This window comes from Cyrtonyx montezumae, unplaced genomic scaffold (genome assembly GCF_038088225.1).
Source record: "Cyrtonyx montezumae isolate F1298 unplaced genomic scaffold, pur_monq_1.0 scaffold_18, whole genome shotgun sequence".
Taxonomy (NCBI): domain Eukaryota; kingdom Metazoa; phylum Chordata; class Aves; order Galliformes; family Odontophoridae; genus Cyrtonyx; species Cyrtonyx montezumae.
Genome location: NW_027071914.1, coordinates 17,405,418 through 17,536,096, shown reverse-complemented (window position 1 = coordinate 17,536,096; position 130,679 = coordinate 17,405,418). Strand labels below are relative to the sequence as shown.

The 130,679-nt window shown below is 44.5% G+C and overlaps 3 protein-coding genes across 6 annotated transcripts; all 3 read right to left on the bottom strand.

Annotated features, from left to right (window-relative positions):
- Positions 1-44,442: 44,442 nt before the first annotated feature.
- EGR1 (early growth response 1) lies at positions 44,443-47,528 on the bottom strand. Its single transcript, XM_065734945.1, has 2 exons — positions 47,091-47,528; positions 44,443-46,769 (listed from the first exon to the last, which is right to left on the bottom strand). The coding sequence occupies exons 1-2, from the start codon at positions 47,323-47,325 to the stop codon at positions 45,472-45,474; spliced, it is 1,533 nt and encodes a 510-aa protein (XP_065591017.1). The 5' UTR covers positions 47,326-47,528; the 3' UTR covers positions 44,443-45,471.
- An 18,102-nt stretch (positions 47,529-65,630) lies between these two features.
- On the bottom strand, positions 65,631-76,222 carry REEP2 (receptor accessory protein 2). The gene is made up of 8 exons (XM_065735077.1): positions 76,191-76,222; positions 75,766-75,838; positions 70,584-70,660; positions 69,178-69,298; positions 68,475-68,588; positions 67,920-68,067; positions 67,423-67,580; positions 65,631-66,444 (listed from the first exon to the last, which is right to left on the bottom strand). The coding sequence occupies exons 1-8, from the start codon at positions 76,220-76,222 to the stop codon at positions 66,370-66,372; spliced, it is 798 nt and encodes a 265-aa protein (XP_065591149.1). The 3' UTR covers positions 65,631-66,369.
- A 4,603-nt stretch (positions 76,223-80,825) lies between these two features.
- Positions 80,826-128,505, bottom strand: KDM3B (lysine demethylase 3B). 4 transcript variants are annotated; one of them, XM_065734944.1, is made up of 25 exons: positions 128,238-128,505; positions 122,118-122,285; positions 119,937-120,050; positions 119,435-119,540; positions 116,281-116,405; positions 114,933-115,001; positions 113,841-114,006; positions 113,428-113,711; positions 108,793-110,020; positions 107,948-108,149; positions 106,399-106,613; positions 105,238-105,390; positions 104,302-104,409; positions 103,650-103,777; positions 102,717-102,996; positions 101,475-101,731; positions 97,371-97,637; positions 91,289-91,460; positions 88,362-88,452; positions 88,122-88,252; positions 85,625-85,744; positions 84,989-85,128; positions 84,468-84,644; positions 83,798-83,932; positions 80,826-82,148 (listed from the first exon to the last, which is right to left on the bottom strand). In XM_065734944.1, exons 1-25 carry the CDS (start codon positions 128,406-128,408, stop codon positions 82,068-82,070), a joined length of 5,088 nt encoding a protein of 1,695 aa, XP_065591016.1. In that variant the 5' UTR covers positions 128,409-128,505; the 3' UTR covers positions 80,826-82,067. The 4 variants fall into 4 exon arrangements, 3 of the variants coding, with proteins under 3 accessions (XP_065591016.1, XP_065591014.1, XP_065591015.1); XM_065734942.1 differs by having other exon boundaries at positions 113,428-114,006; XM_065734943.1 differs by lacking the exon at positions 128,238-128,505 and adding an exon at positions 127,437-127,730 and having other exon boundaries at positions 113,428-114,006.
- Positions 128,506-130,679: the final 2,174 nt, after the last annotated feature.

Here is a 130,679-nt window from a genome sequence, read left to right as displayed (position 1 = left end):
ACCCCCACCCCCACCCCCAACCCCAACCCCTACCCTCCCTACCCCTCACCCCCTACCCCACCCCCACCCCACCCCCACCCCTACCCCCACCCCAAACCCGCACACCCACCCCCTACCCCCACCCCTCACCCCACCCCCACCCCCACCCCCATCACCCACCCCCTCCCACCCCAACCCCACCCCTACCCTACCCCAACCCCACCCCCACCCCCTAACCCTAACCCTAACCCTAACCCTAACCCTAACCCTAACCCTAACCCTAACCCTAACCCTAACCCTAACCCTAACCCTAACCCTAACCCTAACCCTAACCCTAACCCTAACCCTAACCCTAACCCTAACCCTAACCCTAACCCTAACCCTAACCCTAACCCTAACCCTAACCCTAACCCTAACCCTAACCCTAACCCTAACCCTAACCCTAACCCTAACCCTAACCCTAACCCTAACCCTAACCCTAACCCTAACCCTAACCCTAACCCTAACCCTAACCCTAACCCTAACCCTAACCCTAACCCTAACCCTAACCCTAACCCTAACCCTAACCCTAACCCTAACCCTAACCCTAACCCTAACCCTAACCCTAACCCTAACCCTAACCCTAACCCTAACCCTAACCCTAACCCTAACCCTAACCCTAACCCTAACCCTAACCCTAACCCTAACCCTAACCCTAACCCTAACCCTAACCCTAACCCTAACCCTAACCCTAACCCTAACCCTAACCCTAACCCTAACCCTAACCCTAACCCTAACCCTAACCCTAACCCTAACCCTAACCCTAACCCTAACCCTAACCCTAACCCTAACCCTAACCCTAACCCTAACCCTAACCCTAACCCTAACCCTAACCCTAACCCTAACCCTAACCCTAACCCTAACCCTAACCCTAACCCTAACCCTAACCCTAACCCTAACCCTAACCCTAACCCTAACCCTAACCCTAACCCTAACCCTAACCCTAACCCTAACCCTAACCCTAACCCTAACCCTAACCCTAACCCTAACCCTAACCCTAACCCTAACCCTAACCCTAACCCTAACCCTAACCCTAACCCTAACCCTAACCCTAACCCTAACCCTAACCCTAACCCTAACCCTAACCCTAACCCTAACCCTAACCCTAACCCTAACCCTAACCCTAACCCTAACCCTAACCCTAACCCTAACCCTAACCCTAACCCTAACCCTAACCCTAACCCTAACCCTAACCCTAACCCTAACCCTAACCCTAACCCTAACCCTAACCCTAACCCTAACCCTAACCCTAACCCTAACCCTAACCCTAACCCTAACCCTAACCCTAACCCTAACCCTAACCCTAACCCTAACCCTAACCCTAACCCTAACCCTAACCCTAACCCTAACCCTAACCCTAACCCTAACCCTAACCCTAACCCTAACCCTAACCCTAACCCTAACCCTAACCCTAACCCTAACCCTAACCCTAACCCTAACCCTAACCCTAACCCTAACCCTAACCCTAACCCTAACCCTAACCCTAACCCTAACCCTAACCCTAACCCTAACCCTAACCCTAACCCTAACCCTAACCCTAACCCTAACCCTAACCCTAACCCTAACCCTAACCCTAACCCTAACCCTAACCCTAACCCTAACCCTAACCCTAACCCTAACCCTAACCCTAACCCTAACCCTAACCCTAACCCTAACCCTAACCCTAACCCTAACCCTAACCCTAACCCTAACCCTAACCCTAACCCTAACCCTAACCCTAACCCTAACCCTAACCCTAACCCTAACCCTAACCCTAACCCTAACCCTAACCCTAACCCTAACCCTAACCCTAACCCTAACCCTAACCCTAACCCTAACCCTAACCCTAACCCTAACCCTAACCCTAACCCTAACCCTAACCCTAACCCTAACCCTAACCCTAACCCTAACCCTAACCCTAACCCTAACCCTAACCCTAACCCTAACCCTAACCCTAACCCTAACCCTAACCCTAACCCTAACCCTAACCCTAACCCTAACCCTAACCCTAACCCTAACCCTAACCCTAACCCTAACCCTAACCCTAACCCTAACCCTAACCCTAACCCTAACCCTAACCCTAACCCTAACCCTAACCCTAACCCTAACCCTAACCCTAACCCTAACCCTAACCCTAACCCTAACCCTAACCCTAACCCTAACCCTAACCCTAACCCTAACCCTAACCCTAACCCTAACCCTAACCCTAACCCTAACCCTAACCCTAACCCTAACCCTAACCCTAACCCTAACCCTAACCCTAACCCTAACCCTAACCCTAACCCTAACCCTAACCCTAACCCTAACCCTAACCCTAACCCTAACCCTAACCCTAACCCTAACCCTAACCCTAACCCTAACCCTAACCCTAACCCTAACCCTAACCCTAACCCTAACCCTAACCCTAACCCTAACCCTAACCCTAACCCTAACCCTAACCCTAACCCTAACCCTAACCCTAACCCTAACCCTAACCCTAACCCTAACCCTAACCCTAACCCTAACCCTAACCCTAACCCTAACCCTAACCCTAACCCTAACCCTAACCCTAACCCTAACCCTAACCCTAACCCTAACCCTAACCCTAACCCTAACCCTAACCCTAACCCTAACCCTAACCCTAACCCTAACCCTAACCCTAACCCTAACCCTAACCCTAACCCTAACCCTAACCCTAACCCTAACCCTAACCCTAACCCTAACCCTAACCCTAACCCTAACCCTAACCCTAACCCTAACCCTAACCCTAACCCTAACCCTAACCCTAACCCTAACCCTAACCCTAACCCTAACCCTAACCCTAACCCTAACCCTAACCCTAACCCTAACCCTAACCCTAACCCTAACCCTAACCCTAACCCTAACCCTAACCCTAACCCTAACCCTAACCCTAACCCTAACCCTAACCCTAACCCTAACCCTAACCCTAACCCTAACCCTAACCCTAACCCTAACCCTAACCCTAACCCTAACCCTAACCCTAACCCTAACCCTAACCCTAACCCTAACCCTAACCCTAACCCTAACCCTAACCCTAACCCTAACCCTAACCCTAACCCTAACCCTAACCCTAACCCTAACCCTAACCCTAACCCTAACCCTAACCCTAACCCTAACCCTAACCCTAACCCTAACCCTAACCCTAACCCTAACCCTAACCCTAACCCTAACCCTAACCCTAACCCTAACCCTAACCCTAACCCTAACCCTAACCCTAACCCTAACCCTAACCCTAACCCTAACCCTAACCCTAACCCTAACCCTAACCCTAACCCTAACCCTAACCCTAACCCTAACCCTAACCCTAACCCTAACCCTAACCCTAACCCTAACCCTAACCCTAACCCTAACCCTAACCCTAACCCTAACCCTAACCCTAACCCTAACCCTAACCCTAACCCTAACCCTAACCCTAACCCTAACCCTAACCCTAACCCTAACCCTAACCCTAACCCTAACCCTAACCCTAACCCTAACCCTAACCCTAACCCTAACCCTAACCCTAACCCTAACCCTAACCCTAACCCTAACCCTAACCCTAACCCTAACCCTAACCCTAACCCTAACCCTAACCCTAACCCTAACCCTAACCCTAACCCTAACCCTAACCCTAACCCTAACCCTAACCCTAACCCTAACCCTAACCCTAACCCTAACCCTAACCCTAACCCTAACCCTAACCCTAACCCTAACCCTAACCCTAACCCTAACCCTAACCCTAACCCTAACCCTAACCCTAACCCTAACCCTAACCCTAACCCTAACCCTAACCCTAACCCTAACCCTAACCCTAACCCTAACCCTAACCCTAACCCTAACCCGAACCCTAACCCTAACCCTAACCCTAACCCTAACCCTAACCCTAACCCTAACCCTAACCCTAACCCTAACCCTAACCCTAACCCTAACCCTAACCCTAACCCTAACCCTAACCCTAACCCTAACCCTAACCCTAACCCTAACCCTAACCCTAACCCTAACCCTAACCCTAACCCTAACCCTAACCCTAACCCTAACCCTAACCCTAACCCTAACCCTAACCCTAACCCTAACCCTAACCCTAACCCTAACCCTAACCCTAACCCTAACCCTAACCCTAACCCTAACCCTAACCCTAACCCTAACCCTAACCCTAACCCTAACCCTAACCCTAACCCTAACCCTAACCCTAACCCTAACCCTAACCCTAACCCTAACCCTAACCCTAACCCTAACCCTAACCCTAACCCTAACCCTAACCCTAACCCTAACCCTAACCCTAACCCTAACCCTAACCCTAACCCTAACCCTAACCCTAACCCTAACCCTAACCCTAACCCTAACCCTAACCCTAACCCTAACCCTAACCCTAACCCTAACCCTAACCCTAACCCTAACCCTAACCCTAACCCTAACCCTAACCCTAACCCTAACCCTAACCCTAACCCTAACCCTAACCCTAACCCTAACCCTAACCCTAACCCTAACCCTAACCCTAACCCTAACCCTAACCCTAACCCTAACCCTAACCCTAACCCTAACCCTAACCCTAACCCTAACCCTAACCCTAACCCTAACCCTAACCCTAACCCTAACCCTAACCCTAACCCTAACCCTAACCCTAACCCTAACCCTAACCCTAACCCTAACCCTAACCCTAACCCTAACCCTAACCCTAACCCTAACCCTAACCCTAACCCTAACCCTAACCCTAACCCTAACCCTAACCCTAACCCTAACCCTAACCCTAACCCTAACCCTAACCCTAACCCTAACCCTAACCCTAACCCTAACCCTAACCCTAACCCTAACCCTAACCCTAACCCTAACCCTAACCCTAACCCTAACCCTAACCCTAACCCTAACCCTAACCCTAACCCTAACCCTAACCCTAACCCTAACCCTAACCCTAACCCTAACCCTAACCCTAACCCTAACCCTAACCCTAACCCTAACCCTAACCCTAACCCTAACCCTAACCCTAACCCTAACCCTAACCCTAACCCTAACCCTAACCCTAACCCTAACCCTAACCCTAACCCTAACCCTAACCCTAACCCTAACCCTAACCCTAACCCTAACCCTAACCCTAACCCTAACCCTAACCCTAACCCTAACCCTAACCCTAACCCTAACCCTAACCCTAACCCTAACCCTAACCCTAACCCTAACCCTAACCCTAACCCTAACCCTAACCCTAACCCTAACCCTAACCCTAACCCTAACCCTAACCCTAACCCTAACCCTAACCCTAACCCTAACCCTAACCCTAACCCTAACCCTAACCCTAACCCTAACCCTAACCCTAACCCTAACCCTAACCCTAACCCTAACCCTAACCCTAACCCTAACCCTAACCCTAACCCTAACCCTAACCCTAACCCTAACCCTAACCCTAACCCTAACCCTAACCCTAACCCTAACCCTAACCCTAACCCTAACCCTAACCCTAACCCTAACCCTAACCCTAACCCTAACCCTAACCCTAACCCTAACCCTAACCCTAACCCTAACCCTAACCCTAACCCTAACCCTAACCCTAACCCTAACCCTAACCCTAACCCTAACCCTAACCCTAACCCTAACCCTAACCCTAACCCTAACCCTAACCCTAACCCTAACCCTAACCCTAACCCTAACCCTAACCCTAACCCTAACCCTAACCCTAACCCTAACCCTAACCCTAACCCTAACCCTAACCCTAACCCTAACCCTAACCCTAACCCTAACCCTAACCCTAACCCTAACCCTAACCCTAACCCTAACCCTAACCCTAACCCTAACCCTAACCCTAACCCTAACCCTAACCCTAACCCTAACCCTAACCCTAACCCTAACCCTAACCCTAACCCTAACCCTAACCCTAACCCTAACCCTAACCCTAACCCTAACCCTAACCCTAACCCTAACCCTAACCCTAACCCTAACCCTAACCCTAACCCTAACCCTAACCCTAACCCTAACCCTAACCCTAACCCTAACCCTAACCCTAACCCTAACCCTAACCCTAACCCTAACCCTAACCCTAACCCTAACCCTAACCCTAACCCTAACCCTAACCCTAACCCTAACCCTAACCCTAACCCTAACCCTAACCCTAACCCTAACCCTAACCCTAACCCTAACCCTAACCCTAACCCTAACCCTAACCCTAACCCTAACCCTAACCCTAACCCTAACCCTAACCCTAACCCTAACCCTAACCCTAACCCTAACCCTAACCCTAACCCTAACCCTAACCCTAACCCTAACCCTAACCCTAACCCTAACCCTAACCCTAACCCTAACCCTAACCCTAACCCTAACCCTAACCCTAACCCTAACCCTAACCCTAACCCTAACCCTAACCCTAACCCTAACCCTAACCCTAACCCTAACCCTAACCCTAACCCTAACCCTAACCCTAACCCTAACCCTAACCCTAACCCTAACCCTAACCCTAACCCTAACCCTAACCCTAACCCTAACCCTAACCCTAACCCTAACCCTAACCCTAACCCTAACCCTAACCCTAACCCTAACCCTAACCCTAACCCTAACCCTAACCCTAACCCTAACCCTAACCCTAACCCTAACCCTAACCCTAACCCTAACCCTAACCCTAACCCTAACCCTAACCCTAACCCTAACCCTAACCCTAACCCTAACCCTAACCCTAACCCTAACCCTAACCCTAACCCTAACCCTAACCCTAACCCTAACCCTAACCCTAACCCTAACCCTAACCCTAACCCTAACCCTAACCCTAACCCTAACCCTAACCCTAACCCTAACCCTAACCCTAACCCTAACCCTAACCCTAACCCTAACCCTAACCCTAACCCTAACCCTAACCCTAACCCTAACCCTAACCCTAACCCTAACCCTAACCCTAACCCTAACCCTAACCCTAACCCTAACCCTAACCCTAACCCTAACCCTAACCCTAACCCTAACCCTAACCCTAACCCTAACCCTAACCCTAACCCTAACCCTAACCCTAACCCTAACCCTAACCCTAACCCTAACCCTAACCCTAACCCTAACCCTAACCCTAACCCTAACCCTAACCCTAACCCTAACCCTAACCCTAACCCTAACCCTAACCCTAACCCTAACCCTAACCCTAACCCTAACCCTAACCCTAACCCTAACCCTAACCCTAACCCTAACCCTAACCCTAACCCTAACCCTAACCCTAACCCTAACCCTAACCCTAACCCTAACCCTAACCCTAACCCTAACCCTAACCCTAACCCTAACCCTAACCCTAACCCTAACCCTAACCCTAACCCTAACCCTAACCCTAACCCTAACCCTAACCCTAACCCTAACCCTAACCCTAACCCTAACCCTAACCCTAACCCTAACCCTAACCCTAACCCTAACCCTAACCCTAACCCTAACCCTAACCCTAACCCTAACCCTAACCCTAACCCTAACCCTAACCCTAACCCTAACCCTAACCCTAACCCTAACCCTAACCCTAACCCTAACCCTAACCCTAACCCTAACCCTAACCCTAACCCTAACCCTAACCCTAACCCTAACCCTAACCCTAACCCTAACCCTAACCCTAACCCTAACCCTAACCCTAACCCTAACCCTAACCCTAACCCTAACCCTAACCCTAACCCTAACCCTAACCCTAACCCTAACCCTAACCCTAACCCTAACCCTAACCCTAACCCTAACCCTAACCCTAACCCTAACCCTAACCCTAACCCTAACCCTAACCCTAACCCTAACCCTAACCCTAACCCTAACCCTAACCCTAACCCTAACCCTAACCCTAACCCTAACCCTAACCCTAACCCTAACCCTAACCCTAACCCTAACCCTAACCCTAACCCTAACCCTAACCCTAACCCTAACCCTAACCCTAACCCTAACCCTAACCCTAACCCTAACCCTAACCCTAACCCTAACCCTAACCCTAACCCTAACCCTAACCCTAACCCTAACCCTAACCCTAACCCTAACCCTAACCCTAACCCTAACCCTAACCCTAACCCTAACCCTAACCCTAACCCTAACCCTAACCCTAACCCTAACCCTAACCCTAACCCTAACCCTAACCCTAACCCTAACCCTAACCCTAACCCTAACCCTAACCCTAACCCTAACCCTAACCCTAACCCTAACCCTAACCCTAACCCTAACCCTAACCCTAACCCTAACCCTAACCCTAACCCTAACCCTAACCCTAACCCTAACCCTAACCCTAACCCTAACCCTAACCCTAACCCTAACCCTAACCCTAACCCTAACCCTAACCCTAACCCTAACCCTAACCCTAACCCTAACCCTAACCCTAACCCTAACCCTAACCCTAACCCTAACCCTAACCCTAACCCTAACCCTAACCCTAACCCTAACCCTAACCCTAACCCTAACCCTAACCCTAACCCTAACCCTAACCCTAACCCTAACCCTAACCCTAACCCTAACCCTAACCCTAACCCTAACCCTAACCCTAACCCTAACCCTAACCCTAACCCTAACCCTAACCCTAACCCTAACCCTAACCCTAACCCTAACCCTAACCCTAACCCTAACCCTAACCCTAACCCTAACCCTAACCCTAACCCTAACCCTAACCCTAACCCTAACCCTAACCCTAACCCTAACCCTAACCCTAACCCTAACCCTAACCCTAACCCTAACCCTAACCCTAACCCTAACCCTAACCCTAACCCTAACCCTAACCCTAACCCTAACCCTAACCCTAACCCTAACCCTAACCCTAACCCTAACCCTAACCCTAACCCTAACCCTAACCCTAACCCTAACCCTAACCCTAACCCTAACCCTAACCCTAACCCTAACCCTAACCCTAACCCTAACCCTAACCCTAACCCTAACCCTAACCCTAACCCTAACCCTAACCCTAACCCTAACCCTAACCCTAACCCTAACCCTAACCCTAACCCTAACCCTAACCCTAACCCTAACCCTAACCCTAACCCTAACCCTAACCCTAACCCTAACCCTAACCCTAACCCTAACCCTAACCCTAACCCTAACCCTAACCCTAACCCTAACCCTAACCCTAACCCTAACCCTAACCCTAACCCTAACCCTAACCCTAACCCTAACCCTAACCCTAACCCTAACCCTAACCCTAACCCTAACCCTAACCCTAACCCTAACCCTAACCCTAACCCTAACCCTAACCCTAACCCTAACCCTAACCCTAACCCTAACCCTAACCCTAACCCTAACCCTAACCCTAACCCTAACCCTAACCCTAACCCTAACCCTAACCCTAACCCTAACCCTAACCCTAACCCTAACCCTAACCCTAACCCTAACCCTAACCCTAACCCTAACCCTAACCCTAACCCTAACCCTAACCCTAACCCTAACCCTAACCCTAACCCTAACCCTAACCCTAACCCTAACCCTAACCCTAACCCTAACCCTAACCCTAACCCTAACCCTAACCCTAACCCTAACCCTAACCCTAACCCTAACCCTAACCCTAACCCTAACCCTAACCCTAACCCTAACCCTAACCCTAACCCTAACCCTAACCCTAACCCTAACCCTAACCCTAACCCTAACCCTAACCCTAACCCTAACCCTAACCCTAACCCTAACCCTAACCCTAACCCTAACCCTAACCCTAACCCTAACCCTAACCCTAACCCTAACCCTAACCCTAACCCTAACCCTAACCCTAACCCTAACCCTAACCCTAACCCTAACCCTAACCCTAACCCTAACCCTAACCCTAACCCTAACCCTAACCCTAACCCTAACCCTAACCCTAACCCTAACCCTAACCCTAACCCTAACCCTAACCCTAACCCTAACCCTAACCCTAACCCTAACCCTAACCCTAACCCTAACCCTAACCCTAACCCTAACCCTAACCCTAACCCTAACCCTAACCCTAACCCTAACCCTAACCCTAACCCTAACCCTAACCCTAACCCTAACCCTAACCCTAACCCTAACCCTAACCCTAACCCTAACCCTAACCCTAACCCTAACCCTAACCCTAACCCTAACCCTAACCCTAACCCTAACCCTAACCCTAACCCTAACCCTAACCCTAACCCTAACCCTAACCCTAACCCTAACCCTAACCCTAACCCTAACCCTAACCCTAACCCTAACCCTAACCCTAACCCTAACCCTAACCCTAACCCTAACCCTAACCCTAACCCTAACCCTAACCCTAACCCTAACCCTAACCCTAACCCTAACCCTAACCCTAACCCTAACCCTAACCCTAACCCTAACCCTAACCCTAACCCTAACCCTAACCCTAACCCTAACCCTAACCCTAACCCTAACCCTAACCCTAACCCTAACCCTAACCCTAACCCTAACCCTAACCCTAACCCTAACCCTAACCCTAACCCTAACCCTAACCCTAACCCTAACCCTAACCCTAACCCTAACCCTAACCCTAACCCTAACCCTAACCCTAACCCTAACCCTAACCCTAACCCTAACCCTAACCCTAACCCTAACCCTAACCCTAACCCTAACCCTAACCCTAACCCTAACCCTAACCCTAACCCTAACCCTAACCCTAACCCTAACCCTAACCCTAACCCTAACCCTAACCCTAACCCTAACCCTAACCCTAACCCTAACCCTAACCCTAACCCTAACCCTAACCCTAACCCTAACCCTAACCCTAACCCTAACCCTAACCCTAACCCTAACCCTAACCCTAACCCTAACCCTAACCCTAACCCTAACCCTAACCCTAACCCTAACCCTAACCCTAACCCTAACCCTAACCCTAACCCTAACCCTAACCCTAACCCTAACCCTAACCCTAACCCTAACCCTAACCCTAACCCTAACCCTAACCCTAACCCTAACCCTAACCCTAACCCTAACCCTAACCCTAACCCTAACCCTAACCCTAACCCTAACCCTAACCCTAACCCTAACCCTAACCCTAACCCTAACCCTAACCCTAACCCTAACCCTAACCCTAACCCTAACCCTAACCCTAACCCTAACCCTAACCCTAACCCTAACCCTAACCCTAACCCTAACCCTAACCCTAACCCTAACCCTAACCCTAACCCTAACCCTAACCCTAACCCTAACCCTAACCCTAACCCTAACCCTAACCCTAACCCTAACCCTAACCCTAACCCTAACCCTAACCCTAACCCTAACCCTAACCCTAACCCTAACCCTAACCCTAACCCTAACCCTAACCCTAACCCTAACCCTAACCCTAACCCTAACCCTAACCCTAACCCTAACCCTAACCCTAACCCTAACCCTAACCCTAACCCTAACCCTAACCCTAACCCTAACCCTAACCCTAACCCTAACCCTAACCCTAACCCTAACCCTAACCCTAACCCTAACCCTAACCCTAACCCTAACCCTAACCCTAACCCTAACCCTAACCCTAACCCTAACCCTAACCCTAACCCTAACCCTAACCCTAACCCTAACCCTAACCCTAACCCTAACCCTAACCCTAACCCTAACCCTAACCCTAACCCTAACCCTAACCCTAACCCTAACCCTAACCCTAACCCTAACCCTAACCCTAACCCTAACCCTAACCCTAACCCTAACCCTAACCCTAACCCTAACCCTAACCCTAACCCTAACCCTAACCCTAACCCTAACCCTAACCCTAACCCTAACCCTAACCCTAACCCTAACCCTAACCCTAACCCTAACCCTAACCCTAACCCTAACCCTAACCCTAACCCTAACCCTAACCCTAACCCTAACCCTAACCCTAACCCTAACCCTAACCCTAACCCTAACCCTAACCCTAACCCTAACCCTAACCCTAACCCTAACCCTAACCCTAACCCTAACCCTAACCCTAACCCTAACCCTAACCCTAACCCTAACCCTAACCCTAACCCTAACCCTAACCCTAACCCTAACCCTAACCCTAACCCTAACCCTAACCCTAACCCTAACCCTAACCCTAACCCTAACCCTAACCCTAACCCTAACCCTAACCCTAACCCTAACCCTAACCCTAACCCTAACCCTAACCCTAACCCTAACCCTACCGCAACCACCGCAACAACCACCGCTAAGTCCTACCGCAACCACTGCAACAACCACCGCTAAGTCCTACCGCAACCACCGCAACAACCACCGCTAAGTCCTACCGCAACCACCGCAACAACCACCGCTAAGTCCTACCGCAACCACCGCAACAACCACCGCTAAGTCCTACCGCAACCACCGCAACAACCACCGCTAAGTCCTACCGCAACCACCGCAACAACCACCGCTAAGTCCTACCGCAACCACTGCAACAACCACCGCTAAGTCCTACCGCAACCACCGCAACAACCACCGCTAAGTCCTACCGCAACCACCACAACCACCGCTAAGTCCTACCGCAACCACCGCTAAGTCCTACCGCAACCACCGCTAAGTCCTACCGCAACCACCGCTAAGTCCTACCGCAACCACCGCTAAGTCCTACCGCAACCACTGCAACAACCACCGCTAAGTCCTACCGCAACCACTGCAACAACCACCGCTAAGTCCTACCGCAACCACCGCAACCACCGCTAAGTCCTACCGCAACCACTGCAACAACCACCGCTAAGTCCTACCGCAACCACTGCAACAACCACCGCTAAGTCCTACCGCAACCACCACAACCACCGCTAAGTCCTACCGCAACCACCGCTAAGTCCTACCGCAACCACTGCAACAACCACCGCTAAGTCCTACCGCAACCACCACAACCACCGCTAAGTCCTACCGCAACCACTGCAACAACCACCGCTAAGTCCTACCGCAACCACCGCAACAACCACCGCTAAGTCCTACCGCAACCACCGCAACAACCACCGCTAAGTCCTACCGCAACCACCGCAACAACCACCGCTAAGTCCTACCGCAACCACCGCAACCACCGCTAAGTCCTACCGCAACCACCGCAACCACCGCTAAGTCCTACCGCAACCACCGCTAAGTCCTACCGCAACCACTGCAACAACCACCGCTAAGTCCTACCGCAACCACCGCAACAACCACCGCTAAGTCCTACCGCAACCACCACAACCACCGCTAAGTCCTACCGCAACCACCGCTAAGTCCTACCGCAACCACCGCAACCACCGCTAAGTCCTACCGCAACCACCGCAACCACCGCTAAGTCCTACCGCAACCACCGCTAAGTCCTACCGCAACCACTGCAACAACCACCGCTAAGTCCTACCGCAACCACTGCAACAACCACCGCTAAGTCCTACCGCAACCACCACAACCACCGCTAAGTCCTACCGCAACCACCGCTAAGTCCTACCGCAACCACTGCAACAACCACCGCTAAGTCCTACCGCAACCACCACAACCACCGCTAAGTCCTACCGCAACCACTGCAACAACCACCGCTAAGTCCTACCGCAACCACCACAACCACCGCTAAGTCCTACCGCAACCAGCAGCAACCACCGCTAAGTCCTACCGCAACCACTGCAACAACCACCGCTAAGTCCTACCGCAACCACCGCAACAACCACCGCTAAGTCCTACCGCAACCACCGCAACAACCACCGCTAAGTCCTACCGCAACCACCACAACCACCGCTAAGTCCTACCGCAACCACCACAACCACCGCTAAGTCCTACCGCAACCACCGCTAAGTCCTACCGCAACCACCGCTAAGTCCTACCGCAACCACCGCTAAGTCCTACCGCAACCACCGCTAAGTCCTACCGCAACCACTGCAACAACCACCGCTAAGTCCTACCGCAACCACCACAACCACCGCTAAGTCCTACCGCAACCACCGCTAAGTCCTACCGCAACCACTGCAACAACCACCGCTAAGTCCTACCGCAACCACCACAACCACCGCTAAGTCCTACCGCAACCACCGCTAAGTCCTACCGCAACCACCGCTAAGTCCTACCGCAACCACTGCAACAACCACCGCTAAGTCCTACCGCAACCACCACAACCACCGCTAAGTCCTACCGCAACCACCGCTAAGTCCTACCGCAACCACTGCAACAACCACCGCTAAGTCCTACCGCAACCACCACAACCACCGCTAAGTCCTACCGCAACCACCGCTAAGTCCTACCGCAACCACTGCAACAACCACCGCTAAGTCCTACCGCAACCACCACAACCACCGCTAAGTCCTACCGCAACCAGCAGCAACCACCGCTAAGTCCTACCGCAACCACTGCAACAACCACCGCTAAGTCCTACCGCAACCACTGCAACAACCACCGCTAAGTCCTACCGCAACCACCACAACCACCGCTAAGTCCTACCGCAACCACCGCTAAGTCCTACCGCAACCACTGCAACAACCACCGCTAAGTCCTACCGCAACCACCACAACCACCGCTAAGTCCTACCGCAACCAGCAGCAACCACCGCTAAGTCCTACCGCAACCACCACAACCACTGCAACCACCGCTAAGTCCTACCGCAACCACCACAACCACCGCTAAGTCCTACCGCAACCACCACAACCACCGCTAAGTCCTACCGCAACCAGCAGCAACCACCGCTAAGTCCTACCGCAACCACCACAACCACCGCTAAGTCCTACCGCAACCACTTGCAACCACCGCTAAGTCCTACCGCAACCAGCAGCAACCACCGCTAAGTCCTACCGCAACCACCACAACCACCGCTAAGTCCTACCGCAACCACTTGCAACCACCGCTAAGTCCTACCGCAACCACCGCAACCACCGCTAAGTCCTACCGCAACCACCACAACCACCGCTAAGTCCTACCGCAACCACTTGCAACCACCGCTAAGTCCTACCCCAACTAACTAGGCACTAAGTCCAACTAGAGCCTAAATCTAACCACACTAGCCCCACACTTACCTGTCACACCTACCTTGTATGGTGAGATGGTCCTGGTGCAGAAAATGCAACACAACACTCAGTTCTGTGTGACAAATATTGCTTTATTGCATAGTGAGCAATGTTTAGTGCAAGCTGTGATATCACAGAGCAGTACAAACAATGCACATCAACACACAGAGCACACACATGGGCACAATACAAGGCGCAGTTTACAGGTACAGCATACACATCGTCTGCATCAGTACAAGTTACAACCACAGCAAATACAAATACAGAGTGGGTTCCAGACATCATTTTGTCATACAAAGACTCAGAGCGGGTCTGAGAAACAGTTACAGCCACAGCATACACATCATCAGGGCGGGGCCAAAAATTGTACAGAGCATCAGAGCGGGTCCCACACATCATGGTACAGAGCATCAGAGCGGGGCCCACAAATTGTACACAGCATCAGAGCGGGGCCCAGACAGCATCGTCATGGTACACAGCATCAGAGCGGGGCCCAGACATCATGGTACACAGCATCAGAGCGGGGCCCAGACATCATGGTACACAGCATCAGAGCGGGGCCCAGACATGTTTTACAGCCATAGTGTACACAGACAGTCCAAAACTCACTTCATATACATAATCCATATCAGACCGACTAGACAAGGGTCACGAGGCCTCAGTATCATTTGGGTACACAAACACCGCGTTCTGCACGCAATCCACATACCCGATATACAAAAAACCAAACGCTTTCCTTAATTGGGCACATGGAATCAAAGGACCGGGGCCACATCAAAACCAACACGGACCTCAGGGCGTCCGGGACAGAACTCGAGTCTCAGAGTGGCCGCAAACCGGCACGAGTCTCAAAGTGGCCGGGAAGGAGCAAAAGGTCTCCGACCAACGGCCGTGCGTTGGTTACGAGGTTGGGTTAGCCTACTCTACAAGGAAAAACTGAGCAAAGCTAACCCAACCCCGTAAGCAAGGCCTAACTCAATTTGAAATTTAATTTGTCAATTTAGTTCAAGCCAATTACTCAAATTAAACTCAATTTGGAACAGGCAAAAATCATGGCCGGCGCTGAAATCAGCGCTCATCTTGGACTGGCCGCAAACCGGCACGAGTCTCAGAGTGGCCGGGAAGGAGCAAAAGGTCTCCGACCAACGGCCGTGCGTTGGTTACGAGGTTGGGTTAGCCTACTCTACAAGGAAAAACTGAGCAAAGCTAACCCAACCCCGTAAGCAAGGCCTAACTCAATTCAATTTGGGAGAGGCAAAAGCCCCTGCTGCACTGAAATCAGCGCTCATCTTGGACTGGCCGCAAACCGGCACGAGTCTCAATCCAATCGGAAAGGAGTGCAAAAGGACTCTGTGAGATGGGGGTGTTGGTTATGGGGTTGGGTTAGCCTGCTGGACAAGCAAACTCAGAGCAAAGTTAAACCGACCCCATAAGCAATGGCTAAAGTCAATTTGGAAGTGGCAAAAATCAGCATCCGTCTCAGTGTGGCCGCAAACCGGCACGAGTCTCAAAGTGGCCGGGAAGGAGCAAAAGGTCTCCGACCAACGGCCGTGCGTTGGTTACGAGGTTGGGTTAGCCTACTCTACAAGGAAAAACTGAGTAAAGCTAACCCAACCCCGTAAGCAAGGCCTAACTCAATTCAATTTGGGAGAGGCAAAAGCCTCTGCTGCGCTGAAATCAGCGCCCATCTCCAATTGGCCGCAAACCGGCACGAGTCTCAATCCAATGGGAAAAGAGTGCAAAAGGACTCCTTGCAAACTCTGGGTGTTGGTTACGGGTTTGGGTCGGCCTGCTGGACAAGCAAACTCAGAGCAAAGCTAACCCGACCCCGTAAGCGAGGCAAAGTACTGGACACGATGAGCCATGGGATTCTCCAGGACATAAGTACAGGGGGGTGCTGGGACGGGGACACTATTGGCTGTGTAAAGAACAAGTGCCATGGCCACGCCCATAGGGTGGGACTATAACCAGTGTCATGTCCCAAGTGGAATTCAGGCCTGTCCAAAATCTTTATTGATGAACTGGGTGAGGGACACAGTGCACCTGCGCAAGTCTGGAGACGGCGTCGCGGTGGAAGGAAGCGTCGATCAGCCGCCGTAGAGGAGATGTGGACAGACGGACGTGGACGCGTTGGATCGCCGGGCTGAGGACGATGGAACAAAGTACAGTCGGTGTCAGTGCTGCATCCCACACGGTGTGTTTACAACTGCAGGTGACGCTATGGGCCAGAACTGAGCCGTGCTGATGAGACCTTCACCTGTAACAACAAGAGACATCATTTAGAAAGAGACATTGGTAACTCTATAAGCGCAAAGACACAAGTAGAGCTCGCCGTCAGCCCGGCCCTGTAAACGGTGCAAGAGTCAGGTTAGCGTTATTACAAAGAACTTTTAGAGTTGTTGCAGTTTGTTGACTTTGAAGGTCAGAGATGGTCACAGTGCACAACTGAGGTGTACAGTTCTGTCACTATGCCTGTACTGCTGTATGGTTCTTAGGTTACAACTACACATGCACACACACACTCACACTCTACTTCTACGCTACGGTGACCCAGATTGAAATCTGGGGCACAGAGTGATGCAGTACAACACAACAGGATAACCATCTTCTAGAAACGCAGTAATTTACTCATAAATAAACATTGGTGCACAAACGTTGTCCTTACCTCTTATGTCAGCTGGGCAGCAAAGTACCATTCCAGGAGTTGCAGCTTACCGTTTCTCACCGAGTCTGTGAAGAACAATGGATCCCTCCGTGTGGTTTTTGCGGCGCAGTTCTCCGCTCCCACCTGTGGAACGCAACAAAGAGTGAGTGCGCTGTTCAGAAACACGGGGGCTGCACTGTGTGCGCTGCTCGAGACGCCTGGGGCCAAGAGACATGGTGACACAAAGGAGTGTGGTGATCAGATGCAATTGGGAGTGCGGGAATGTCTCTGTGCAATCAGTTATTGGAGGGTTGAGCGTTACCATCACCGTTGGGTTGGATGGTTTTTAATTGGGTTAACAGTAATCAATAGGAAATGGACAGGTAGGGTTAGTATTACAGTTACAGTGTGCATTAATACAATTATCTTTAGAGCTCCCATTAAGCTTGGAGTTCAAATCAACATTAAAACCAAAGCTGCCACCCAACCGAACCCAGTGAAGCAAAGGCAAGCAAGAACCCAGGGCAGGCAAAAGCAAGGTGAAATCCCAAGAAAAAAAGAAAAGGAAATGAGAAGAGGCAGGGCATGCAAAGGCAAGAACATCTCAGGGAAAGACATAGGGAAAAGCAAAGGTGAGGAGAACTGTGCAGGGAATGCCGAGGGGAAAACAGGAGGAAACAGAACAGCACGAGGAGAAGGGCCACAGCAGCACCACGAGAACAGTGCCAGGAGAAGAGCATGGACAGCATCACAGGGAAAGCCAAGGCAAAACAAAGGGCAAAGGCAGCAAAAACAACACAGAGCCAGAGCAACACAAAGAAAAAACAAGGGAACGGCGCAAAAACCCAAGGAGGAGAACGGGAGGGAGGGAACGGCGCAAAAACCCAAGGAGGAGAACGGGAGGGAGGGAACGGCGCAAAAACCCAAGGAGGAGAACGGGAGGGAGGGAACGGCGCAAAAACCCAAGGAGGAGAACGGGAGGGAGGGAACGGCGCAAAAACCCAAGGAGGAGAACGGGAGGGAGGGAACGGCGCAAAAACCCAAGGAGGAGAACGGGAGGGAGGGAACGGCGCAAAAACCCAAGGAGGAGAACGGGAGGGAGGGAACGGCGCAAAAAAGAAAGCACTATGGAGGTCAAGAGTACAGTGCCAAGAGAAGGCCCCGAGCTGGACCAAGAGAATGGCACAATGACAAGGCCCCAGCAAAACTAACGGCAAACACAAGAACACTGCAGGGAAAGCCATGGCAAGGAAGGGGAATGATGCAGGGAATGCATCGAAGGGGCCAAGAGAATGATGCCAAGAGAGAGCCTGGAAATGGGCCAAGAAAACAGCGCATAAAGGCCCAGGCAGAGACAAAAGCAAAGGGTGAGGAAGGGGAACGGCGCAGGGAAAGCAATGGGGGGCAGAGAACGATGCCAAGAGGAGGTCAGGGCAGAACTTAGGGCAAACGCAAGGAGAACACTGCAGGGAAAGGCAAAGGGTAAGGAGAAGAAACAGGGAAAGGTGAGGGGAAAAGCAAAGGGGAAAGGCAAAGAAAATACCACAGGGAAAGCTAAGGGGTAAAGACAAAGAAAACAGCCAGAAGGAAACAGGCAGGCAGCTCTGGGTACCCTACAGCACTGGAACAAGCTCTGGGAGCACTGCACGGCATGATGGGCAATCACCGGTGGGTGTGCGCAGCCCTTACCTGGATGGGGGAACAGTTACCAGTCAACACAGTCCGGTTCCAGAACATTCCAGGAAATGCAGCTTCCCATTCCTCGCCGCTTCCGCGTTCCATCCCCAGGAGTGCTGCAGCTCCCCATGGCCGCCTGCTGGACACAGAACAACAATGAAGGCACTGTCCCACACATACAGGACAACGTCTCTTACACAAACACGCACAGCAGTGCTCCTTTACCAGAGCAACATGGTTGAACCCTGTGCACAATGCTGCTCACCAGGAACAGTGCTGCAGCTGTAACAGAGCACAAGGAGAAGGTTCAGTGCTCAGTTTTATTGCTTGTCCCCTCTGATGACTGCTCATCGCACAACCCTCAGATGCTTTGGTTTGGGATATGGGGACTGGGGAAGCAGTGCCACCCACCCCCCACCGTGAGCAGAGATTAGGTACCAAACTGCCTGGGGAACCGGAGCATCCCAAAGTCTATGGGTCCCGATGAGACGCATCCTGGAGTCCTGAGGAACGAGCTGATGGAGTCGCAGAGCTGCTCTCAATGGTGTTTGAAGTCATAGCAATCAGGTGAAGTCCCTGGTGAGAAGAATAAAGGCAGCATTACACCTCTTTGGAAAACGTAGACACAGGATGACCCCAGGAACCACCGACCCCTCAAACTCACCTCTGTGCTGGGAAAGAGGGTGCAGCGGATCCTCAGAAGCGCTGCTGAGACACGTGGAAGGTCAGGATGCAATATAGGAGAACCTACAAGTCTGCCTGCTGACAGCTCCCAGGAAACTCACCGAGTGCTCCTGTTGGTGCGATCCCCGGGCTCTGCTGCACCTACAGTGGAACAGCTCTGTCCCAGCAGGCGGAACTCTGAGGAATTACCTTCTGTGGGCCGCCTAGTCCCACAGCTGCACAGCCCCCTTCAAAATAGGGCCTGGGAGATGGGAGGGAGAGGGGTGGGGGCAGCAGGGATACAGAGGCTCAGTAGAGTCAGGAAATGCAGGGTCTTGATGCTGACTGCTGTAGGCCGAGGTCTGGCTGCTGGACTCTGGCTGCAGTGCTCCAGGCAATCGGTGTTATTGGAGGATCTAGATATTGTTAAAGAGGGTTAACAGAGATAAGTAGGAAAAAGACAATTAGCATTGGGTTTAGGGTTACACTGCACGTGATTACAATTACCTTTAGACCTCCCATTAAGATTACAGTTCAGGTGATGATTAAAATCAAAGCTGCCTCCAACGCATCCCAGGGAGGCAAAGGTAAGCGGAACACCCAGGCAAGGAAAAGCCAAAGTGAAATCCCAGAGAGAGATGAAGCAAAAGAAAGGCAAGGAGAATGGTGCAGGGAAAGGCAAGGGGAAGAACAAAGGAGAACAGCACAGGGAACGCCCTGGGGATGAAAGGGGAACGGCGCAAGGACTGCACTACGGGGCCAAGAGAGCAGTGCAAAGAAAAGGGCCAGAGCTGGGCCAAGGGAAGGAGAAGAACCAGGGAAAGACACAGCAAAGATGAGGGCAAGGAGAATGGCACGAGGAATGCATTAAAGCCCAGGGCATGGAAGGGGAACAGTGCAAGGAATGCGCTACAGGGACAACAGAGCGACGCCAAATGAAGGCCCAGAGCTGGGACGAGAGAACGGCGCTAAAAAGCCCAGGGAAAGGGCAAAAGACAATGAGGAGAAACAGAGATAGCCCAGGGAACGCGCTATGGGGCAAAGAGAGCGACGCCAAAAGGCCCAGAGCTGGGATGAGAGAATGGCACTAAAATGCCCAGGGAAAAGGCAAAGGACAAGGAGGAGTAGGGAAAGCACAGGGCATGGAAGGGGAACTGTGCAAGGAATGCACTACAGGAACAACAGAGCGACGCCAAAAGGCCCAGAGCTGGGACAGGAGAACGGTGCTAAAATGCCCAGGGAAAGGACAAAAGACAAGGAGAAGAAAAAGGGAAAGCACAGGGAATGGAAGGGGAACAGTGCAAGGAATACACTCAGGGGCCAAGAGAACGATGCCAGGAGAAAGACCGAGCAAAAGTAAGGAGACAGCACAAAGGGAAGAAGAACAAGGCAAAGAAAGACAAGGGAAAGGGCAATGACAACACCCAGGAGGAAAATGAAAAGGACAGGCAGCTTTTGGGTACCCTAAAGCACAGGGAAAAGCTCTGGGAGGACTACATTGTGCCATGCTAGGTGATAGAAAAGCAGCAGTGAGTGTGTGCTGTCCTTACCTGTGTGGGTGACCAGTTACCAGTCAGCAGAGTCCGGTTCTGAGCCATCCCAGGAGATGCAGCTTTGGTTTCCTCACTGCTTTCGTGGAGCACCCCACGTTCCTCAGTGCAGCTCCCCATAGACACCTGTTGGACACAGAACAGCAATAAAGGCACTGCCCCACACGTACAGAGCAGCACCTCTTACACAAACACGCTCCTCTGAGAAAGGAGCACTTGTAACCCCACTTCATCTCTTACCACGGCCAGCAAAAAACCTGCCTGCATACGAGTGATGCACCAACGAGGGGTTCACGGTGTTCCTTTTCCTGCTCTGCAGATCCCAGAATACTTACACCATCAATTAGAGGAGTCCCAGCAAGCCTTAAACACCACTGAGCTGTAAAAAGAGATCAGAACAAAGAAACACATAATGTAATTCATTATGTGATAACGAGTCACAAAATTCCTTTAAACAGTACTCCACCTGAGCTGATGTAGAGCACCATTTACCACAGCTGTGAAACAGGCTGGGATGATGCAGGAGCAAAGTTCAGGACCCCAGGGGGGAGATGAGATGAAAACTGTAAAAAAAGAAACAAAGGCTTAACCAGAAAAAAAAAGAGCTTTAAAAAGAAGCACAAAACAGATTGTGAGAATACTGAACCCCTTTACAGAAAAGGGCATAAGCTCCAGGCATCCCCAGAGCTGCAGTGCTCTATCAGCTGAGCAGTGTTACCCTGGGGCTAATTGAAGCACTCCAGAAGTGAGGCGGCAGTGAAAGAACAGAATAAACAGCAGCTCCTCCATCACCAGTTCAGAGAAAAAGAAATAACCCCAGCACCTCCCTTACAGAAAAAAGGAAGGGCATAGAGAGAACACAGAGAGCAAACACAGCCCCTTTAAACCAGAATCAGAGCCCCAGAACAACAAAAAGCATAAAAAATGACAAAAAGCATAACCCAGAAGCAAAACAGAAAACACTGACCTTATTCCAAGGAACAGCACTCACACAGAAACTCCATAGAGAGCAGCTCCAGGCTGAGATGCTGCCCCTGCGGCTGCCGGCCCTTAAATGAGGGCAGGGGGGGGTGGAGCCAGGGATCTCCTCCTATCCCCTCCCACGGCTCAACTGCTCCCACCTGTGCTCCCAGGGCTGGCCACGCCCCCTCACCAGGTGCTCCATCACAGCTCGGGCTGTGACTGACAGTTCCCATACAGGTGTAAGTAATGGCTGACAGTTCCCATACAGCTGTGAATGAACTAAAATAAACCGAATCTGCCTGTCCAGCGGGGGGGGATGAACAACGGATGAGCTCCCCCATTACTGCCCCAGTGTCCCCACATCCCCCACTGCTCCACGATGTCTCTACAACATCCGCAATGTCTCCCCAACGTCCACAGTGTCCCCGCATCCCCCTGGATCCCCACAGTGTCCCTCTCCATGTCCCCATGCCCCAATGTCACCACACCATCAGCTTACCCACAATGTCCCCTCAACATCTCCCCACTGTCCTCAATGTCACTGTGTCCCCAGTGTCACCCCCAGTGTCCCCAGTGTCCCCACATCCCCCAGAGGCACATCCCCGGTGTCCATCAATTGTGTGGAGGTGGTGGTGACAGTTCTGGTGACAGCAGGGACAGAGGTGGGGACACTGCTGTGCCATGTGGGCCACCCCATGCTGTGTGCCAAAGCCACGGTGAGGTCATGGTGGTACATGAGGGCACAGAGGGGACACGGAAACATGGGGGGACATGGGGCGCACGTGGCAACATAGGAGACAGGGGACACAGCGCTGGACTGTCCCTGAAGATGCTGGTGGAGGTGACACCGAAGGTGACACAGAACCACTCATGGGGCACTGCACTGCAGTTGGGGGTCAGAGTAAGCAGGTGGGACCAGAGGGACATGGGGGGACGGGGGGGATACAGCAGGGATGGGGGCTGGGGAGGGATGGAGGGACAGGGGTACAGCATGGGGATTGGAGGACAGGGGGACAGTGTGGGGTGACAGCAGCAGTGATGTTGGGGTAATGCTGGGGGAGTGACACCAGGGAGTGACAGTGGGGGTGAAATTGGGGTGACACCAGGGAGTGATGCTGAGATGACATTTGGGTGATAAGGAGTGACACTGGGGGGCGATGTTGGGGTGACGCTGTTGGGTGACGCTGTAGTGATGATGCTGGGGTGATGCTGTTGGGATGATGTTGGGGTGACGCTGTTGGGATGATGTTGGGGTGACACTGTAGTGGTAATGCAGTGGTGATGCTTTAGTGATGATGCTGGAGTGGCACTGTTGGAGTGATGTTGGGGTGACGCTGTATTGGTGATGTTTGGGTGACGCTGTAGTGGTGATGTTGGGGTGATGCTGTTGGAGTGACGCTGTTGGGGTGATGTGGAAATGACGCTGTAGTGGTGATGTGGGGGTGACGCTGGGGGTGCAGTGGAAATGCTGTGAGAACTTGGAGCAGAGATGGCGCATGTGGTGGGGGGCGGGGCCAAACCAGGGGAGCTCAGGTGTTTGCAATGCTGCTGATGACAGAAAGGGGAGGGGCTGGGACCACCCCTTCCTCTCCCTCATTTAAAAGCAGGAAGTGGAGGTGAACGGTTCTTCCTGGACCTCTGTACGTACCGGAGATCGTCCAAGGTAGGGTAGTTTTTGCTGATGGTGTTGTTTGATGCGGGGGAGATGCTGTTACTGGTGTTGATGATGGGGGGGGGGATGCTGTTGCTGGCGGTGTTGGTTGGGGAGGAGATGCTGTTGCTGGTGTTGTTGACTGGGGGGGAGATGCTGTTGCTGGTGTTGTTGACTGGGGGGGAGATGCTGTTGCTGGTGTTGTTGATCAGGGGGAGACACTGTTCCTGATGTTGGTTGGGGAGGGGAAATGCTGTTCCTGGTGTTGGTTGAGGAGGGAAGACACTGCTCCTGGTGTTGGTTGGGGGGGAGACGCTGTTCCTGGTGTTGGTTGAGGAGGGGAGACGCTGCTCCTGGTGTTGGTTGAGGGGGGAGGAGACGCTGCTCCTGGTGTTGGTTGAGGGGGGAGGAGACGCTGTTCCTGGTGTTGGTTGTGGTGGGAGGAGACGCTGTTCCTGGTGTTGGTTGTGGTGGGAGGAGACGCTGTTCCTGGTGTTGTCAATGGGGGGAGGAGACGCTGTTCCTGGTGTTGGTTGAGGAGGGAAGACACTGCTCCTGGTGTTGGTTGAGGGGGAGACGCTGTTCCTGGTGTTGGTTGAGGGGGAGACGCTGTTCCTGGTGTTGGTTGAGGGGGGAGGAGACGCTGTTCCTGGTGTTGGTTGAGGGGGGAGGAGACGCTGCTCCTGGTGTTGGTTGAGGGGGGAGGAGACGCTGCTCCTGGTGTTGGTTGAGGGGGGAGGAGACGCTGTTCCTGGTGTTGGTTGAGGGGGGAGGAGACGCTGTTCCTGGTGTTGGTTGAGGGGGGAGGAGACGCTGTTCCTGGTGTTGGTTGAGGGGGGAGGAGACGCTGTTCCTGGTGTTGGTTGAGGGGGGAGGAGACGCTGTTCCTGGTGTTGGTTGAGGGGGGAGGAGACGCTGTTCCTGGTGTTGGTTGAGGGGGGAGGAGATGCTGTTCCTGGTGTTGGTTGGGGGGGGAGATGCTGCTCCTGGTGGTATTTTTGTGGGGGTGGCACTGATGGGTGACACTGACGGATGGTACTGAGGAGATATTGGGGGAGTCATTGGAGAGCGAAGTGTTGCAGTGATGTTGAGGTACCACTGATGTTTAACAGCAAGGTGTGATATGGGGGTGACGCTGCTGCGGACATGCCAGAGTGACACAGTGGCATTGGTGTGATGTTGGGAAGTGACACTGGGTGGGGACTTAAAGGAGGGATACTGGGAACATTTTTGGGGGCACTGTTTTGGGACGATGTGGGGTGTGGATGATGGGGTAATGCTGGGAGTGATGCCGGGCAGGGATGTTGGGGAGTGATGTTGGAGAACCACTGAGAGAGAAATCAGAGAGTAACACTGGGGTGACATTTTGGGGTGACACTGTTGGGGGGGGCTGCGTCGGGGACGCAAACCAAGACTTGTTGTGCGAGCAGGAGTTCCACTTGGGCTCCGTGTCCTGCGCTGGCCACGCAGATGCGGTGCAGCAATGGAACAAACCCTGCAGACCCTGGGGAGAAGCACAGCTGGAGAGAGGCAGCGGTGGGGGAGAGGCACAGTGCCCTTTGGGGCAGGGGACGCCCTGCTGGCACTGCCTGTCCCACCCACCGCTGCCGTGTTCTGCTCTCTCCTTGCCGGCGCTTTGCCGTCTCTCTAGGATCTTAAAGTAATGCTGCACTGTGGGACTGCGATGGGTCACATCAAGAGAGATGCTAGGGGAGATGTGGGGTGATAATGTTGGGAGGGTGACATAGAGCAGTGTCAACGGGGGGTTATGTTGGGGTATCAGTGGGGGCTGAAGTCAAGGAGTGACACTAGGGTGATGCTGGAAGATGATGTTTTTGGGGGGACATTGTTTCCTATCACTTGGGGTGATGTTGAGGTATCACTGGGGGTGAGATCAGGGAGTCAAACTGAGAATAGGCATGGAGGTGGGGGTCGGAGACCAAGAGGTTGGGGGGGAGATGCTGATGGTGTTGGATGGGGGGGAGATGCTGTTGCTGGCAGTGTTGGTTGGGAGAGGAGATGGTGTTGCTGGTGTTGGTTGCGAGGAGGAGACGCTGTTCCTGGTGTTGGTTGAGGGGGGAGGAGATGCTGTTCCTGGTGTTGGTTGTGGGGGGGAGACGCTGTTCCTGGTGTTGGTTAGGGGGGAGACGCTGTTCCTGGTGTTGGTTGTGGGGGGAGGAGACGCTGTTCCTGGTGTTGGTTGTGGGGGGAGGAGACGCTGTTCCTGGTGTTGGTTGTGGGGGGAAGATGCTGTTCCTGGTGTTGGTTAGGGGGGAGACGCTGTTCCTGGTATTGGTGATGAGGGGGAGATGATGTTGCTGGCGGTGTTGGTTGGGAGGGGAGGTGCTGTTGCTGGTGTTGTTGATTGGGGGGAGATGCTGTTGCTGGTATTGTTGATTGGGGGGGAGATGCTGTTCCTGATGTTGACTGGGGGGAGACGCTGTTCCTGGTGGTCGTTGGGGGGAGAGGAGACGCTGTTCCTGGTGTTGGTTGTGGGGGGAAGATGCTGTTGCTGGTGTTGGTTGTGGGGGGAAGATGCTGTTCCTGGTATTGTTGATGAGGGGGAGATGCTGTTGCTGGTGGTGTTGGTTGGGAGGGGAGGTGCTGTTGCTGGTGTTGCTGATTGGGGGGGAGATGGTATTGCTGGTGTTGTTGATTAGGGGGAATATGGTGTTGCTGGTGTTAATTGGAGGGGAGATGCTGTTGCTGGTGTTGTCAATGGGGGGAAGATGCTGTTGCTGGTGTTGTTGTTAGGAGGGGAGATGCTGTTGCTGGTGTTGATCGGGTGGAGACGCTGTTCCTGGTGTTGGTTGACGAGGGGAGACACTGTTCCTGGTGTTGGTTGAGGGGGGAGGAGACGCTGTTCCTGGTGTTGGTTGAGGGGGGAGGAGACGCTGTTCCTGGTGTTGGTTGAGGGGGGAGGAGACGCTGTTCCTGGTGTTGGCTGTGGGGGGAAGATGCTGTTCCTGGTGTTGGTTGGGGGGGAGACGCTGCTCCTGGTGTTGGTTGAGGAGGGGAGACACTGCTCCTGGTGTTGGTTGGGGGACGAGACGCTGTTCCTGGTGTTCGTTGTGGGGGGAGGAGACGCTGTTCCTGGTGTTCGTTGTGGGGGGAGGAGACGCTGTTCCTGGTGTTCGTTGTGGGGGGAGGAGACGCTGTTCCTGGTGTTCGTTGTGGGGGGAGGAGACGCTGTTCCTGGTGTTGGTTGAGGGGGGAGGAGACGCTGCTCCTGGTGTTCGTTGTGGGGGGAGGAGACGCTGTTCCTGGTGTTCGTTGTGGGGGGAGGAGACGCTGTTCCTGGTGTTCGTTTTGGGGGGAGGAGATGCTGTTCCTGGTGTTCGTTGTGTGGGGAGGAGACGCTGTTCCTGGTGTTGGTTTGGGGGGGAGGAGACGCTGTTCCTGGTGTTGGTTGGGGGGGGAGGAGACGCTGTTCCTGGTGTTGGTTGGGGGGGGAGATGCTGCTCCTGGTGGTATTTTTGTGGGGGTGACACTGATGGGTGACACTGATGGATGGTACTGAGGAGATATTGGGGGAGTCATTGGAGAGCGAAGTGTTGCAGTGATGTTGAGGTACCACTGATGTTTAACAGCAAGGTGTGATATGGGGGTGACGCTGCTGCGGACATGCCATAGTGACACAGTGGCATTGGTGTGATGTTGGGAAGTGACACTGGGTGGGGACTTAAAGGAGGGATGCTGGGAACATTTTTGGGGGCACTGTTTTGGGACGATGTGGGGTGTGGATGATGGGGTAATGCTGGGAGTGATGCCGGGCAGGGATGTTGGGGAGTGATGTTGGAGAACCACTGAGAGAGAAATCAGAGAGTAACACTGGGGCGACATTTTGGGGTGACACTGTTGGGGGGGGCTGCGTCGGGGACGCAAACCAAGACTTGTTGTGCGAGCAGGAGTTCCACTTGGGCTCCGTGTCCTGCGCTGGCCACGCAGATGCGGTGCAGCAATGGAACAAACCCTGCAGACCCTGGGGAGAAGCACAGCTGGAGAGAGGCAGCGGTGGGGGAGAGGCACAGTGCCCTTTGGGGCAGGGGACGCCCTGCTGGCACTGCCTGTCCCACCCACCGCTGCCGTGTTCTGCTCTCTCCTTGCCGGCGCTTTGCCGTCTCTCTAGGATCTTAAAGTAATGCTGCATTGTGGGACTGCGATGGGTCACATCAAGAGAGATGCTAGGGGAGATGTGGGGTGATAATGTTGGGAGGGTGACATAGAGCAGTGACAACAGGGGGTTATGTTGGGGTATCAGTGGGGGCTGAAGTCAAGGAGTGACACTAGGGTGATGCTGGAAGATGATGTTTTTGGGGGGACATTGTTTCCTATCACTTGGGGTGATGTTGAGGTATCACTGGGGGTGAGATCAGGGAGTCAAACTGAGAATAGGCATGGAGGTGGGGGTCGGAGACCAAGAGGTTGGGGGGGAGATGCTGATGGTGTTGGATGGGGGGGAGATGCTGTTGCTGGCAGTGTTGGTTGGGAGAGGAGATGGTGTTGCTGGTGTTGGTTGCGAGGAGGAGACGCTGTTCCTGGTGTTGGTTGAGGGGGGAGGAGACGCTGTTCCTGGTGTTGGTTGTGGGGGGGAGACGCTGTTCCTGGTGTTGGTTAGGGGGGAGACGCTGTTTCTTTTGTTGGTTGTGGGGGGAGGAGACGCTGTTCCTGGTGTTGGTTGTGGGGGGAAGATGCTGTTCCTGGTGTTGGTTAGGGGTGAGACGCTGTTCCTGGTATTGGTGATGAGGGGGAGATGCTGTTGCTGGCGGTGTTAATTGGGAGGGGAGGTGCTGTTGCTGGTGTTGCTGATTGGGGGGGAGATGCTGTTCCTGGTGTTGTTGATTAGGGGGAATATGCTGTTGCTGGCGTTAATTGGAGGGGTGATGCTGTTGCTGGTGTTGTCAATGGGGGAGGATGCTGTTGCTGGTGTTGTTGTTGGGAGGGGAGATGCTGTTGCTGGTGTTGTTGTTGGGGAGACGCTGTTCCTGGTGTTGGTTGAGGAGGGGAGACACTGTTCCTGGTGTTGGCTGGGGGGGAAATGCTGTTCCTGGTGTTGGTTGGGGGGGAGATGCTGTTCCTGGTGTTGGTTGGGGGGGAGATGCTGTTCCTGGTGTTGGTTGGGGGGGAGATGCTGTTCCTGGTGTTGGCTGGGGGGGAGATGCTGTTCCTGGTGTTGGTTGCGAGGAGGAGACGCTGTTCCTGGTGTTGGTTGGGGGGGAGATGCTGTTCCTGGTGTTGGTTGAGGGGGGAGGAGACGCTGTTCCTGGTGTTTGTTGGGGGGGAGATGCTGTTCCTGGTATTGGTGATGAGGGGAAGATGCTGTTGCTGACGGTGTTGGTTTGGAAGGGTGGTGTTGTTGCTGGCATTGTTGATTGAGGGGGAGATGCTGTTGCTGGCGTTGTTGATTGGGGGGAGATGCTGTTGCTGGTATTGTTGATTGGGGGGGAGATGCTGTTCCTGATGTTGACTGGGGGGAGACGCTGTTCCTGGTGGTCGTTGGGGGGAGAGGAGACGCTGTTCCTGGTGTTGGTTGTGGGGGGAAGATGCTGTTCCTGGTATTGTTGATGAGGGGGAGATGCTGTTGCTGGTGGTGTTGGTTGGGAGGGGAGGTGCTGTTGCTGGTGTTGCTGATTGGGGGGGAGATGGTATTGCTGGTGTTGTTGATTAGGGGGAATATGGTGTTGCTGGCGTTTATTGGAGGGGAGATGCTGTTGCTGGTGTTGATCGGGGGGAGACGCTGTTCCTGGTGTTGGTTGAGAAGGGGAGACACTGTTCCTGGTGTTGGTTGGGGGGGAGACGCTGTTCCTGGTGTTGGTTGCAAGGAGGAGACGCTGTTCCTGGTGTTGGTTGAGGGGGGAGGAGACGCTGTTCCTGGTGTTGGCTCTTGGGGGAAGATGCTGTTCCTGGTGTTGGTTGGGGGGGAGACGCTGTTCCTGGTGTTGGTTGAGGAGGGGAGACGCTGCTCCTGGTGTTGGTTGGGGGACGAGACGCTGTTTCTGGTGTTGGTTGCGAGGAGGAGACGCTGTTCCTGGTGTTCGTTGTGGGGGGAGGAGACGCTGTTCCTCGTGTTCGTTGTGGGGGGAGGAGACGCTGTTCCTGGTGTTCGTTGTGGGGGGAGGAGACGCTGTTCCTGGTGTTCGTTGTGGGGGGAGGAGACGCTGTTCCTGGTGTTCGTTGTGGGGGGAGGAGACGCTGTTCCTGGTGTTCGTTGTGGGGGGAGGAGACGCTGTTCCTGGTGTTCGTTGTGGGGGGAGGAGACGCTGTTCCTGGTGTTCGTTGTGGGGGGAGGAGACGCTGTTCCTGGTGTTGGTTGGGGGGGGAGATGCTGCTCCTGGTGGTATTTTTGTGGGGGTGGCACTGATGGGTGACACTGAGGGATGGTACTGAGGTATTATTGGGGGAGTCATTGGAGAGCGAAGTGTTGCAGTGATGTTGAGGTACCACTGATGTTTAACAGCAAGGTGTGATATGGGGGTGACGCTGCTGCGGACATGCCAGAGTGACACAGTGGCATTGGTGTGATGTTGGGAAGTGACACTGGGTGGGGACTTAAAGGAGGGATGCTGGGAACATTTTTGGGGGCACTGTTTTGGGACGATGTGGGGTGTGGATGATGGGGTAATGCTGGGAGTGATGCCGGGCAGGGATGTTGGGGAGTGATGTTGGAGAACCACTGAGAGAGAAATCAGAGAGTAACACTGGGGCGACATTTTGGGGTGACACTGTTGGGGGGGCTGCGTCAGGGACGCAAACCAAGACTTGTTGTGCGAGCAGGAGTTCCACTTGGGCTCCGTGTCCTGCGCTGGCCACGCAGATGCGGTGCAGCAATGGAACAAACCCTGCAGACCCTGGGGAGAAGCACAGCTGGAGAGAGGCAGCGGTGGGGGAGAGGCACAGTGCCCTTTGCTGCAGGGGACGCCCTGCTGGCACTGCCTGTCCCACCCCCCGCTGCCGGGTTCTGCTCTCTGCTTTCCGGCACTTTGCCGCCTCCCGGGGGTCATAAAGTGATGGGGCACTGTGGGACTGCTATGGGTCACATTAAGGAGAGATGTGGGGGAGATGTGGGGTGACACTGTTTGGGGGTGACATAGAGCAGTGACAACGGGGGGTTATGTTGGAGTATCAGTGGGGGCTGAAGTCAAGGAGTGACACTGGGATGATGCTGGAAGATGACGTTGTTGGGGGACATTGTTTGCTATCACTGGGGTGATGTTGAAGTATCACTGGGGGTGAGATCAGGGAGTCACACTGAGAGAAGACATGGAGGTGGGGGTGACGGTGGGAGACCAAAGGGTTTGGGGGGGAGATGCAGTTGCTGGTGTTGTTGGTTGGGGGGGAGATGCCGTTGTTGGTTGGGGGGGAGATGCCGTTGCTGGTGGTGTTATTTGGGGGGGGGGGAGAGATGCCGTTGCTGGTGGTGTTATTGGGGGGGGGGAAATTCTGTTGCTGGTGGTGTTATTTGGGGGGGGGGGGAGATGCTGTTGCTGTTGGTGTTATTTGGGGGGGGAGATGCTGTTGCTGGTGGTGTTGTTCAGTGGGAGAGATGCTGTTTCTTTTGTTGGCTGGGGGGGAGACACTGTTGCTGGTGTTGGTTGGGGGGGAGATGCTGTTCCTGGTGTTGTTTGGGGGGATATGCTGTTCCTGGTGTTGGTTGGAGGGGAGATGCTGTTCCTGGTGTTGGTTGGGGGGGAGATGCTGTTCCTGGTGTTGGCTGGGGGGGAGATGCTGTTCCTGGTGTTGGCTGGGGGGGGAGGAGACGCTGTTCCTGGTGTTTGTTGGGGGGGAGATGCTGTTCCTGGTATTGGTGATGAGGGGAAGATGCTGTTGCTGGCGGTGTTGGTTGGGAAGGGAGGTGCTGTTGCTGGCATTGTTGATTGAGGGGGAGCTGCTGTTGCTGGCGGTGTTGGTTGGGAGGGGAGGTGCTGTTGCTGGCATTGTTGATTGAGGGGGAGATGCTGCTGCTGGCGTTGTTGATTGGGGGGAGATGCTGTTGCTGGTATTGTTGATTGGGGGGGAGATGCTGTTCCTGATGTTGACTGGGGGGAGACGCTGTTCCTGGTGGTCGTTGGGGGGAGAGGAGACGATGTTCCTGGTGTTGGTAGTGGGGGGAAGATGCTGTTGCTGGTGTTGGTTGTGGGGGGAAGATGCTGTTCTTGGTATTGTTGATGAGGGGGAGATGCTGTTGCTGGTGGTGTTGGTTGGGAGGGGAGGTGCTGTTGCTGCTGTTGCTGATTGGGGGGGAGATGGTATTGCTGGTGTTGTTGATTAGGGGGAATATGGTGTTGCTGGCGTTAATTGGAGGGGAGATGCTGTTGCTGGTGTTGTCAATGGGGGGAAGATGCTGTTGCTGGTGTTGTTGTTGGGAGGGGAGATGCTGTTGCTGGTGTTGTTGTTGGGGAGACGCTGTTCCTGGTGTTGGTTGAGAAGGGGAGACACTGTTCCTGGTGTTGGTTGGGGGGGAGATGCTGTTCCTGGTGTTGGTTGAGGGGGGAGGAGACGCTGTTCCTGGTGTTGGCTGTGGGGGGAGGAGACGCTGTTCCTGGTGTTGGCTGTTGGGGGAAGATGCTGTTCCTGGTGTTGGTTGGGGGGGAGACGCTGTTCCTGGTGTTGGTTGAGGAGGGGAGACGCTGCTCCTGGTGTTGGTTGGGGGACGAGACGCTGTTTCTGGTGTTGGTTGCGAGGAGGAGACGCTGTTCCTGGTGTTCGTTGTGGGGGGAGGAGACGCTGTTCCTGGTGTTCGTTGTGGGGGGAGGAGACGCTGTTCCTGGTGTTCGTTGTGGGGGGAGGAGACGCTGTTCCTGGTGTTGGTTGGGGGGGGAGACGCTGCTCCTGGTGGTATTTTTGTGGGGGTGGCACTGATGGGTGACACTGACGGATGGTACTGAGGAGATATTGGGGGAGTCATTGGAGAGCGAAGTGTTGCAGTGATGTTGAGGTACCACTGATGTTTAACAGCAAGGTGTGATATGGGGGTGACGCTGCTGCGGACATGCCAGAGTGACACAGTGGCATTGGTGTGATGTTGGGAAGTGACACTGGGTGGGGACTTAAAGGAGGGATGCTGGGAACATTTTTGGGGGCACTGTTTTGGGACGATGTGGGGTGTGGATGATGGGGTAATGCTGGGAGTGATGCCGGGCAGGGATGTTGGGGAGTGATGTTGGAGAACCACTGAGAGAGAAATCAGAGAGTAACACTGGGGCGACATTTTGGGGTGACACTGTTGGGGGGGGCTGCGTCGGGGATGCAAACCAAGACTTGTTGTGCGAGCAGGAGTTCCACTTGGGCTCCGTGTCCTGCGCTGGCCACGCAGATGCGGTGCAGCAATGGAACAAACCCTGCAGACCCTGGGGAGAAGCACAGCTGGAGAGAGGCAGCGGTGGGGGAGAGGCACAGTGCCCTTTGCTGCAGGGGACGCCCTGCTGGCACTGCCTGTCCCACCCCCCGCTGCCGGGTTCTGCTCTCTGCTTTCCGGCACTTTGCCGCCTCCCGGGGGTCATAAAGTGATGGGGCACTGTGGGACTGCTATGGGTCACATTAAGGAGAAATGTGGGGGAGATGTGGGGTGACACTGTTTGGGGGTGACATAGAGCAGTGACAACGGGGGGTTATGTTGGAGTATCAGTGGGGGCTGAAGTCAAGGAGTGACACTGGGATGATGCTGGAAGATGACGTTGGGGGACATTGTTTGCTATCACTGGGGTGATGTTGAAGTATCACTGGGGGTGAGATCAGGGAGTCACACTGAGCGAAGACATGGAGGTGGGGGTGACGGTGGGAGACCAAGGGGTTTGGGGGGGAGATGCAGTTGCTGGTGTTGTTGGTTGGGGGGGAGATGCCGTTGCTGGTGGTGTTATTTGGGGGGGGGGAGAGATGCCGTTGCTGGTGGTGTTATGGGGGGGGGGAAATTCTGTTGCTGGTGGTGTTATTTGGGGGGGGGGGGAGATGCTGTTGCTGTTGGTATTATTTGGGGGGGGAGATGCTGTTGCTGGTGGTGTTGTTCAGGGGGAGAGATGCTGTTTCTTTTGTTGGTTGGGGGGGAGATGCTGTTAATGGTGTTCATTGGGGAGGAGACGCTGTTGCTGGTGTTGGTTGGGGGGGAGATGCTGTTCTTGTTGATTTTAATTGGGGGAGATGCTGTTCCTTGTGTTGGTTGTGGGGGGGAGATGCTGTTCCTGTTTTTTGTTGGGGGGGGGAGTTTCTGTTGTTGGTGTTGGTTGATGGGGGAGATGCTTTTGGTGGTGTTGGTTAAAGGGGGGGCGATGCTGTTCCTAATGTTGGTTGGGGCGATGCTGTTGCTGGCGGTGTTGGTTGGGGGGAAGATGCCATTGCTGGTCTTGTTTGAGGGGAAGGTCGTGTTGGTTGTGGGGGGAGATGCTGTTGCTGGTGGTGTTGGTTAGGGGGGTGATTCTGTTCTTGTTGGTTGGGGGGGAGATGCTCTTTCTGGTGTTGGTTGGGGGGGAAAAAAAAGCGTCGGAATCCTAAACGAGGAGGTGGGAAGTATTGTTGAGCTGACGGTCCTAAAAGGGGCTGCTAGCCGGCACCTGTAAGGACCGCTGCACTGGGAGTATTTTATAGGAATATGTGCGCATGTGAAGTAGCTCTGTTTCCGCGCGCATGCGCTGTGCCGTGCTTTTTTTTTTTTTTTTTTTTCCTGCGCAGTGCCTGCAGTACCGCATTGTCCCCACACGGCGGAAGCACTGAACACCGCCGCGGTACTGCGCGTGCGCGTGGACGGGGCAGGCTCCTGGCGGTCACGTGCGGAGCCTAGCCAATCGGGTGCCGGCGCCCTGCATAGGAGTGGAGGGCTACGAAAATGGCCGTTTCCGGATAGAAATCGCGATCAGCACATAGTCGCCGAAAAAAAGCGGCGGAATCCTAACAGAGAGGCGGGAAATATTGTTGTGCTGACGGTTCGAAAACGGGCTTGTCGCCGACATCTTTGGGGACGCGAGCAGTGGGAGTACTTTATAGGAATCTGTGCGCCCACCCAGTATCGCTGCTTCCGCGCGCATGCGCGGTGCTTTTTTTTAATTTTTTTTTTTCTGGGCAGTGACTGCAGTACCGAATTCTCACCACACGGCGGTAGCACGGAGCACCGCCGCTGTTCTGATCATGCGCAGTATAGCCGTTTCCTCGCGCATGCGCATTGTCTCCGTTAACACTCGCATAAGCCCTTTTTTTTTTTTTCTGGGCAATACCTGCAGTACTGAATTCTAACCGCACGGGGGCAGCACGGATCACTGCATATGTTCTGAGCATACGCAGTATCGCCGTTTTCGCGCGCATGCGCGATGTTTTTTTTCCTGGGTCCTGCCTGCAGTATTGAATTCTCACCGCACGGCGGCAGCACTGAGCACCGCCCCGGTTCTGAGCATGCGCAGTATCGCCGTTTCCGCGCGCATGCGCTGTGCTGTCCTATTCACCAAGCCCCCGCTGCTGCAGTTCCAAGCATCGGCCGCCCGGGGGCAACGCACACCGCGGAAACCGCTTCTCCCTCTCCGTTCACGAGCGCCCGCACCCCACTCCCCCGCGTTCCATCCTCCCCTTCCCGTGGCAGTGGTACAACACCGAGTTACTGGCACGAGAGAAGGGGAAAACAAATTAACATTCATTCGTTAATTAAACCAAGGAAAACTATGTACAGACACTCAGCATTCACTCCATTACAGGGACTGGAGTTTGTGGTATAAGAGTGTAGGTTTGGGACTCGAATTTGGGGTGAAAGAGTGAAGACGTGGGCCAGTAGTTGAGGGTGAAATAAGGAAAATTTAAGGCTGTGTCCTGATGTGCAACATCATTGACTACAATGACATAACTAACAAGCAAATTTAACTACAATGGCACATTAGCAAAAAGCACAGAGCCATATTAATGTTCCCTCAGACTCAATCTTGTTCATATTTTCATGTCTTTGTTTCCAAATGCCTTTCTTGCAGTCTGTTTTAGTTGGTTGGGGTTTTTTGTTTGTTTTCTTAATGCAATAACAGGTAATTTTAGGCCCCAACAAGTCAAATCCTCAGGCAATCGCTGCACAAAGCTGCAGTTTTGAGTTTCTTGCGGACCATTACATTGTTTTAATAAAGATTAATGAAAACTCCAGTTTTCCACCTCAGTTTAATTTACCTGCATAGAAAGAATTGACGCTTCAGAATGGGAAAGCAAACAGCTATCAGAGAGAACAGAACAGCATTCTGCTTCATTACAAAGGATTTCCCAAAGGCAGAGAAGCTTCAAGACATTTTCAAGTATTTCATGGTCCAAATTTTGTTTTATTACCAAGCGGAGCTTTCACATACGTAAGACCTATAATGTATCCAAAAGCCATCTCAACAAGTGTTTCAGTGCAAGCCATGCAGCCCTGCTCATTTAGAACAATCTACTACGAGAACCTTTTTAGTTCTCTATGCCTACTGAAATACATAATACAAATCTGCCTGGACATCAGTAGAACCGACACACTGTACATTGTAGCAGCTGAAGTATCCTAGAGTATCGCATCTAAGGGGAATATCAGCATTTGGTACACAGACCTTTGATCGTGAGTTTGTCTTTCTTTCTAAGAAAAGATTGTCTGACTCAGATCATACCACCAAAACCAAGGCTTAGTTTCCAGGAGAAAGAGTATTACAATGCAAGAAAAAGCTAGAGGGCTCGATGCCCAAGATACTAAAAGCAAGAGGAGAAGCAACAGGATGACCAACTCCAGATGTTGTGTTACATCTCAGCTGACATACATGAATCTAGCAATCCAAAGCACAGTGGGAAATATTTTATATCCACAACAAAGAATAACCTGTAGATAGCTTCACATAGACTTCTCTCCAAACCTACACCCAACGAAGACTATCAAGATGAATTTGCTACCATCAGCTCAGCTGACGGTTCTTTTCAACAGTGTTCGGCTCCTTGCCTTTGGAAGCTGATCTTCTGCAGCAGCAGGAAACTTCTTGTGCAGGGAGTCAGTACCTGGGAGATGAAATGCATTCCAGAATTTGAAGGAAAGGCAAATTAGACTCCCACAAGGATGAACCCAACAGTAACTTCTGCAGGATAATGCTGTGATACACCAGACTTACAGGGCTTTGTCAAATGAACTAACAGTAGACAGGAACTCGCTGTTCTATTTCTCACTGAGGCATCCGAGCGTGTCTTCACCTCTCTGTGACTTCAAGTTCGTCCAGGGGTAGTATCATGTGGCAATTTGCTATTGGAAAGAGATAACTATGAAGCTTAACATATTTGTCAGAGACAGGCAGAATTCCCAGCTTGACACAGAAACGTGCCTACATGCACTCAGCTGCCCAGAGATAATGTAGAGTAAATACCCTGAATGGATAGTACTCACACAATACAATGAAGATGGACAGTATATTTTTGGATGGATTATCCAGATGGTGTAAAGACACCTGATAAATTAGAAAGGGCTCACCTGTCACTGAAGGTTGAGGCTTGCCTGGAACTCCACACGGGAGGGAACTCCCAACAACAGATCTTTCCCCAGTGGTGGTCAGCCCTTAAATCTGGGGGTCTGGGAGAGGTGGAGCCAGACTCAACCCCTTCCAGTCACACAGGTGCATTGCCTTCACAGGTGAACTGGCTGAGTCAGTACTCACCTCAGGTGATCAATCAGTGATTCAGGCCATGATTCAACAGTTCCCATATAGATGGGCATCAACTGCAATTAAAATTCTAGGCACTGGAAGAGCTGACTTCTCACATCCTCCAGTGTCCCTGTGTAATGTGATGGTAGACACAATGATGACAGCACAGCAGCAAGATCCCAGGCTTCAACAAGTGAGAATTCACTCGAACACAGTAGCAGTGGGCACAGAAATAAGGGGAAAAAAGCTGCCTACCTTCAGAGGGCATCAAGTACACAGGAATCTCCAGAAAGATCCTCTTCCCTCCATGGCCAACCCTTAAATGAGGGCTGGGAAGGGGTGGATCCTGGTTCCAGCCCTTCAGTTCACTCTGGCACACTGCAAGCACCCAAGCTCCCCTGGGTTGGCCCTGCCTTCCCACCAGGTGCTCCATCGCTGCTTCAGGCTGTGACTGAGCATTTCCGCTACACCCAGCAATAGCCATCGTGAGAAACGGCACAGCCAACTCAGAACCGTACATCTTTGTGCAGAAAAGCTCTCCAGGCTAAAAAAGCATCATCTGTGACATACAGTAATACCTCAGGTTTCAAATCAGTGAAAATACAAGATGCGCATTTCAATGTTAAGAACTCATTAAGCATGCTGCGTTTTGAGAGCTGGCTTTTACTTTATAGGCCTTTCTTCTTACTTTAAGTTAAAAAACAAAACAACAACAATGGAAAAAGACTGACACAGAATTGATCCTGAGGTACTTTTTCTTCCCACAATCTCTTCTAGCTTAGAAGAGATCTCGTAACTACTTACTGATTCAACAGAAGTTTAAAAAAAAAAAATTCTTCTTCCATCTCTTAATTAGATTTTCTTCCAGTGTCCTAAGCACCACTGCCAGAACACGATCAGAGGATAGGAAACATAAATTCATATGCATATTATCAATGTGTAGACAGCATGTCAAGCAGCAGCCAGTTCAGGATAAAATTAACAGTAACATATCTGAAAAATTTCTAACAACATCTGGAATGCCTGTTACCAAATATATCATGACAGAAGTCAATGTTAAAGAACAAAGTAAGAGTCAGCCTAGAGTAGTCTGCATAGCTGAATTGTAGTTCTCAGAATCTGTAGTACTATTTCTCAGCAGCAAAAGTGAAGCATGAGCAACTACCTACCCACTCTTTGCATCCCTTTACCAACTTCATCCCAATTGATCTTCATAACTATCTTGATGTCATATAGCAGAGACTCGAGGTATACTAGTTTTATTCTTTTGGCAATACTTACTGAGGGTTTTATAGCCTTCTTGTGCACTGTTTGAGGGGACAAATGCTTGAATTTTTATGTCATTTATCTAGCACTGAAGAACAGTAATATCAACAAAAACAACCACTTAAACTCATTTAGGGAGGAGTAAAAAGTCAGATACTGTATTCATTAAACAGCCCCTTACATGGTCTCTGAAATACTGCAGGTGAACTCTGATGACTTCTGGCTTGATACATCTCAGACAATGATTGAATCTATAGGAAAGAAACCCAAAACAGGTCCAATAAAACACTTTTCCACAGAGACTGCTACACAAAATGTCTACAAAAACAAACAAACAAAAAAAAACAGCAGTGAGCCTTTGCTACTTTCAGTACTTGGTCACTGTGTGCTTGTAGGTAATCCAAACAGATTTGATTTGCCTTCCTCTGTTTATAGCCATACCACTAGGACCTAAAACAGAAAGTAAGCACCTACTTTACTTTTCAAATCAAAGAGAAGTAATTACAATTCTAAGCTTCTTCATGCTGTTCTGCTTCCAACTTCTCTTCAGCTAAATAAAACGTAATGGAGACACGCTCATCTTACTAGAGGTATGCATAAGAGATACGCAGTCAAGCATTAACAATTTATTTCACAGTTGCCGTTGCTGCTGGAGAGAAGAGGGCTGTAAAATTATAAACCTTCAGAGCGGACTCTCTACTCCTGATTCTTGGAACAGAAATTGGACAAGGAAATGGACTTTTAATGGAAGAGAGTGCTGTTTTCGCAAATTGGATGTAGTGATTGTGGGGCTTTTTTGTTTGTTCTGTTTGTTGTAGGAAGAGCATGTTCTACCAAGGCAGGAACAAACATCGTTACACAGGTCAAATAAAATGGTAACATAGCACAAAGCGTATATTTCACTTGCAAACAGTTCAGTTACAGCATTGGAGAAAGATTTTTTCATTGCTCTCCTGTAAATGTGCTCAACCTCATGCTGAATAATCACACCATCCGGTACACATCCTCAATTCTCCAAATCCCTGTGAACAAATGAGAAGAGAATGAGACTCTTACTAAGGCATGCTGAAAGCCACTTTGCCCTTCTTCAGTTCATGAGGAATCACAGTGATAATACCACGTGACAGTAAATTACTAACATAAAGACATGACATGCGTCATATTGTCCTGTTTCCAAAACACTGAATGAGATGGTGAAACGACACGTGAAGATTTCTCAGGCATGTTTTTTTCTCAGTAGTTCTGCTTGAGGAGAGTTAATTGCTCATATATCACAAAAAGAAATAACTTATACAGAGATTCTTTGGGAGAAGGAAATGCCTTTCAATAATTTGCAAAATGAGAAGATATCTAATAGTGTGGCAACTCTTTTGTATTGTATTTGTATTATATACTTACCTATATTCATCTTGCATCAGAGAATTGCAGAGTGGTTTAGGTTAGAAGGGACCTCTGAAAGTCATCTGGCCAAATCCATGCTCAAGCAGAAACAGTCTGAGTATTGTGGATAGTGCTGACCTCTACTCATCAGAAACAACAAAGGAGAATGACACAAGGGACAGGAAAGGATGACCAAATACTTGCTGTACTAAAGGGACTCTGCTTCTTCAACCACAAAGAGCACAAAGAAGGGGAAACCAAGTTCTGTAGCTATCACAGAAATTATATTATTCTTGGTCTTCTGCAGTAAGTCTAAATAGTCATCAAATGAAATTATGAAGTAGTGAGTTCAAACACACAAAAGACTCTTCTTGCAACACCTGGATGCACTAATACTCATTTTTCAGCCAAATATGAATGTTGTAACCTTGTCCAACACCAGAAATCATTTCATAAGTTCATAAGTTCATAAGTTCATAAGGTTGGAAAGGACCTATAAGATCATCTAGTCCAACCATCCTCCTATCACTATCTCTACCCAACTACTAAATTAAGTCCTTTAGCACCTCATCTAAACGCTGGATAGTTACACAAAACATACAAAGCTATCTTTGCTCTAGCTCATGAAATTTATTAGCCACAGGTCATAACTGCTGGAAGAATATTCCAGGACTACCTCTGACAACAAGTCAGAGACTGGATTTCTTTTGATCAAGCACAACAGTTTTCTTAGCAAATTTTGACAACATTTGTTCACTTATTAGATATTGTTATAATGCTGACACATTCCAAAAAAAAAAAGATCTTTGCATGTTCATTATATGGCACTGCAGGCCTCTAGCATTGTCACGGTTTAATGATTTTTGGTACTGGTATTCCACGTCATAACATCATGTAGTGCATTTAGAGTTAAAGAGTTAATGCTCCAGCTCCGTGGATCATCGATAGTTCCAGGTATCCCTGTCTCAGAAGAGAAGAACTGCATTCCCCAGAGGACTTTACACTGCTTTGCATTTTTACGTGTTTACGCTCAGGGGGAAAGATAAAAACTGTCTGCGGACACAGGACGCTCTCTTTCCTTTGGGATCCACTCAGTAGTGGGTGCTCGCTGCCATCTGCCTTCAGCGTTAGCGTAAGGCCTTCGGTTTATCGGACACTCTCTCTTGCTCATTTTACTTGATTTATTAGCTGTAATTCCAATTATATTGTATTATATTGTGTTATTTTGCTTTCCAATATCTATTTAGTAAATTAGCTTTCCTCCTCGGATAGTTGCCGCTGTTTTGTTTCTAGGCCCATCTCCCTTTTCCCTTTCCCCCTTCCCCTTTCCTAGGGCGTGGGTCCGTGGGTCCCCCACCCCAATCGTCACGGAACCGGGCCGAACCTGGCTGTAAACCGTTGACAAGCATGTAACAGCCACAGTTGCAATTCTTCAGGTGGCCTGGTTTTGCTTACAAAATGCCCTCGTTCTTTGAAGAACGTCAGAATTGCAGACAGCTTCTGCTATTAAATTCAATGCCTCATAGCTGCTTTCCAGCTAGTCTGAGTACATCTGGAGATTCTTACAACCCTCAAGCTCATTTACACAAAAATAAGAATCACAGCCAAGAGCTTTAATCACTAGAATCAACCTTCATATCAAAATACTGCTGTGTTGTACTTTACATCAGATTTCTGACTATGTATAAAGATATGTCCAGATCTTTGTTAATTAAGGTCTGTTCTAAAACCTACTACAGACATTTTATTCTAGGAAATTTTTAAACAGGACTTACCCATCAAATCTGCCCCTTCATTTCCTAACACTCCAGAGTTCTTTCAGGTACATCAAGGATAAATACAATCAGAACCATTGTCAGAAGCACCAGAACTAAACTCATTCACTACAGAGTGTTTTCCAATTCACAGCTACAACAAAAATTGCTTTAACAGTTGCACTGCACCGATTTTATAATTTCCAGTAGCATTTCCAGAAGACAAGGCTCAAAGCAACAGGCCACACAGCAAACAAGGGTAAGGTAGGTTCATTAAAACTGACAAAGCTGACTTATAGCCACTTATTTCTGAAGGAGAAGTGAATGAAGAAGCAATTTTTCTTCGAACCTTCAGAGGCCAAGCAGTGTAATTAAAAAGCAAAACAACCACTTAACAAAGGACTGTCCACATTTCCCCAAGTGAACAGCAGCTTACGGAAAGGCTCTACGGAAGAAAAGCCTGACTGAACGCGGGCAATGGCCTCTTCAGCACCCCTCGGGTTAAACTGCACCGTACCTATTTCTGACGGATGTATAACAAGCGCCGCAGCCCCTATGAAAGAAACCGCACCAGAACACGGGAACGGGGCAAGGTCAGAGGCCCGCCCTCAGCCGCCGGAGCAGTCCCCCGCGCTAGGCCGCGCTGGGAGCAGGCGTCCCGACGGCCCTGGGCCTGCCACTAGGCCCCGGGCGAAGCAGATGCTGCCCACACCGAATCGCTCATGGCCAATTCAGGGCCCACTGTACTCGAAGAACCCTCCGGAACGCCCCCAGGGTGAGGGCGGAACCAATCCGCCGCGGCGGCAGCTCTCAGGCCAGCACACTCCCGGAAGATCCGCCGCTTAGTCCCGGGAGGATGGGAGCAGGAAGCGCCTTTTTTGGGCCTCGGAAGTACCATAAAAGGTGAGGAGGAAGCGCCAAATATGGTGGTCCCGGTTCCGGCCGCCGCTGGAGCAGCGTTTCCGTTCGGCCTTGGCGACCCTGTGGCTGCGTGACGCGGCTCGGCCCGCTGCTGGCGGCCTTCTCCCGGCAGCGGCGCGGCGGATCGCGGCCCGGCCCGGCCCGATTGCAGCGGCTCGGGTGCCGTTCCGCGAGCAGCTGCGGCGGGTCCCCCCCCTCTACCCCCGAGACAAGCTGGGCTGCTGCCAGCGATGACGCACTTTTTTTTTTTTTCAGTCACTGATGATCGCAGCTGAAGCTAGGCTTTAAATCACAAGCCGGTGAGGTTTGAATCAGCCAGGCGAGTTTTCTGACAGCAAACTGAAAAGGGGGCCTTCGCTACCCCTAGTGCACTTGTTCCCCAGCTCCAGACCATATTTGCTCAGGAGAGGGTAAGTTTCCCAGCCACTGGCAATGCCTGCTGCTTCCCTGGGAACAACCTCCCTGAGGCAGATTTCTGGTGGTGCTGTGGCCTCCTCCTAAGACTTCTTACATTTCCAGTAAAACTAGGGAGCAGACTAATTAAGAATCAGAGATTTTGTCCTCTTCAGACCAAGGTGAACCAAAAAGACTTCACAGAAAAGGCACAGAAACCCTGAAATCTGCTTTCCTGTTACCGGACAAAGGCCACAGAAAAGACCAGGTGCAGAAGACCATGTATTTTCTTTCTGTCATGTGTATGTCAATTCAGAGCAATAATTGCCACAGTTAGACCAAAATCTAAGGACTGTATCCGAGATAAACTAAAGAAGGAAACGAGCTTGTTGCCCTTCTGAGCCAGAGGACTTATTTTGGCAAGCATTAGTGCATGCCATTTCCTACAGAAAGTGCTTGCCATCTAGCATTATGCCAGATACAGGCATCAACTCCTGTATTCGCATCTCAGCTCCTCACAACTCTAGATATCAAGTAGTTTGTAAAGAGCCTACGTGGACTGAACTACGATACTAGAACTTTCCACTAGATCTGCACTGCTACTTCTCACAGCTGCAAATTCCTCTGAATTCTCTCCACACAGAGTTCATGCATACTGAAGTGTATTTTAAGCCATCGAGTAAGATGTATTTTCTTCCTCCCAGCACTAAAACATTTGTACAAAGGCCATCAAGCATGTACACTTGTTAGGCCCTATACAGCATAACAGAAAAAGCTGTGGAAATTCTCATCTCCCTACTTTCCATCTATTAGCCCCCTGTACAGAACTTATTTTCAGCCTGGAATCTATGCCATTACCTTGACAACCCCTTTTCACCACCTGGTAAGGTCTTTGCATAGTTGAGAACCTAACCTTGAAACCTCACCTTCAGTGCTGGGAGAATTATTTTTTCTTTCTGTAATCAGCTTCTGGAGCAGCTAGAAAACACGAATTGTGATTACTTTCAAACACTAGATGATGCAGCCAACTGAAGGATATGTGCTGTATCCACATCTTTGACAGCACTCCTGGACACAAGAGTGACTGATACCTCTTCCTTTCTACATGCAGGTACTTCTCCAGGAAACAAACAGCATCCTAGCAGTCAGGTTTTCTGCAGCAGTTTTCTTATGTGGCAGCTTAAAGGAAAATGTGAAAACTTACGTGATTTTATATTTTTTTATTACTTTTTCTGAAGGACATTGGTACACCAAATATCCCATTGGCAGGAAAGCGCATTCAATGTATTTAGAAGCCAAACAGTCACTTCCATTTTAACAAACACAATTACAAAGTAAAAATAAATCACAAAATAATGAACCGCATGTTCATAACATACAAAAATTGCTGCCTACTCAGTAGGTAACTACAACATTCCAACTCCTGAATATATATATTTAAATTTACATTTTTGTAACAAAAATATACTTTGAGAATTGGGTTTCACTGTTGTTGTTTTAAATTTGTTTCTTGTTTGTTTCTGTGGGATTTTTTGCTTACATTCTGTCCCCCAGGGCATACTAGTGCTTCCTTCCCCACCCATTCCCTTCTTTCTCTTACATTCTTTGTATAACATCCCTTTCGCTTTAAGGCAAGATGCAAAGCATCTATTCACACAAATGCATGACATCAGCAAGGCTTCACAAAAAGGCACCAAGACTTGTAACTTTAAAACAAAACTTCTGCCACATTTGAGTGTCTTATCAGGTGATTTTTACATAACATCACTCTTACATGCTCAAGTACGGTAAGTGCTGTACCCAAACAAGTTTTAAACTCATTACAGCATTGTCACTAAAATAGAATTAACATTTACAAAGTATGGCCCTGCAAACTTCAAATAATACAACATGGATATGCAAAACTTTTTCAACATCAACAGTACCTAAAGGAAAGCAAAACCGTGGCACACGTACAATTTACATCAGCTACGTGCTTAATTAAAGGTCCTTTCCTCCTAATAAAATACTATTGTTTGTTTATGGGGAAAATTATACTGAACTTATATCCACAGTCCATGCAAATTAAGTTATTTGACAGTGGTGGAAAACTTAAACAGCAGTTTTTTCAGGCAGCTGAATTTTAAAGAGAAATTAGATAGCCTTGCAACATACAGTGTTGGGGGAGTGATTAGAGACTCCATGTCTCATGGTACCAATGGAAGAGGTGAATGCTCCTGTTCCAGAAAGTGAGCTTAGCAAATCTCAATTGTCCTTGGAGAAAAGGTTGATGTCATGTCTGAAAGTGCTGAGGTCACCTGTGAGCTGAAATTGTTGGTAACTCCTGGAGATGGGAAGGAAGTGGCCACCTGGGTCTGAAAAGTGGCAGTGCCAGAGGGGTAAGTGGTTGCTATAGACGGGGATGGGAACGTCGTATGTGCAGGAGAGGGATAGGAAGAGGAAGCAGGGGAGGAATAGACTGTGCGCACTGGTGAGGGATAAGTGGTGGCTACGGAGGAAGGGTAGGACGTAGCCACAGAGGATGAGTAGGCAGCAACAGGGGAGGAAGTAGTTGAGACCGAAGCTGCCTTTTCCACTTTCTTGTCTTTCTGCCTAAGGTGGATTTTAGTGTGTCTCTTCCTCTCATCACTTCTGGCAAACTTTCTACCACAAATGTCACATGCAAATGGCTTCTCTCCCGTGTGTGTGCGGATATGCGTGGTCAAGTGGTCACTCCTGCTGAAGTTCCGCATGCAAATGCGGCACTGGAAAGGTTTCTGTCCAGTGTGGATGCGAATGTGACGAGTTAGTTCATCAGACCGTGAAAATCTCCGGTCGCAGGACTCCACTGGACAAGCATAGGGCCGTTCATGAGGAGGTGTCTTGCTGGGACGATTAGGGTATTTTCTCATCCTGCTGGGCTTGATCAGCTGGGACTGATAGTTAGTGTTAAGGGTCTTCAACTCCTGAGAGCCAGTCTGCGTGGCAAATGCCTTGATAGTGGACAGCGGTGTAAGGGAAGGCTGCTGTGCTCTGGTCTCAAGGGCTGAGAAGGGCTTCTGATCAGCTGTGATAAGGTTGAGCTCACTCTGTTGCTGAGGGAACAGGTAATCCGGGATCATTGGCACCTGGAAGTTGGTTTTAGCAGTTGGATAAGCTGGAGGTGGATACTGGATGGGAGCTCCAGAGGGGTTGGGAAAGGACTGGGTCTGTGGTTCAGGGAAAATATCAGAGCTGGAAGTGGGGAAAGTTGGTGCAGCCGAATAAATTGGACTGTTCTCACTGGCTTGGACAGAGCAGCTCAGGGGGGTGCTCTGCGAAGAGGAGGGTGATGATGAAGAGGGTGTAGAGGTGGGAGGTGCGTTAGCCATGCTCACCAGACCACTGACAAGGCTAAAGAGGGGCTCTGGCCATAAGGTGTTGCTACCATTTGGGGCCGGCTCTAGGGAGAAGCGCCCCGTGTAGGTTATTGGTGGTAGCCGTGTTGTTTGGCTGGGATAGCTGGTTTCTGGCATGGTTTTTTCGTTGTTCAGGGACATCTCAGGAAAAGTGTCTGAAAACAAAAGAGAGCCGATTACTTCTAGCAGCCACTGCAGCTCTGGAGCTGCTGCCAGTGCTTCGCGAGCCATCCCCATGCAGTGCAGCCCCAGATCTTTGCTTCTAGTTAATTAATAATTGAGCGCAACATATTGCAGCGCCGCTGGCAGGTCTCCAGCAGCAACGAGCCCTGAGCCGCTGACGCACAACATAGGAGATACCCCCGCGCAGCCGCCGGGTCAGAGGCACCGCTGCGTCTCGGAGCTCCCGTGGGCGCTGCCGCCTCCGCGGTTTACCAGGACTCCCCTGCCCACCCGGGCGAGGCCATCACGCTTACCTGCCGCGAGGTGCTCAAAGTGTTGCTCGCCGGGCTCCCCGGCCGCGCCGAAGCCCGCACTCTCAGGCGCCCCGGGATGCGCGAGAAATTGCTGGCCCCCGCCACTGAGCAGCATCATCTCCTCCAGTTTGGGATAGTGGCCGTCCATGGCAGGAGGAGAGTGTGGAAAGACGCCGAAGGGGTCGGAGATCTGCAGCGAGGGCAGAAGCTGCATCTCTGCCTTGGCCGCAGCCATGAGGGAGCCGGGTTCGGGTGCTGACGGGTGGCGCCGCCGCCGCGGGCCCGTCGGACGGGCCGGCTGCGGCGAGGCGGCCGTTGCTCGCTGCTTGCCCTTGCGCCGCGGCCACCCAGCGCTGCCCGCTGGAAGCGATCGCCTCCCGCCCACCGGACGGCCCGGGGCTCCCCCCCCGCAGCCCGCTGAAAGCGCTCGGCTCCTCGCCCGCCCCGAAGCCGCTTCTATATATCGGATCCCACCAGCCGAAGCCCGCCCCGGCCCTGACGTACATGGCCATATATGGGAAGCAGGAAGCCCTAATATGGAGGCGAGCTGGAGGACCCCGCCTGGCGTCAGCGCCTGGCACCGGGGAAAGCCGGGCGGTGGGGGCCCCACCTGCCCCGGACTGAGAGCCCCGCGCCCGCCGCGGCCCCGACACCCGCCGCGGCCCCCACACCCGCCGCGAGCAGCATCACCTCAGCGCTGGCGGCCCTTAGACGCGCGCAGCGCAGCCCAGCCCCCGCCTGCCCCTGCCTGCCCGCCGGAAGCCCCGGCCGCCCTTTCCATATTAGGAAGTGGCCATATAAGTCTCGGTTCCGGCGGAGACATCCCGCTCCTTATTTGGTGATTCCGGTCCCGGCTAGGCGGGGTCGGGGAGCCCAGGCCCGGGTGCCAGGTTGCCGCCGGGACGTGCGCGCGCCCGCCCCCGGGCTGCGAGAGCGCGCGGCTCCGCCGTCGGGCGGACAATGCGGAGATTTTGGGGTCCGCCCGGGTTGCCCCAGCTCTGCTGTCGGCGGCGGGCTCGCGGCAGGGCTTCTGCCGCCGCCTCGTTCTCGGCTCGCGCCGTTCGCTTCCCCCGCTGCCCGTGGAAGGGACCGCGCGCCTGCAGCCGCGATGCGGAATTCCCGGGTGCTGACAGCACGGCCCGACGGGGGGCTGCCCGCGCTCTGCAAAGGGAACCTCTGGCGCTCCGCAGCTTTGCCGAGACCGAAGGAGCTCTGCGCGCGGCCCTGGGCCGGGGCTCTCTGCGTCGCCCTCACACAACGGAAAGCGGCCACCGCGCGGTTGCAGCACCCGCTGTGTTGGGTGCGATGGGATGCGACACCGCTCGGGACTCCGCTCACACACCCTCAGGGACGCCCCTTAACACGGCCGCAGCTATTCGCCGCCCCGCAGGCGGCCCTCGCAGCGGCTCCGAACGGAACCGTGTCTGTTTAGCAAGGAGCCGAGAGCTGCAGATTCCGGCCCGAGGCCACCCGCACAGCGCGGGGACACAGAAGCGCACTCCGCAGGCCAGCGGGGAGGCTCCCGTGCTATAAATAGGCGGTCGACGCGGGCACCGCTCCGCCCCGCTGCCGGCGCGGGGCTCCCCTGGCGCCGGGCCAAGCAGCACCGGCGACGCAGTGCGGTCGCAGTGCGCACGCGCAGTGTCTCGGCGAGGGTTTCCCCGCAATGCGCGGGGTTTCTGTCGGGCCGCCGTGGGGGACGCGGGGGGGGGGGGGGTGGAGGAGAGGGAGGGAGGGAGGGAGAGGGAGTTTGCCACGGGAGCGTCATGCCGCGGGCCCCGTCGAGGCGCCTGTACAGACGTGCTCCGGCTGGCCCGATCAGGTTGCGTCGGCTCTGCGGCGCTGTGGTGCGCCTGGCTGCGGCGGGGAGCTCGCCGAAACGCCGGCTCGGTGCCGCTCGCGGCTCCGTGCTCTGCTGGAGATTGTTTTGCCGCATAGATGAAGGGGAGCGGCGAGCGCCCCAGGTCCTGGTCACTGCGCGGACTCCTGGCCAGCCGCATCCGCTGGGGCTCGCTCTAGGCACGGCCCGCGTAGAGGCAGGAGCACGCAGCCCCGCCCGCAGCGCTGCGCGGCCGGCAGCAGAGCTGGCGTTTCCCCGCGAAATCCCGGCGCTAAGCGCCTCGGATGCTAAGCATCATCCTGTGCCACGGGAAGGCGGTTGGATGAATCACAGCACCAGGCGCTGCCGCCTTTTGATTTATATTCAAGGTGCGAACGACAACAAGGCTCTGTCTGCTCACTTACAGAAGGTTTACACCTCTCTCGTGTACTGTTTTATCGGAGTTGCTATTTGTAGAGCCGTGTCTTGTCAGCAACGCTGCAGTGCTTCCTACACTTGCGTGTTCCCACCCTTAAAATCGGCTACGGATTGCAGCCGAGCAATGCTTCCAGGAAATACGTGAAAAGCTCCCTCTCATCTTCAGCCTCTTGCTCAATCGCAGTTAATGTGCATTTGTTCTTCGATATTGACCCCTTTAGGGAACTAAATCTCACTGATTTTCAAATGCCATTGCACCAGTCCAGTCCTCTAAAATAAACGTGATTCAGTGATTATCCTTTTCTGACAAATTCAACACTGCTGCACGCTTTGAGAAGTCTTACACATAACGATTGCAGCTCGTCAATGGTTTCTGCTAGCACAGAAGATCGTTCTCATGCCATAGACCTTACCCAGAATAATAATAAAAAAAAAAATTGCTGAGTTTGGAAGGATCATCTACTTCTGACCTCCTCGAAACAGGACCAACTAGAGCAATCTGAACAGGACTTTGTCCAGTTGAATTTTAAATATCTCTAAGGACAGAACCTTCATAACTTCTATGTCCAACCTGCTTAAGCATTCAATCATCTCTACAGGAAAAGGAAAAAAAAAGAAAGGAAAAAAAACCCAAAAACACCACCACCAACAACAAAAACCCACACCTTTTGTTTAAAATGATTTAATTTTTTTTTCCAGTTTCTGTGCATAGCTCGTCACTCAGTACCACCAAGAATTTGGCTCCATCTTTTTTATACCCTCTTGTAGGATATTTGCATGTTGATGTCATCTCCTCTGAACCTTCTCTTGTTCAGACTGAGAAAACTTAACTCAGCCACTCCTCATATAACAGTCCTATAATGTCAGAGGCTGGGGTATCCAGTGGATAAGGAGTTGGTTGATAGGTCATAGCCAAAGAGATGTAGTCAATGGCTCTATTTCCAGGTAGAGATGATGAGTGGTGTCACCCAAGAGATCTGTTTTGGGACCAGTATTCTTTAACATCTTTATCAGTTTTGTAGATGATGGGATTGAGTGCAACCTCAGTAGGTTTGCAGATGACACCAAGCTGAGTGATGCAGTTGATATGGCAGAAGGAAGGGATGCCATTCAGAAGGACCTTGACAAAATCAAGAGGTGAGCCAGCACAAACCTAATGAGGTTCAACAAGTATATTTGTCCAAGTTTTTTGCATTTCTCATACACAATTTTCCAAGTAAGAGGATAATAGTTTTTCATTATCTATCCATTCCTCAAAAGTTTATTTGCCCTTTTCTTTAAAAAATAGATAACGAAATGTTGTAAAGACACCCCCTCCTCCAGTAACAACAACAAAATACAAATCACAACAACAATAACAAAAGCACCACCACAAACAAAACAAAACAAAACAAAACAAAAACCTGAAACCTCACCATGTTAGGAAGCAAGCTACAGCAAAACTAAGCTATGAGTGTCAGTGCTGCTTCTGGCTCAGTATCCATGGAAACCTGATCTCCCATCCTACTGCAGGAATTAACTGAAGATCCCAACCACTTGTTCAGAGAATCACATTGATATCAACTCGCATCAAGGCCCCTGAAATATCTCAACTATTCTTCTAATGACCCAATATAAAGGGAAAAAAATTGTATTTGCTTTTACCAATTTAAACAAAAAAAAAAAGGGCAATCTATCTCTTTAGTTCCTCAAAACTAGGGCACAATACATAAATACTACATTTTGGAAAACATAAGTTTCAAAAGGAGCTGGGCCTAAATGCTGAAAACAGGAATTTTCAAGCATCTAGGAGCTCTCTATGCAAAATTTCACCCCCACTTTGTACAAGCTCTTGTGTTTCACCTATGCCACTAGCTTGTATCAACTCAGGGAAAAAATCTGCCACCCTTTAGTATCAGAACATACCTTCCTCCTCTACACCTGTTGATTCTGTCCTAGGGTATGATGTACAAAGCTTGTACAAAAATGGATCTTTTCTAGGGAATATTGTTTCCAGATATCTCTTTGAAGGTTTCTCATTAATTATACACACGACTACATAGCATTCCCAAGTACTCTACCGTACCTGTGTCCAGGCATCTACTTTTACACTTTCGTTTTGTTTCTATTTCCTGCTTAATTCCCTAATTGCTGTCCCTACTCCCTTTATTTCTTGGTGTCTGCAAATTATCTTACACTTTTCTGTTTAAATACCAATTTTCCCCATTTTCATTAGTCTGATACTTTGTATTTAGCTGCTGCTCCTTTTGAAATAATAACTATATTATGAAGTCAGATCCTACCTGAGGAACTGAATCTCATTAAATGCCAGTTATGTTGAGTTTAGTGTTCTACAGCCATGGGAGGAGCTTAGTTCAGAATCTCTTGGCTTACAGACAAAAATGAGAAAATGGGAATTTGTTGTATTAGCCAATATATATATTCTCCATCCCTACTCTATGCTATTGAAAAAGCATGAAGTAGGATATTGTTTTGGTAGGAGAGGATCCGGAAGGAAAGTCTCTCCCACTGTAAGTGAAGATCTGGTTCCTGACCACCTGAGGACCTTGAACATACAGAAGTATATGGGTCCCAATGAGATGCATCCCAGAGTCCTAAGGAAATTGGCTGATGTAGTTGCCAAGCCACTCTCAAAGATATTTCAAAAAGGCAATCAGGTGAAGTCCCTGATAGCTGGAAAAACATCACACCCATTTTTTAGAAAGGGTAAAAAAGATGACCCCAGGAACTACCGACCTGTCAGTCTCACCTCTGTGACAGGAAAGATCACAGAAGAGATCCACCTGGAAGCTCTGTGTCTACGGTTTACACATAAAACCATAATGCTGTGCTAAGGCACATGGAAGGCAGGGAGGCAATATGGGAGAACCAGCACAGCTTCGCTGAGGGCAAATCCTGCTTGAGCAACCTGGTGGCCTTCTACGATGGTGTCAGGAGCTTTTTTTTCATTGCATTCAGTAACATCTTAAGTACATTGAAAAAAGAATGTTACAGACAATTTAGCTAGCTCTCCATCCATAATTCTCAACAGATTATTGCTCTTGAATGCATATTATTAACTTCTTATTTCTCAAGATCATCCTATGCTGGAGAGTCCAAAAGAAAACACAGCTTTTCTTCAAGGAAAATCTGAAAGCAAAGTGAGTATTAAAAGCAGAAATCAATGCCTAAGCCTGAAGTAAGTTAAAAAGACATAATCTATGAATAGAACAAGTATTACAGATGTGAGAATAGAGGCAGACTTACAGGTTTCACCGAGTCCTGCTTGTAAAGAAGTGTGGCTGTAATACAATTAAAATACACTACAGGCATATCACCAGAAGCAAGAACTTCTCATCACGAGTGAAATAGCCCAAGCCTGTATTGTATGCATGGAGACATTCAAGATCCATCTGGATGTTTATCTTTATGACCTGCTGTAGGGTACGCACTATAGCAGAGGGGTTGAACTCCATCTCTTCCTTCCAAGCCCTGCTATTCTGTATCATTATCTTAATCCTGAGTTCACTTCAACTGTCCTATTACTGAATGCTGAACAAGAACTGTATAGTTAACCTGAGTGAAAGTGGGAGCTCATTGCTGTATTCTGAATATGCCAGAAGGTCTGTGTGACATTTCTATGGAATGCCTCTGTTCTCTTGGGACTTGATGATTCAGTGCAGAGCCGCTTGGAATTTCAACAAAACTTCAGCCCTTATCACTTCTCAAATGGTTTCCTATTTCTAGTCTGTCAAGTTAAACTAAAAATAATTACTTTGTCTTCAATAATAAGGGGAAGATCAAAATTTCACTGCATAATGTGTTCTGTGCAGCTTACTAGACAGTGGAAACTGTGTTGTCAAAGAGCAGCATGAAACATTTCAAGCCAATGTTTGTAGCAAAGTTTACAAATTTTGGTAATACTCAAGCAAAAGCAGTGTGCAGTTAAATCTCCTCAAGGTCAGTTTGATGATATTTGTTCCTTGCTTGTCACAATTTCATGAAAGAGCAGAGATCAAGGAAAAGGCTGTGTTTAAAATAGGGCTAGTAGCTGGCAGAACAGGCAAATGAAAGAACTGGAAGTCTCTTAGAGTATTAAAAATCAGCATAATTTCTTTCTTCAAAACACTGCAGAATTTAGAGATTACCGTGAGTCAGTCACCGCAAAGTAAATGGTATTCAATGAATAAGACCAACTTCAATATGAAACACATCACTGGACCTCTTGAAGTCCAGAAACTGTCACCTACCTGCCTAGATAAATACTAGACTGTACCCAGCACCATCCCCTGGGGAATACTGGTAGTTACAGGCCTCCAACCGGACTCTGCACCCAGTGGTGACAATGCTCTGCCAGTCAGTCAGTTCACAATCCACCAAGTGACTTTTTTAGGGTGGATGTTTTCTTCTACCACAGATGTGTACACCCGTGTGCAATGACTTTGCTCACCCAGTGTACATTCCTGTTAGTTATTTGCTTGGTTGCACCTCTGCTAATTGTTATCAATTAAACTCTCCTTTCTCCACTTCTGATTTTTTGCTCTTTTGCTGCATGGAAATTTACCATAAATCCTAGCATGTAAGACAGCTCACTTTCTGAAAATAATCTGAATTACTTTGCTGGGACTGTAGCTCTTGCTTCACTGCTAGAATGTAGATTTAATTAAGCCTGTAGAAATCAATTAAGGTTACGTCTGATTGGTTTTTTTTGTTCTGTAAGCTGAATACTGGTAGCTTTTGCACGGTTTTACTGTGATAATGGCAGAATCTCCATAGCAACAGCATGTTTGTATTTCTACAGACATCATATTGTGCCTATACACTCTATCTGAAAAAGCATTTCAATAAATATAATCACAGTCATTTAGTTTATGTGCTGAAGGATTTATTCTTATGAAGATAATAAAATTGTAACTAAAAAGCTTTGCTTATTTGCTTCACATTTTCACTGTTCCAGCTTTACTGGAGTTTAGAATAACAGTATTTCTTTTTGATGCTAAGTAATTGGAAGTTTTTACCTCCTTCCCCTGTAATTCACTAACACACAAACATACACAAGAGCTGCCTGGATTGTTTAAACAAACTTTCTGTGAAATAATTCTTTGTTTCTTCTGCAGAATCTCTGATTCTTTTCTTCAAATGTACCACTTTAAGAAGGTTTTCACCCACTAACACCATCCAAGAAAATATTTTCATGAAGTACACACAAGAAAAACAAAACAGATTAGAAAAAAGCAGCCAAATGGTGGAATACACTTACATGAAATATAACAGTTCATACACTGCATATATACATTTTAAGACTGAAATCAGAACATCATGGATACCATTTTACCCTAAATCCTACCACTTGTAACAAGTGGACTAAGAGACTTTAAAATGAATCTACTTTATTTTTTCCTTTTGTAGTCATCTGTAGCAGAAAGCAGACCCGGTTTCACATATCAAATCCAAGACAGAAGCGCAAAGACATTACACGCAAGTCACTTCATTGGTTGTTAACCTCATTTTCATTTTGATCCCCTGTGTGGCTAAATGACATCTATGATCAGGAAACAACTCCAGTAGTTTCTAGATACTTGAATGCAAAATATTCCTCTCTCCAACTGGTAGAAAAGTGCCAGCTTAGGATAAGCTGAATTTCAGCTAAGAAGGATTTAAACTCAAACCAAACACAGAGACTCAGCCAGCGCATTGCTGCAGCTACTAAATTCTTACACAAACAACAGTCCCTCAGCTCAAAAACTAAGTACTACCCAAAACACAAAGAAGATGCCAAGAGAACTCTGCTAACTCAGTGCAACTCTTATCCCACTCATTATAACTGATTGCCCTGACTACCACTTTATTTATTGACTAGAAGGGCTGACAGAGGACCAGCCATTGATGACAACCACAGCAAGTTATTCCTATGGTCCTTTTCTGCCCCCATCCACCCCCCCCGTTAATTTCACATACCTTCTGTGCTTGTTTGTTAGCAACACAGGTTTCTCAGTAAGATGGCTGAGTACTTGCTATCTGTTCTGCAGGACTGCAGTTTTCTCACCAATCTGACACAAATAAGTATTCAAGCTGTGTAGCATTGGCTAAAAATTCATGCTTCTACATATGATATTCACCACTCTTCAACTCTGCATGTATAAATTCTTTCACCCCTCTACCTGCCCAGAAGTTAGTTGAAGCTGAGGGAGGTCTCTCAGCCATGTTTCAGTAATTGTACATGACTCTACCATGATCTGTACCTTCACAATGAAAAAGGCCACATATATACATATAGTTGTATTTTGAATCCAAGTCTTCATTCGACAGTTAGAAAGTATAAAGAACCTAATTATTAAATGGCAACATCAAAATGAGAAAACAAACCAGATTCTTCAGATTTGCCTTGATTTTTTTTACAGCAGAAATAGTAGGGCTTTGTATTAATTTTCATACCTTCATTCAACAATGCAGGGGGAAAGAGAAAAATAAACACAAATGAAGGACAGAGACAAATTAAAACTATTTAGGATAACGCTTTGAGAAACTAACAAAACACTAACCTTTTAAAGAAAAAAAGCATAGGAAGGAGGAACCAGAGGGAGTGGGGGAGAGTAGGGCAAGAGAAAGGAAAAAAAAAAAAAAAAGGAAGTATGCAAGCTCAACAGCAAAAAACAAAAAGGCATAGCTGCAATTATTTGCAAACTTTTTCTAATGACAGATGGAATTTTCAGTTGAAGTTATCCATAGCATTTAATTGACAAAATAGTGTAGAAGTGAAAAGTGAGTAATATCACTTCTAGAACCTTGTTCTCTTCCCCTGAATCAAATAAATTAGTCTCTTTCAAAGCAACATATATGGTGCCATGCCACCATATACTTCTGCTAGAAGCACCACAGAAAAGAGAAAAATCTAAAACATTAGCAATATGAAATACTCAAAATTTAGCCTTTGATGATTCCATTTTGTCTTGTCAGCTATTACAGTCTTCAGCAAACGAATACAGCTTGAACAGATGCAGTACAACAAGCATTCCAAAGACTCATTAATCCCAGCAGAAAGGCTGTATGACCCTTATAACAGGGAGGTGGACTAGACCAGGAAAGCTGCTATTAAAAGTAGAACCAAGTGAATTCAAAATTAGTATCCTCCAGAATGACAGCAAAAACACACCGAGAAACACACAGAGTACAGTTCTCTGGTGAAAAAAGGAAGAAAAACAAGTCCTTTGAAACAGGAGGGAAAAAAATGAGAGTAGAAGAGCAAGATATCAAAGAAATAATACACAATTTTCTTCCTTGCAAGAGTCTGGGTAAGAAAGCAAGTATATCACAAGATCTTGATGCCTCACAGTTTCTATATTTTATAGAATAAATGCAGAATCACCCAATAGCTTGGGTTGGAAGAGACTCAAAGGCTATCTAGTTCTAACCTTCCTGCCATCATTACTTTACAGTAACTGACCAAACTCCACAAAACAAACAAACAAACAAACAAAAAAACCTAAAGAAATAATAATAATAAAATAAAATAAAAAAAAAATCAGAACAACAACCCAGTCATTAAACACCACAATTCCTTAGAGCGTGAGTAAAAAGATTATACTGTCACGAAGCAGCCTTTCCAACATGTGTGTTAATTCCATGCTACCCACTGGTCATCACATGGAGCGAGCAGTACCAGAGAGAGAAGACTGGACTGTCTGAACATATTCAGTTCAGCCTGGCATTTTCCTTTTTTTTTTTTTACACCCACTTTCTGACTTAATGGCCTGAGAGCACCTCAATGACTCCATTCATTAGCTGAAGCAACCCTGTGGCAAATGCAAACCAGTCAGAACAGGTAGATTTTATGAAAGTTAGCTTTCAAATGAAGTTTCAATTCTATTTAATTAAATACATGCCCTATATTTGTGGGTGATAACAGCAATACTGCAATTTACATTCAGTTTTCAGATTCTCCAACATGACCTAGGAAATAAGAGTAAGCTTGAAAAATCCTGCAGCGTGGCTTTGACCAAATTCATATCTAGCACACTTCCCTTTAAAAGTCAGGCAGGAGTGTTGCTAATATGGATATTCTACATTACCTCTTTGCCATCAAAGAGCCATTTGCTCCATACAAGATTTAGTCATGAGAGCCCATTTTTACCTCCTTTAATAATAAATATTTCCTGTAAATATAATTCTTTAAATCATTACTGCTTCATATAATGCTGTAACGCTTCTTGGGGTTTCAAATGCCTCACAGCAGTTGAAACTTGCACTGATCTAAAAGTGCTATGTTGTTTAACTCTGATCTCATGATGGATAAAGTAGAAGAGAAACATACGGAACCTGTTTCACATTTAACAATAGTCTCTGACCCTGTTCTCCTTCCTACAGCAAATTCCTGATACGTCCTTCACCTATCTTCAATCTTAACTTTCTATATATGACATAGCAGATAAGAGAACTCTTCTTTCTCAAAATCACAAAGACTGCACGTAGTTTTACCAGGTGCCTATTAAAATTCCTATATATATTGAGATGGAAATCCCTTATATTAATGCAATCCTATATGGTTAAGAAATAAAGTAATAGTATTTCCTGAAATACTCGTGCTGTTAATTAGCTTGTTGAACTAAAACGAAACATACATACAAGAAACCTTAACCTCTATCAATTCTTCAGACTGCTACATCTCTGTTGCCATGGTCACAAGTTACCATAGAAACCATTAGACTCATCTGTATTTTTAGATCAAAATTCTACTTTCACAAAATATAGAATAAATTGATAGAAACTACTGATTCTTATGCAGAAATACTACAAAAATCAAAGCAGAAATTAGACTGACACTGCTGAGGCACACATACACGAAGAAATTGTTTAACTGCAGAAAAAAAAAAATTGCCGACAGTACCATTTACAGAGCTGCTTCATGAGCTAGAAAATGGTCTGAATGGACAATTAAAAAACCCGAGGACATTTATTATCTAATACTTTTGTACGCATAAGCCTTGCTAGTAAATATTTAAATTAAAAAGCTCAGCAAGCTTTAACAGTTTTTTTTAGATATGAAGCAATGCTGCATGCAGCTATCTCCTATCTCTGCACTAAAGCCTTTTTTGTAGTTGTTGTTTATGCCGATTTTATTTATTTATGCCCTCTCTTTCTAAGTAGGAAGTTCACTCTCAAAACGTTCAACCAGACCCACTCGATCTATTTTCAGGCAGCTTTCTGATCTCTCATTTTCAGTGATTTTATGTCGCACCATGCCCTCTGGTGGACAAACATAAATCCACAACCCTGTGAATTTAATGCTTTTAGATCAGCACTACGCTAATTGGAAACTTAATCACAGAAATGTTATATCAGAAACAAGCATTAACATGTAGTCTTTAATTCGTGCACTTCAAGGAAGGTCCTTCAGTGACCTTATCCTGGCTAGATGCGTCTCAGCTTTTCCATTTACTCTCTGGACTCTCAGTCAAACACTAGCTCAAACACAGCTTGGCATACCTGAATTTAGTGGTGAATTCAGGGTCAAATGCCAAAATAAAAGTTTCACGTATCTGTGACATTCACAATATTTGAGAAATAACATGAACAGGAAGGCTGGGGAAGTGAGGAGTCCGTCAACTCAATGATTTCCCCAAGAGGCAGCACCATGAATACAAAATTAGGTTTGAGGATCTGTGCTGTTTAATTTAAGAAAGACATCAAAAGAATTTCAATTTGCTTTCTCGTTGTTAAGTCACTAAGCATGACTTAAGATTAAAAAAAAAAACAAAAAAAACAACCCAACCCAGTTTCTGTGTAAAAACATTACCTAAGCTGTAAAATCTAGAACTATGGGAAGCAAGTGATGGCACAGGTTGCCCAGCAACAACAAATACATACACGACCACCGATTTCTCCATTTATTAATGGAATCCTGCTACTCCTTGACATTTTATTGTTTGTAAACTAACTTAATTCCCTATTATAAATCCTCATTGCATATTTCTGTCATAGTTCTTCAAGTTAACCTGCTGCAGTTCTCTGTTATATGGTCACACTGCCACTTTCCTGACTTTGTAATTCCCCAACAAAATCTTCTCTTTCTGTAATTCACATCGCCACTGAGATGCAGTAACCAGTAGTAACTCAAGATTGCAATTAAGGCTTGACAGGAGAGCACTCTGGGTGCTGACCTGCATTCTGAGCAGAAGTCTGCCTTACAACACTTCGTGCAGCACTGCCTACACTCTGCTCCTGAAAGCTCGAAAAATCAGATGGAATCTGATTTTTGAAAGTAGTAAGAGTAAATAATGAAAAATATTCTCTTGAATTAATCCTCTCTGATCCCTTTTTGGCAGGGTTCCTCTGATATTCCATACAGTTTTGTTTGGCTTTGACATTTTTCTCTGCTTGCCCTAGGAAGTAATTTTTGAGAATTTACATTCAAGACCACTTGCACTCTAGTAAAAATTGCTCCTTGATATGCACAGTTAGAATTACAGTACAAGTTGGGTGGGATCCCCAGGGATCATCGAGTGTGACTCCTGGCTCCACACAGGACCACCCGACATCACCCCCTCAAAAAAAAAAAAAAAAAAGAAACATTCAAACCCTACGTCTGAGTGTTGCCCAGTATTTCTTGATCTCCAGCAGCTCCGGGCTGCTGCCCAGAGGGAGCCTGATCTGTGCCCAACAACCTCTGCCTCTAGTGCACAACCCTTCCCAAACATCCACCCCGATTCTGCTCTGATAAAGCTCCATGCTGTTTGCTCAGGTCCTGTCCCCTGTCACCAGAGATCAGCACCGCCCCTCCAGTCCACACTAGGAACAGTAGGTTGCCATGAGGCCTCCCCTCATTCTCCTCTCCTTTGGGCTGAGCAAACAAAACTACCTTGTCCTCTCATACATCTTGCCCTCTAGACCCTTACTTTACGGCCCAGGGTACAGTTGGCCATTTGGGCTGCCACATCACAGTGCTGACTCATGTTCAACTTGCCATCAACCAGAACCCTCAGATCCCTTAAGACAGGGAGTGCACATGCAGAAAGTGATAAGCTATGTAAAAAGGTGATATTCAGTAAAATACTGAATCAAGATGGTAAAATATTGTTGAACACCTTAAACACTGTCTATTTGAAGGAATTTATCTTACAGAGGCTATTGTACTAGCTTGACACACAGAAAAACTAGTAATTTGTTAGGGAGTAACCATTCTGTTCTTACAGTCCCTAACATAGTTTCTCTATAGAAAACTAGAACACAGAATTAAGGTGCTACATATTTTATTCTAACTTATCTCTCATGAAATGTCCCAGCTGAGAGGTAGAAATGCTTCAGTACTCATCTATGCATTCCTGATGTCCACTGCCATGAATTTAAATACCACAATTCTGCTACATGGCAAGTCCAAAATCTTCATTACCTCATGCAAATTATAAACAAGCAAGATAAATGACACGAGTAAACGTGCTCCTTATTCTCAATTTCAGAAAATTTCTCAAGGCATTTTAAACACACACACACACGCATGATCTGTGTGCCATGAGGCATTTCCAACAGAGCTTCAAGAGAAATATCTCCCACACCTGACAGTGTAAGCATGCTGTAAATCCATCTCCTGTGTGGTGGAATAACATTTTGTTCAAAGTCTGGATAATAAGCAGAAAACTTATTTTCTCCTAGTGTTACCAAAGCAATGGAAACTATAGGAAGTTTCTTTTTTTTTTTCCTCCTTCATTTGTCTGAATAGGTGGAGAGGAAAAAAAGCAAAAATCAAAGTGTCTTTAAACATGTTGTAATTATCCATTGTTTGAATCCACATAGTATAGACACTTATACATGGTTTATTTTCATAGCCACATGAGGCTTGTCTTCCTTGCCAAGAAAGAAGGCAAATGAGCAGGTTGAATTTTGCTGTAAGATAACTACAATGCATTGACAGTAACTTATGCAGAACCAAGCTGTTATTCATAAGTTCATAAGTTCATAAGGTTGGAAAGGACCTATAAGATCATCTAGTCCAACCATCCTCCTATCACTATCTCTACCCAACTACTAAATTAAATTCGTACAATACTGCTATGAAACACACTCTGGCAGTACTGCCTGCATTTACGTTCGCCATTTAGCAAATCTCTCCTTCCTGACCTGCTGCAAGGACTGTGACTTAATTTCTTATCTTTGATTAGTCAGTATAGCACTGCATTTCAACTGTAGCAACAAAAATCTTAGATACAGTCTCAGAAAGTTGCCCATTATAGGAGATGGCCTATGGGTCATTGAGAATACATTCACTTCTGCATCTTCTCACAAATATTACTTCTTCAGTGTTACAGCTGAGAACTAGAGCAAGAAAACAATGGCTTGCTTGTAATGTGTTTATAGAAAAATTTTAGGAAAAGCAGCAACTAAATCCTGATTTCCAGGAAAACAAAACAAAACAACAACAAGCATGCTAATCACTGTTTCTTTGCATTTCATGTTATTGTGATTCCAGTTTTTCTTTACAAATGGAATACTGACAATTATGACATGGAATTTTTGAGATTTTACAGATAGCTGGTACATGACTGTAGCAAAACCCAGCATTAGTAGGTGCAAAAAACAGGCTTTGTTTGCGCATTCAACTTCCCAGATGAACCCATCCTCTGGAGCTCTCCGCTGGTGTTTCCCCAGTGTAAGATGTCTACTACGAAGTGCTGTGAGTACTTGATACTTATCAAGTACTTTCCACAGACCATAGGTTCATAGGCACATTAGGTTGGAAAGGACCTACAAGATCATCTAGTCCAACCATCCTCCTATCACCATCCCTACCCAACTACTAAATCAAATCCCTTAGCACCTCATCTAAACGCTTCTTGAACAGCGCTAGGGACGGTGCCTCAACCACCTCCCTAGGCAGGCCATTCCAGTGCCTGACCACTCTTTCAGAGAAAAAATGTTTCCTCAGGTCTAATCTAAATCTTCTCTGGCACAACTGAACACTGAGAGAAAAATTCAAACTTTATGGTTCTGGAATGATGAAAGGTTTGAGAATCTAAATGCACATAGGTCAAGACTAGCTTAGAAAAGTGGATGGCTCCTGTAAGACAGAAATCAGAATCTAATCTGTAGGGTGCAGAGCTAAGGTGAGGTCAGAGACTCAGAAAAAAATCATCAGTATTTCCTAGACAAATCTGTACACACAGAGCCCATTTTTCACCCCACCCTATCTCACCAGACAGGTTCTTAGCTGCTATGAAAACTTACTGTCTTCATTTACCATTCAAACTAATTGTTCCCACAAGTTACTCTGCACACTTAAGACCTCTTCTCATTTGATGCTGTTAGGCTTCATAGCAATACCCTAGAAACAACATAAAACTGAGTTGTTTGCAGCATCTCATAGTAGTGCCAAACTCCAAATGAAAGGTGACCTTTTTCCAGTTCATTCTCCTTGGTAACACTAAAGTACATTCCCATACTGCATATGCATGTATGTATATAACAAAACATTAAATTCAAGCACTAATCAAACGTTAAATTCAATAGGCTCCAGATTATATACAACACGGAACTCTTGGGCAACCAGCTCTAGGTAGCCCTGCTTGAGCAGGCCAGTTAGATCACATGACCTTCAGAGACTCCCTTCCAAACTCAACCAGGTTTTCTCCGAGCTCATGCAGCCTCAAGAATGTTTTGCAGGTTCTCCAAGTGTGTTTATAGAGCAACTCAGAGAGCAGCATAGGATGCATCAGCCTGGTGGCAAGTTACACATTCCCAATAGGCATCTAAGAATATCTCTAATGCTGAAAAATTACACAGAGGAAAGTAACTCAGCATCGCCCCAGTAAACAGCAGAGTAATATGTCAATGCAACATCTCCATAAGAAAGAAGGACAATAATTTTTTTCCTTTTTCCAGGTTTCTCTTAGGCAATAACCCATACATTCTAGAATTGCATGCAACTTTGGAAGACAGAAAGGAAAACTCAGCTGAGTTCAATAGCTGCTCTCAGGCTTGCTGTCACTACACAGTAAACACACAAGCTGCCTTGATACAACGCTCTGTGCAGCCAGAGAACTAGCAGCATGTTCCACAACCATCCCAAATTCTTCCTAAGGCACCACATTTCCTGCTGATCAAGATGGCAATGGAGAAATAAAATTTAAAAGTATCAATTTCTGGAAATTCAGGGTTCTCTAGAAATCTCTGTTTCTTTCTGTGTCCAAACACATGAGGAAAGAGGTATAAACACTTACTAAATGCAGAGCGTTCTACTGCTAGATACATACAACCATTTGCTTAATTGCACGATCAAGCTCACAGAAGATACTGAATAGAAACTACATTACAGCATTTCCTGCTGAAAACATCAAACAACAGCTGATAAAAGCATTTAACCAAAACAGCACATTCAGCATTCTCATTAACAAGAGAATTTCTATGCAAGACCATGTCATCCAATGCAAAACTGTATCGAGGAACTCACTAAGGGTGGTGGCAGACCTGTAGAGGCTTGATCAAGAAGAGTGAAATCTAGCAGCCATATTTACACTGGAAGAAGAAAACAGTGTCCACACTAAGACATTCTCTTGTTCTGGTCTAAGTTCTGCTCCCTGTCATCATCAGCTTTGTATATCACACACTCCACATAGCTTGTAACTACTCCAGATTCTCAATTAAAAAAATAAATCATTTAATCTCCCTATATAAGAAGTCAGGACAATTGACCCATACTTAGCCAAAGGCTGTGAGATATCAAGCATCAGTGTTAAGATACTTAGTAAAAAAACTAGTTCAGGAGGACAAAAGCAAATCCAAATGCCAAAATTGAGTTTTCAGAAATTCTTCTTGTGAGTAAAAGCAGAAGTTCCTGCAGATTAACTGAATCTAGAAAGCATTCTGGAAAGTCTCTGTATAAAAACCAAATAATCAGAGATTATCAAAGCACATGCACAAGAAGGCGGAAAGATCAGCGTAAGGACAGACTAACTAATCCTTGGCCTCCAAATTAATCCCTCACAATGATTTAAATAAATAATTTGCCACGGAGATTTTTCCTTGGAAAAGAATAATACAGAAATATGGTTATAGAGGTATTTCAAGTACAGAGAATAATGTCTTGTCTTGCTTCCTAGACTTCCTTGTGCTGAACAATTCCTCACAACATAATCTTCTACATATTCAGTGAGGAGTGGTATTTCTACTGGGAACAGAAAGAATTCTTGCTATGGTACATGCCATTCCAGGTCCTATGAGGCATGTATACAGTGTTTCCTAACAGAAGAAAAAATGAATGCTTTCTACTCCCTCCCCCCACCCCCTGCCTCTCAAACTCAAATCCCAAAGTCAAATCAAAGATTTTCCACCAGATCTTGGGTGAGAACTTGTGCATACTTTAGGACAAATACTTATGACAAGATATAAGTTTTTAACACAATCAGTCAAGGTTTATAATTTTAAAAGCGACAAAGTAAAGTAAAAACAATTTGTTTTCCCCAAATACTAAGTAATTCATAACAATTTGCCATCAAGACAATATGAAATAAAAAAATCAGCCTCAATTTTCAACATTACAAACTTCTGAAGTGCTACTGTTTAGGACAGAAATATTTGTGGAATCTTACTTAGAGTAGGGCTTCTGTACACTGTCAATAACAAAATACTAGGCTCTGTGATTAATCTACTGCAATTTGAGAAGTATACAGCAAGAGACAAGCAAACATGAACAACTGCATCATGAGCTCTCTGTGATGGTGCTTCCCCATTACAGACCTTGACAACAGGAGCACTACTCATCTCGATTAATCTTTTCTCTGCAGTTTAATTCCCACAACATATATTCTACACACAATGTAATTCTGTTAAAAGCACTGCATATTGCTCAGGTCTCAGGACATTGATAAACATGGCTAATGGCCAAAAAAGGAAATTTGTGCAATGGTTGGAGCAGGATAAAGCAAGAGGGCTGATAAAGGAGAATAGTGCACCCTAGTCCCTCCTCCTTCATCCTCTATAAATTGAATCCTGCAATTAGACAAGTCCATATATCAGTTATTTGTCAGTTCCTTTACTATGAGAATAGATTTCCTAAAGCTGAGACACAAGCGCTTCTGGAATTCTCTAGTATGTCTGCAGACTACAGTGAGCCAGATTTTCCCCAGATACCTGCTAGAATAAAAGAATTAGTCTGTAGGAAAGCATCAACATGACATGGAGTTCATGAAATAGCAAAGCAACATTCTCCCTGACTGCTTTTCCCACTACATGGAACTCCTCTCATTCTGATGATTTTACAGGAATCAAAATGGGCAAAATAAAACTCAAGTAGCTTAAAGTAAAAAAAAAAAAAGAAAAAGAAATCACCAAAATCTAATTGATGACTGCCTTTTCTCCTCAACATTTACCTCCTACGGATATCTGTGTCTGCTCCTTCATGCATGCAGACAACAGCATTCTCTTCATAATTAAGCTTACCAGTTTCCTCACTTAAACTTTTAGGGGAAAAAAAAAGCTCATCTTCCAGTACTAAAATCTAGAACCCAGTTTACTCCTCCCACGAGTGAGTCCTTTACATTCACATGCTCTCAGCATACATTAATTAAGTCACTTTCTGGAAGGGGATGGACATGACAGTTGTGGTCCATTCTTAAGAAGGATGAATAGTTCAACACAGCCGCAGAAGGATGGCCAGAGCAAAATAAGACAATTTCAGGTGCCACCCAACCCTGAGGAACTCCACTGTCTAATTATCTTTCCAGCATCTGCACAACAGGTATCTCTAACCCTAGTCAGTTCTCCCCATAAAGATTCTCCCCAGCTAGGCTTTTACAGAGGGAATTTCAAAGCAACAGGTTATGTACAGACACATTAGCGCTTCCTCTAAGAAGGGGACGAAAAGGAGAAAATTCCTGAGGATACGCATCCTCTATTCCACGTTCTGAATCCCAGCTTCCCCCTTGACTTTAGAATGAGCTCTACAAAGCAGTATCTGTTATGTACATTAATCTCAGCTCCCTTCCTTAGGGGAGTTTCCACTCAAAAGTCACAGACAAATCCTGGGACAGAGACAGGTGTTGTAGAGGGGATGTTCCCTTAGGATGACTCTCCAGAAGCAAGAGAACCTGCAGCTTTCTTCTTAGGGCGGGCTTTCACACTTTTTACAGGAAGCTGAGGAGAAACAAAGACGTATATTAATTTACTGCAACACCTAGATGTCTAATAGAAAGAGACAAGGATGCAGAGTGAAAGTAGAACAAAACGTCTACAACACAGTGACCCTATTCATGTCATCTACTGTTTCAAAAAGGCTGTCTAAATATTCAACTTGTTGCTAATCAAATTACTCTGAGCATACCCTTCAAAAACAATAACGAGAGGAAGACATTCTAAAACAGGAAATTGGCAGCAAATTGAAGTTAGCTGTCATGACAAAATTTTAGTCATAGCAACAGTTCTAAGCAGTAGCACTGACATATTCATTGCCATTAATTTTTATGCTTTTTGGCGGCCAATCCAAATAGCCCAAATTGGGGAAAAATCTTGAATTAGTAATTCAAACTGAAGAATAGGTCATGTATGAAAAACAATATGCCTATAAAAGGCTTTACTGAAATTTCTGTAATCACAGGGGACTGCAGAGTCATTACCGCCTTTTCACAACTGTTATGGTTTTATGATTTTTGTTGTATTATTGATATTCCACATCATAACATCATGTGGTGTATTGGGAGTACAAAACAACAACTTTTTGAGTCACTTCAGCAATTCCTCACTTGGAAGCATGGGAACAACTCTTTTCCCTTTTTCCTTCCTATACTATGGAAGAAAGTAGAAGGACCAACATAGAAGTAAACCTTGGAGATTTAAAAAAGAGCCTGGCCTATTTTGAACACTTTAAAAATATCTACTGCCTAAATATGAAAGCAAAGCTAGATCCTGGCTTACAGAGTCAGGCAATAAAAATACAAAAACTAGAGACCAGGACAGCAAGCAAATAGCAAGTTCTCTGATGTAGGACACTAGCAGCAAACTATCCAACAAAGTTTACAAAAACAACTTTTAAACACACAGACGCTGAAGCCAGAGCCTTCTGGCAAAACCCAGGAATCGGTGTCTGTGCTGGAAACAATCTATGCACCTGCTCACCTCAGATTTTGTCATCCTCTTAGGAGCTTTGAGGCTCTGTGTACGCTTTGGCAGTTTGTCTCCTGCATCTTCATCTGATGGGTCTGTTCTAATCTCTGATGGGGTTCCATTAGGTCTCTGTGACACGCTGCTCTCCTCTCCTGAGGAGTAACAGGAAGCTAAGAAATAAGAAAAAGTTTTTTTTTCAAATATTTCTGAAAAATCATGTCCACATGTGATTTTTAGACTTTATGTGCTGACATCTACTCCAAAATGGCCCATCCTAAAGGACCACATGGAAGATAGATGTCAAAATTCCTTAAGAAGGACAATCCAAGAAGTACAGGGATTTATCAGTAGTTGGGAAGAGACAAGGAAAAAGAACACAAATTCTCCCAGATGATTTGCAAACCTGTAGTCCTTTAGAGACCCTGTGCATGAAGTCCAGGGATCCTCTCCTCACCTGCTGGCTTACTACACAAGGCCTTACACAGTGGCCCAGCAGGGATGTTCTGTACCTGAATCTTCAATAGTTTCAAGGAGACTTCCTCTAGAGGGGTGAAGCTGTGACTCATGGCTTTGCAAATGCACAGCATCTTCGTCCCGGATCAGAGTGAGATCCTGCATGCTGAAACTTCGTAACTTCTCAGACAAAACTCCTTGGCCCTAAGAGGACATAAAAATTAAGGTCAAAGACACTTCACCTGCACTTCACCCTAATCATCTCATTCAGAAAAAGGAAGGTGCCACATTCCCTACTGTGATACTCTAAGACAAGCACAAAGAAACCAACATCACCAGAAAGAGAAGGAAAAAAATATGGTCCCAAGCCACACAGGGAAGAAGTTAGAGCAAAATCCATTCCACTATACCTCTACTTCCCATAAATCAAAGGATAAGATTTACTGCAAGACAGACTAGTAGAAAGGTAAAATAGATAACTGGACTGTGTGCTAAGTACTACCACCCCTAGCAGATCCACACAACTAATTGCTGGCATACGAAGCTAAAGTATCAGGGAATTCCAGAATGTCACAGAAGGTTAGACTGAATAGTGCAACCTGTTGCATTACCTTTGCAGCTGCAGTAACTGCTGCATTGGCAGCCAGGTTTAATCCTCTCTTGCCAACTCGCATCATGGTTTCATAGCTTTTGTCACGAGCTTGAGTAATGTACTCATCAATTTCCTAAGGAGACAACATGCACCACAGCATTTATCTACCAACAGAAAACAAACCAACCAACCAACAAATACAAACACTTGATCAGTCTTCCCCATTCATCACCTTTAAAACTCACAGCTCATCAAGGTGCTTTCCTTTCTTTCAGGCTGCCAGCCTAGGCTGTCACAGATCAAATAATTGTATTTTTTCTGCTACTTACAGAAAGCTTGCAAATGCAACTGTAATTCAAAGAATACAATCTCTAAATTGCCACATCTGAAACAAAGCAATTGCTTACAATGAGAATGTGAAAAAACAGCCTGGCTACAGAACATATGGCTACTAACACGATTAAAAGAATATAACGACTAACAGTAGCTACACAGGCTGAAGACACTGGGATAGCTAAACACTTTCTAAGCATTAGGCAAAATACTGGTTACATTATAGTCTTCAGTAGGCAGCAGAATGACATCACTGCCAGAGACAATCATTCTGTGCCTACACGTCAGCACAAGCTTGAATCACGCATTTGAATTTTCATTAAGATTCACATCTGAATCAAAATTCAATCAACTTCCAGACAGGTCAGTATCTTCCAACAAGCGAGTACCTTCTCCTTATTGGATAGCGTTGGGTGCACAAACTTCCTGTAGAGTACACTGGAGCCCTTGGTGTAAGGAGAGAGCAGCCAAATCACAAATGCGATTTTCAACTCGAAATAAAAGGGAAACCTGAGAGAAAGGGGGAAGAGAGGAAAACAAAAAAAAAAAAAGAAAAAAGAGAGAGAAAGATGGAGAACTGGAATCAAGATCATCACAGAGACAGATGTAGATAACTGGTAGACAGTAGCATAGGCAGAAGGAGTAAAGAGGAAGAAAGGACTCAAGCATAAAATAATAATAATTATCAATATAACAGGTCAGAATAGCAGAATCCCCTCTGGAATCCTATGACACACCTTCTTTGAGTTTAGTCTACCATGCATAGCCATGAAAACTCCATAAACAGGGCACCTCTAGCCCTGCAAAAATACCGAATTACGATCTCATAGCTACTCCCACCATTCTTAAGTTCACTCAAAGGCTGTGCTACTATTACAGCAGTGTCACTTTCATTTGTCAGTTTTTAATTTAATTAATTATCTCTACAGCTCTCCAGCTGTTACTAATGCTGGTGACTAAGAACAGCCAGCACCTAAGCCTTTCATCGCTATTTCTCACTCAGTAAAGTCTCTGGGAAGATACAATAGCGGACATTCAAATAAATGAATGCAAAATTTCTCCTCTCCTCTGCTAGTATTAAGAGACCTCTGTTATCAGTGGTTCATTTTTAAGCCAAACCTCTTACACTTTTCAGATCTTTGCTTTCCGAAGTCTCATCCAGAAAGGGGCAAAACAGTGGAGCATATTTGTAAGGCATATGTAGCCACTTCTTATTTAAGAAACATAACTCTGTCTAGACTGTATTCTTTCAGATGCGTGCATGGTACAGACGCTAAAGCAATTAAGAAAATGATGATACTCTGTTGCCACTGTTGAAAGCCTCTGTTTGTGTACTGACACACATGGCACACAATACTGAGGGATAAAAAGCTGCCTTGCTCTACCCCTGGTAGCAGAAGACATTTTCATCATGCAAAACATCTCTCAGAGGAAAGGCATGCATCCAATCTGCTCCTCCATACAACAGGCCTGCAAAGCAAAACGGGTCCTTTCCTTCCACCATTCTTCCCCTCCTTTTTTGTGCCTCTAAGTTCACCACTTCATGTAAGAGCATTACAAAAATACTGCATGTTGTGAATGGATGAAACCCTCTTAAAGACACTGCGTGTCTATCCCAGCTGTCTGGAAGTACAGAATATGAAACAGTTAAGACAGCAGCTTAAACATAGTTTTTACAAACTTGTATACATTATGGGGATTGAAAACTCCTGCACGGGAGAGAAACCTTATTCTTAGCACTACCTTAAAAACCATAAAAACAAGTGAAACCACCACACACTACAAAGGTACTCACCAAGAAAGAACAATGTCTGTGAGAGTTTCAGCAGTGGTGAAAAAGGCAAAAACAATCCAGTACATCATCCACTTCACCTGCAAAAGAGCAATCATTTACACCAGAAAAAATAAAATGTCCTCTCAGTAAAAGTGACTCAGCATTTCCAGACATCAAGCTGAAGTCAGCAGAAAAAAAACAAACACACACATAACCAGCAGAAAAAATGCCAACTGTTACACTCAGTTTAGAAAACAATGTAAGATTAACATACACTAAACACATAAATATGATATAAACAATAACATAAAATACCATTATATATCACATATAGTAATGGAGGGTGGCACTCCTCAGGGGTTTGTATAAGGAATGGAACTATTTAATATTTTTATCAGTGACAATGAAAGTAGCACTGAATGCAGTCTCAGCAAGTTTGAAGAGGACATCAAGCAGTGCAGTGCAGACAACACACTGGAGGAAAGGGCTGCCATCCAGAGTGACCTGTACCAGCCTCAGAGCTGGGACCGTGCAAATGCCACAAAGTTCAACAAGGTCAAGCACAAGGCCCTGCATCTGGGGGCAATCCCAAACACAAATACAGGCTGGGCTGAGAGTGAACAGAGAGCAGCACTGTGGAAGATTTGGGGGTATCGGTGGACAAATATCTGATTATGAGCTGCCAGAGCACACTTGAAGCCCAGAGAGCCAATGTCTGTGTCATACAGTATATGTACACTGGGCTGAGGGAGGTGATGCTCCCCTTCTCCACTCTCATGAGAACCCACCTAGGTACTGCATTCAGCTCCAGGGTCCCCAGCTTAAGAGAAACAAACAACTGGTTTGAGAAGGCTCAAAGAGAGACCACAAGGCTGATCAAGAAGGCTGGAGCACCTCCGCTGGGAAGGTAGGCTGAGAACTAACAGTGTCCTTCCAGTATTTAAAGGGGGCCTACAGGAAAGGTTGCAAAAGGCTCTTTATTGGAGTGCAGGGTAGGACATAAGGTCATGTTTTTAAGCTAAGAGAGGACAGGTTGAGAATAGCTGTCAGGAAGAAGTTCCTTGTGATGAGTGCTGTGAGGCACCAGAACATGTTGCCCAGAGAAGTTGTGGATGCCGCACACTTGAAAGTGTTCAAAGTTGGGTTGGATGGGCCTTAAGGCAGACTGATCTAGTGGCAGGTGTCCTTGCCCATGGCAGGGGGTTGGAACAATTCTATCTTTAAGGTCCCTTCCAACCCAAGCCATTTTATGATTCCATGATCACGTTTGTCCAGAAAGGGCCAAAATAATTTGGTTGATGAAAGACAAAATATCAAGCAGGCTTACTTGGTTACTAGAAAGAGACAAATTATTTACTCACCCCTAAGCTACACTACCCCTAGTTCATGATACACTGCTTCCCTAATATGGACTACAGACTCACTAGAAAGTTTCCAACAACCCTATACAAATATTAAAATACTCTGTACAGTTGAAGATAAAAGGTAAGGGACTCTTAAGGATTAACAGCCAGTTCAAAGATACAAAAAAAAGAATAGAAGAAAGGATAAAAAGAAAAATAGAAAGGATAAAAAATTCATTTTTAGAATGAAAATAATATCAGGAAGAGACAAGTATTGTGGTTACATAAGTTAGCTCATCACACTCAGAAATGGTCACAGTAGAGAGCCTGATAAAACTAAGTTCTGTCTTATTAGACCTTTTTAGTAGTTCATAGGTTCATACGTACATTAGGTTGGAAAGGACCTACAAGATCATCTAGTCCAACCATCCTCCTATCACCATCCCTACTCTCTGAACTACTAAATCAAATCCCTTAGCACCTCATCTAAACGCTTCTTGAACAGCGCTAGGGACGGTGCCTCAACCACCTCCCTAGGCAGGCCATTCCAGTGCCTGACCACTCTTTCAGAGAAAAAATGTTTCCTCAGGTCTAATCTAAATCTTCCCCGGCGCAACTTGTGTCCATTCCCTCTCATCCTGTCATTATTTATCAGGGAGAAGAGGCCCACCCCCTCCTCACCACAACCCGCCTTCAGGAAGTGGTAGAGTGCAATAAGGTCTCCTCTGAGCCTCCTCTTCTCCAGACTAAACAATCCCAGCTCCCTCAGCCGCTCCTCATAAGACTTGTGCTCCAGACCCCTCACCAGTTTTGTTGCCCTTCTCTGAACACGCTCCAGGGCCTCAATGTCCTTCTTGTAGTGAGGGGCCCAAAACTGAACACAGTACTCGAGGTGCAGCCGTACCAGAGCTGAGTACAGGGGGATGATCACCTCCCTGCTCCTGCTGGCTACACTATTTCTGATACAGGGCAGGATGCTGTTGGCCTTCTTGGCCACACTGCCAGCTCATTTTAAGCCGAGCATCAACCAACACCCCCAGGTCCTTTTCCTCTCTACATCCTTCAAGCCATTCTGCCCCAAGCCTATAGCATTGCATGGGGTTATTGTGGCCAAAGTGCAGGACCCGGCACTTGGTCTTATTGAACCTCATCCCATTGAGCTTAGCCCAGCTATTCAGCCTATCCAGATCCCTCTGAAGGGCCTCCCTACCCTCAGGCAGTTTGACACATCCTCCCAACTTGGTGTCATCTGCAAACTTACTGAGGGTACACTCAATTCCCTCGTCTAGGTCATCAATAAAGATATTAAACAAGATGGGCCCCAATACTGACCCTTGGGGGACACCACTCGTTACAGGACGCCAGCTGGACTTAACTCCATTAACCACTACCCTCTGGGCACGGCCCTCCAGCCAGTTCTCCACCCAGAGAAGAATGAACCTGTCCACACCACGGGCTGCCAGTTTCCTCAGGAGAATACTGTGGGAGACTGTGTCGAAGGCCTTGCTGAAGTCCAGGTAGACTACATCAACAGCCTTTCCCTCATCTACCAGTCTGGTCACCCAGTCATAGAAGGAGATGAGGTTGGACAAGCACAACCTGCCCTTTGTGAACCCGTGCTGGCTGGGCCTGATCCCCTGGTTGCCATGCACGTGTTGTGTGATCTTCCCTCAAGATCATCTGCTCCATAACTTTCCCTGATACCAAGGTCAGGCTGACAGGCCTGTAGTTCCCCGGATCTTCCTTACGGCCTTTCCTGTAGATGGGAGTCACATCGGCAAGCCTCCAATCTTGTGGGACCTCTCCAGATAACCAGGAATGCCTCTAGATGGCAGAAAGTGGCTTGGCAATCACCTCTGCCAGCTCCCTCAGCACCCCTGGGTGGTTCCCATCTGGCCCCATGGACTTGTGGCAGTTCAGATGGAGGAGTAGATCTCTGACTGTCTCCGCTTGGATCACAGGGGGTGCATTATGCGCTCCGTCCTGGACTTCCAGGTCAGGGCAAGTACCCTGTGGACAACTGCTCTGTCTATTAAAGACAGACAGAGTAACACAATGCTCAGGAGTACTGAAGCAGAAGTATGAAGAAGAAAAAATTGCTATGTTACTGTTCAAATCTGTGGTACATTTAAATGTATGGTATATTCACATTTTAAATAAGGGACGTGGATCTGGATCTTGCCCTCCATCTCCTCTTGCCACCATTCACCCTAACCCTCTTCAGCCAGAGGAAAAGGAAATATAATTAAATACATGAGAAGGACTGAAGATCTAGCTCAAGATGTCAGTGAAGCGCAGATTATTATCAGGAGCTAGAAAAGCAGAAAGCAGAGAGGGAAGAACATTTTTTATTTTCCTTTTACTTCTAATTCAGTTTACTAACATCATCAAAAAGACAGACTAGTGAAACTAGGCTATATTTGTTTTTTGAAACATTATAAAGGAGTCAGGTCTTTGTTGCTCAACAGATGAATGAACATGTTTCAGCTAACTGCACATACATATTTTCCCCAACTTGCATCGAGGACCTAAATAAAGTTAATAAGTACAAAAGCATGAATGAAATATAGATTTGTTCAAAGCTACACATCACATGTAAAGGAAGAAAACTTCTGAAAAACCATAAGATACTAAAGGCAGTCTGTCAAGGCCAGTTGAGGACACAAACCTTTATCATGGTGGGGTAAGAGTGACTGCACTGTACTCGAATGCTGTTGCTGAACTGCTCTGAGTGTCTTGGTCTGTATGTATCACGGTAGCCTACTTAGGACAATATCACCATACTCTTCAGCACAGATACACCTGTAAGGTCTCCTACCACTGATGTTGGTTCTTAAGCACTATGAGAAAGTACTCGTGTACAGACACAGCTGCCTTTGTAACTGCAGCACAGCATTCAAGTTTTCCACTGACATTTCACATGAGAAGTAGTTTGAATAGACACTGCTATCCCCTTACTTTGTTTAAACAAAACTTCTTTGTCTGGTCTCCGCTTCTGTTGAAAAATACAAAGCCCTCTGAAGATCAACGAATTGGGCAGCTGGAATCCATCACATACAAGTTTAGTTCTGATGCAGTCCTCTTAAGAATGAATAACTTAAGGAAAAGATGAATTTTGGTACTTTAGATTTTCCTGAATCAAAGACCAGGTTACAATCACATAATTAGCTACCATTTTTGTTATAAAAATTTCATGAAACTCTAGTACCGTATTTCATTTTTCTCACGGCCAGATTAAGAAAGCTTTGCTGCAACTAAGGTAACACAAACCTAGCAAAAGAAAATCAGATCAATGCAAGATTTATATTCTGCAAAACACTGCACTTCTGTACCTCAGCAGCCAACCTACCTACAGAAAATAAGCAGGTAAAGAATGTCTACAAATCCAAAAGCTACATGGGGCTATGAACCCCAACCCTAAATTTAGCAAGGTTCAAAGTATTCCTGCCTACTCCTCTAATACTCACTCTTAAAACACTGTTTTGGTTATCATGGTATGCCGGAATATTGACGTTTTTGCTTCTCTGCTGAAGGTAAGAGAGGAAGAATGAAAAAGTAAAAATAAGCTGAGCTAATCGTCTCATAGTGGAGAGCTCTAAAAACAACAATTTCACTTCAGCCACTGCTGCAAAAAAAACAAAACAAAACAAAAAACCATCCACAACCCACATTTACAGCATAAGACCTCCCATTTCGGTGCACATCCTTCCCCAGCAACTTCTCCAAAGGCCGTCGGGGCTGCTCTTCGGGCAGCCGAGCCGAGCCGACAGCTCCCAGCACCAGCGGGCCGAGCTGCGGATTCCCGCGGCAGCCGCCAAGGAAAGCGGAACGCATCGGCCACACGGCGAACCCTTACTCACATATTCCTTCACGTTCTTCGTCTTCACGGCCTTGTAAGAGGAGTAAGCGGGGTACAACGTGCCGAATATTAGCCTGCAAGAAGAACGGACCTCTCAGCACTTGGCGGCTCCCCTGCGTTCCGCGCCGCCGTTGCCCCGGCCCGCCTGCACGCCGGGGAACCCCCGCGGCTCCCGCTCGGCCGCCCCCACCGCCGCGGCGCTGCCCGGAGGAGGCCGCCGCTCCCGGGCCGCGGAAGCCTACGCAGAGTCGTCAGGACGCGGCCGCAGAGCGCGAGACAGCGGCCGCCCCGCGGTCCCCCCCCAGGGACACGGGAGTCCTCCCGGGGCTGGAATCTGCGGCACCGCCGCAGCTCCGCTCCGAGCGACGGCCGCGCCCGACCCGAAAAAGGCCCTGCGCATCCTTCCTCCTGATCTCCGCTACTCACACCACGAGACGGGAGATGATCCAGGAGACCATGGCGGCGCCGGGCAGGGTCGGGCGGCGGCGCGGGGCTCCGCGGCGGCAGGAGGCGGCTCTTAAAGGGCGGGTTCCTGCGGCAAGCACCGTGCAGCCCCGCCCCGGCTCCTTACGGGGGTGGAGCCGAAGGGCCGCATCGCGCCCCGAGCCACCCCGCCCCCGTCCGGGCAGCACGCGGCACTAGGGCGGTTCCCGCACCGGTTCGCTTCGAGCGCGAGAACGCTGCTCCCCCGGGGCCGAAGACTCCTCTCCTCCGGGCGGAGGAGGGTTACAGCAGCGTGGCTGGAAAGAGGACCTAGTGGAAAGACGGCAGGCAAGTAACGCGTACGAGGAAAGAAAATGACAAAGAGGGAGTGATGGATTAAGGTGATAGATACTTTAGGAGGTGGTTATATCCACCACGGACAAAGCAGTCTTCCAGAGTTAAAAGCTACCTCCTGCTCCACAGAGTCCAACACAACAGCCAGACGCTGCTAACAAATAGATTACTTAAATTTAAAAACCTTTCCAAGGCTCCCACTTCACTCTAAACTGGAAGAGAAATCAAGTTAGCTAACACAGGTCAGCGTTATCAAATTCATGGGACGATGGCTGTTCTTCATTGTTTCCAGGATAATACCATGTTGCCTAGTGCTCTTGCTCTTGGAATCACTCTGAGGCCGAGGATTGCTTAGCTATACAAATAAAGCTGTAGAGGAGGGGAGTAAAGACTATCCACCTTTATAGTTAGACATAGCAGCCTACCAGAAAACAGAACAGCAAAGATTATTTTAACACTTCAAGAGAGAGTTCTGTTCAGAGAACCCTCCCTTTCAAACACTGTTAAGAGGTAATTAATGAGCTAGTTTGCACCCCTTAAAAGTAAACTAGAGACAAAGACTGATCAGGCTCAGCACACTGATCTTTGAATCATATTAAGATGATCATTGCATAAACTGTTTTTTAATTAAAAAGAAAAAAGAAACAACAATTTGCTACAAAGCCTAATGTAGTTCTTTACTACCAAAACATAAATAACAAAAAGAATCCAAACAACAAAAATATCAAAAAAATGAAGGCAGGTACTGTGGCAGAATCTCATTACTTGTGGAGTAGTCCTTCTGAAATGGGAACAAACCAAATAAAGACCAAAAACAATGAGTTGCCTGGGAATAATTTTCTCACGGGTGCATGAATCTCAGCATAATGAGCAATGATGAAAAACACAAGACATCAGCAACTTTCCGTTACATTTAAGAGCTGAAAACAAAACTGTCACTACAGACAGTGACAAAGAGCATTTTGTCACAGTCTGCTCATGGATATGAATGGCTACAAAATGATTGCATAAGGGACTGCACAATTTACAATACTGGCAGCACAGCACAAGCGACCTACAAATAGAATAAAAGGAGTATGCTTTCACAAGTCCAAATAACGCGAACGTGCACTTCCCTCACAAGAATAGCTATTTTTATTCCTACCAGTTTCCTATCAGGGAGCAGGCTGACAACAGCTCTGAAGCTTGAATAATGTGTTCACGTTCAGGTGAGTGAGATGCTGATAGAACAGGGAAAATTTGGAGACATGCTGGGTACAATGTATGAAGAGACTGGGAGTGCTAAAGAACTGCGTCATGAGTAAGCAGCAGGAAAAAGAAGAGTGCCTTAGTGTTTTGAATTGTTTAATGCGTCGAGGAACAGTCTGAATATTTGCAGTGTATTATAAATAAATAGCGACATAAACAACAAAATACGAACATCAACATTAGTAATGCAAATAGACTTATGAACACCTTAAGTGGGAGCTCATTGGTAAGTGGCAAACTGAGCTTTAGAACAAGTCCAGGAGAAGCATTTGAAGATAGCAGTGTATAGTTAACACGAAGCTCTATTTCTTTCAGAAGAACAGTAAATTAGTCCATTCACTTACCTTCTCACAAGGAGAAACTGCTGGTACTGAAAGGTTATTTTTGTAACAAAAGCTGTCTGCAAGTCAAATTAAGAAAAAAAAAGAATATGATATTTTGTTAGTAGTATTTTTTTTTAAGTTATTACTTATATTGCATAATGTTGTATAACTGAGATTGTAAGACTTACCTAAGACAGGAAGAAAAATTGCTTTCAAATTCAGGCTATTTTTCTACCAGATATGCTACTGCTTGAGTTAACTTGTGACAAATGTATTCTACAAATGGTTAAAATAGGTGATAATTGGCCACACCATGGTCTAAACAACCAGGCAAAGAAATGAAGTCTTCCCTGAGCAGAGAAACTTGAGTAAAGCTACATTTAGACCAATGCCAGGTAAGATGTGGAGATGCTGCCAAAGAGGTTCAGGCAGAAGCTGTTGTAATTACGAGAAATAGCAACTACTCAGTGCTCAAAAACACAAGAGTAGTTTTGGAAGAAACCTGCAGAATAACTAAGGGTCTCAGTAAGCAATTCCTGAGTAAGCAAAATGTACACAGTTGGTCTCCACATGTTGAGAGAAGGAATCTTAAGAAACTCTGCTACTTAAGAAGAAAAGAAGCTGTGGGCTGATTTCAGGCTCTAAGATGCAATTAGAGAGAACGACCACAAACAGTTCTATGCTTTCCAGATGGACATAGGACGTTACGGAAAATGCTGAGGGTGGCAATAAGAACGTGTGGCTGCTTACCAGTAACCAAAGCCTCTAAGATGCACTGTCCACAGGTGCTTTCATACTGTGCTTCAATCACGTCGTGTATTTCCACATACATTTTCTACCTAAGCAATACTTGTAAGATATGCTAGATGGATGAGCAAGTCACTAGCGTATGTCATACATCTCAACCATTATTTCTTAACTGAAAATGTGAGAAAAGAGAGTTAAGTTCTATACATACATAAGTAATATATTTTAAAAAATATCTGTGCCTGTTAACTTCTTTCATCTTATTTTTATTGCAGGTAAATCCAAATTACTGCTTGACACCTAACTTCTCCACTACAGTTCTGATTCCACATCCTCAGGTTCCAGAAGAGATTACCTAAGAATTTAGTTGAGGATTAGCAAATGGATCACAGCTAATGTTTCAGTTACTTTTTTCATATTTATTCTGCCTTAGAATACAGTTTATAAACAGAGAAATGATAAAGTCTAGTAAAATTAACCTCTGCAGAACGTTCCATTTCTTAATCAATATCGAATGAGAGAGCTGTTGAATTGATAAGAAGCGAGATCTTTAAGGAAAATAAATGATGTCTCCAGTCTAATCTGAGACCGAAAGAGATGTGTGCATCCCATGCAGCATTATGAAGACTCTGTGAAACAGCTGAATAACAGTGTTAACTATGGCCTTGTGCAGCTGAACACAAAACAAACCTTCTGTATTGTGAATGCAATCTAAATTGACTTGGGCAGGTATATAGCTGTAAAAGCCTGAATCCCTGCTTCCATTTGATTGATATCATAGGATTCTGGCTAAAAGACGGGCAGAGCATAAAGCCAATATTAAAAATATGTTGCCTCCCTACTATCTTATGCAGCTCTATTCCATAATAGAAAGTCAGCATTCAGTAGCATACACGTCATGACTGCAGTAAACTAAATCTTAAGACTTGCAACCAAAGTTTTTATTTCTCCTCTGCTCAAAAATTTGTCTCCATTTTTGCTTATGATTCCACATTTCAAAGATGCTACTTCGACAAGACCATAACCAGAAAACCCTGTGATAAAACTACTGTTTGCAAATCTTAAAAACAATTTTACAATCACTTCAGTTTGCAAGTTTTGCTATCTGTATGAAGCAGTTAAGGGAGATCACAATCACTGAATAGCTTAGTTTGGAGAGACCTTAAAAATCATCTTGTTTCAATTCCCCTGTCATAGGCAGACTTGCCAACCACTAGCATCAGGCTGCCCAGGATCCCATCCAACCTGACCTTGAGTATGTCTCCAGAAACAGAGGGCATTCACAACCTCTCTGCAAAACCTGTTCCAGCACCTCACCTCGCTCTCAGTTAAAGATTTATTCCTACTATCTAACCCTCTTTTAGTTAAAAGCCATTCCCCCTTGTCCTTTTCATTCATTCATCATTATCAGACAGTATAAAAAGTTAGTCCATCTCTTGCTTGTAAGCTCCCTTCAAGTACTAGAAGGCTGCAATGAGGTCTCCAAAGAGCCTTCTCCAAACTAAATACTCCCAACTCCCTCAATCTTTCTTCACAGGAGAGGTGCTCCAGCCCTCTGATGATCTCCATGGCCCACCTCTGGGCTCACTTGAAAAGATCTGCATCCTTCCTGTACTGGAGGCCCCAGGCTTGGACACAGTGGGGGCCTCACAAGAGCAAAGCAGAGGGGGACAGTCCAAATCCCAACCCGGTACAAAGATAACAAGAGGCAAGGAGCACTGCACAAAAGATAAGATTTACGACAAAAATAGATCCTCTTCTCAGACTACCTCTGCAAAAAAAAAAAAAATAATAATAATCTGCAGGTAGTCCCAGCATCTGGGACTCCAGACATAAAATATCCAAGCCTTCTAGTCAGACACATGGCAAGACGTTACCAGGTAGTTTACATTACTCAGAGGCAGAAGCCAAGATAACTTAATAGCAGGAATATCAGGTCCAAGTCTGAAAGAAACTGCCCAGGCTGTTACAGTAAATGACTTTTATTTTAAAAAAATGAAATAACCGTGAACATATTAACAGGCCTGCAGGTGGCACTACAGTACAGCTGGATATAAGGTAGATATATTTCCCCATGTACCCAGACAATGAAATTCATTGCATCAATGCTGACATTAGTAAAATCTGAATACAGTTCTATCAAGCAGGAACACTTTATTTAAAATAGTTCTGGACAGTTGACACTTGAAGGTTAACTTTTCCTTTGCTTTTGGAAAGGATAAATGTTTTCAGCTAGCACTGGTACTGGAAAAACTATTGCCTGCAGTTGCCAGTGCAGGTAGAGATGTACAACATCTCCACATGAGAACAGAGTTCAAACTCCTTTTTACTTCTCATTCTGTGGAAGCAGAGGGGAGACAGGAGAAGATGGGTGAGGAATATGGGTAAGGAAGGTGGGTTGTCAATTTCTATTCACTCTCCTTTGGCTGTTTTTGTGCTATTTTAGACTGCTTTCTAAAAATCACTTCTTGATTTTACTGAAAGGAAGACTAAATGTAATACGCCTTTCCTTGAAAATCCAAGAACAGTTGTGGTACTTCAAAAATACTAAAAATATCTACTTTCATGAAATATTAACTGTTTAACTACAAACCTAGTTTTTCACTAAATACACAATTCTCCTGTTTCTGGAGTCTCCTGGGAAAAAAAGTGGGTTCTCCCTTTAGCTCTGCAACTCTACAGTGTATAGGGAAATGGCTGCAAGAAGGGGAGTGCAGAGAATAGCTTTGTCTTTTTCCTTGGCCTGTATCTCACATGGGAAGTTTTCTGCAGTTGGGCTACTGTTACTCACACTCTTTCAGCAGCTCCTAGCTAAGTCTGCAGTAGGATGACCCACCTCCAGCAAATTTCGCTACCTTCAAGGAGACTAACTAGGCATGAGGAAAAACATCCACACTCTTTACACCATTTCTGACCATAATATGTAGGAACACCAAGTGGTTTCCATGTTCTTCCACTTTGCAAAAGGCCACAAGAAAGAGACATGGCACCTTTCATTAGAATCTGGAATTCTACATGTAGAAGTGCAACCTTCCATTAGACCTTCAGTGTTGAGGCAGCGTAGAAAACAGTAGCTGAAGAGTGTATAATACGAACCACACCAGCTCTTAGTGAGAAGCCTCTGCTCCTGCAGAGGCAGACAGGTGCAGTCCCTGTATATACTGTGAGCAAAAGGCTTACTTCACAGGGTGCTTGGACTTAGCAATTCCTATGATCTAGCTAGTTTGGATTCATGAGCTTTCAGTGTGCCAACAGCGTCTTTCACCGCATGGTAGATGATGTTCTTCACCTGTAAATAGAAGGAAAGAAAAAAAAAAATCAACTTCTCCACACTAATAAGGAGTGGTTTCCACGTTCTTTCCATGTTCTTCATGCTCTGGTAGCTGAATTTGTAATTGGTTAGCAAGTACATTAAGTATGCTATTACTGCTTCAGGATATTAACAGCACAAAATTTAAACAGTCACTGCAGAAATATTTCAGAGACTCGCACTGATTCATTTACTGACCTTTTGGTCAGCAACTTATTTACTTAAATCATATGGTTAAACTCTGTCTAAATTAAGAAAATGCAACAAATTGTCCTGCTATTTTTGTATGGAGCCCAGAGATTTTTTTAATTTGTGCATTTTCCAGAAGGTTAGACAAGATCAGAGGTGAAAAATCCACTAGTTCCCACAGCATTCTGCTCCATGTTTCATTATCTAAAGTGATATCTCGTTTCTGACTTTTCAGATTTAAGTTTACTTGAATTTAGTTTCTAGCTACTGAACAGAACAGTTTCATTACTAAATGAGTAGCTTAACTTTGCTGGCTCTACTAATTTCAAAGCACCATCATGTGCAAAACACCACCACTGGTATACCTAAGATCTCACCGTATTTTGTATTATATGTGTGACAGTTTAAGGACTTACGCTAGTTATTCTGCCTCATATATTTATAGAACAAGCACAAAAACAAGTGTATGAAAAATGCATATAATACTATATGAAAAATGAGAAATTAAAAATTACAAAGATGAAAAACAATCCATTTTGAAGTTGGATTCTTCAGAACTAGAGCTGAGTTTTCTGCTTTACTTTAAGAACCCATGCAAAAAACATATAGAAATCTATAGCAAATTTTCACTGAATTCTTTGAGAGAATTAACATGCAAGTTCTGATGTTCATGGGTGAAATTCCTGGGAGAATGGCTGGCTAAATAGCAAGTATTCACTTTTGCAAGAATGGCCTTTTGGCAGATCTTCACCTCCCTTCATTCTACATGCATAATATTATAAAAAAACAAATACACTGACAACATTTGCCAACTATGCAGATAATTAGCTCCTTAGAAGCATACATTCATATAAGGAGACCTTTCTTGATTTTAGTGTTCTCCATGTTTTCAAGGCACTAAGTCCTACAGTGTACCTTTTCTGTTCAGTGAATACTATATTTTGTGCATAATTACTGGCTAAAGACTTGCATTTCTTTAAAATCACAACACATTCCATTTTCTTCTCAGGACTAATTTAAATAAGTAAGTCTTCACTTCCAGAGCAACTTTTAGGCAACACAGAAACAGATACAAGTTTCCCCAGTGAAACAAACACCTCTTCAAAACACAGCACTGCTTTTTTCTTTTCTTAGTAAGGACTTGTTTCCTGCTATGTGACAGTATTTTTCAGGATTCATGCAGTTACAACCTGAAAATGACACATGCACTAGTCCAATAGTGGGAAAGTCAGAAGTTTATTATTAACTTTTGTTTCTATAATACTGTAGACATAGATACACTGATTACTTTTTGAAATATTTACTAAATTAGAGCCTCCAAAGTTGAGTAAACTTGTTTTTGGTTTATTTTATTCCTTCTAAATCATTAGTCACAAGATATTGAACAAACTTGGTGAAACATGGCATATATTTTGTGACGATCATCCTAAATTGGTTACCTGCAATTTATCCTCATGGTTTGTATGAGTATTAGACAGGTGCCTGAACTCTTGTGTCAGACGGAAACAGTGCTTCACATGTTCTGGAGATACAAAATCTTCTGCCACTTTAATGCAACTGTACAAATTATGGACCTGGAGCAAACCATACAGTACAAACATAACAATACAAACCAAAGCAAACAAAAAACACAAAACTGCAAACACATTATGTTCTTCTGCATTGACTTATCAGAAAAATGAACTGTAATCTATTTTTGTTTCATACAGAACTGTACGTCTAACACTGAAAACGGAACAAAATACATAACATCTCAGATGTCCTCTTATCTTCCCTTATATGCTACTATGTACAGTTATTTCCTTAAGTCATTCCCTTCTAATGCCCACACTTTTTCAGAATTCCGTTCCCCAGGCTAAAGCAACACTAATGTTTTCCAACCATTCATCCTAAGTATTTTTTTTTCCTTAATTCTATCACTACCGTAATGTAATTCAGGTATCTGTATTGTTTTTACTAACGTAAGTTCAATTCATACAGTTCCTATAAGAACTGCACACACAGAGAAAGAAGTTTTAAGTCAGCAACGATAACTGCATTATTTGGACGTTCTACTGTGCTTCAAATTCAATTATATTTGTCAGTATGTCCTACAGTTGACATGCTTACCTGATGAGGAGCACCTGCGGGAATGAACACAGCATCTCCTAGGAACTGCACTATTGCCCAACCTTGTACACCGTACTCATCATAGAGTCTCTTACGTAAGGTCTGGTCCAAATACCAACTTTGGTCATGAATAGGGTCATGATCTGGGGGATTTTCTTGGCCTTGTTCTTCTCCAACCTAGGACCAAGACACAAACAGGAAAAAACCATCATGACACAACACTTTTATACTGTTGGCTCACAAAAAGCTCTGCACCAAAAAATACAACACAATCTTAAACTATTTCAAAGGGACGCTACTTGCAACAAGATCACCTAGGTCTTAGTGAGATGTGTGTCGGCATGAAGACGCTAGACTAAGCTAAAAAGCCTAGGGAAAAAAACCCCACTTAATTACCTTCTCAAAGACAGCATTAGAATACCTTCACACTTTATGTCAATAGCAATTTGTAGCATTCGTCTGGTGTAATTAAGCTTATAATTGAATCCTGCAGGCTCAAGCCTTCTTTGTCAGAAACATACCTTCCGGAGAAGTTCCCGTATCTTTTCAGCATCCTTGGCAGCATAGATATGCCACAGTGCTCCAGGTTTTTCCCTTCCTTCATGGATTCGCTGCTTTGTTACATCATCAGCATCACCCTCATCAATTGTTTTCAAAACTTCTGCAAGCGGAACCCAAATTAAAGCAGTATTACTATGAAGCTTCTGATTTCTGGCACACAGGCCAGGAAGTAACCTTTTGAAACAGGAAACTGCAGCAGTTGCAGCATGGTGAATTGTAGAGTACAATAAGTGCCTCAAGCTTTATCTTAACAAAATTCAAAACAGTGTGCTCTCTGACAGCTAATCAGAAGCCTCAGCCAATTAATTCAAACCAAACTAGCTACAATTACTCAAATATTAAGGAGAAAGAGTAACTTTTCTCCTACTTTATCGAGGCAAGCCTACCTAATCTCTAACAAAATTCTGCTGCTTCCACAGCTGGGAACCAATCAAAGATTATTGCACTTTTAAATATGCACTACAGACACATAAAAGAGCCTTGTGTATTTGGGTTATGTCTCTCTGTTATGAGAAACTTAAGCAATAAAATATATAGTTGTTCTCAACAACATAATCGATTTTTAACAGACAGAAAGCAGCTTTCCCAAGCATTACCATCATCATGAGTCCCTTCCCCAATGGGAATTCCAACATACACCATAACATTCACAGCATCAGACACATCTAAATGCAGATTTGTTGTACCAACTCGTCTGTCTTCTGCAGTGATTAAGCCTGCAAGAGAGCATAAAATTAGATCAAATTCTTCTTACTTAAAAATTAACCTTCTTGAAAAATCTTTAATGATTGCAACATTAATGCAGCAATGAAAGCAGGGACCAATGTAATTTTTACATCATACATGGAACTAGTAAAAAATTTCCTGTACAAATAAAAATACTAATTAACAGCAAATAGTATAGTTCATCATAAGAAAAGAAACATTTTAAAAATAAAGCCTGAATTTATAAAGCAACAGTTTTGAATAAATGACCCTCAGAGAAACAATTTATAGTAGAGAACTTTGCATTTATAATACAATGGTAGTATGCATCCTCTGGCACTGTTTTCTTTAGCTTGGAGACAGATACAGGCTTCCAGAAGTTAATTAATTTATCATACTTAGCCACAAAATACTGTGAATTCAATGGATCACATGGAGTCGCTGTCCAATTCATCATTAACAATTCAGATTACAGCCAAGTAAAGAAAAGCACCTACACACTCGAGAACTTATATGTTTATACATTGGATGATCTCACTCCTCAGAAATGGCTATGACTAATGATTAGAAAGAGACTTCAAATGTTTACTGTTTAATTCTATTACTTTCTCATATAAGACATTCTCTCCTCCTCTGATCCTTAAGTAGCACTCTCTACTTTAACATTTCCTCTAACTAGTAACGAAAGAAATTTAGGAGGTTATAAAAACTGTATCAGCAAGTTTTGGAACATGTTCAACTCACTGTGCAGTACTTATCAAAAACATCCACAACTAATTTAGACAGTTTGTAACATTGTAAAATTGTGCTTAAAGAAAGTACAATTGAAATACAAATATGAATAAACAAAAAATGCCAAAAACCAGACAGTTAGTTACTGACCTTAAATAAGAGGCCTTACAACCTCCAGACCAAAAAAATCCTATGTTTTGCTAGATATAGCAGGTCATTGTTTCCTTAAATATTTTCTACTTGTCTAAATCACAACAAATATGCTGGGAAATATATGATCAATATCAATTCCTACATTAAACCTTTTAGATATAAATATATAAAATCGGTGAAAATTTAAGGATCTTACACACACAAAACCCATTTAACAGAACAGGATTTCTTCATGGTTAGCTTCTATAAATGTGTCCTTTTATTTAGGTAACTGATTAACACTAAGTTTCAATTACTGTTTTTTCATCTTGATGCTTGAAAATGCTAAGAACATGAAAGCCTTTACCTCACAACTAAGAGCTTTTCTTCAGTACACATTAAAAAACAAAGCCAAATATTTACAACTGTGACACATTTAATAAACTAAATAAGTGACTCTCATTCACCATGGTCAAAATTGTGTCTTATTCCTAGTTCCACCCTTCATTTTATAAAGCAGCTATAAAGTCAAAAAGATTAAAAAAAATAATAATAACCTCTGAACACAGACTTAGCTAACTTTTTTTTTTCTGTTTGAAAGTAAAAGAAGTATCATACTTTCTGTATTTAGACCAAGATCTCTATCTTTAAGGAGGATCAAATACTGGAAAGTTATATTCCATACTAAGAAATACCACCAACATTCGCTCTGCAAACTCTTATCTACTGGAAAAGAAAACTTGACATTGAAGATAAATTTAACAAAATGAATTGTTGGCAACTAGCAGCACACAAAGAAAGTTAACTGCCACTGATTACTTTGCTTCTTGCTGCAATATTATTTGTGTATTTTTTACTACATCGTAAGCTCCTTGACAGAACCTTCTCTATTCAACTCACATGTAAAATAATACATAAATCAAAACACTGGATGCCTTAGAACACTAAAAAAAATGGCCCATGTTCATTATAATCCCTCATTTATTCTCTTTTTTTAACCCCTTATTTGTAATTACAGTGAGATCATACCGACATACAGAACATTTTTTATAAATTGTGCCTCAATTGCTTTTTCAGAAGTTCAACCAATTGCTTACAATTCAAGTCTAATGTACATCTACTTTTAGACACACACAGTTTCAGCCAGCTCCAAGACAGTACTGTCACAAATAAATAAATAAGACAGGTCAAGCCAAAGCTGAGCCCATTTAGCCACTGGCTTAAGTATTTATTTAACTGTAGCAAATGGTCTCAAAAATATATGAACTTTTCATTGAACTATGTCTCAGTATTATGCTTATTACAGGTATTGAATAATAACTGGAAATTAACTTATACGCACGTTGCTTGTAAACTACAATGCAAAAAATGGCAAAAATGAGACAGAACTAGCATAGGTACAGACTGCAGGACCAACTCAAAAAATACAAGCACGATCTAGGGTAAGTTCTCGGAGCTTTGATAATTATATTCATGGTGTGGCATTAAGAAGTCATTAAAATCTGCAGAACTCTTCTCACATACCATAGGCATTGTACATTTTGGGACCTAAGTCAGGACGGACAAAGTAGCTTGGCAGCCTAGAAGCCAAATTCAATCTGCCATCTCTCTTTGTATATTCAGGAAGAGGAAGATTTTCCATCAAGTCCTCAAACCTAGAGAGCAAAGAGAAAACAAGAGCGTTATTTTCCTCAGTTCTACCACCAACATTTATGTAGTGCCTACACAGCACTCTTATAGGTACTGATGTTAAGATGTACTTACCTTGTAGGCATCATATCTCTAAAGTCCTCCCCTGGAGGCCAGTCCTTTAACTTTAGTACCATTGGCTGACCATCCTCTGACCTGAGCCGCTCTGCAAGAAAAATGAGGATTTACTCATGTTTTATCTTACCTTCTTAAAGCTATATGTGTTTTGTACCAATAGCTCCTACACTACACAGCAAAACCAGTCCTGACTTTTTTTGGACATTTTCAAATATTACTGTAATATGGTCAAATAACAGTTTATCAATTAGACAGGTTATGTCATTGTCTACAGCAAAGCCTCACAGGTCTTGCACAACTGGTAAGTTTTTCTTCAACTCAGGAAAAACAAGCATTTCCAAAACATTCTGCCTTACTACTTTCAACGAAGTCTAAAGAAGTTTTATGTCTCATTTCAAGAGGAGATGGGCTTCCATAAAATTAAAATTCTTGGCTAATTCTCTGAATAAATCCTAACTTCAGTATGAAGTATAAACCACGATACACCATACTCAGAATGATAAATGGCAAACAGTTACTAAAGAGGACAGCCTTCAGCTTCAACAACTGCTGTGCTGGCTCAGATGTTAGAATGACTATGAAAATATCTGGAAGTGTGTACACATAGCGACTCAGAAGACTAAGCATAATAAGTAGAGAGAAACTCTTCTAACAGATTTGACACAACTCTATAGGAAAACATCAAATGAAAAAGAAGACAGACTGCAGCTTGCCACCTCCATATATCTTTCTCCCTGGAAAGTAATATTCTTCAACATTTTCTACCATAGCAATGACTGTCAGCCAAAAAAGCAGCTGGCTTTATCCAGACTGTGGAACCCAGCAGAGCTGTGAGAGCACCAATAGAAAAAAATACATAAAAGAAACTAGGACTTAAAAACCTGTGAACTCCTTCTGCATTATAAATCAACAGGCTACAGAAGACAGCCTGAGTTTGCAATGTAAAATAAAAAAGATGTTACTTAAATTAAAAGGAATGAAGAACTGCAGGTATGTCAAACAGAATGACTGATGTAAACAGAGCAAACACTGACGAGCTAGGCATAGAGAAATTCAAGTGAACTGAAATGCTCAGGGATTTAAATTTAAAGATGTTTCAGAACTTGCTGTATTCAAGATAGTGAACTCCTCAAAGATTTTTTTTTCCAAAGTAGGAGAAGAAACTTATAGGAAGGCTACTCAGAAATGACAGAATGTAAAGCTACTTAGAGGAGAACATAAAGACCGGATAATTTATGGGTCAAAAATCCAGAAAACTGATCAGCAAAGAAAGCCAGGTCTAAGAATGATCCAGACACAATTCAAACTGTCCAAACTCCTCTTAGAACTCACAGATGTTAAAAGTAATCAGCACAAGGTTAAAACTGACTTAAATAAAGTATCATAGAACATAATTCAGGGACCGCCTCAATACTACCTCCAAATTAAGAGGCTGCTCTGTGACCCTTCAATAAGAAAATGACAATCTGGTTAAAAAAAATTTAAAAAAATTAAAAATTTGAGAAAACTGATATTTATTTAATGCAGAGAATTCAGAATCATATAATCCCCAGATAATTTTCATATGATTTTGTGTGTGAAATCTTGGGACAAGTATCAAATAATACTCTAATTTAGAGATGGCACATGGCTGAAAAAAAACCCCAACACTAAATAAATTGTATTTTAAATAAATTTGCAAAATTTATACAATTTTCCAACCTAGAATCTGAATGTTTCTCAAATAAAGAGAGGTAAAGGCATTGTCTAAAAGGAATGCAACAGCTGATTTTGCTGAAAGGGGGTAATTGGAGACAAATCACAAATAACATTTTGAGGTTAACTTGACTCACAAATTCATTATTTTTATGAATGACCATTGCAAAAAAAGTGTTCATGAAGTCTGCCAATTACAGTTATTATAGAAAAAGACCACACAACTATATCCTTCTAGACTGTTTATTTCTGAGTAACAATAGAAACAGTATGAAAATTTACAGTACAAAATACAATCCTGTATACTTGGAACGATACAAATACAAGTCAAAAGCTGGGATTTCTCTGACTAGATATGACTACTGAAGATAATATTGTTTGTTTAAAAATCCATCACCTTATTTGCTATTGGTATCCGATATTCAATCCATTATGTTGTCTAGTAGTTCACCTTTTTTCTTATGTGCCCACAGCAACTTCTTTTCACTTCAGTACAGAAGCCATTTTATAGACAACACTTCCAAAAAACAGCAGCATTGCAATGAACTGTCACAACCCTAAATTTTTGTAAATATAAGAGCATTCTGCTGGAGGTGTGTACAATCTAGAACAGTGCTCCCTGTTTTTCAGAAGCTCTTTAATTTGACCAGCACAATACAAGTCAGATTTATCCCCAAGAATTTTAATTGGTTAACTTCCACATCCACATTTGATAGAAGTGTTTCTCAAAGCAGATCTTGAGTTATCACATGAGGTATGCTATTCATTATTCATATAAAAATATATTTGTACTTCCAAAAGATCTGCTACAGAAGTACTTCATAACATCAGGTTTATTTAGTGCAGTTTCCCTTTAGTTTAACATTAAATGCTGATGCTGGAAGGAGAACAAGGGTAGCCAAATCACTTAGTGTCTTAATAATAACAACAACAGATAATTAATTTCACCCAGGAAAGTTCAAAAAATAGTTTCCCATTAAATGAATCACTTTTTGACACACCAAAATAACATGCCAAAGTTTTCTTCAGTAGCTCAGCTTTCATCTTCACCAACAGAATACTTTCTAGGGTGCGTAACAATTAAGGAGAAATGGCTTCTTTGGATGATACTGATTGTCAGGACTTTTTTTTTTTTTTTTTTTGAGAAAATATCGAAAAACGAGAAGTTGAAGGTAGGAATATAAACTGCTCAGTTAAACTAGAACTAGTCAGCTGTAAGTATTACTTACTAGATATTATTTCAAAGCCATCCCAGAAGTCACGCACTTTCACGTCTGAAATTATGGCACAGTTCCTGCAGTTCACCAAATCTACATCTTGATCTCCAAATTCCAGGCTGAAAGCTTCTGGTTTCCAAAGCTCTGACTTCAACTTCTTATGGACACCAGATACCAGCACGGGCTGAGAATACAAAGACGCATGCTTACTCCATCATAACCAAATTTCTTTACACATGCACCTAAAATTTAAGAGGTGAGACTCCTGGCTACCTTTATACAAAAGACACGATAAATCTATTCTCATTCACTTCTGTTGTTTTGTACATCAAACATATAGCCAGAATCAAAGCAAAATTAAGGCCATGTGCAGTTACCTTATAAGTGATGCTGCATTAGGCAAGTGTACTGGGTTTACGTGTCAAAGTTTTGGTAGCCAGGTGACTACAAAGACCCAGCTCTGTGATATAAGTTCCTGCCTATTTCAATACAGGCCCACCACGGGCCCATTACTGTTGCTGGTACCACTTTTGGGATAACACGTTTAAGAAAGCATAAAAATCACTGCTGCTGAGAGAAGAGTGAGGGGAAAAAAACCAAGAAGGAAACAACCCTGCAGACATCAAGGTCAGTGAAGAAGGATGAGGTCCTCCAGGTGCTGGTTCAGATTCCCATGAAGCACATGAATGGACTAATTGTGATTGTAGGTTGTCTCTCTGCAGCCCACAGACAGCCACACCAGTGCAGATCTCCATACTGTACCTTGTGGAAAAGCTCACAGTGGAGCATGTGGATCAGACCTAAAGAAAGCTGCAGCCCACAGAGAGCCCAGGCAGGGGAAGGCTCCTGGTGGGAAATGCAGCCCCATGGAGAGATCACAAGAGCAGACTTTATGGAAGGATCTGTATATGTGGGGGACACACACTGGAACAGTCTATTTCCTTAAACACTGCACCCCATGGAAAGGACCATGGTGGAGAAGTTTATGAAGATCTGCATTCTGTGGGAGGGACCTCACACTGGAGCATGGGAAAAGTGCGATGAGAAAGGAACAGCACAGAAACGTTATGAACTGACTGCAACTCTAAGTGGAAGAAGGATGGGGTGAGGGCAGAACTGTTTGCACCAATATGGAAGATGAGCAGGTGATTAATGCCTAAGGGTCAGATAAGTTTAGACAGTTTTTCCACCATGTTAGAAACACTACTGGAGAAAGGAAGAAAAGAAGGGAATGAAGGAGTGAAGTTGAGACTGGGAAGTAGAAAGGGTGAATTCAGTTAATGTGTTTCATTTTTGTTTTTTGTTTTTCATCATTCTACTCTAATTGGCAATTAATTAATTTTGCACAGATTGCATCCATTTTTGTCAATAACTGGTAAGTGATCTCCCTCTCTTTATCTTGACCCACAAGCTTCTCCATCTTGCTTTCTCCTCTTTTCCTGTTGTAGAAAGAGGAGAGCAGCTAGGTGGGATTCTAGCAGTCCGACTTCAATCTATCCATAGAACTGTATGTGCCGGTATCCCTCCTTCTTTGAGCAAAAGTAACTACTACTACTACAAATTACATGTATATTAAAACACACATAACATTTTCACATTCCAGTATGTTTTTAACTATTTCTCCCATTTTTATATACAGTTAAGGTTCATCGTTAACTCTTCAATACAAAATAAAGGAATGAAAAAGTGCCTATTTAAAGTGAACAAGGTACACTAGGCAATCCTCCTCAACACTGGCCGAAGACTTGTCAGTTTACAATGACTTGAGCCTCTCAGTACCTTTTAAATTCTGTGATTTCAAGAGAGTTACGACTTGGGGAGAAAACAAACAAACAAAAAAAAAGAAAACCCCTTAGGTTTAGTAACCGCTACCTATGTTCAAATAATAATAATTCACATGTCTATGTAAGCTTGAATCAACTTCAAGCTGTGCCTTATATATCAGCAATTATTTAAAGGTAGATTCCTGTTTTATTTGCACGAATAAAGAACTCAGTACAATTCTGGGGAGAACATCCTAGTATTATCAAAGTTCTAGACAAAGATAATTAGAGAATGTAGAAAGAAGCTATTTTGAAAATATACTGTTTAAAAAAACTCCAGTAACTACCTCTGCTTCACCTGAATTGGTCTGCCAAGGCCTCTAAACAGACAAGTATGAGATATATCCTCTTCAAATTACCCCACACTGCTTGCTTGCCAACCCCATCAGCTAATTTTTTCGTGGATTGATTGACGTCCTTTCCCTCCATTGTTATTCCTAGTTCATAGCTCTCCTAATCAGGGTGGCCAGCCTGCTGGCAAAAATGTTTTATCCCACTTAAATGGATTTTATCTCTTCCAACCAACCATTAATACTCAAAAATGTCCCCATGACAACAAAAGCCCAAAACTCTGTTGCTAAAACCAGATGCATCAACAACAATTGACACATACAGGTTAGTTCATCCCTCTTCAAGATCTCCTGCCTCACTCACAAGACTGAGAAAATGAAATGGTCCCCCCCATGCCTTTGACCACTACTTCCAGAGCCACATAATCACTCCTAGTATTCTCTGTCCAAGTCTCCCCAGCAGAATTGTCTGCACCAATGTGGAAGAGCAGTAGGTGGTAAATATCTGAGGGTGAGATACAACTGGGCATTCTTTCCACCATGTTACAAACACAAGCCTCTGACAAGCAGGAAACTTCCCTAAGATGACAGGAGATAGACCAATCCCAAGGTTAACCACATTATCTGACCTCAACAGAAATTGTAACTTTAAAATAATTGAAAGGCTTTAATCATATTTAAAAAAAAATAAAATAAAATCACGGATGAGAAAAAAATACACTGAAAAAAAAATAAAAATCACAGTACCTTTAACAGGATGGGTAGACACTCCAAGCAGACTTTACACTGACAGATAAGCTATTCTTCAGGCCAGGTAAATACTATCATGTTTTGTTCTCTACTGTATTCACTTGACCACCTGAATGTTAACAGTATCAAAATTGTACTACTCAACCTAGTAGAACCCTCTCAGCTACTAAGCAGAAAATTTCTCATAGAAGAAAGAGAATGTTCTCCCTCTAGTGAATAACACAGCTACGGTTGCAAGATAAACTAAAACAGGACAAAAAAGAAAACAAGTCTACTGTTGTTTTTGTTTTGGTAGGCATTTTGTGATACATTTGCCCTCAGAAAGCAGGAAGAAAACAAATGAAAACCTCTAACATCACCCCAAATTTTAAGTATCTAAAAACAAATGAGAAAGTTTAACACAGAAAGTCAAAAAAGAACAGGTTTATATCAGATAAAAATCATGTAATGGTATCCCTAAACAAGCAATAACCACATACAGGATAGCAAAATGCTCTTGAAGAACAGCTCCAGAAAGAAATAATCCTATAATCTCTTCATAAAATCTGGATTAAGACAAAATTTAACTCAATTATCATTTTTAAGACAAAAATAGTTGAAAAGTGCTGCTTCTCCTGAATGACACTCCAAGAGTGCTTTTTGTTATCCACACGTTAAGGGAAAATAATTTATCAGTTTGGAATGGTACCGTGACTAAGATCTTCATATGGCTCAAATCAAATGTTGGGGAGCACGTATGGGGCCAATGGGCAGTCAAGAATTTTACTAATTAACCTTTTTAACTTCACAGAAGGGGGATGGTGAAAGCAATTTTTCAGAGATAAGATTAACTTTGACTTCATTTTTGAAGGTGCAGCTGGACTGTACCTGGGAATTCTGCTGACAGAGAACTGTGATACAGTAGAGTTTGCTGAACGAATCTCTGCCTGAACAAATTATGTTTACAATGCCACTGCCAAGACAGCAACATCAAGGCCACCTGCTCTCTTTGGTGCTCGAAGAGTTCCAGTAAGCTTGTTGTCTGCATCCCAGCAGGAAACACAAGTGGGTGCAACGTCACTGGAGAGCTCATTAAAAAGCAAGGAATTCAACCCATTTGTTGCTATGCCTTCTGAATGAGAAAATCATGCAAAAAACATTCCTGCCACACTCTAGGAAAAAGCATAAAAGTAAAGGTTTATTAACAGTAAATAAATATGACAGATGGTCAGAGCCTTAGAATCTACAGTGACTTGGAAGGTAACACACACTGCAAGCTACACATCTGACGGAAAAAAATCAGCATTCCCACCTCTAGATTCTCTAAGTCTCAAGATTCATTAAGTATCTCATGGCCACATGCCACAACATGATTAGCTAGTCTCATCTGCATAGAAAGTGATGAGCAAGCCTTCTGCCAAATTCCTCAGGATCCTCCCCGGAATGAGAATATTATTTACTAACAAAGAGGATTAAAAATATTATTAACATTCTGACCAGAAATTTAAGAGCTCTTAGCCCAAGACAGATGACTGACACGTCAGCAGTGTCAAAGACTGAACTGAAATCCTTCAAAAATCAGAAAAGGATAGATGAGATTCAAAAATGATGAGACCTCTGCGCACTCCAAACAGTACTGGAGGACAAGAAAACTGCTACAGTTAAAGGGAAAGCTGTCAACACCAGTTGTAGGCTACACTTCTAGACTGACAAGGGAAGCACAGTGGCCTTAAGAATCTATTAGAGAGCTGTCTATGAGAGTCAGCAACAGGAACCGTAGATCTGTAGCTGGCAGTCCTACACCTCTGCATATTTCATGAGTATGTGATAGTTATGCTGTGTCCAAGGGATGCAAAGAACGTGACATCCCATGGAACATGCTGAAGATAACTGAAAAGTACTCTTCCACTGGCAAGAATAGATCCTGAGCAACAAAGCAGTCTGGTGTGCTCTGCCATCACAGCTCAGTGGCGTGCATGGCTTGTGAACAATCCAAACAAAGGCACAATAGTGCCTAGAATGTTAGTATAACAGCACAGCTGACAACAAGGACTTCTACAGAAGAGATGGCGAGGGACATATCTGCCTAACACCAGCAGTCTTAATTCTGAGCAGTCTATGAAGGTAACAGTAGCAGTAGTAGCTGCAGAACCCAAATGCTAAGAACACATCAAACACCAATGGACATCCGATTCTGATGTATTTATTGGTATGCTTCCTCTGCTGCAGCAGATGCTCATCCGTTTCTTAAGCTTTAGATTTTCAGATTAGGCCAATCTTAATGACTCCAGAGAAGACTAAGAGCACTACAGACTGAGAACTGAAGAGATGGCTATACTGGAAGCAGGTCTAAGGTCCTGTTATCTTGACTGCAGAACTAGTTGATGACCACTATGACAGTTCAACACAGACCTCAACACATGAGATGGCAAGTCCAAAACAATACTTGGGATCATAGAGGTTGCAGGTTCAAGATGAGATATTGCCAACAACACACCCCAAAATTTTAGGAGAAATTACTTTATGGAACCCTGGTGCTCTGGTACTCTTGCACACACTGCAGCTGGAAGGAATGGGCCTTTCTCTGAGGCCAAAAAGCAACAACCATGAGGTAAATGTGAGGATGCAAGCAGGAATCATAATGGATTTGCTAATGGGCTATGGCACAGCAGGTTTAGCACAAATCTCACTATAAGCACATGGCACTTGAGTCAGTATAGCATGGAGTGGACAGGGCCACTGTGTCCCGTTACAGTGCTACAGCTAAAATCTTCGCTCACTGTACACATCCAGGAGCAATTGGGCAAAGTTTGAATGGACACAACAAACAAGGTTGTAAGGTGTGAGATTAACAAAATGAGTAATACCAAATGATATTATAGCAGAGATATTTTACAAATGGTATAGTTAGACAGATTGTTGTGATGGCAAAGAGACAACTGAAAATAAAGGGAAAAAGGCTCACCCATGTCTTACGCTCATGATAGGAAACTCCAAAAAAGAGATCTCCAAAAAGAGATCCTTCCCCAGTGGTGCTGAGCCCTTAAATGGGGTCTATGAGAGGTGGAGACAGACTCCCCTCCTTCCAGTCACACAGGTGAATTGTCCTTACTTGCTCTCTGGTGGCTGACTCAGTGCTTGCCTCAGGCAAGGTGGTTCAGGCAGTGATTCAACAGTTCCCATACAGAGGTACAGGTTAAACTGCCAGAACACTTTCAAGCAATAAGGGTTTAGCCATTAGTTATCACCCACCTGGCCTTGTTTCCAGCACTCCCTGAAGATCTTCCAGTTGTTTTTGTTGCTAGGATCATGAAGGCAAAGGAGTCTACCATCACACAGCCAGGAGTGGGAAGTGTGCGGATCCAGCACATTCAAGCCCATTACCATTTCCTTCACATCTCTTTGTGTGTCAGCTAAATTACTGGCACGTTTTGCAGCATCAGATGTCTTCTTATTTTCCACCACAGAAGCAATGATATGGTCTAAGAAGTTGGGCAGGCTGGCTTTACCTTTGGCCCCCTAGAAGATGTAAAACCAGAGCCAAGTTTAGTCTTGCAACAGCATACACAGTAATGCGTATCTCTCACTCTGCTCTTAGATGTGAGCACTTTGCTACCAAAAAAACCCATGCAAGAGTAATCAAATCAACGCAGAGACAGGCATGTATCCAGTAAAAACAAAAACAAAGATCTTGTTTTATTACAGCAAAACTTAATACAAGCTGCTCTAGCTACCTAGAAAAACGTTACAGGAAAGTCACAATGGAAAACTTCAGCAGATCTAGCCTTTGCTACTTTAACAGTATGGTGTCATGGCTTTATGCTTTTTTGTTATCAGTATTCCACATCATAACATCACGTAGTGCACTGGGAGTTAAAGAGCTAATGCTCCAGTTCTGTGGATCATCAACAGTTCCAGGTGTACCTGTCTCAGAAGAGAATAACAACTACATACCCCAGAAGACTTTGCATTGCTTTGTGTTTTTCCACGTTCCGCTCAGAGGGAAAGATAAAGCTGCTGGCAAGTCATGAAATATGGCTTTTCTCCCTCATGGACCAACCCAGCAGCGAGTGCTCCCTGGCCGTCTTGCCTTCAGCATTAGCGTAAGGCCTTCAGTTTTCGGACACTCTCATTTTATTTATTAGCTTCAATTCCAATTGAATTGTATTATATTGTGTTACTTTGCAGTCTGATATCTTATTTAGTAAATTAGCTTTCTTCCTCAGATTGTTGCTACTGTTTTATTTTTTAGGCCCATCTCCCTACCCTTTCCTTCTTCCCCTTTCCTAGGGTGTGGGCCCATGGGTCCCCCTGCCCCATTAGTCACAGAACCGGGCCGAACCAGCCCATAAACCACTGACAAATAAATTTATTTAGGACATACAACAGAAGGTAAACACTAATTAGATAATTATTCACAAGACAGCTAAATGACAGAATGAAAGATGGAGATAGCTGGGGGAAAAGACTTTTAGTAGCAAATAGCACCCTCTTCCAGGCAAAAAAAAAATAAAAAATTGTCTGTCTAAAACACCACTATTTCTAACTGAAATTATTCATTCAGTAAAAATGTTCTTGGAATTACAGAAAAGTTTAGGTCAGAAAGAAGACCTAGAGATTATCTGGTATAACTGTCTCCTAAAATCAAGTTATCCTGGGCTCTGCCAATCTTGACTGTTTCCAGGGAAGACGACAACATCACTTCTCCGAGACAGCCTACTCCAGTACATAAACGTTAAAAAATAAGGATTTTCTTCTTATATCCAGACAGAATTTCTACTAGAGTAGCTTGTGCCTATCTTTTGCTCCATTACTGTGCATCCTTGGGAAAAGATTATCTCCATGTATTACATAATTACCATTTAGGTATAATAAGATCAATTAGCTCCCCCAAATCTCCTCTTGTCTATCTAGGGCAAATAAAACCAATTCCTTTAACCTTTGTTAAAATATCAAGCTCTTCAACACCTTAACCATCCCTTGCAACTCTCTATTTGAGGCTCTCCAACATTTCAATGTCCTTCTTGAATTGGGGAGTCCAAAACTGGAAAGAGTATTTCAGGTGTGGCCTAACAAGTGCCAAGTGAATCCCTTGGTCTATTAGGTATATGCTTCCTGGTGCAGTCCAGGACACAGTCTGCCTTCGCTGCAAGAATGCAATGCTGACTCATGCTCAGCTTACTGTCCTCCCCAGCTTCTTTTCAGAATGGCTACACTCTTGCTTGATCATATTTACCAGTATGGATTCTGATGGAGGAAGCAACTGTAGAGCAGCAGCTGGCTCTCATTCCATAGCAGTACTGAATGACTGTATCACGCTTAGTACCGCTCTTTGGCTTCCTGCTTCGCTGTTGTCCTCAAAAGTTTTGTCTGGAACATCCCAAAGATTACTTGGAGAGTTTTCTCTCGTGTTCCTGTGTAATCACAGAATGGCCTGGGTTGAAAAGGACCTCAAAGATCATCTAGCTTCAACCCCCCTGCCATGGGCAGGGTCACCAACCACTAGAACAGGCTGCCCAGAGCCACTTCCAGCCTTGCCTTGAATGCCTCTAGGGATGGGGCAGCCACAACATCTCTGGGCAACCTGTTCCAGTGCATCACCACCCTCCAAGTGAAAAACTTCCTCCTAACATCCAACCTAAACCTCCTGTCTTAGTTTAAAACCATCCCCCCTAATCCTATCACTATCAAGCCATGTAAACAGTCGTTCCCGCTACTGTTTATATGCTTCTTTCAAGTACTGGAAGGCCACAGTGAGGTCTCCCCAGAGCCTTCTCTTCTCCATTCTAAAAAAGCCCAGTTCCCTCCATCTTTCTTCATAGGACAGATGTTGCAGACCTCTGATCATTTTAGTGGCCCTCCTCTGGACCCATTCCATGAGTCTTTCCTGTGCTAGGGGTCCCAGGGCTGGATGCAGTACTCCAGATGAGGATTCACAAGAGCTAAGTAGAGGGGGACAATCACCTCCCTTCCTCTGCTGGCCATCCCTTTTTTAATGCAGCCAGAATATACTTGGCCTTCTGGGCTGCAAAGTGCACACTGCTGGCTCACATCCAGCTTCTTGTCCACCATTCATCTTGTGTGAAATGACCTACTGCAGTATATGAAAAGTTAAGGAAATGCACGCCAACAGTCAATGCTCTACATCATCTTCAAAACTGAATTACCACCCTGAACATCCATCTAGATATCCATTTTTCTTAACTGTCGGACCTTTTCTTTCAGAAACTGCTTCTATGATCAGCGTGGTGTTTGCAGGAATGCCAGTAGTAAGAAAGTGACACGGTCACAACAACACGTTAAATGCCTTTTGTTGATATGGATATCACCTTAATTGCACTACTTCTACTGGAAGACCAGAGGTGGTGAAAAAAAAACAAAAAATGACTGTAAAATAGATCTGATTCAAGGTGGTGAGAGAATGCTTACAGCTGCAAGGACATAGATACAAGCTGAGATGGTCATGTCATGCCTTGAAGGAGCAATTTGCTTTAAAACAACTCTCTGATCACAATATCGCAGCTTGTACTCTAGGACTAGAGGGGAAAACAGTATTCTTGGATTCACTTTCCTTCTAGCAGCAAAAGACTTTCTGTAACAGCATTATTTCCCTCTACCATTAGCAAAAAAACCCCATGAATTACTGTTAAGGTTCCATCCACTCAATCAGATGTGGAAAAAAAAACAAAAAACAAAACAAAACAAAAAAAAAACCTGCTGAGACAAGCCTTCCTCTCTATCCACCTAAGCTTTTGGACTAAGCCTTCTCCAGGAAGAACTAAGCCTTGCTGAATCCCACGGGATCTAGCCTTTTCCTGAACTAAGTACTTCTAAGCATTTCAGGTATCATCATGTCTTGTTTTTTAACATTATTTCCTCCAAAGCAGATTAACAAAGTATCCTTATTCAAAAATAAGCATCAAGGAGTAATACTACATCTCTAATACATATACTATCTTAAGTGTCTTTCAAGTATATATAAGGTTTTTAAGGAACTCACAAGATTTTGCCTTTCTGAGGCTATGCTCTTGCAGTGTTTTCAAAAATGCACACTTTAAGTGAGCTTTTGTAGGGATGTGGCTCATCAGTTAAACAATTTAAAGGCTACACTTAACACTCCTTCTTGCTATCTCAGACGGAACAGCTTCTCCACGGCAGTAGCAAACCAAACCACAAACTAATAACTAGCATCAAAATTCTCTACAACTTTGTGGGGTGGTGGACTTGGCCAGATACTGGACTTGTTTCAATATTTGAGAATAAGATACTATAAAACAATTTAAATGGAAACTGTTAGATCATCATGAAATTTTTTCCTAAAACAGACACTGTTGAAGGAATTACAATACTACTTACCGTAGAAGCTGCAGAAAAAACTGGAGGAAAGGGGACTCCTGTGTCTAATGGAACCTGAGGAAGCTTTCCTGGCCCTGTGTGTAGGAGATCTCTGAGGCTGGAACCTTCAGCTTTGTTGCTAGATGTCACTGGGCCCAACAACAGGCTATTGAACAGCTTTGGGGTTAGTGGGGAAACCTTTGTACTGGAGTTGAAGGAATCTAATCCAAAGGGTGAGTGGGATTCTTTATTAAGCACTGACCTCAGCGATCCTGATTCTGTAATAAGAATGACATTGAGGAAAAAAAAAGGCAATGTTCAAATGAACACAAAATTCTCTGAAATTGGCTGCTCTCACATCAAATATGTGACTGACAGAATCCCATTGCAACAGTGAATAATCAACTCAGAGAGAATCACAAAAACATCACGTATTTCAGATACATTTTACCCTTATAATGCTGTTAGTTAAGGTTTTAATCAGCGCAGTAGATTATCTGATCTGAATGTAACGTTCAACAAGCCATAACTTCATAATCTGCATAAAATACTGCCTCGACCTTCTGCATTAATTTTTCAATATAAATTATTTCAAATGTTAACTGCTAAGGCACTGCAAAACTAGTTAGAAACTCAAGAACATTTAACATTGACATACGAAGCAGTTTCTGCTAGTCACATGGAAAAGAATATATTCTGTCAGTTGTGCCATATCTGACAACTGGAAGTTGTATATTGTAAATAAATATTTTCAGATTGGTAAATTATACTGTTTATCTACTGAATTCTAAAAGAAGTTCTAAGTTTCCATTTGACTCTTCCGGTCACTCTAATCTCTCAATACTTGGGAAATGCACTCTTCATGCAGCACACCCAACAACTTTGTTTACTTCAATAATTAATAAATCGATAAACCTACATCTGAAATGAATCACTATCATTTTACATCAAGACATCAGCTAGTTATTAAGTAGAAAATAAATACACTGGCAATTAGATAAACTGGGAGTCACAAGACAGTATTTTTATCTTCAGCTATACCATTATCTTCCTAGTTTTCCATATTCCTAAGCCAGTAAGAAAACAAATAAACAAAGAATTGTTCGGGTTTTTTTTGAAGAAAAATATTTTCTTCATTCAACATGAACTGAAGAAGAACATTTTTTATAGTATGACTAAGCACACTCACAAAGAATTGTAACCAAGCAGCACATTAACTTTTTTTTCCCCCCCCCAACCCCAGAAGGCATGTGCTCTGCTCACCTTTTGTTTCTTCTTTTGCTTTTTGCGTTGCTAAGTCCGCAAGCCAGTGTAAGGCTGATGACGGGGCAGTTTCTGAGCAAAGTGGTCTGTTGGTCTTCATTTCAGCAGTGTTACTGATTGGTAATGTCTCTGTTTTTGCAGGCTCCTCTATCCTACTATCATTTGCTTCAGATTTTGGAACACTGTCCATTTCTATCTGCCCCACTCCTGCTGTTCCTGCTCCAGTGGAAAAGGTGCTCTCATTTCCAGAGACTGACGCACCGGGATTAACAGCTGGAAGCTAAAACAAAAACAAACATCTGCTAAAAGCTGAATAAAAGGAAGAATTCACCTTGAAAACATCTTATTTAATGCACTGAGCTTTGGTTGGTTGGTTATTTCAAGTGAACAACACTTATTTTTTAACATTATTCCTGTGTCCCTTTATGCTTACGTAGCAGCAGAGTACAGAAGCTAGTCCCCTGTGTATATCAAACCTTGTGCTGTAGCCTCATTTTTTATGACTTACTGCTTAGCAAGTTTTTTTTAAACAGAAGTTCAGACTTTTTTTCAGGAAGCTGTGGGTGTTTGGTTTTTTTTGTGTGCGATAGTAATAAAACTACTCTAGCTTCAGCATAATTTTCAAGAATTGTAACAAAATAAGTGCACATACTGCAAGATACTTGCACTAGATTGTTCTAACATATTAATGTCTTTCTACTCAGACTTCTAGTTTAGAACATTAGCCCAAATATCCACTATGTAAACAACGGTTGCAGCACACAGTTCCTGAAAAGTTTCCCAGAAATTTTTTTGCTAACTCAAAACACTTGTAACATATACTGAGAAAATAAAGTCCATGTTTCACAGCAGAAAAGTCTAAATGATTTAACATTTTAACAGATCTTAGAAACATTACATCGAATAAAGTGATTTTGGTCCAAAATAACATACCTGTGATATGCCATTAGTGACAGCTGGTCTCAAAACTGATTTATTCTGTCGATTAATACATGGGCAATTGGCTTTTATACCCCATTTGCCTCGTGCTGCATGAACCATGTCTCCAATGTTGTAAAGGGCTGGAATAACATTTAAATATTCTTAAAATCACACGTAAAGAAATCTAAAAACACAGCCTTGACTATAAAGTTCAATGCCTTCTATCATCTTTTTGAGTTATTATTCATAAATATCTTAAAAACAATGCGTTATAACACGCTGCTTATCTCTGAACAGTGCAGAGAACTGAGCTAATTCTAGCTTTTTTGACCAGTTATGTGAAGTCACTGACTGTTTACTTTCCCATCTCATCCCCCAAAAGAAAACAATCTTTATTGAAAAACAATCAAGAACAGTCTTGAAAAATTTCAGTTAATTGTTAATAAAACAGAAAACAGCTAAACATGAGTAGTCAAAGTTATTACCAGAAAGTATCACTTGTGCTACCGTGCCTTCAACACTTCTGCCTACAGAACATGGAAGCCTCACCTGCATCTAAGCTAGACAAGGCAAAAGCTACATAAACAAACTATTTAATGATTTTTTTTTTCACTTGTTTGCTCAGAAATGGGACAAAATTGCTCCTGTAGCCTTCAAGCATTACCTGTACCAGGAATGATCTGTGTTGGCATAAGATTTTCTGGTTCGTGAGACTGACCCTTTGCACATTTCAGCCATGAGAAGACTTCCTCATCACCAATCTCCTCTGTCTCTGGAATAAAGACACAAATAAATTTGGGTTGGATTTTTTGTAAAACAAATGCATTTTAAGAGGTTGAGAATTGTAACTATAGCAAATTCTTTTCCCACAGTTAATAAAACTACCACATTCATTTTCGCTTTATCTTGTATTATATTATTTTCTATCACCTAAAAATGTTCCCTTCTTGCCTCAATTTTTAGGATCATATTACTGTTCTTATACTGCCTTCCTAAGTTATAGGGTAATTCTAACCTTTCTTGTAACAATCTCTCAAGGCTTTTCAAAACAAATACCTGCAGATCAGTTTGAAAAAAAAAAGAAACGGAGGTTTTCTGTGACTATATCTACTTAATAAAGCTAAAAAGTTACAAATGAGTAGATTGAAAATTAGCCCAAAAAACTTGTATTCCTTCAGATTTTAAACTAGCTTGTATCTATAAACACAGAAGAATTCTTTCAACTATTTCCATTATATCCTTGTTAAGAACATCTTGCTCTTTTCTGGTATATTCCCGCAGTAATTTCATTGGTTGTGTTATGTAAAAATAGGGAAAGCGTAATCTGTTTTTAAAACATGTTACTTTTATAACTAATTCAGTGCTCTCTGGCAACTTACTGTAAGAAGTGAGTACCGTTGTCTGCTTATTACACTTACTAACACAGAATGGAACAAGATAATGTAAGACTGTAGTGCTAAAGTTCCAAACCTATAGACTCCCAGGCTGATACTTACCAACTCTTCTCCAAAACCTTCAGCAACTTCCAAGAAACCATCCCAACTGAAAGCCAGCTACTTCCTAGATTACAGTAGGGGAAAAAAAAAATTCCAGTACTCACCACTACGTGGACGATTCTTCCTCAGCCGGTAACAGTCCAGACAGACCCCAAACCCGCACTTGCGACAAACCCAATGAATATTGAAGAGAGTTGTCTCGCATACATCACACATTTCCCTCACACCACGTACTGCTCGCTTCCACGCCACTTTCTCTATTAACAGAAGGAACATTAGGAATTATTGCTTTAATGTTTTGTATTTCTCCTAGCTATGAGAATATCAAAACACTGATAAACAGTTCTCAGACACATGACTTGAGGGCAGAGTATAGAAACACATGTATGTTTTATATATCCAGAGGCATTTTTTGAGTTGCTAGTCTCTTGATACTACTAATATCACCATTTCTAAGTTGTGAGGCCAACCCCCAGAACGTACACAAAACAGGGAAATTAGGCATTTCAGGGAGTTCTGTAGAAATTGAATTTCAAGTAGCAACTATGAAAGTTACAGGAAAATGAAAAAAAAAAAATCTGCTAATTTTATGAACAAATAACGTGAACTTATAAAGACTGAGTATTTAATTTTATTAATCAGATGAATTGTCAGCTCTTTTTGAACATATCTGGTGAAAAATGGCTCCTGTTGCACACTTCAAAAGTGAAACTGAAAAGTCGAGCAATTCATACCATAGGCTGAATGGGATACATAGAAGAAATTTGTGTCAAACTCACTTTCCCTTGTAGTGGCAACAGCTGTCAACTAGTTGCTCAGCTGTGTCACACCGAGCTGAATGCACATGCTGCTCTCCTTTCATGGAAAACACTGTGCTTTTATGTGATGTCCCTGGACATCACAGGGACAGGAGTATATTAAAAAAAAAAAAGTGATCATTAAGAGGAAGCTGGTCAATGTGATAAAGTGTTCGTTTCCATTTTCTTTAAAAAAAAAGTCAGTTTTCTAATTTGCTTTTCAATAAGCAAATGCAATGATGTCTAGTAAAGTTATCATTAGCTTCCTTACTAGAAATACTACACTGATCCAAAAGACAAATCTCAAATGTTGGTCCAACAACTATACACGCCTTAAATAAAGTAAGTATAGCTGCTTTTCAAGATGAAAATCATTTTTAGCAAGAAATATTACTCAATTATTTCACTGCGTTGTATACACATTACATAGAGAAGACAGACAAAAAACACGCCAAAAGCCCTTCTTACGATGTGGCTCCACCATCATCATTGCTTCCTTTTCTGACATAACAAGCTGGCAAAACTGGTCTCCAACATTGGCAAGGATGTATTTTGAAGTCTCCAGGTCAATACCCTCTGCTGGAGAGGAAGAAGGAATCCACAGACTCATGGCATCAGGGTCACTCTGTTGTGGGTTCAAGAAACCCTCTACTCTTAAAATACCCTTCCGGGTAAATATAAGCCTGCAGAAAACAGGATGGAATAATTGGGAAGCTGCTCAACCACTTTTAATTAACTTACAATGCCATCTATGTCTGAATATAAACACAGAAATGAAAAAAAAAAAACAAAAGGTTTGAGCTACATTATAGTGGTAAAAATATTATGCAAATACAAATAAAGCAGGGAACAAATATACAAAGGCAATGGCAGCAAAACCCTATAGAATGAATGTCTAGGTCTCAATATGCATTGGTGGGAAATTCCACATACAAGAGATTGTGATGGATTTCTACAGTTCTATACTATTAATAGAACAAGATGACAAAAACCAGATTGTTTGGGCTGCTTGTGTTAAAAATACATATATATCTATACACACACACTGATTGTAAAATCATGCATGGTTCGCGCTATTTAAACTCAGTAGAAGGTTATTTCCCAGCTTCTGGGAAACCAGTATTTCAGTTCTGGCTAGTGCTGCTGTTTCAACCATTCACATTACAAGGCATACAAAAATATTTATTGTACCTACTCTTTTTTAACACAGCTCTTCATACAGATGAGCAAACTGTTTTTATCAGTAGCAGTCAACACTCTTAGTCTTCATGTTGTAAAACTTTAATGAAGTTAGGAAGCCTGAATAACTTTGACCATCATTAAAAGTAACTTCTTTGGCAAAAATAATCCAGACTTTAACCTCAATGCATATCAATTTTTTACAAGTTCGGGATGCAGATATAATCCTTATGGGACAGCTGACACATGCCAAAATTTCACTTAATCATTTCAATGCTCAAAAGTGAGCAAAGGTCTTTTTGAAATTATGCCTTGCACTCCCTAGAATAGGCAGATGAAGAGAAACTGACTGGTCAAAGAACTGTAAGGAGCATAAGCGCTAAAAAGAAAAAACACAGGTGACATCCGACTCCTCATATAAATCAATTCTGTACTCAGCTTAGAAAGTCTAGTAAAACCTAGCCTCATGATGACAATATTCTGTCACTTGTTAAGTAAATTAAAATTTTATCCATATTCTGAACTCCTTATGACAGAGCATAAGAACAGTTACTACATATAAACTGCTATCCAATAAAGTGAATTCAACCATCCAAATGTATGCATGGCAGCTCCCATGGTGCCATCCACATAGCTGTACCTTCTAACTGCAGCTCTTCCCTCACCTCTCCAGTTGAGAGTAAGGGAATTCCAGACACGTGATGCAAAGAAACATAGAACAGTCAAAATCTTCATTATTAGACCCAAGCAAATCAAGTAAAACATAATTACTTTGTGCTTGAACCTGGTCCAAGCTCTAAACATTGACTACATATGAAGGAAGGAAGGATTTAGGCACCTCCGGAAATGGAAGAAGCGACATGCCACAGTTGAGTCATCTTGCTCTTGCTCCTTAAATTTGCGGTACCGCTCCAGACGGCACTCCCGGCACTTGTGCAGATGTGGGGCTACATTGATGCAAGAACCATCTTGGAGAAAAGGCTCACCTGACTGCTTCAGCTTCCTCACCTTACTCATATCTTTCAGCACAGATTGGCCAACTGGGTGAGACAGAGCAGAAGTTTAAAAAAAAAAAAAAAGTCAATTCACTGCAACAGTAAAAGGACACTGGCCCCAGTTATATCCGTATGTTTATAATCATGCCATATTAATAATGCCACTCATTTTATCAGAAAAACTTCTATTAGTCTTTCACGCATCACTAAAAACAGTTACTATAGAAATAAAACACTTCTGGAAAATGAAGGGTTACCTGGTTAAATTGGGCTACACAAAGTACTTAACACCATTTATTAACAGGTATTTCAACTTTTCTCAGTCCCAAGGATCAGCTATTCTGAACAACACCCATAGCCCATTCTCATCAATCAGTGACAGTAGGGACTTTCAATTAGGATGCAAACAGACAATAAAATTAACAAATTCACAACAAAAAGATAAATCTGATGTTTCCAGGTCCAGAGACTAACACAATTTTGTCCTGACATATACGTTCTTGAACAATTCTTAAGGAGAACACACTAATTCATATATAAGAAGCACTAAGCTTTAGCCTTCTAAACATCTTGTGTTGGCTACTCACCATAAACAAGCTTTATATCTGTGGCTGTTTCACAGAGTTAATTATACAGAAGAAATCCTAGTATCCCACCCTTTTATGTTTCCAAGTCACCCTGCATTCACCTTTTAGGGGAGCTGTGCGAGGCCGGCCCTTTGGGGCTTGTTTCCCTTTTCCTTTCCCCAACAGCAGTTCAGCATTGCGCTCCGCATTGGGACCTAGTTTCGCCATCAAATGGTCTGGGATCCCCTTCATACAAGCCTTAGCATGCAACTGCTCTTCAGAGTCACTTAAATCTGAGAGGTCACTATTGGTACTCGAGTCTGAGTCCTGTTTAGATGTCAAGCTCCGCTCATCTAGTGAGAATCTTTTCACAGCTTCAAAGGGGGCTTTGTTGTCTTGTGGAAACTCAGCTTGTGAAGAGAAAAATCCAGGTGGATGCCTGCTGAATACATTAGAAAAAGTTTTCAGAAGAGGATTGTCCTGTTGGCCAGGCCCAACAGCTGGTTTTTCTTCTGTTGGGCTGGAGGAAAGTGTGGGCATCTCAATAGGTTGTGTCAGGTTGCTGGTTGGTGAGCTGGAACGGCCGTTCCCTGCAGTGGAAGGACTCTGAACACCAACAGAGGCTGTTGAACCAGGAGTACTGGACATCACCTTTGAGGAATCTGTTGTTATAAACAAGGTTTTCTTCTTTGCTAGAGAGTCTGTAGCTGTGATTGATTCTGGCCAGCCAGAAGCAGTTTTATGACCCACAGATGTAGAGGGAGTAGAAACTCCTGTATGAGATGATGCAAAGCCACTGAAAGGACTAAGTTCCGTTTTCTCAACAAATGCCAGGAAAGGGTTAGAGGGTTCCTCTCTTGATAGTTTTGGGGGCTGTAAAAATAAGTTTTCATGACTATCTGGGGGGCGAGTATTCAACAAGCTTCGTGGAAAAGCTGGAGTAAGAGTGGGCATACATTCCACAGGCAGCTTCCGCTCCACAGAACTGCCAGACTGCAAGTCTGCTGAAAGAACTTTACCTTTGCAGACCCCAGCACCCACACTTTCTGCGCACTGCTTGAATGAGTCCCGACTAGAGGCATCTTCAGATAAGCTTTCTGAAATGACCGTGAAGTAGTTACTGGAAGGTAGGTTTTGGGTCATGCATTGAAAAAACAAGTTCTTAGACAGATCAGAATCTTTCTGAGCCTCTTGTCCAGTACTACAACCAAAAAGAAATCCAGAAGGCTTGCTTTCTGGAGTCACCATTCCATTTGACTGGCTTCTTCCACCTCCAAATGGCAAAGACTGGGAAGCACTTGGGAGAGAGATTCCAAATCCAGAGGAAGCTAAAAGTGAATTTCGAGAATTCTGTAACAAAATTAAAAAGCATTAACCTGCTGAAGGATTCTTACTTGATTGAGCAACACTTTAGATTGTTTAATTATACAACTAGCCACCCATGAAAAATTTGTAGTAGAAATACCACTAGATCTATTTAATGATCCTGTCAGAATAGTTTTTCCTTCCTAAAAGGTATTGAAACTTGAGATACTATTATCAAACAATAATGTAATGTGTCCATTATCAGTGAAGACACATGGAAAAATGAACACTTAGTTCTAAAGCCTGGTAGGTTCTTAAGTTGCAACACAAGACAAAGTGGGCCAATTCACAGAAAAACAAGCAATGTAAGATGAGTTTCTTTTAGCTCCAATATATAAGCTAAGAGCTTTAATTCATATTGCCTTTCAGTCATACACCCTCCTGTGGCAAACTCATCCTTACAACCTTCTGCCATTTCAGTATTTGCCCTCCCCTAAACTCATCCTGATGAGCCTCTCCTACTTAACCAGCACCCTTAAAACAATGAACTTTGCTTAATTAACTTCACAAACTAGGAAAGGCCTCTAGCAGTTACTGAATATACTTGTTATAATATTGTTATAATATTATATAACAATATTATATATATATATATATTGTTATAATACTTGTTATAATATTGCAGATGACTGGAGGCCACACCAGCTGACAGGTACGTATCACAGAATCACAGAACTGTAGGGGATCTCCACAGATCGAGTCAACCCCCCCCGCCAAAGCAGCTCCCTAGACCAGGGTTGCACAGGTAGGCATCCAGGCGGGTCTTGAAAGTCTTCAGAGAAGGAGACTACACCACCTCTCTGAGCAGCTCCAGTGCTCCATCACCTGCACTGTGAAGAAGTTCCCATGCGCATTTGTGCAGAACTTCCCATGCATCAGTTTATGACCATTTCTCCTCGTATCACCACATACTGCTAACAGATGCATAAGAAACAGTGCTTCCCAGAGGACTGCTCAATGTAAAGCACAAACTGCTTAATTTTTTTTAAATATTGACGAATTTTCTTTCTTGCAAGTTTCCATCACTGTTATGACACATACTCATTTGTTCTCTTATCAGTTTATGCTTATTCAGATTTTGTAATTCTCACAGTCCATCCTACTGCAACTGACTGTATTCTAAAATTAACTCATCAGTTCTCATCCTTTTCTTCAAATTTCCACTCTGAAATCTTCACATAGGGAATACTCAGATTAAAGGTGTGTCTCCTCCTTTAAGCGTCAAAATCCTTTTTCAATCCTACAAGGGATAGTAAAAAAGGGGGGATGGGAAGCAAAAAAAATAATAATACGAGAGACACACACTTGACCAACACACGATAAGGGATGTGGTGATGAGAACCAAATCTGGTCAGTCACACTAATTAACGAGGGCAAGCTAATGAGACGATGAGAGGCCTTAGTTTTGTGAGGTTCTCTGACCAATGAACATCAGTTTAGAAAATAAGGAAAAAAGGGAAAGACAGAAAAAATATATCAAGACACAGATTAAACAAAACAAGCAACAAAAAAACAACAAAACATGGGTGCAAAGACAAGAGACAAACTTTCCACTCCCACTAATTGACAGGCCATTAAGAAAGCTGGTACAGGATGGGGGGTTATTAGCACCTATTATACTGCAAAGTCACATTTAGACTGTTCCTTGCTATCAATCTCCATTTGTAGTAACTTTAACTATACATCAATGTACCAACATTAGTTCTTCCAGATACTAGAATTTCAGATTTGTCTTTTTAAAGCCGAACAGGAATCTTCCTTCTCCCATACTCCGTCTCACTTCCCAGAGCAGGGTCAAGTAGAGGATATATACTGAGACAATAATTTGTCTCAACATGAGTTATTTTTGCCAGTCTTCAGAATTATTACATTAAACATTCTAACAATTTTTAAACAGCATCTGAATATGAACACAAGCCAAGCTAATTAAGCAAGCTCAAGGACTAGATCATACTGTGATAAAGTAGATAGTCCAGTCCAAAGCAGTATCACAAGAACTATCACTTCAATAGAAACAACAACCGAACAATCACAGATCAATCAAGCCAAAAAAAAAAAAAAAGAAACCAACTGTGCTAGATTCCCTCCACCAAAGAGAATACCATTTGATATAGTGCTTAGTTTCTGGTCTTGTGCTCTATCTGCAAATTATAAAGACAGAACACTATTATTAATGTAAAACAAGCAATCTGGGGTCAGGGAGAGTAAGGGAAAGATACACTGTATGAGAATTTCTCAGCACAATTAAAGTTTTTCTTTAATAACAATAGTGACAGGAACAATTCTGACCACTCACTCCTGCAGTGAGAATTTGCTCACAACTGATTTTATTTTACTCCTCTGGGCAGAGAACGGGGGTGAGAATGAACAACAGAAGTTTCATTGTTATACAAAAATTATGTAACTTTCCTGACTTTTACCATTTTATTTGTGCTTAATATTTTTAAATGCTTATCTCAAGGTAAACATCTTGCCTTTTCCTCCATTCACTAGCTAATACAAAATTCATGAAAGTAACATTAGGTGATTGCCAGAGGGTTAAACGGGTATCTACTGTATTTGTAACTTCTTTATACAGTAGAAAAGAAGTTTATTTTTTTCTGTCCTTCACACAGAGATGGGGCTTTGTGTTTGCCTTTTTTGTTTGGTCGGTTGCTATTTGTTTATTTTTATTTTAAAAAGGCCTTCCTCTGATTACCTAAATATTTCTTTTATCTCCTTAAAAAACAAAAATAAAAATTAATAGGATTTCCCTTCAATTATTCCCATTGAAAACAAGGATGTATAACTAAAAGATACTTAAGCCACTACCATACCAAGCTATTTACACAAAATGATTCTAAAGATACTCATCTCAATTCTTTGAATTACTTAGTTTTCAACCCTACACAGTGTACGACACCACTGGCTCATTTTTCTTGTATGGAGATATTGTTTCTGTAAGAGAAATGGGGCATCTATAAAAGGTCCTCCAAATGTAGCTTCATATAACTTAAACATTCAACTGAAAGCATATTCTCAAGCAATCTGAAGACAAGAGATTTTAAGTAGGCTACCTTCCATGTGACATGGCCAAATTAAATCACATTATGCAGTGCACGAAATCACTTTAAGGTTGCATTGTGTAAGAAGATGCACTTAAGAGATCAAGGCCGAATAAAGAACAGAGTGCTAAAAAGTTGTCTCTTAAAAGTTCTCTATTAGAAACTATTTTCCTTTGGATCCTTTCTTAGATCAAATGATTGAAAGATCATTGTCTCTGGAAGGGAGAGATTCATTAAAGAAAAAGTAGTTTTCAGTTTCACAGACACACTTAATAATAGAAACAAGTTGTAAAAGATCTGATGCCAAATACTTCCTTCTTGACAGTGGCAAGATCATAGACTACTCACCTCTCCCTGGGTTTGCATTCGGCCTGTTTTCAGCTTCTCCTGTCCGGTAATTGCGGGCAAACTAGTGTCAGAGATTCTCACAGTTGTTGGCGTCAAAGCAGTTGTACTGACTGTAGCTGCAGAAGTCACTGTGCCTTGACCAATCTGTTCCAGTGATTTTCCTGCCTCTTTGCATCCAGATCCAACTAGTAATGCTTGTCCAGCCACAGAGGAAAATGTAGTGAATGGCAGTGATGTATCACCACCAACTGGCTCATCCTGGACTACCAGCGTTCGACCATTCTCTTTGGTATAAGTAGCAAAGCGAATATTACGATTAATTTGAGGAACAAATGAAGGCAACTGTTTGGCCCTTGGATCTAGTCCTGTTTCAGTACTGGAAACTCCCTTCCAAGGACCTCTGCTTGCCTCACCTCCATCACTACTGTTGCCATCCACCTCGCCCCTCTCTTTCGGCTTCTTCATTGCAGGATCACACCCAGAATCTGAAACATTTTTCCTCCTCCGTCCATCTTTTCCCTCAAAACTCTCTCTTTTCTTCTTCCCTTTAGATGACTTAGTTGCTTTAAGGCCCCCTCCCTACAGTAAATAAAACCATACAATCATTAAACAGAACATACAGGTCTCCTTCTAAGAGCATTTGCTTTGTTAGAACGAAGATTACATTAGTCTAAGCCTAGAAACACTTCTTTTAAAAACAAATCGACAGATATGAAGAAGGATACAACGTAAATACAAACATAAGCAGTCTTTTTTTCCCCCCCATGGTTGCTGAGGGTGGTTTTTCATTTTTGCATTAGGATAGGATCTCCAAAATAAGATTGTCAGGTCAGCTATTTTGCTGTACCACATACCATATCATTGCAAATTTTGGAAAACATACAACACGGACACACTCCAACATAATTCTTGCTAATGTAAGGCAGATATTTGTACACTAACTTGTGCAGCAAGTCTAACCCACCATGGTCCTTTTCAAGGGCAAACTTCTAGTCCATTATCCAAAGCCTGTAATTTTTAACTGCAAGATACACCTTATCCTTTAGCCTGGGGTAAAAGCACAGGTCCAAACGTTTTTGTAGCACCTCTCAACTGAAGCAATGAAATGCCACATGCATACCAGCCTGCTCTAGAGAGGACAGATGATACTTTTCTAAAAACGGTCTGTGGAGAAGCATAGGGTGATTCTGTTAAAAGAAGGCTGTGAGCACAGAGACATTCTTTAGAAGAGCATCATCTCTTAAAATGGAACACAATGACACTGGTTACCGAAACCCCTCAAGATCCATGCTGATATTAGTAAAACAGGCCTGAACTAGAAAAAAATATTGTTTAGGAAAAAAAACCAAAAAACAAAAAACCTTTGTCCATCTCTCAAAGCGGTAATTGAAAGAGGAAACATTTATTCACATTACCACATTACACAGCATCAGTGTACAGTTGTTCCCATGTGTCTTTTTTCCCCCCAACACAGTACATATATAAGACCTGAGATATTATAGTACCTCACTTGGAGAAGTATTATCCATCACGACATGAATCAGACGAGGATCCACTGACTTTATTTCACCAGTCTAATTTTTATGCAAATGAATATTAAGGAAGTAGGAGGAAGAAGAGAAGTGGTTAATTTTTAATTCAGAGTACACAGTAACAACATTAAGAGACATTAAACACATGCTCAAATTCTGTAGCAATAACTAAAGGCTTTCAGTTTACCTTCCATCTTGTTGTTCCATCTCTAGTCCAAGGATTTTCAGATTTGATTCCTATAATTGTTTACTTAGATATTTGTTCTACTGAGTATCTCTGGGTGCACTTCATTGCATTAAACACACCCATCTAAATCTGTTTTACTATTGTTCTAGCATTCTGAAAATTCATGCTGTTAGACACAGAAAAGGCTACATCAGTTTATGCTAACAGTTCTCATCAGTCCCTCTGCTAAAGCAGCAATAATTACCCAATATTTCCAGCAGTGCATGGAAGTTTTTATCTGACAACAGATACATAGTAAATTTGCTTCTTTCCTAGCATGCATCTGTTGCAAGCCACAATTTCAATACCTCTCCAAAGTACCGGAACTATTAACTATATACAGTATGGTTTTTTTCCCCATGAATTAGCAATATATACAGTGCTGAAAGTGTAAGATTACTGCAAGTGTGCACAGGACTCACTAGGCACACTCAGTGCATTTGTTCTGCACGTTTATTTTACTGCATATGGAAAAGGCTACAAGAAGAAAAAAAAAAGAAAAGAAAACCCCTGCTACAGTAACTTCACACAGACCTACAGATTTGCTCCTAGTTCCTCCTGAAAAAGAAGCCATTGGAAACAGGCTGCCGGTAAGACTGAACTGCCTGTCAAACCCCAACATGTAACGCAAACCAAAAATTGACTGGAGCAGCCTATGCTAAAGTACATTGGTCAATTCAGTATAGACTAATACAACTTCCATAATACACTTTATTTCAAACCAAATCCCCAGTCTGTCAGACAGAAGCTGAGAAAACCACAGCATAACTGACCCAAGTAAGAAGCTTTCCATAATTACTTCTACAAGTTCTCCCATTTTTTTCAGTAGTCAGCACTTAATACAGATCTCATTTCCAGAAGACTTCATACAGATTCTTATATAAACAGATTGTGCATCATCATTTATTGTGGAAACAGTAAAAAAAAAAACCACAACACAATTCTGCAAATTAAACTTGTAATTACTAATGAAACAAAAACACCTAACCAAATAGCCAAGATCCAGAAGCTCAAGTTTTGATGAAACTGTTATTCTCCATGAGATATTAAGAAATTGTATTTTAGAAAACATAAAGCAGTGCTTCATATTTTTACCTCAGTCACAGACACCTCCATAAGACGTGTTATTGGATCTTGATGGCTCACAACACCACAGAGCCAGCTATTTTCATCTTCTGGTTGGTAAACTTTAACTCTTTGGCCTTGGATACTATAAGGAACTGGAAAAGAAGCACTTCTGAATTTATTTTCAAGAAAAGTTCAGCATCATGCAAGTTAAGAATTATATAATAAAAACAGTTTAGGCCCTAATTATGTGCACAGAAGTGTCAGTTTTCTAGTGGAACGAAACTAAAATTTTAAGTCTTCTGCTGCAAATTCTCCCCAAGCCAAGCACTCTGCTCTTTCAGTAACTCCACTCTACTGTAAAGTCAAAATTCTTTCAGTTTACTAGGAGAATTAAAAAAAGGAAAATAAACCTGCAAAAAACAAGTATGGGATACTTGCTAACTATGCTCTTTTTCTTTTTAATCTACAGGTCAGTAATTACGAGACATCAATCCACTAACTCAGTTTAAATGCATTAAATCCCAGAATAAACAGTACATAGTCCAGATCAGAAACATGTATTTGTAACTGTGAAAAAAATATATCAGTATAGTTGCATAAATATCCAAGGTCTCTAAATCAACCATCTTAGTTCTTTGATATGGGTAATAGACCATCAACAGAAAGGTTTCCTCCCAACCCACTCCCACTCTCCAAAATAGTATGCAACACATTCTTCCTGCACTAAGTCCAGATTAAAAAAAAAAAAAAGTTAAAAGGTTAGTATTAGATAATGAAAATTATCATGATCCACAAGTCTGTATCTGCAGGAAGAAAATCAGAAGTCCAACTGGAACTCCACTTGGCTAGAACAGAAGACAAAAAATGCTTCTATAAATACATTAGCAGCAAAAGGAGGATTAAGGAGAATCTCTAACCTTAATTGTAGGTGAGGGCAAGTGCAGTGACAAAATATGAGGGCAAGGCTGAGGTACTTAATGTCAGTTTTATCTCAGTCTGTATTAGTAAGGCCAATTTTCAGGGTACCCAGCCCATCGAGTAAAATGAGTGTGACAGGGAGCAAGATGAAGGCCCTATGATCCATTCAGAAGTCTACACAGCCAGATGACATTCAACCAAGGATACTGAACAACCCAGCATAAGTGCTCACTAAGCCATTTTAAATAATTAGCTGCCCTACCTAACTGGAAAGGTTCCACTGGCAAGAGGTTAGAGAATGTGAATCCAATCTACTAGAAGGGTAGAAAGGAGGTCCCAGTGATTTACAGGCCTGTCAGTCTGACCTCAGTGCTAGGGGATGTGATGGAGCAGATAATCTTGAATGTCATCACACAGTCCATACAGGACGCTCATGTGCTCCGAAGCAGCTAGCAAAGGTTTATGAACAGCATGTTCTGCCTGACCAACACGATCACCTATGATAAGACAACCTGCTTAGTAGATAAGAGAAAGGCTGTGCATGGGGTTTATCTTGATCTTAGCAAAGTGTTAAGAACTGGTTCCCACTGTATTCTCCTAGAGAAACTAGCTGCCTAAGGTTTGGACAGGAGGATTCGCTGGATGAAGAACTGGCTTAAAGCCAGGCTCAAAGTCACTGTAAATAAGAGTTCAATCCACTGGCACATCCCAGGTCTCGCTATTTGGGCCCATTTTTATTAACACTTTTGTCCATGATCTGGATGAGAGGATTGATTGCACCCTCAATTGCACTCAAAACTCAGTTTGCAGACAATACGAAGTTCAGCGAGACCACTGGTCTGCTTGAAAGTAGGAAGGGTCTGCACAACAGGGAGCTGCAGCGGCTAGACTGATGAGTCAAGTCCAGGCACATGACATTCAATAAGGCTAAGTGCTGGCTCCTGAACTTAAGTCATTAACAACTCTATGCAGCAGTACAAACCAGGAGAAGAGTGGCTGGAAAGCTGTCAAGCGGAAAAGGACTTGAGAGTGCTGGTCAATATCCAGCCGAATGCAAGGCAGCCGTGTGCCTAGGTAGCTACGAAGGCAAAATGCCATCCCAGTCTGCATCAGAAACAGCATGTCTAGCAGGAATAAGGAAGTGACAGACCCTCTGTGATCAGTTTTGGGCCTTTCACTACAATAAGGATATTGAGTTATTCAACCACATGTAGAGAAAAGCAACCAAGATGGTGAAGGGACTAGAAAACAAGAAAAAAGGAAAAGATGAATAATTGGGCTTGTTTAGTTCAGAGGAGGCCGAGAGGAGACCTCATCACTCTTTAACTACCTGAAAGGAGACTTCAGCAAAGAAGGTGTCAGCCTCTTTTCTCAGGTAAGAACTCATAGTGCAGGGGAAAAGGATCTCAAGTAGCATCAGGGGAGGCTTAGACACATTAGGAAGAATTTCTTCATGGAGAAGGTGGCTTCCAAAAGGACAATTCTGAAGTTACTCAGTCACTCATATAATTTATATCAAAACACATTTTATTAAAGCAAAAGGAACCAAGTAAATATCCATTAGATCTCCATTAAGAATTACATTTCCCTTCAAATGTAATACAGAGCCCTACCTCTAAGGGGGCCACCCAACCAACGAATCCAAATTCTGGTTGGAAAAATAATTTTAGCTAGAAGACCCCAGCGTGACAACTAAAACCCATAAACAGAATTAAATCCTAGAATGCAACCCAGAAAAAAGCTAGGGTAGTAATGCTGTGCTGAACAGCCATGGTCACACAGTATTTTAAACTTAAATTATTAATTCATTAAATGTCAAAACGCAAGAATATGAATTTAATGCAACAAAGGAAAATCTACTCTGATCAAAACATCAATGAATTCAGAGTAGCTTAATCTCTAAAGTTCCAGAATTAAAGAACAGAACCATAGAACTGCACCAAAACTTAAACTTGAAACAAAGAAGCTTAAAAAAAAAAACAATCAAGAAAGTTGTAAATACATGGACATAATCAATAGTATTCTGTCCTACTTAACTACATCTTCAGTGATAATATACAGTATTTTCAGTTGTATTTTAGCAACATACTTATTGGCATCTGCCACAAGATAATGCTCGTTTGTTAAAAACTTAAATAGAGAAAACTGATCTTCCAAACCAAGCAGCAACAGTTACTACTATTACCCTCCTTCACAAATTCCAGAATAATCCAACTGTCACACAACAGTCATAGTAGCTCCAAGCAATAAAAACCAGTCATACCTCTACTAAATATCTCCTGAAGTTTCTGGTCACTGAACAATGAATTGACAGATTCTCTTAGCGAAGGCTGTTCCTGCAGAATCTGATTCTGACTCTCTGTTCCCATCTGCCAACAAAAAAACAGTTTTAACATAAAAGTAAAGTTCTATAAGTTAAGAAAATGTTCCATTTTTGAAGGACAGCTCTTTTTGGACTGCTTTCAAAAACAAAAAATAAAAAAAGAAATGAAAAAAAAGTAGGTGTGAAACTTCCATTGCAGTTATCAGTTACACAATGCTTAATGACTAGTTCATCAAGTGAGGAACATAGGCAGAAACTAGGACTTCTATACTGATTTCTATCTGCTTTCTAAGTACCTGGAAAAGCATGAAAAGACGCCCAACGCATGTTAGGGCAGTGAAAGGAGGCAGACAAAAATAAAGAACTGGATCAGTACAAAAATAGTAACAAAAATTGACAAGCACCATGTGAATTTAAATTTTCACTGTATCTGAGGAAATACCTGAAACAATCGTAATCCACTGGCATCAGACAGGAAACGTAAGTGTCTGTCCAGAAGAAACTCAACTGGGACCACAGAGCCCAAACCCAGCTTATCTACTAGAGGAGTAAAAGTCTGTAATGAACAAAAGAAAAACGAAGGTTATAAAAACAACGGAGCACACACATATGCCAACAACAGTTGTCTCCGTCCAAAATTTAAATATACAAAGAAAAAGTTTGATTTCTAAATCTGCACTTAACAGTGCCCTGAGTTTTAGTGAAAATTCTTACTCATTATGTGTAAACCAGTATTTCTTGCAAACATGGCATATTATAATACAAAAAGAAATTGCAGAAAATTGGCTTCACTTCATTAAAACTCAAAGGAGAACTGGAAATGTTTTATTGTATTTGATTTTTCATAGGCAAGTAGTATTTGATGTGTCAGGTTAAAAAGCAACACACCTTTGGTTAACAGCTCAAACTAACCTATATACACAGCTTCCTCTGCAAGTAACATCTATTTCTATGCAACCAGCAGATCTAAAAAAAGCAGAGCAGATCTAAAAAAAGCACAGCAGATCCTCAGTTACAAACCACTGTTTTTTCAACACAGTCACCACCACCACCATTAGCTATACATTTTTTCAAGTGACAAACAAGAGCCTGCACAATGTGCTCATAAAAATCTGTACCAGAGGTGGTGCCCCACTGTCACCACTGCTGAAATGCACCATCCACCCCCCACCATGCTGACATCCACTCTTTGGTCTCTCTAAAAATTCAGCAAGCACCAATTAATGTCAATGGATGATTTTTTTTCTGCATGAAGGAATTCAATTCCACATCTTTCCTTCGTATGCACTTCCATGTCCGACATCATTCTGTCAGGCTGCCTCTCCTGCTGTTATGTCACACAGCAACAAAACTTTTTTATAACTGTATCATGAATTCACTTACATGATTTAACACAAATATATTTATGACATTTTTTGTCTTTTCACTGCTCATCAAGTTTATTCACATTCCATTCTCTTGTTCGTGACACTGACAATGCACATTTATTTTCTCAATGAAAGGAAAGTTCCACCTACAGAAAAAACGCCATTCTGTCTACAGAATCTCTAGTGTAAAGGCTTAGTTTTATTCTGCCTTAAGACAACTGCAGTAGAAAAAACAAAAATAAACCAAAAAAACCCTGAGAGAAAGATGCAGTATCAAACTGTTTGCTTTGATCTCAAGTATTCACTTAAAATACTAAGTTCAGATTCTACCAAGGCAAAAGGTCCTTGATTGGAAAAAAAATCCAATAAGCCCATGCACACGACATAGTATTAAAAAGCAGACAGTAGCATCCCAAGTGGTTCAAAGACTACAGGAAAAGAACAGAAGAAAGGTGAAAAAATAAAAATCAGATGTCATAAAAAAACTTGAGAAGGATTCCTATATATGATTTTTCTTCTTCAAAAGGCACTAAGAGAAGAAAGAAGGACATAAGGAATCCTCTTCACTATATGGTACTCATCAGGATGTTTGCAGAACAGGTATACTGTCAATTCTGGCTAAAACATACCAGCTTTAGTCTCCAGCATCATGGCATCTAAATGCCATGTAAACAGACACGTGGATTACCACTCCATGTAACAGGAGAAAGATCTGCGTGTCATGACAGTTAATGCTGACAACGCTGAAGCAAATTTTATGTAGTTTAGATTAGGAGCATTCAACCTACTGCTAATAGATCAGGCACAGTCCAGAGCCTCCTTCTTTCCCAAGTACTTTCAGGAACGCCTGTTAAAATGATGTAGCCATCTTTACCATACTGAGTTCTACAAAGTCCACTGTAAGACCCAAAGGGTTATTCTTATAATTTTAGAAAAGTATAACACACTCAAAGTTATAAAACGGGGAAAAATAATCATTCATTTATGTACCATATTTCCTTTTTTCATAACAAAAATATTATTTCATTTCTGCAGGCTTTCCATTTCTAGAACAGGATCTAAAAGCAATGATCTTTACAGGTGCACTACAATTCCCTATTACTCTCCTCACAAAAAAAATAAATAAAATAAAAATCCAGCTCTAATCAAGTTTTAGTACCTGCAAAATGGAGCCCCGTATTATATCCACATCTTGTGATTCAGTTGTGCTGATGCAGATCTCTGAAGGATATGAAAACCTTTGGCCAAATACTCACCAGTGCAGGCCACTGTTTTGGTGAGACTCGAGTTCCCTGAAGCAGAACTGGATCATTTCGAGGTGCCCACACCAATGATCCTTCCAGCAACAGCACTATAACTTCTTCAGCATGGACTTTTACCCAGGCATGTTGTTTCCAGTTACAGCCATCGAATTCCACAAAGATCTGATTTAGTTTAAAAGAAAAAAAAAAAAGAAAAAAAAAGAACCAACACCATTTAGCTTTTTTCAGACACTGAGTCGAACAAATGAGATTCCACAATCACTACTGATGAGTAAACACCAACTTCAGACAGAAAAAAAAGTAAATCAGTATTAGTACTCTAACGTAACCCTGAGAACATTGCATCTACATAGCTATCATATTTAAAAACAAATGGAAATCTAATTCATAGCAATTACTAATTGTGGAAGATGATTTATTCCGCAACACACATCACTGGCACCAAATGCTGCATTTCTCCATACAAAACTAAAGATGCAAAATTTGTTTATCACAAAATACAACTAATGATTCACTGCAACCTTCTTTCTTCACACTGGATTTCCTTCTCAGAGGACTTAGAGACTCATAATTGTCATTTACATAGACAGCCTGTATCAGAATGGATAATTTTATAGCTAAGTTCACCAAAATCAGAAAAGTTAGTGTCAGTGAAATCCACACTATAAGTTTTGTGCTACCTTGTACATTATACTAAGCTCTCTGAACCAAATGCAGGTATTTCTGACATGAGATTATCCAGAAATACCTCTCACTAGATTTTTCATGACCTGATAAGTATATACAACAATATAAACTGCACTACAATTCTAAATCATTGTTCTCAGGTATCGTTTATTTTTCCCCCCTATCACAAAGGGTAAACATTAAAGCTATATGCTATTACAGAGCAAGTTGAGTCTCACTTTATTCCATAACAGTAAGGGCTGTTAAACATTAAAACATTCACCCCACAGTCCTTCAGCTACAGAACTTAGCTACTACACATACATAATCAAACAGAAGTCAGGTGAACAGCAGGAAATTCCTAGTAAGTTAAGAAACGCCTTAATCTGGATAGCCAAAATATACTTCAGTGCTAAGTACATACAAGACCAGAGGATAACTGGGCACTAACCAGAAACAGGAAGTTCTCCGCTTTACCAATAATACATGTTAAAAGAGGCATGAGGAGACCACTTAATGTCCTCTTCCCCACCCCTTTCTCCAGAAGCAGAAGCTGCCCAGGGAAAGGGAAAGAATATGAAGTATCTCTCCTGATACAATATTCAACTCTGTTACTGACCAAACGGCCCTTCTGAGAAAGAAGGCTGAGTTTTTCAAGGTATCTTTCCTTAAATTCAAGAAATCCCAGCAATATAGTGAAAATTCAACTAAACACCTTTCCTGTTTCAGGATCTGTACCTTTCTTAATATTATATTCATGCTACAATGGCATTAAAACATGACAAAGGAAGGACTATCATGTTATGATTCTCTTATAAAGATTACATGAAAAAGGTGTTCAAAATGAACTACTGGAATGATGCCAACTTTGGAATAAATCTTTTCACAAGATACTTAAGAACTTGGTTAAAAGAAGGATTTTAATAAGCAACTACATAGAGAGACCACCTCTCTATAGCATACACTCTCAAACTAGCTAGCAAAGATCACGGAAGGCAGACAACATAAATTCAACAACCATTAATTCAAATAAGCATAGCTTGCCACCCAATGCCAAAAAAATGATACGTATTAGCTTAATTTTTAATTTATTGCTTTATACGTAACTCAAGATAATTTATCATAAGACAGATGTGAAATCAGACTACACAAATTCTTTCAGTCTTAAACTACAATCCATCTCACATTTCTAAGAATTATGAAAAATTGACCAAGTAGTTTAGCTGCGAATGTAACTAGTTACTTCCTGGTTTAAAAACAAAAACAAACAAGACTCCACAATCCCAGAAGAAATAGTCTTTGATGAACTTCAGGATGAACATTTTGCATTTCTTTAAGGTGCTCACTAAATATTGTGACAGGTACCGTGATTGCCAACACATACAAAACAGTAGCAATGCTTTCTGTTATTAAACTCTAACAACAGAACTTAAAGTTTGTATTTTTGAAATCTCAGATTCAGAACTGGAGCCAGGAAAAAACTCATGAAGCGATCACATCAAGCGCACCCCTTTTCCCTGCAAAACAGAGAGTACAGTAGGCTGCCAGCGTCAACCTGCCTGGGAGTAGGAAGGCCCTACAGAGGGATCTGGACAGGCTGGATAGCTGGGCTGATGCCAGTAGGATGAAGTTCAACAAGACCGAGTGCTGGGTCCTGCACTTCAGCCACAACAACCCCATGCAGTGCTACAGGCTTGGGTCAGAGCAGCTGCAAGACTGTGTAGAGGAGACAGACCTGGGGATAACAGTTGACACTCAGCTGAATACGAGCCAGCAGTGCACTCGGGGCAAAGGTGGCCAACAGCATCCTGGCTTGTATCAGAAACAGTGCTGCCAGCCGGAATCCACCTACTGGTCTGAACAACATCCATCCAGCCCAGCATTCTACCCTCAACTGCAATAATAGGAGACTAAACGAGACACATCGGATCGCTTAATATATACCTTCATAAACCCTTCCAACTTGTGTGTGTGTCTTGCTGACAGGAAGAACGATCCAGGAACGTGACCATCCTTGCAGAACAGAAGGAAGCAAAGACAAGCAGAGTAGTAGAGAAAGCAATCTGGATACCATACAACTTTCCTAGGTTGCTGTGAACCTTCCCACCACTTCCAGAGTCCCAGTTTCAACTTCTTATTAGCAGACTCATCTTGCAAAATTTATTGCAATCTGAATGCCTCTACAAACTCCTCATTCAGTCTCAAACAAATGACACCAAAATTCTACAGCAGATGTAAACCCCGACACTCTTCCACATATGGGAAGCATATGCACTTTTTCTTCTCTAACTTTCCTATTGCCAAGGAGGCTATCGAGTAACATCTCAAAATTGATAGAGAGCAAACAAACTTAATCCAGCCCTGTACAGCTGCAGCACTGTTACTGAGAAAAAGGATTTACTCCTATAAAATCCCTTACAAATAAGACACTTTAGACTACTACATGCTTTGGTAGTAATACTGCTTTTTCAGTACTGAAATTCTATTATAACAGCTTTCTGAAATGTTTTAAGTTCCATAGTTTTTGCCTATTCTCTAGTTTCCTGCTTTGGAAAGGCGTAGATATATAATTGTTCTCAAAAGTGAGAATGAGATTACAGGCTACTAAGTAAAATCATTTTTACAGGATACCATGAGAAAGCACAGTCTTAGTTCAAAGAGTAGATTAGATACTTTTTCTAGCCTTCTTCAGACCCAGTCCACTACATTACTTTACCTTAGAACAGTAATTCCTGAACTGGTGCCAAGTCCTCACTTCTGGCTGAATGAATTCTAAAAAGATCATATTTTCCTGACAGTACGTCACGACAGAAACAGAAACATTCTGTTAGAAAGGATCTCAGAAGATCATGTAGTCCAACTGCCTGAGCACTCCAGAACTAACCAAAAGTTAAAGGACGTTACTGAGGGCATTATTTAAATGCTTCTTCAACAATGACAGGCGTGGGGACATCAACCACTTCTCTGCGAAGTCTGTCTCAGTGTTTGACTATCTTCATAGAAAAAGGCTTTCACTAATGGCCAGTCTGAACTCTCCCCAAAAAAGCTTCGTGTCATTTCCACACATCTTTTCACTGATTACAAGGAAAGAGACCAGAACCTCCCTCACCACAAACTTGCAAAGGAACAAGGTTGCTCATAAGCCTTTTCTCCAGACTGGACAATTCAAGTGTCCTGCACCGCTCATCCTTCCAACCGATCTATCGATCATCATTGTCAAAGACATGCTCCATTGTACACGGAAAGATCCATTACAACACTAAATATTCCATGTTACAGAACTATGAAAAATTCACACTGCATATTTTAGACAGTTTGTATTCAGTAGTTCTTATACAGATTTGGAGAACACAACGTTCAGAGACAACTGCATCATTAAAACAGTGAGAAGTGGAAAGTTATTCATGAAAGAAACTGGGCCGAGAATAGCAGCATTATGTGAAAGTTATGAATTCAAAAACTCCAAGAAAACAACAAATTATTTCCTACACTATCAAGCAGAGGATTTTTTTCTTTGTTATCTAATAAGTGTCACATGACTACCAAAGAAACAAGGAAGTTACTTTTAGTTGTCCCAGCAACACTCCACCAGTTCATACACCAAAACAAGAGAAAGAACAGGCACAGCAAACATTCTTTATCATAGAATCATAGGGATTGGAAGGGACCTCAAGAGATCATCGAGACCAACCTCGCGCCAAAGCAGGCTTCCTACCCCAGGTCACACAGGTAGGCGTCCAGGCAGGTCTTCAATGTCTCCTGCGAAGGAGATTCCACATCCCCCCTGTGCAGCCTGTGCCAGTGCTCCATCACCCTCACCGTAAAGAAGTTCTTGCACACACTCGTGCAGAACCTCCTGTGCTGCAGTTTCTGTCCATTTCCCCTTGTCCTGTCTCCACACACTGCTGAAAAGAGTCTGGCCTCGCCACTTTGTCCCCCACACCTCAGATATTTATAAACCTGTAACAGGTCACCTCTCAGTCTTCTTTTCTCAAGGCTAAAGAGACCCAGTTCAGACCCAGGCCTCTCTTCATAGGGGAGATCCTCCAGGCCCTTCACCATCTTTGTGGCCCTGCGCTGGACTCTTTCCAAGAGATCCCTGTCTTTTTTGTACTGGGGAGCCCAGAACTGGACACAGTACTCCAGATGAGGCCTCACCAGGGCAGAGCAGTGGGGGAGGATCACCTCCCTTCACCTGCTGGCCACGTTCTTTTTAATGCATCCCAGAATGCCACTGGCCCTCTTAGCCATGAGAGAACATTGCTGGCTCATGGTCAACCTGTCGTCCACCAGGACACCCAGGTCCCTCTCTACAGAGCTCTCCAGCAGGTCATCCCCCAGCCTGTACTGGTGCATGCAATTATTCCTCCCTAGGTGCAAGACTCTACACTTGCTTTTGTTAAATTTCATCTGGTTTCTTACTGCTCAGCTCTCCAGCCTGTCCAGGTCTCTATTATGATTATATCATAATCATATTTGCATTGGATAGGACCATAACATAAGGGTACCAATACAAGTTAAATTCAGTCTGTCACAAGAGGGGCTTTCCAGAACAGGTCATAGCCCCAGTGTTTCCACACTTTGGACAGTCTCAGACATCTCTCCTAATTTATTCCTTAATATGTCCTCTTCTACATATTTATTTACCTCCAGCTTAAATAAACAAAGGAGCAACAATAGTGCATCACCCAATTCTCTGACACGATTGGTAGATGCCAGGCCACAGGGTTTGCCAAAGCATGCCATCACTCACAATGAATACTTGAAGTGGCACACACAAAGAGAAACAGCCAGGGCATCTGTTCAGAGTTCTTTCTAAATCTCCACCCAAGAGTCTCACTGCGCTAAACTAGAGATAAGCAAAACAATGACAAGAAAAGTGTTTGAACACACTACAAGAAATACAAATCGCTGCAGCTGAAAACAGAAACAAAGATCGAAAACCACCAACCACAACACAGAACTACGTATTTAAACGAGAACCCTCACTCAGGCTGACCAAGTACGCTTAACGTCTTCCCAGAAAGCACCACCGAAAAGTTGCACGCACACGCAGCAGCTCTGTATTGCAGCCATCGGGAATCACAACAGCCGAGGTCGCCGGTCCCTCCCCGCCCGACCCCATGCTCCGTCAGCGCGCTCCCGCAGCCCGAGCCCGCCGTTCCCCGGCCCGAGGCGCGTCCCGGCGGGCGCAGGGGCAGCGCGGGCAGAGCTCCGCAGGAATGGCACGAGTGGGCAGCACAGCGCCGCCGCGACCCGGCCAGGGGAAGGGCAGCGCTCCGCGGCTCCGGCCACGGCCCGGCGGGCCTCTCACCCCTGCCCTGCCCTGCCCTGCCCTGCCCGCGCCGCCGGCGGGAGGCCGCAGTACACGCACACACACACACGGCCCGGCCCGGCCCGGCCCGGCCCTCCCGCGCGTCAACGCCACCTCCACCGCCGAGTCCTCACCGCCAGGTCCTGGGGCACCGCTCCGCTCATAGCCCGCACCGTGCCGCTCCGCCAGGCCCGGGACGGCAGCGCAGGCCCAGACTCCGGCCCCGCCGCCTCGCCCTCGCCCGGCCCCGCCGCCAGCAGCAGCAGGAGCCGCTTTCCCACGGGGGAGGCCGCCACGTCCGCCATCCCCGCCGAACAGGAGCCTCCTCCGCCGCCGGCCCGAGCCCACCAAACGCCGCGGCCCCGAGACACCGACGGAGCGCCTGTCCCTCTCCGGGCCTCCAAGCACCGCCCGCCCCGATCCCGGCATGCACCTCGCCAGGACGGTCTTCCCTCCCTCCTTCCTCTACCCCACAATGCCCCGCGCTGGGCGCGCTGTGCTCGCGTCATGCGCTCCGCTGCGGTGAGGAGCAGCGGCGGGCCGGGCCGGGCGCGGCGCTTCTGCGGCGCAGGAGCAGGGAACGGAGCCGTCCGGATACAGCGCTGCAGCGGTCACGGACAGGACCTGGAGCAGTCGTGGAGGCGAGGGCTGATCAGCGGCCAGGTGCCGTAGGAGGAATCATAGAATCAGAGGCCTTCCTGCGGCGGAGCTGCTTATAAATTCCAGGTTCAGTGTCTGAAATAACAAATTAAGGAGTTTTTACCTAAGTTTCGAGGTAAACGGACATTATAAAAGAGATACAGTAACAGCTTTAGAAATGGGGCCTGAGTTGCTTCAGATGGCTCTGAGTTGGCCCCGTATTAATCGCAGTGTCACTGGCGTGGGTCCTTCCCTGTTAGATGATGCAGATTTGAAGTGGCATTGATTAGGGAATGATTATGATACATCATAACCTGTGGAGATGGGATTGGGAAAGCCATTGCACAGATGGAACTCTATTTGGCAAGGGATGTGAAAAATAACCAAGGATTCTGCAGGTACATTGGTCAGAAGAGACTGGCCAAGAAGCGTACCCCTTCTGGCAAATGAGAAGGGTGAACTGGCAACAGACGTGAAGGCAGCTGAGGTACCCAACTGGTATCTGCCTTAGTCTTCACATGCAGCCAGAATTCTTGTGTCTTTCCCATCCCTGAACCTCTAGGTGGGAATTGGGGAAGCAAAATCCTTCCCACTGTAAGAGAAGAACAAGTCTGAGACCATCTTATGATAATAAATGTGTTCAAGTCTATGAGGCCCGATTTCATGCATCCCAGGGACTTGAAGGAACTGATGGATGTGGTTGCCAAGCTGCTTTCCATCATATTTGAAAAGCTGAGGCTGTCAGGTGAAGTCCCTGGTGACTGGAAAAGGAAACATCACTGTTATTTTTAAGGGAAAAAGGAAGATCTGGGCAACTACAGGCTGGTGAGCATCATGCCTGTGGGAAGATCTTGAAAGAGATCCTCCTGGAAGACATGTTGAAGCACAGGAGGGACAAGCAGGTGATTTGAGACAGTCAGCAAGGCTTCACCAAGGGCAGATCATTCCTGACCAATCTGGTGGCCTTCTATGATGTAGTAATGCCATTTGTGAACAAAGAAAAGGGGAACTGATGTCATCTACCTGGACTTGCGCGAGGCCTTTCACATGGTCCTGTGCCATATCTTCATCTCTAAATTGAAGAGATATAAGTTCAAAGGCTGAACTATTCAGTGGATAAGGAATTGGTTGGAAGGTCACAGCCAGTTATAGTCAGCAGCTCTGTGTTTAGCTGTAAGCCAGCGACGAGCAGTGTCCTCCAAGGATCCATCTCAGGACCTCTTTAACATCTTTATCAATGATAGATGAGATTGAGTGTGCCCTCAGCAAGTTTGCGGATGACAGGCTGACTGGTGCAGTTGATAATGACAGGAGGAAAGCATGCCATGCAGGACCTGAACAAGCTCGAAAAGCAGGTCCATGTAAACCCAGTCAGGTTCAACAAAGCCTTGGGTCATGGCAATCCTGGATACACATACAGACTGGGAGAAGAACTCACTGACAGCATCCCAGCTGAGAACTTCAGAGCCCTGGTAGATGAAAAAAACTTAACATGAGCCAGGAGTGTGTGCTTGCAGCCCAGAAGGCCAATAGTACCCTGGGCTGCATCAGGAGAGGGGTGGCAAGAGAGCAAGGGAGGGGATTATTCCTCTACTCTGCCCTGTTGAGGCCCCAAGTCGAGTACTGCGTCCAGGTCTGGGGCCCCCGGCACAGGAAAGATGTGGAGCTTTTGGAGAGGGTCCAGAGGAGGGCCACAAAGATGATCTAAGGGCTGGAGCACCTCTCCTATGACGACAGACTGAAGGAGCTTGGCTTGTTCAGTGTGGAGAAGAGAAGGCTCCAGAGACACCTCCCTGTGTCCTCCCAATACTTAGAGGGAGATTTTAAACAGAAGGCAGACTGACTTCTTACAGAGCCTGATAGCAGTAGGGCAAGGGAAGTAGTTTTAAAATAAAGGAGGGGAGATTTAGATTAGATGTGAGGGGGAAGTTTTTCAC

Coding starts and splice junctions, on each gene's coding strand:
- EGR1 (XM_065734945.1), bottom strand. CDS start 47,325: ATGGCTGCGGCCAAGGCAGAGATGCAGCTTCTGCCCTCGCTGCAGATC. Junction 46,770..47,090: donor CTTTGAGCACCTCGCGGCAG/GTAAGCGTGATG, acceptor TTTTGTTTTCAG/ACACTTTTCCTGAGATGTCC.
- KDM3B (XM_065734942.1), bottom strand. CDS start 128,408: ATGGCGGACGTGGCGGCCTCCCCCGTGGGAAAGCGGCTCCTGCTGCTG. Junction 114,007..114,932: donor ATAATACTTCTCCAAGTGAG/GTACTATAATAT, acceptor TATTTACTGTAG/GGAGGGGGCCTTAAAGCAAC. Junction 103,778..104,301: donor ACAGATCATTCCTGGTACAG/GTAATGCTTGAA, acceptor ATGTTATTCCAG/CCCTTTACAACATTGGAGAC.
- REEP2 (XM_065735077.1), bottom strand. CDS start 76,222: ATGGTCTCCTGGATCATCTCCCGTCTCGTGGT. Junction 70,661..75,765: donor CGAAGAACGTGAAGGAATAT/GTGAGTAAGGGT, acceptor GCTCTTTTGCAG/GTGAAGTGGATGATGTACTG. Junction 66,445..67,422: donor AGAGGATGACAAAATCTGAG/GTGAGCAGGTGC, acceptor GTTTCTCCTCAG/CTTCCTGTAAAAAGTGTGAA.